The sequence below is a fragment of the Pyrgilauda ruficollis genome, unplaced genomic scaffold (genome assembly GCF_017590135.1).
Source record: "Pyrgilauda ruficollis isolate IOZ18807 unplaced genomic scaffold, ASM1759013v1 scaffold23, whole genome shotgun sequence".
In the NCBI taxonomy this organism is placed as follows: Eukaryota; Metazoa; Chordata; class Aves; order Passeriformes; family Passeridae; genus Pyrgilauda; species Pyrgilauda ruficollis.
In genome coordinates this window covers 1,774,224-1,917,828 of record NW_024522539.1, presented here as the reverse complement: position 1 = coordinate 1,917,828, position 143,605 = coordinate 1,774,224, and the positions used below count along the sequence as shown (strand labels likewise).

The 143,605-nt window shown below is 47.2% G+C and overlaps 3 protein-coding genes across 3 annotated transcripts in view; 1 reads left to right on the top strand and 2 right to left on the bottom strand.

The window, feature by feature from the left end:
• The window catches only part of LOC121354520 (gonadotropin-releasing hormone II receptor-like), a 3,068-nt gene extending 816 nt beyond the window's left edge, over positions 1-2,252 (top strand). Inside the window, exons 3-5 of the mRNA XM_041469210.1 lie at positions 571-1,083; positions 1,349-1,550; positions 1,846-2,252. Of these exons, the coding sequence (XP_041325144.1) occupies positions 577-1,083; positions 1,349-1,550; positions 1,846-2,252 (1,116 nt within the window). The 5' untranslated portion in view covers positions 571-576. The remainder of the gene's footprint in view (positions 1-570; positions 1,084-1,348; positions 1,551-1,845) is intronic.
• Positions 2,253-7,616: 5,364 nt separating this feature from the next.
• On the bottom strand, positions 7,617-13,362 carry PARP16 (poly(ADP-ribose) polymerase family member 16). Its single transcript, XM_041469304.1, has 6 exons — positions 13,142-13,362; positions 12,111-12,248; positions 10,678-10,884; positions 9,436-9,607; positions 8,948-9,089; positions 7,617-8,322 (listed from the first exon to the last, which is right to left on the bottom strand). The coding sequence occupies exons 1-6, from the start codon at positions 13,331-13,333 to the stop codon at positions 8,178-8,180; spliced, it is 996 nt and encodes a 331-aa protein (XP_041325238.1). The 5' UTR covers positions 13,334-13,362; the 3' UTR covers positions 7,617-8,177.
• Positions 13,363-43,057: 29,695 nt separating this feature from the next.
• On the bottom strand, positions 43,058-138,842 carry IGDCC3 (immunoglobulin superfamily DCC subclass member 3). Its single transcript, XM_041469093.1, has 14 exons — positions 138,713-138,842; positions 128,549-128,854; positions 81,667-81,811; positions 78,849-78,979; positions 74,243-74,380; positions 67,351-67,509; positions 59,882-60,047; positions 50,818-51,065; positions 50,104-50,268; positions 45,201-45,389; positions 44,841-44,945; positions 43,686-43,824; positions 43,309-43,516; positions 43,058-43,222 (listed from the first exon to the last, which is right to left on the bottom strand). The coding sequence occupies exons 1-14, from the start codon at positions 138,777-138,779 to the stop codon at positions 43,058-43,060; spliced, it is 2,331 nt and encodes a 776-aa protein (XP_041325027.1). The 5' UTR covers positions 138,780-138,842.
• Positions 138,843-143,605: the final 4,763 nt, after the last annotated feature.

Here is a 143,605-nt window from a genome sequence, read left to right as displayed (position 1 = left end):
CCCTTCGCCTGACTGGTCACCCCAGCTGCTCCTGCCCATGACCCCAGATCTGGCACTCGAAATGGAGGTGGATCATTAAGGTTTAACACACTAATGGGAAGGGCTGTGGGGTTTCTAAAAAACTGAGCCCTACTTACAAACCCCCTTTGGAAGGACGAGTCCTTGAACCGAGCTGCCCCAGCACAGGCTCAGACAGCTCTGGTATGACCCATTCCCAGCAGGATGCTGGCAGACAGTGACTGCTTCCATGGTTCTGGCCACCACTCCTGCTTTCCCAGCTGCTCAGAGCTTGGAAAGAGCTAAAAATATATGTCTGTGTGAGCAGTCCCTGTAGCTACAGCAGGGGTGAGCCAGAGAGAGTGGCCAGGCTGGGTCACCATGGTGTGGGGACACGGTGACTGCAAAGTGGGCAACACAGAGGGGACAGGCAGGGACAGGATGGGTCAAGACAGAATGGGACAGTCTGCTGCTGGTACCTCCAGTGCAGATCCCACCATCTCCCCACTTTTGTCGAAGCTGCAGCATTACACAGCCCCTATGCTGGGGTTCACTTTGCTGCTTGTGTTTCAGCAGGGGATGAGTGAGGAACAGCTCCCTGCATCTCCCCACTGCCCCACCAGGCGGGAGGACACCAATGTCTCAGCCTCTGCATACCCCCAGTACTGGGTGGAGCCCCGGTTCACTCAAGCAGCGAAGGTCCGTGTGATCATCACAGCCATCTTCTTCCTGCTGGCAGCGGGCAGCAATGCAGCCGTGCTGGGCAGCCTGCTGAGGAAGAGGAGGAAATCCCACGTGCAGCCGCTGATCCTCAGCCTGGCGCTGGCCGACCTGCTGGTGACAGTGATGGTGATGCCCCTGGATGCGGCGTGGAACGTGACAGTGCAGTGGTACGGAGGGGACATCTCCTGCAAGATCCTCAACTTCCTCAAGCTCTTTGCTATGTACGCAGCTGCCCTGGTACTGGTGGTCATCAGCCTGGACCGGCACGCAGCCATCCTCCATCCCTTCTCCCGTGCTCACCGCCGCAATGGGATGCTGCTCCGTGCTGCCTGGGCTGGCAGCGTGCTCCTGGCTTTGCCCCAGGTAAAGTTCAGTATCCTCCCCATGGAGTTTGCCTAGGCTGGGGTGGTTTTGGAAAAGGGCTTCTCCATCCCAACATCCCCAACCAGTCCATCCCAATCCATGGACTCCACGAGCACCAGAATAAGGCATGAGTTAGGTGCCCAGAGCCTGTCTCCCAGTCTGAGACCAGCAGGGAAGTGCTCTCCAGCCACAGCCAGCAGCATCTCCAGGAGGTGGTGCTCTATTCCAAATCCTCTCCGAGTTATTATTTGGTTCTCCATTTCAGCTTTTCCTCTTCCACCTGAACACAATCCCAGGAAGGAATTTCACCCAGTGTGTCACTCATGGGAGCTTCCGAGCACACTGGGAGGAAACTGTCTACAACATGTTCACCTTCACCACCCTCTACATCACCCCCCTGAGTGTCATGATCATCTGCTACATCCGCATCCTTTGGGAGATCAGTAAGCAGCTAAAGGTCAATAAAGGTAAGTAGATCCCAGCCCTTTAATGTCCTCCATGACTGAACTTCTCCATCCTGAAATTGTTGTTGGGTGTGTCACAGCATCCTTTGAAAGCTAAGAAGTTTTGCACAAACCAACTAAGAGGTTTTGCACAAACTTATTGACCCCAGTCCTTGCTGTCTTCTGCTTCCTGTGGGAAATGGACCAGCTTATGAGATGGTCTTCCTTCTCTGGCAGAAGCAGAGTCATGGATGGTTATGTTGTCTTGGTTTCCCCCTATCTTCTTGGTTTTCACTATCTTTTTGACTCTCCTTGGCAGGTTTGACAAGAAATCAAAATGACCACATCTCCAAGGCACGCATGAAGACTCTCAAGATGACCATAGTGATTGTTGCCACCTTCATCATCTGCTGGACCCCTTACTATCTCCTGGGCTTGTGGTACTGGTTCCAGCCGGCCATGATCCAGAAGATGCCAGAGTATGTCAACCACAGCTTCTTCCTCTTTGGCCTGCTGCACACCTGCACTGACCCTATAATTTATGGACTGTACACCCCTTCCTTTCGGGAGGATGTGCAGTTGTGTCTCAGGGGCATTGAAACAGCCATCACCAGGCAAAAGAGACACAAACCCATCTCAGCCTCAGAGAAGAACACCAAGGATGGTGCTACAAATGGTGGGGTGGCATCAGGGGGCTCCAATGGGACAACTGTCAGCACGGTCTGATGAAGAGATGTACCCATGAGGGGATGTCAGGCACAGCTTTGGAACTGTTTTGTCCTATAGGACCATTTTGGAGACTGTCATGATGAGGTTCCCTACTCAGCTTTGGTGGGTGAGGGCTTCTGGCCAGAAATTGAGAATCTGTCTTGGGGGTATTTCTGGTCATTCTTCTGTATTCTGGCAGTGCCATGACAAGTAGAAAAACATCCTTTTTGTACCTGACACATGCTCCAGCCCTAATTCTGGCATTAAGATTCTCCACTCTTCCAGCGTCAACCTCTGGGAGGAAATTTATCATCTCCTCTGTGGTCCAGGGTCATGTCTCTGGAGTGGCTGGTCTTCAAGTGCCCTTTGCACCTACACCCAGCTGTAGAGCTGCATGGATGGTGTCACCCTGAGCCTGCAAAGGTGTGATCACAGGCTTTTACTCCATTTTCTCTACCTATTGTAGGAAAAGCTCTCTGGAAATTTCAGATCTCCTGACTCAGAACTTGTCTGGTTCTCCCATGGCTGTGTGACAAGCCCTGGGAAAGATCTAAATATCTGGAGGTTGACTAATGCAGGAGCATTCATGCCCCAGGCATGGTAGGTAGGGAGGGAGTGCTGTGGGGATGGAGGGACTCAGGCAAGAGTGGTACAAAGAACCACAGTGGGGTGGGGTGAGGTTTCTTCTCTCTTTTGAAGAGAGACAGAAGGGAAAACAGTCCCTGCTACTGTTTTCTGGTGTGAAGGGGATGGTACAGACACACACATCATACAGAGCAGCTCTGTGGGACACAGGGCAAACCAGGAGGGAGAGTATTTGTGATAATGAGAACCAGACCCGACACTGCCCAGGCCCCCTAGACCTTTCTGTCCCCATGTCCCAGAGCACAAGCTGGCAGGTTGCAGGCCACATGCTGGACACATTTTCTTTGCCCTAAGCAACACCAACCCCTCGTCTCTACCCCAGCAGAGCAGGTGCAGCCACCCCACAGGTGTTGTTTGGGGTGTCCCAATGATGGAAGTGATGGGATGCAGCTGGCAGGGGTCCATCAGCACCTTTAGTGCCAGATGGACGTAAACGAGGGCAAAGAGGACTTCTGGAGAGATCAGCTGAGCTGTGGTGAGTAATATAGGCTGTTTGCTTTCTATCATCATGCCAAAAGTTGCTTGTGAAGGCAGAAGTCTCTTCTCTGGGTGTGGGTTGAAGAGATGCCTTTATTCAACTGTGTTGTCCTTTCCAGGTAATTAGAAATAGTGGATTACTTATTTTTTTCATTCTCTGGTGATTGTTATTAAGTGTGGAGTTTGCTTTTGAAGAGAAATTCCATTTTAAGCCAGGTGGGTTGTTGTTTTCTTAGTTTAGTTAAACCTTTGGACAGCTCAGGAGCTCTGGACTTGGCAGGAGGTGGTTTCTTGGCTATTTTTGTGGCCACTGCAGCTTTGAATGAGCATCTGGACTTTATCAGGATGAAAGAGCTTTGTTTTAAAAACAACCCTTGTCTTACTGTGGTTGCATGTGTAGGGAGCTGGGAGATGTCTTCCCCTCTAGAAAACAAATCTTCTTTGGGCACTGAGGGGGCTTTTTCCTCAACCCTGTTTCCAAGAGGTGTTGGCTCCCTATCAGCCAGAAAGGATCTGCATTGATCTCCCAGTTCACCAGCTAACAAATTATTGAAATTAGAGGGGTGGCAAGCAGTCCTTGCAGGCTGGCTGAGGCTGGGCAATGAGGACATGGGAAGCCGCAGTGCTCAGAGTGATGCTGAGCTGCACAAGGGTATCCAGCCCTTGCCCTTCTGGTACTAATTATTATTTATGCTAAACATGTAGCCCAAGGAGAAAAAAAAAATCAATTAGAACTGCAGGAGCCCAGACCAACTGGTGGGGACTAGCGTGAGCCATTTAGGAAGCATCCAAACTCCAATGAGATGCGTAATCGCAGTTTGGCTTTCCTGGGCTCGTTCTGCTCAAAGTTAATTACCCAATGCTAACAGAGCAGGGGGTGCCTGATGCCAGATTGGCAAAAAAAGGGCTTCTTGTAAGGTGATGGGAATGGCTTGCAGTAGGGGAAGCTAATTTATTCATCAGACACTCCTTTGGTCTCTTTGTTTGTACTGCTGATGGGAGGCAGACCTTGAAGGTGCGTTGGTTTTCTGGCAAGCCTTGAATAAGTAGGAAAGCGGCTTTAATCTACTGAAAATTGTCTTCATCCACTTTTTGCTGAGTGGGAGAGAACAGATACAACATTGCTCATACACGTCTCCTCTTGCCCAGCAACAGGAGAGCTCAGAGGTCTTCTCTGAGGAGCAAGAAATACTTTTTTTCCTTGTGGGAAGGATTTTACACCCCATGGGTACAGTGAAAAGGCAGAAGTGGGTTTGGCTTTAGGGGGACTTGGTGATCTTACAATAATTTAGGTTGGAAAAGGTCTCTATGAGTACTCTAAGAGTAGGAAAATGGGAATTATTGCAAGCATTTGTACTTTAGTCCTTAGGGGAAGCATGGCAAGTTCCTTGGGATTCTTGCAGGCACTCCAGTGCTGCTCCTTTTGCCCATCTCTTTCATACCTTCCCTCCTCTTGCTGATGTTCAAAGTGACATCTTGTGGAGTCTGGAGTGTGGGCAAGGTGCCCAAAGTGACAGCTTTTATGAGAGAAGGAAAATGTCACTGGAAACGTGTGCTGCTAAGCCATGTGACCACTGCATGCAGGAACGGGGAGCAAGCAGGTGGGCAGCACCTCCCTGGGGAAGCTGGGATCACTCTGGGTCCTGCCAGAGGTGGACCAAAGCCCAGGCCTGGTTTGGATATTCCTGCATTTCTGATTCTGCTTTTCTTGTATTTGCTCACACTTTAGAAAGCACAAGATTTTTGCATCCCTTATTAGGAGCATGAATCCCCAAGTCTCACTTCCCCCCCAACCCAGGAGCGGTCCTGCTTTCTGTGGTGCTTCCTTCTCTCTCCCCCCATTGCCTCAAACCTTTTGTCTCCAGCAGCACCTGCCCTTCTCCTCAGCTGGCTCCTGAGATCTCTGTATATAAATATATATAAAATAGAGAGCGAAAAAAATTACTTTTTATATTTATTATCTATTTATGCTTGTTGGAGGAAAATTCTCCCGCTTCCTCAAAACCTGCTCATTCCCACCAAGGAAACACCAGTTACCACACTTCTTGCAGTCCCAGCCAGGATCAGATTTGTCTGATTCAGTAACAATTCCTTAATATTCACCACAGTAATGTAATGAACATATTAATAAGAGCAGGTAGCTCTGTATTTTACAACTCCTCGACCTCACCCTGGGCCGCCTGCTTCAAACACAGCGGCCCTTTGTTCAGGAGAAAATTCTGATTCATTCCCTGTTAGTGTTTTTACAGCACTGTGCATGTTCAAAGAGCCACGCAAGTGGCTTAAGAGGCTAACACAAACCTTGGGTTAATTCATAATACTGTTAGTTACTCAGCACAATACCCACATTAATCCAGCTGACTGCCCCTTGCCACGTTGGGAAACACATGCTGAAATCAGCAGGGAGCTCCGAAAACAAGCGTGGGAGTAGGATATTAAGTATTTTGCCAGGCTGCTAGGTAGGATCTGAGCACCTTAAATGTATTTAAAATATTTTCCCATTGCTGTTGCCTCGCTCCACAGCTGTGGAGCTGAAGCAATGAGGAGGCTGTGCCCAGAATCCCTGCAGGCCTGAGCATGAGGGATGGGGCTACAAGCTCTTCAAGGGATACTCCAGACACATCCATCAGAACTCAGCCCCCACCTGAAACCACCTCCTTTTTTGGGGGGTTTATTCAAACTGATCAAAGCAGAAAAAGCTGGTTTTTTTTTTTTCCTTTGATACCTGCTGATTTCATTGCAGAGCTGGACTGTGCGTGTCTGCCATGAGCCTCTACAATGCTTTCTCTCTGGGGACATAGCCTGGAACTATTATTACTTCTGCTTACTCTCAGAAACTTTCCTATGCAAAGAAACCCTAAGAAAAGAGCTTTAAATCCCTGCTGCGTCCTTTTCATCTGGTTCAGGAGCTCCCAGGTTTGTGCCTTTCCCTGCAGTGCAGCAGACAGCCATCCCACAACTGCTCAACCTCCTCCTTTTCCAAAGGGCCCCAAACAGCCCATTTGTTCCAAAAGAAGGGGTTTTTTTTCCAAACAAACCAGGCTTTTACAAACCAGTACCCTTTAGACAACATCAAATCCCTCCAGGTTTTCTGGCTGGCACATTATCTCCCCTAAACTTGTATATTTACATGGCACAACATTTAATATAACTTGCTGAGGAAGACAAAAATAGGCAAAAATTCCCATGACCCCTGTGCACATCCCAAACCCCAAGTTTCTGCACTGAAATATCAAGGAGTAAACTATAAAGTAGTCTAAACTGTTGCACAATAAATTATTTGTTTATGTATATTTTAATTACAAGTCTCTGCTATAATTAGCACGGACACTTCTTGGGCTGAGGCGCTGCAGTGTCCTTTGACAGTGAGCATTATTAACGGGCTGTAAAAGGCAATGGGGAATTGGATTATAATGTTCTTGTTTTGCAAGCTGTATGGTGAATAAATAAATTTGTTCTGGCAGCAAAATGAACTGGGATAAATGTGTCTAGCTCCAGTCACTAAGAAAAGGGGTTGCTGCAAATGAACTTGTTCTCAGCCTTGAATTAAAAAATCTGATTACCAGGACATTATTTCTGGCAATTAGGTACCAGAACAACATCAGAAAAATAAGAGATTTTCTTTGAAATATTTAATGAGTAAGCTAGTAATCACAGACTCATTTGCTGGAAATATGTGATGAGTTGGGGTTTTTTTGTGGTTAGGGTTCACTGTGCAATGAAAATCTGCATTTATCCAATCTACTAAAGGCTGGACTGAGAGACAAGTGTGGCACCTATCTGGCTTTTCTTCACCTATTTTCCCTGGGTCTTCATGGGGTTCCTCCATGCCCAGTCACTAATCAGAGGACAGTGCTTTGTTCCTTTTTCTGTTTCAGGCAGTTGCAGGTTGCTTTGCAAACACAACAAACAGCAAACACAAATGACTTGACAGGAGGGAGAGAGGAGAGAGCATTGCCCTGTGTATGTTGCATTGCTGGACATGGTGTATTCTCTAACAAATCCCCAGTTTGGTAAGAACAATCCTTACTCAGTATTGATGTTGAAAACCCTGAATTTGTCTAATCTGCAAGTAAGCTAGGATAAGATAGATCAAAGCTAAGACCACAAGCCTTGTAGTTGTTTGTGCTGGTTTTGTCCAGGATACAATGAATTTTCCTCATAGTGCAGTAACTATGTTTTGGATTTGCACTTAGCTGCCAGCTGGGATTAAAACACAACAATGTTCTACAGAGGGGAAAAAAAACATACTAGAAACCGTTTAAGTTCTTCCATTTGGCGGTTGTTTTATTTCTTGTTGGTTTTTTTCCTTACAATCATTATGCTGAAATATAAAAATTCCTGGCCAAAGTTAGTTTTAAAAGTTTAAAAGTAATTCCATCTGCATTGATACATGCCAAACATCACCAGATTCAGTTTCTGAAAACATACTGATAAGACTCCCAACAGGTTGCTTTGCCTGATATCCAGAAAAATCCTCCAACTTGTGCAAACGTACTTCAGCTTGACAGAAAATAAGTTACACCTGAGTGTTTCCATGCTTAGTTTTCATGAATCTTAAATAACCTTTTTTCCATGGACCCTTAACGATTGGCTCATGCTAAGCTGCACCACTGTGATCCTTTTCAGCTGCACTAGGCATCCTCATGAATCCCAGGAACACAGAAATAAGAATAAATGCAGAGATGCCATGAGGATTAATATACTGGTGACAGAACTGGGCACCTTTATTTCCAGAGCTCTGGAATAGATGCAGTGCACTGCAGATCAGCTATTGTTAAGGCACGTGGTGAAATTGACAGTTTATCATCTCGGGTTGGTTCATCTCTCTGAGTCAAACATTCTGTGCCAGTAGTAGATGAAGGTTGGTGAATTGCTGGCCCCTATCACTATCAGCAACAGCAGGTACAGCATCATCATAACAGCAAAACGGTGGGTGTAGAACCAGGAAGATTCATGAGAAGGCCTGAAAAGGGAAAAAGGCATGAATTTTATCAGAGATGCACAAATACCTTGGCAAAAAGTATCTCAGGCTTCATTATTTTAAGGAAATCCACTAAAACCAGAAAGTTGTTCCACAACTAAACTAGTTCTTGTAACTAAAGAAGCCTGATTTTTACCACATCTCTTTTCCTTAACTCTCCATGCACAATCCTGTCTTTTCTCCCCATGTTCACACCTTTCCTTGTGGTCTGGAGCTGTAGCTGCCTGGCCTGTAGACATGTGTTGAGTAGCTGAGTGAACACTATCACTTAAGACAGATAAGGGCAGAGTTAAAACTGAGGCACTTGTAAGTGATGCACTCACCAGACAGCCACTCTTGGTTTCCTGCCACAAATACTCTAAGTGCTTACAGGTCTGGTAAAAAAGCAAATTTAGCTGAGCCTGGGAATGTCAAAGAGCAAGACAGAGGCAGCACGATGACTTATTTCCATAGGAATAAGTAGGACTTATTTCCATAGGAAACAGGCTACAAACATTCTGGCAGTGCAGTATATCTTTCTTGGTTGTTTTCTGTTGTTTTTCAACAGTGATTATGTGTTTATCTGGCTGTTGTAGCAGCTCATCCCTCTAGACAGCTGAACTCTTACCTCCTATGCTGCTTCTGTGAATACACTAGCAAGTATTTAACTCGTAAAAGCTGGTTGTTTGTGACAACAAAGTATTTCTGTGGTACATCTCCCCCTTCGCTGTTTTTCACTCTTGCTCTTTTTCTGTCTATTTCTTCTGAATCTGAATTGGGAAACGAAAAAAAAAAAGCAGAACTTCAAGTAACTGTAAAAAAAGTAAACAACCAACACCCCCATACACACCCCCCAGAAGAATGGGAATGAGATAACCAAAAATCTAGTCTTGGTATTCCCCTGAATCCCTCAGCATCCAAGAATAGAGTGAGAAGTTTGCTTGAGGCTATACCACTCCTAGTCATCCTTGGTATGGATGACATTATGGCCCAGACCAGGATGACAAGGAGGTAAGTCTCCCATCCAGTGCTCAAGGAGCCACTGATATTAACAGGGAAAGAAAAACATGAAGGACAGATGTAACTACTACACAGTTATTACTGTGCTAGACTCACTTTTCTTTTTCACCTGACACTTCACATCTGGGTGGTCAATGATCTCACAAACAGCCACATAGCTGAGGATAGGGCCCAGTGCGCTTCTCTGCCAGCCAAGACCGTGAGGGCTGTACAGCAGAGCCAGGCTCAGGTCACTGGTCAGATACGTGCCTTCACCAAACAGGGATGTCTGAAACAGAGCAGAAATCTACCCTAAAATAATGTGCTGCAAACCTCAAACAACATACAAGTGCTCTTTCCTTTCAGACTGGCAGTTCTGCTCCTGAAGGTAAATTACGAAAGGCCTTTCTGACCCATGCTGGGTCTGGTCCATGCACTGTTTTTGTCCTGGCACAACTTCCTTGGGGTGGGGCTGCTGCCCTCTCCCATCCCTCAAATTAGCTGCTTGGCAGAGCACTTGGTGTGGACAGATTCATGCTTTCCCGGATTTGGAGTTAGTTTGCCAGCAAAAGTATTTTACATCAACATGACTGCATTGCTGTTAAAAGGCATTTCATCGATTGAGACTGTCATCATTCAAGTAATCCAAACTCCCCAAACAGGGCAAGGCTTGACTTCATTTAAATCCATGCTTTACTAGAAAAGAGGAAAGAACTTTTTGATTTGCCACACTGGCTAAAATTATTACTCCAGTAAGTCCATTGTACTCAGTAAACCATTACTCATTGAGAATGTGGGGAAAAAACATAGTCCAGGTTGACTGGAATGTCAAGCAGGTGTTGTGTCAAAGCTGCTTCACAGCTGACACAAAAAGCCAGGAGTCTCAACTTCCCTTCCACTGAAATCAGAAAAGGTGCAAATCCTGTGGGATGTCTCCCTAAACCAGACCATTTTAAGAAGGCTCCACTGACAAGTAGCACCTGAAACTTTGCTGGTCTAAACACAAGCCCAGGCAGAAAATCTCCACTATCCTCTGTCTCTGTAGATGGGCACTTCCCAGCTGCAGGCTGTCAGGCAGGCCAGGATTTTCAGAGGAATTACCCTTCCTTATAAAGAAGCAAAGGACAGTCATAATTTGTCACACTGGTGAAAAGGGTTTCATGCCACTTCCAGTCTTTACCCTCAGGCTGCACTAGAAAATCCAACACAGCCATCCACAAAGGCCTACACTGAAATGAACACAGCAGTACAAGAGCATCAGCACATTGCACACCCTGAAAGGAATCTGGGCCTATTTTTAAAATGTGTCCCCAGCTGTCAGTGAGCAAGGGAAGACGGTGTCAATGGCAGGAGCCTCACCCTGTTCAAGTGGCAGTGCAGGCCGTGGTGCAGGATGGAATGGAAGTTCTCCAGGCGGCTCCCGTGGAAGGCGTAGATAAGGTCCCGCTCTCCCCTGGTCTCAGCAAACTTGGTGTTCATTTGATCACAGTACACGATCTCAAAGAGGTAGTCTGGAGCAGGAACCACAGCCCCAGACATCCCTGTGAGTTCCTGGATCTTCTCGTACTTAAAAACAGGAAGGAATATAAATGTTGGTTTATGTGGTTAGATTACTCACTGGAAATTCTGCTTCCCGTCCCTTCATACTGTTTAATGCATTCTGATTATGCTTTTCTGAGTTAGAATTCAACACTGTCACAATTCAGAAGGAGTAAGTGCACAGTAAAAATACTGCCAGCTTCTTGCTACTGAAGTTAAATCCTTAATCTTCTCTCCAGAAAAAAACCCCAAACCTGTATTGTTATTATGAATTAATTTATGATGCAAGGAGGATATCCCAATTCTACTTTGGCTACTAAGCCAATATATTCATCAGCTGATCTTGCAAGAGAAAAAAACCCCACGAAAACAGAAGTTGTTTTCAGCTTCCTGCTAATCTCTACAACTATTTTGATCCCTGTTACAGAAGTGCCTCAGTGGCTCTGAACCTTTCACTTTTTGGGGCAGAAGACAAGAGTTGTGTTTCTCAGTGACAAGCAGGACCCAGCTCCATGACACCCACTTGGACTCTCTCAGACTAAACCATGCATGCACATGTTATATTAACTGCAGTACCCAACTGCAATCACTGCCCATTATCAACTACTGACACTGGTAACTATTTCAGGAACCAGTGTTCCTGAAAATTTACCTAAAAACACCCCCCTCTATATACAGAGAAAAATGGATTTATGTTCAACTGTCAAGCTCTCACAATAACCAACTTAATTCTGGCAGGAGGAAATATTCTCTGAAGTGCAAGTTTGCCTCAAAACTCAAATTCTAATTAATATTTTTCAGTCAAAACTTACCTCCTTTTTCTTAGTACTTTGTATCATGAAGACTTTAGATGATAGAATCCAACTAAACAGCTCCCAGGTCCTTTTATCTGTATTTGGAACAGACTCCAGAATCTCTTTCAGGCTTGGTAGAGCCTTGGTGTCTGCAAGCTAACAACAGAGCTATTTAGCACAAGCTCCTTAGTGCCACCGCGATTAAACAGGGACCTCTAGTGAAAACAAAACAATATTTCACCCCAACAAACTGAAAAACATGTTCTGTTCTGAGATATAAACACTTGTTTCCAGTTTGTGGGGAAGTTTGTCAATTGCAGTAAATAGCAAGCAAGTTGTATGTTCAACTGTCAAGCTCTCACAATAACCAACTTAATTCTGGCAGGAGGAAATATTCTCTGAAGTGCAAGTTTGCCTCAAAACTCAAATTCTAATTAATATTTTTCAGTCAAAACTTACCTCCTTTTTCTTAGTACTTTGTATCATGAAGACTTTAGATGATAGAATCCAACTAAACAGCTCCCAGGTCCTTTTATCTGTATTTGGAACAGACTCCAGAATCTCTTTCAGGCTTGGTAGAGCCTTGGTGTCTGCAAGCTAACAACAGAGCTATTTAGCACAAGCTCCTTAGTGCCACCGCGATTAAACAGGGACCTCTAGTGAAAACAAAACAATATTTCACCCCAACAAACTGAAAAACATGTTCTGTTCTGAGATATAAACACTTGTTTCCAGTTTGTGGGGAAGTTTGTCAATTGCTTTGAACGTAAATAGCAAGCAAGTTACAAACAGTGATATTTACCAACGCTATCTGTAGGTTTTTTTACAGGAACAATCAGACACACCCCTGAGAGAAAACAAGCTGTCACAGGGCAGTATGTGCAGTGGACCCGACATGGGGGTGTTCAGGCCATCTAACATGCAAATCCTTCAATATTAATTTGAATTTCACGTTGGCAAGCTCTCTATATTCACAGAATATTAGAAACATTAAGGCTGGAAACCACGTCTGAGGTTATTGAGTCCAACCCTCAGCCTAACTTTGCCAAGCCCACCACTAAACCATGACCCCAAGTGCCACATCTCCGTGTTTTCTGAACACCTCCAGCGATGGTGATTCCATCGCTTCCCTGGGCAGCCTGTGCTAATGCCTAACCACCCTTTCAGGGCAGAAATGTTCCAGGACAGTCAATCTTGAGCAGATTGAGGTCGCTTCCTCTCGTCCTGTCTGCTCGCTACCTGTTACCTATCGCTTGTTACTTCACGTGCTGTCCACACCGGATCTGGGCGTTTTCCAGTGCGGGTTTATCGGTCAGAATCCCAAATACTCTTTTAAACCTGGATTTCTTGACTGGATAAACCCTTCATCCTGCTTTATCCGTGACCCTGCGGCGCCGCTGCCCTCACCTCTGCGGGCGGCCCGTGCTCCCCATCGAGGGAGGTGCCCTGGCGCCGCGGGCAGCTGCCCGGGGCCGGCCCCCGGCACTCACCAGCCCCTCGAAGTCCTTGGTGTCGCCGCTGGCGTAGCGGCCCGGGAAGGGCCTCAGCGCCGAGTCGCGCTTGTAGCTCTGCAGCGCGGCGGCGAACAGGCTGCACCGCAGGTCGGCGGCCAGCGGGTCCCGCCGCGCCGCCTCCCTGGCGCCCGGGGCCGCCTCGCCGGGGCCGGGGCCCGGCGTTGACATGCCCGGCGGGGGCTGCCGAGCGCCGGCCGCTGTCCCCTCAGGTATTGGCCAAGGGATGGGGAGAGCGGGCCTTGGCACCTTCCCCTCAGGGGGTGACCTGGAGAGGGGCGTAGACAAGAATGGCGCCTTGCCCTCAGGTAGAGATTGAGAAGAGGGGTACAGGCGAAAATGGCATCACCCTCACAGGTAAAAACTGGTAGAGGGGTATGGGAGAATGGTGCTTTCTCTTCAGGTGGAAACTGTGAGAGGCCTACAGGGTGCAACAGCATCTTGTCAGATAGTGACCTGGAGGGGTAAAGGGAGCAATTGCATCTTCCTCTCAGAGACTGGAAGGGGTTGTGGGATGGGGAGGAAATGTCACCTTTACCTCAGGTACAGAGCAAGTCAGGTCCGTGGTCCACAGGGAAGGAAGGATATGGAGGGGGACTCCATCTTGGGAGTTTGCATCCATGTGAAACAGATGATTAACCAGAAGGGTCAACCAAGGAGACTGCTTTTTGTGTCAAATTTGGTTTTATGTAGCTCTAATTTTAACAAACTTAAGTAAAAAATGTTTAGATGTCATTACTCCTCAACAATTCCCTTTATCATCCAAATTTGTAGTCTCAAGGAAGAATCTGGGTTTGTTTGAGTTATCTCTGCAGGCTGGCATTGCAGGATTAACAGAGAGGAATTCACTTTTTAATTGAATCTCTTAATCAGGTTGCATTCCCTGTGTTGCTTGAAACTGAGGCTCAGTGTTCCTCCCTGGAATGCTGGTGTGGTGTTAGTGCTGTGAAGCCTCTTTCCAGTCCTAAAGTGTCTTAGAAATCCCCATCAACAGGATGGAAGACTCCTCAGCCCAAATGCTGTTGGTGTCCTGAGTAAAATTTTGGAAATGTATAGCAGTATAACATTTTGCTAACACCTTTCTTGGTTTCTTCATTCAGGAGGGATATTGCACATATCCACGATGTAACTGATAAAGGCATGCACAGATGCTCAGAAAAATGCTAAGGTCAGTTGTGAATACCTGTTACTGGGCTCTCATCTTGTAGCTGCATCTCCAGAGATAGCTGGAGCTGCAGTTTGCAGCCTTCTTGAACAGGCACAGCACCTGTGTTATATCCTGTTTAAGGTGAAACTGGTCAAAAGCAAAAAAAAAAAAGGAAAAAGGGAACTTTATTCCCAAGTGCAAAATTCCTATTCTTAATCATCCACTTGAATGACTTGGAATTTCTAATAATTCTGAATACATTTAATAATGATGAGATTTCAAAATTTTGGATAGAACCACATAGATCATAGCCTGCATGCAGTTGCATTAAATTGTAAGATATTTCACAATAATATATATGATTGAATTGAGTTGTAGCTTTGTTTACTTGTTTTTACTAGTTTATCCAGAAAAGCACCTTTCCATAACAGCTGCATCAAAAAATCTGTAATTGGAAGCCGTAATTTCTAGCAGAGCACAAATACTTACTGTGCCAGACATATTTAATGGCAGCATGTAGACAAAATTATTTCAAAGGTGCCTTTAGTTTACATTACTCAATTTAATAGATACCTGTACATGTTTTTATCTTTAAAACATTGTCCAGTCTGTGAGGTCTGTGCTATTTTTCAACTTGCTTGCTCCAGAGGGTCTCCCGCATGCCAGCAGCGTGGATGGGTGCCCTAAGAAGAGAGCTAGCCCACACAAAGCCTTTTCTCACGAGTTATGGAAATTACCCAGACTTGAAATGCAGCTGGAGTGATTCCTTTCCTATTTCTATATCCTTGAGAGGATGTATTTTACTTTATCTGATGTGGTGCCTTATTCTGCTGTAAATATCTGATATCTCTGACAGGCTGTTAGCAACATCATTCAGTGATCCAGCTCAGGACATGTTTATTATCTCCCATGATATTAAATTGTTCTGTGTGATCCTTTTGAAAAATCAGTCCTTGGCTGTCTAATTGGCTAATTTCATTCACTAATAAATCATTAGATGTAATATTTTTTGGTGCCTGTTGAAGAAGTTTGGGTGGAATTTTTACATTGTTATTTTGAGCTTTTGAATTGATACCATTCCAGTGCCCTCATTTAAGATACCAGTTATTATGTTAGAAGAAAGAGGGGGATATTGCTTTTGATATCTGTGGGACAGGTAAAGACATTCCATGTAGCAAAAGGTGTGTCTCTGGTTTGGGAATTTCTGCATGCTTTATCTTTTACCTCACAGCATGCCCAGGGCTGTGGTTCTGGGACAGAGCCTGGGGTCAAGAGCAGGACATGCAGGACACTGCCAGCTGGGGCCCTGCTGTTGGAAGTGGGGCGTCCTGGCATGTGATTAAGGAGTGGGAATAGGCAATAGTCCCTGAGGAGAAGCTGGAAGAGAAAGACAGTGTGGTGAAATGGGAATGGAGAGCTGGAGGGAAAAGGTTTTCCTTGGAACCACATCAGTTCTGGGGATGCTGGGCTTCCCGTGCCGCCACTTTTTATATTATTCTAAGAGAGTTAAAATGCAGTGAAAGACCTTCTGTGGCCTTGTTGTGGTTTAAAGAAATGAACCCAAAAGAGATCTAAAACATCACTGGCACTCTAGTAGTTAATGGAGATTCTGAGATCATTGATCCAAAACTGATGCCTACCTTTGGGATTCCAAATGGATGGTGCTCCCATTACGGCAAGCTCAGCTGCGTGCGTTCGGCAATGACAGATACTGATGAGATAACAAGTTTGCTGTATCGATGCTGCCTGAGAGTGCTGCCTGCTCAAACTCATTTAACACTGGGCTAAACACTGGTTTACAGAGCTGTTCCTAAGCCAGAGGTGAAGTGCTGAAAGGTTTTGGGGTTCTTTTAGGGGACATGCCCCTTGGTGTGTTGGTGATCCTGAACATCAGCTGCTGTAAACTCAGGCCTGCAAAATGTGGGAGGATAAGCTTGGATAACATCATCTTTCCTTTGGAGGGGAAGCACAATTCCCCTCAGGCTTAGCTACAGCAGATAAGGTTTTCCAGCCTGTGTCTTGCAGAAACCCCGAACCCAAACAAAGGTTTCATCCCTCTCCCAACAGCTCCAAGAAGCACATGTTGGCAAGGTTCTGGAGTCAGGAGAAATGTGGAACAGCTGCTGGTTTAGCTTTGGTGTTGCTGCTTTTTAATTAACTGCTGTGAATGTGTGCCATGGGCTGGAGACTGAAATTGAAAAGCATCTTTCCAGTTGTCTGAAAAACAGCACGATGAACAGTTCTTAAGCAGTGTGTTGTGTACCTCAGCATTTCTTAGTGACTGCATCCCACATTCCAAGCTTTTTCCCACACCTTTGCACCCCTGCTTCAATACCTACAGGCAGGCAAGACTGGCTGGGGCACTGGCAAGGAGCTCTCCTATGGTTTTTTTGAGAAGGGCCCTTCAAATGTGTTTCTCTTTTCTCACTTTATTTTCTTAGATAGAAAAGCTATCCTTGGTGATTTGCTGTGATTCAGTGCAGAAATGGTTTTGTAAAAGATACTGAAAGGGTCGTTGCCAGTGCAGGACTTTGAATAACATAGCTGTGTGGCTTCTTATGAAATTGAAGATCTGATTATTAAACATAGACTGTAATAAAAATAGTTTCTGGTGTTGGCGGATGCATTTCAGCGAAGAAATGTGGCTTAAATGTCTTCATTTAATTCCAGTGTGTTTAAAATTGATCTCATGGACCGGAAAAGAGGGGTTTTTTTCCCCCTTAACTAGGGTCTGTGAAGGAAATTAATACAGGGAAGGGAAAATAGAAATACAATACCACACTCAGTGAAACAAATGCTTATGACTGAGGGCCTCGTTCCTTTCTAGCACCACTGGAACAGCCAGCTGTATAAGGTATGTTTTATTATGGAATTAACCTTGACCTAAGGTTCAAAGAGAAAGGTTAGTTTGAAATAAATCAGTAGTATGGTCAGGTCACTTCAAAGAGTCTAAAGCTGAGCTTGAAGATTGCATGCTGTTTATGTGTATCCAGTTGGAATAGAACATATGGTAAAGATAATAGGAGTAAACTATTTATCTCTTCCACCCGCCCCCACTTTGGATTTAACGCCTTTTTGTCCTTTGCATAGATCTGCTGCAGGGGATGTTTTTATCCTGGGATGTTTATTGAAAACAGAAATGTGGAATGAAACAACCTTTTTAAGTCAGCTGGGTAAAGCAGTTTTGCCTTTAACGTTTTTCCAATTGCTCAGATTAAAGTAAACCATTTTGGAAGTAGTCATGAATATGGTGAATCATATTTCTCTGTCACTTGTCTCAGTGAATTCAGACAGTCTTAGGAAAATCAAAACAAAATGTGCTCAGTTCTGAATTATTATTGTTCTGGTCTAAAAGCAGGATCACATTTCATTGTTACATGTGAGTTACATGGATTTAAGAGCATCCCAAATACCACATAATTCATGAGACATCCCAGTAAACTGGGCATGAGTATCCCAGTTAGCACAGGGAATGGGAACTGAGGGTGGTTAAGCAATTTATCCAAAGCCACTTGTAAACTGTAGCAAACCTCAGATTTGTCCTCATGGCTGCTTTATATTCTAACCCTTTTTGATGGAGAGGGCCAGAATGCCACCTGGGAATTCCTGAATGACAGTCTGCTGCTTTATCCAGAAGACCAGCCTGTATCTTTTGGTCCATGTGCCCTTTTTCTTTTGCTCTCTGTGCCATAAGAGAGGTACCAGGACTTGTAAGGCAGTCTGTCCACCAGCCACTTGAGTCCAGGTTCAGCTTTGTGTAGGTCACTGTATAGGGGAAGTAAAAGAACTTTTCACTTCTTCCAAACACATTGGAACCTGGTCTATTGGAAGGTGTTCCTGTCCATGGCAGTGGGGTGGAACAGAATGGTATTTAAGGTCCCTTCCAACCCAAACCATTTTTGATGGATGAAAGACAAGGCGGATGCAGTGAGGGGCTGGTAGTTGTCTTAGATGCAGAAGTTCTCCTTGTTGATTGCAGCACTGAATTGCTGCAGTGTGAGGCCAGCACTGTAGTTTTGCAGTGCTTACAGGGAATCAGTGAGAAGAGCAGTGCTGCTGTATGCTGGGAAGCAGAGGGGATCCTCTGCTGAAATTAAAACCAGCTGCTGTGCCAAGACATGGTCACTTGGTAATAGCTTTCCTCCACAGATTGGTTTTTCCATAATGTGTTGCATGCAGTTTGCATATAGTAGCATGTTTTAAGATTTATGACTGCCTGGCTTTTCCCATTAATAGGGAAATCTGATAATTGTCCATTTTAAAGTGATTGCTGAACAATAGGAAGGAGTATGCTTGTTGAAAGTGAACATAAAAGCGAGCTGGATCTATGTGAGGGTGCTGAGCCTTTGATAGATTTTCTTCTTACAGCAGTCTTTGATCTGCCACACCAGAAAATAAACTCAGTGGGAGACTGGATATGGGATATAGAGCAGTTCACCTCTAGGTCATGGACTCCAATCCAAGCCAGGTCAGGAGTGAGGCTCTGGGTCAGTTCTGGCAGGAGCTGGGGGTGGCAGCACCCCCGACGTCTGTGCTGCACCTGTGTCATGGCACAGGGTGTGTGGGGGTCTGCAGGGACACCCCTGCAGCAAAGGGGGGACCTGTTGCCTCTTCTCCACATCCCAAATGAGAGCTTTGCAGCTTTGCTAAAGAGATAAATGATATGGGGATACTCAGGGCAGTGCAAGGGCTCCATCAGGATTTGGCTCTCAGGAACATTCTTGCTGGAGAAAGCTGAGTGCTCTGGCATGGGTTGTGTGCAGGTTGTGCCCAGTCTTCAACACCAGTCTCTGTGTTCTCTATCTCCTAAAAACAAAACAAAACGAAACAAAAAAAACCCCAACAGCTGTGCCTGGTAATTGTCAGGTAATCTAAACAAAAGGGAAGTCTGCAAAGTGGTCATTTCAGCCTTGTAGTAAGAGACCTGTCCATATGCGGCAGTTGTCCTGGAGGCAGCAACATCTCCTTGCAAATAAAGGGCTGTTTCCTGAGAAATATTTGAGCCCTATATCTCCCCACCTTTGGAGGGCTGATTTCAAAGGAAGAGTTGTGCAGCTTTGTTTTGGAAGTAACAGGATGCAAGTTACTCCATGTAGGAAGCACAGCATTTGTAATAGGCCATAAATAAACTGATAAAGTGGACTAGTGTAAGGTTTTGTGGCTATGGAATGTGAATTTCTGGCTATGAACCTTGATCTAAGCTGAGAAGGAACATGGGCAAGTTTAAAGATCAAAACTGAAATACCAGGATTTCTCACTGTCGAGGAAGTCACTTGAATTTCTTTCTGATGGTTCCAAAAAGAGCAGAAACAGGGATTTTATTGCACTTCAGCTGTGTCAGATGTGGGGAGCTGGTTCTGTTTTATCTCGTGTGAGAGACAGCTGCCAAGATTTATCTTTACTGGAAGGGAAGCAAAAGTGAGAAAGGTCTGGAATCTCGTGTAGCTCTGGCCAGAATCATGTTATCTGAAATAACTGGTTATTTGAAGTTTGGGCAAACCTCACTGTGCTCAAGAGTCTCAACATGAGACTAGAGCTGTAGGGATAAATAGCAAGACCCAGGCTGTCTGCAGGGGGACTGGACCCTGAAGCTCTGGTCCAAATTCTCTGTGTGAACAGTACATAAGGAGCTGCCAGAGTGATCTGACTTCTGCTGAGTTCCAAAATATCCAGCCTGGGGCACAGTGATGCTTGTTCTTAAGCTTCTGTGACTCTCACCTCCATGGCGTTGGAGAGGATAAAGCAGCATTTAAAGGCAAATTTTGCCTGGAGAGGTCCAGCTTTCCCCTTTGTCTGAGCATCCATCTGCTGCATTGCTCTTTTTTGAGCGCAAGGATGCCTCTTCTCAGTGAAAACAGCCAAGGAGGGGCTTGGTGTAAGAGGTGTGTGTTGTGTCTGCTTTAGCTCCTGTCCCAGGGAGAGGCCCTGTGCTGGATTCCTGTTGCCGGCTGATGGCAGCAGCGGATCTGCACAGAGCAGCTCTGCCTCCTCACCTGCCTCTGCCCTGCACTGCTCTGACCGCATTTCCCCAAACACTGCAATTTTGGGTTATTCCCGCTGCCCTGCTGCAAACCAGCCATTGCTTCTGATCAAGCATGTCATACACAGGAGAGTGGCGTGGAAATAATTCTGCTGCTTGGAAGGGGAAAAAGTGTCAGAAACTTTCTTTGTCTGCACACCCACCTGCTGATGTGTCCCTTCATGCACAGAACTAGTGAATCATCTCCAAAAATATATGTCCAGGAATGCGTTGTTCCTTTTCTAAAGACAGAACTGATAATTCAGAGCTAGGAGACAACGGGACAGTTCCCTCTCCCTTGGAGGGACTGTGGGGTTTGCCTCACAGCTACCCTGCTTTTTCCTGGGATGTATCAATGCATGGCATTACACTGAAAGGGAAACATTCCCTGCTTGCCTTCTTAAACACAAACAATGATTTTAGGGGAAGAAAGGGGACAATACGCTATTGTTACGTGTTCCCTACCTCAGCCTCACACTGAAATATTTAAGGTCCCCCATGAATAATGCAGCCTCAGCCCCAAGCCTGTTTTGCACTTCACACTAAGCGGGCCCATAAAACACCGGGATTGCTCCCGGCATACATTATGCTGTATAGAACATCTCCTACTGAGCAAAGCTTTGTCTTCACTGCCACAAAGGCTGTTGGGATTTTTTCCCCTGTCTCCAAGAGAGATAACGAGCACAAGAGTTCTTGTTTTAAAATGTAAGTGGGAACAAGTCACCTGTGGTGTTTTACCTGCTGCTAACTAGCTGTGGTCCACACTGCATCTCCTGCTTATGCTGATTCCATGTCATTCCCTTTTAGTCCAGTGGCTTATAGCAGGACAGCTATACAACACTTAATCTGTGGAAAAATATATCATATTTAGTTTTATATTTAGGCAGGAGACAAAATGATACACACTTAATCTGTGGAAAAATATATCATATTTAGTTGTCAGGCAGGAGACAAAATGATACATTGGGTGTTAGGATTGCTCCATAACCCAAACGAGAAATTCTTTCATTCTTGACTGGGATACCTAAAATTCAACAAGGAGCAGGAGCAGCATGTTGTAATGGCTTGAGGTTCATAACACACTCTGTCACATCCAGCATGTCCCTTCCCAGGCCCTTGTAAAGTTCAAGAGAGGTTTTTATAGTGTTTTAATGGTGCTGTTATTGAGAACAGGATGCTTTTGGTGTCTGGTTGAGTCACTTCCAGCCACGCTGTGCGAAGGAAGACTGAGACAAGAGGAAAAAAAATGTGTGGCCCCAACCTCTTCCAATGAAGATACCTTTGCACTCACCCTAAACTACAAAGGTGAGGCTCTTGATGAATTTTAGATTAAAAGAAGTATTATGTCTCCCTGGACATCTGGTTTGTCATCAATAATGACATTAGGATCTGTCACATAGGAATTGCCATCTGTGATCTGGTCAGAGGCCTTTCAAAGGGAAGGAAATGGGAGGATGGAAATCAAGGAATGCTTTGGTGCAGGGAAGAGTCACTTAGAAGACCCAGAGGTGACCATGCCCTTCCTTCAGCTCAGCAAATCATACCATTCCTCCATCAGCTCTAGGGCAAAGGTATAAAAATCTTGGGGTTTTAGAAAAATCTTGGGAAGTGTTTGCTGAAGGGACGAGATGAAGCAGGAAAAGGTGGGATTATATACAAGGTGGTTTTAAGAAAAAAGGACCATAGAATCATAGAATGGTTTGGGCTGGAAGGGACCTCAATGATCACCTAATTCCAGCTCCCCTGCCGTGGGCAGGGACACTTTTCTCTAGAACAGATTGCTCAGAGCTCCCTCCAGCTTGCCTTAAACACTTCCAGGAAGCTGTGTTCCATTCACAACTTCCCTGGGCAGTCTATGCTGGTGCCTTCCCACCCTCACAGGGTAAAATTTCTTTCTCATATCTAATCTAAGCCAACTCTTACCGAGTGCAAAGGTTCATCCAGAGGTTTTCCAGATGCTTTCTTGCATTGTGTGGGTTACGCCGTCTTCTAACTTGCTCCCAAACCAGTGCTGTTTGGAAAGCTGAACATCTCTGGAAACCCACCTATTGCCAGCAATAATATTAAACCTCCCCAGGGAGGTGATGCTGTTTTTCACATATTTTGTTTATCTCTTTATTAGCCAGGTATGAACTTTCCCCATTGATACCTACGATTAATAGATAATCAGCCTATCAGCTGTTTATATAGAGGTAAATCCTTATCCTGTATTTTGGTCATCAATCCCCATTAGTTTCTCTGTATGGGTGATTGACTAGTCCATTGCCTGTACTAATAAGCACCCATTACTTGTCCCACAGAGATTTAGCTTTATTAGGAACAATTCGTGTCAGTCTAGGCCAGAAGAAAGGCTTTTATCTGGATTGTTTTGATTGCATTACTTAAAAGGTGGCTTTTGAGTACCTGGAAGGTTAGAGGGGTGCTGCATCCAACAGGGATGCTTTTGTTGGAGAAATACAGATGATACAGCTGTGAGCAAGATGAGGATTTGCTGCAGGGGCACACAAAATGCATTTAAATCTGCAGAAATAACTCTTTGGTTTGCCCTGTTTGGGTCAGTCTAAAAAGAGTCTCCAAGATCTCAAAGTAAATGTTTCCAACACCTGTCTGGCTTAGGGCTTTGGAATGCCAGTTCATCTCAGGACCTGCCATTGGTGTTTCTCTTCCTTTTTCATTCTCCCTCTTCATTCCTCATGCCAGCAGCCCAGAAATTTTCCTTTTTGCAGCATTTCAGGCTGCAGTAAGCTGGTTACAAGCAATTTGGCTTGGTGCTCTGAAGAAAAAAAAGCGTGGAAGGCAGGAGGAATTGCTGCAAATCGCTATTCAGCTGCTCTTCATCACACTGGCTCTGGCTTCCATCTACCCGACAGCCCTGCTAAAAGGATAATAATGCTTTAAAAATTAGAGTCAGCCGAGCAACTACTTCATAAATTCATGGCCTTGCCCTGATCCTTTCCAGAAGTTTTTCTTTCAGATTGAGTCCATGTCAGACCTTGGATTTCTTCCCTTTGGAAATGCTGCTGCTTTTCTACTTTGGGAGTGCTCTCTGGGTCACCCAGCTATGCAAAGGGGGTTACTAATTATCTCTCATTACCTCAACAGAAACAAGCCTTATTTCAGGATAATCTTGTGCTCTCTCCTTCAGAGAATACAGGATAATCTCTCAGTGATGTTGTCTCATTGTGGGATTTTGTTCTTGATAGATAAACCGGTCCTGAAATCCTATTAAGAGATATTTTGCCTCCCCTTAAAACAGACAAACTCTCAGATGAGACAAACTTCTGTGGAATGTGGAAGAGACCTTTGGCTTTGCCTACCTGATGGGAAACAGCTCTGGTTTGCAGCAGCTGTTCCCATCTGTACTGCTTCTGAAAGCAGGTCGAAAACAGCCCTGGCTTTTATGTGGGACTGATGGCTCTTCTCAGCTGCTCAAATCCACCTCACACTACCAGCAGAAAACCACAGCAAATGGGCTGGGGGCTGGCTCGAGATGTGGTGGGAAGGGAGCACTGCTTGAATGGGTGGTACTGCATCTTTTCAGTCCACATCATGTCCTACCAGGTGGCAAAGGATGAACTGTCCCGTTGGCTCTTCCACCTACTCCAAAGGTATGGAGTGCTAGAGAATGTGGATAGGAGAGGTCCCACCATTGCCAGATGGAGGCGAGACTCAGCGTTATTGTTCTGCTTCATAATTTGAAACTCAGCAGGAAGAGTGCCTGACTGGCAGCTTCCAGGGGTTCAGCCTGGTCCCCTAAGGAAGGCAACCTCTTTGTGTGTTCTCCCAAATTAACTCTGACCTCAGTCTCTCACTTTACCTGCTTGAAGACAGGGATGAGATTGCCAATCATGAAGATATTAAAAGGCTCTGCAAACATTGAATCCCTTCAAATTTAGGGTCTTTATGTCATAAAGGAAGTTTGGACAATAAAAGAAAACCATATCCATCAGTTGTGAGGGAAGTTTGTAATTGTCTTTTGAAAGGAAATTTTATTTCATTAAAAAATTGAGTGAGGTGTAAAAATGAAATCTCTTATTTTACAAATCTGACAACTCCAGCAAAGTCAAGTTGCTTCTCAAGGGATGCTGATGGGAAGGGAGAACCTACCCAAGTCTTGGCTATATAAAAATGGAAAGAATACAGCTGATGTTGTGTTAGATTTGTTTGATTTTCTTTAATTTGTTCACAGCTGTTCAGCTGTGGAGGACTCAAGTCCTACTCTATGTCTATAGGTTTTGTTGTGCATAGGATCAGTGTCTCCCTGTAGCTGTCTTTGTGAGTGAAAGTAATGATAGTGATCTGTTCTCTTGGGTTCTTCTTAGCATTTTGCTTTTGGTCTTCTCTGAGCTTTGAGAGTCAGGGAGCTGCTTCACCTGTGAGCCAGGAAGCACACTCCTCCTTTTGGGATGTACAAGAGGGGATCACCACACTTCTCCATTTCTGGGGGGAAATGCATGAATGGGGTTATGGCTTTTTTTTTTGAAAACATGAATATATGAGATATATGAATATATCTCATGTGATAAGAACCATTCCCTTTCAGTGGTGTGTTTCCATGTTCCCCCAGTTCTACACTGCCCAACCCTTTCTAATGCTCTTTCTCTTGTTCCCTTTCTCTTGGTGCAAACAATAAATTTAATCGTGGAGATAATTCTGATGGAGCTGCAGCAGGGTCTAGGTCTGGCACATCTCCACATAAAGAGAGGCTCTCTCCTCCTCCCTGCAGAAGCTTCTGGGGCTGTAATCTGTCTCCTGTGCCGCATCCTCGCCCGAGGACTGGCAAGCCTGAGCCCAATCTTCAAAAATAAATCCATCACAGCAGCAGGGAGCGGATGAAGCCTCTGCAGATATAAAGGTCAAACGATAAAGGCCATGTTAAAATATGCTCATAGGAAATGGCAGCTTATAAGTACTCTGTGATCTAATTACTTATGTCAGGCAGATAAGCCTGGACAGCAATTATTTTTAACCTAAATCACGCAAACAACTACTGTAGGAGCTTTGCCAGTTCTCAGCATTTCTTTCAATTATTTTTGGGGCAAAACATGAAACTCTGCAGGACAAACAGCTGTCTTAAAGGATTGTTTTTCAGTTCTGTGAAGGAGAAGCTGCTTTAGTTATCTATGGTTATCTTTCTTTTCCTCTTCTGAGAAAAATAAACCCTACATGTTGTATGTAGTTCATGGGCAGCCCTGGTTTGCAGTGTGGAGTGGGACTGGGGTTTATTTTCCTGCTGGCATGGCTGGATATGGGCAGAGAGGAAAGCTGTAGCTGAAGACAGTTCTTCACACAGGAGGATGTCAGCTCCTGGGATCTGCTGGGTTAGTGAGATGAACAGTGATTTGGAGAAGGAGGGAGTTGCTCCTTACACTGGCACAGGTAATGGCCTTAGGGATTGAGCAAAGGACTGCACCCGAGAAAGGAGCCACACAGGAGTACATCAACTCTTGGTCTCTGTGAAGAATGGAGGTCCCAGCTTGTGACTCCATCTTAGTTCTACACAGAGGTGCTGTGAATTGGCCCTAAGCCCAGAGCAAGAGCACAGGATGGGAACCACGTTGCCCTTTTGCAGGCAGCTTCTGCTCAAGCCTGGCACACAAAATCCAGGTCTGCTTGGTCCAGCATCATCTTTCAGCATCTGCATGACTTAAAATTTTCCTTCATGGTTCTGGAGAAGCTTTTTAGCCTAAAACATTTCTCTGTGCCTTACAGGGAGATTTGGGGACCATGTGTCATCTTACATGATGCTTGAGTCTTGGCTCTTTGACCTGTGCCTGAGGGAGCTGCCCCTGTTCTCTCAAGGTCATTTGAATATCAGCAGAGACGTTCATCATCCTGGGGCCTCAAGGAAGGTATTGATCACCTATGATGAATTGGCACATGTGCTGTGCAGGAGGAATGATTAGTTAATGGATGAAAGATGTGAGAGCTCATGCTTTCATCCAAGTCACTGCTTCTTTCTCCTTCTTTACACGAGGGTCCTCCTGCCCCAGTGTGGGAGATTCAGAGGGGAGAGACACAGAGAGCCAGTGGATGTTGGTGGCACCTTCTCCTGGGACCACAGTCTGGTTGTTCCTACCTACTTTTACTTTCCAACTTGACCTGACTGACCATCCCTGTGCAGTGGGTTTGCAGCAATGCTCCAGCCGTAAATGGTCCATGGGGAACCCAAGAGACATGGGTGAGTGCCTGAGGCACCAGTGCATAGTGGGACCATTTTGGAGTTTTGTAGCTTTGGAGTGAGGAAGAGGAGATGCCGTGTGCCTCTCAGTCATGCTGCTCTCCCAGCCTGCAGGAATTACTGCAAATGGTGATTTATTAAATCTTTGTAAACCAGCACGATATTGCATGTCCCCACTGAGAACTCTTCTGCACAAGGTATTATTACAAAAGGCTGTTTCTGATTGATTTTTTTCACCCCTGATTTTTTTCCTATATGAATGTTTTGGAAGAAAAGCATATTATTCCAAACGTGATTAAGTCATTTGGAAGAGGATTATGGTGTTTTGGAATAACACCCTCTTATTCCAGAATGAGATCAGTCACACGGGGAGTTAATCGGAAACAGCTATTTTGCTCCTCTAGGGAGCCTCCACCAGCATGACAAACAGTCATAGCTGCTCCTACCCCTGCTGCTCCTACCCCTGCTGCCCACTGGTGCCTTGGTCCAGGTGGGTCTAAGGCCAGATGGTGCATTACGGCTCAATAATTTAGAGATATAATTTAATTGCTTCTAGCCTTGACTCTGAGATTTCTGTAGTAGTGAAAACTCAGAGTCCTCCACAGAAGTTACAGCAAATTTAAGCATTTTGTGACTGAAAATCAAGATGATGCGTAAAGGAGGTGTCATCTTCAGGAGACGTTTGCTTCCCCAAGAGCCTCTGCATTTATTTCAGTAAGTGCTTGACTGAGCTGCACCAGAGGCAGCTGCATTCACCCCTCTGCATCGCTCTTCTGTCAGCTGTGGTGAGCATCCCTTGGCCATTGTCATGAAGACAGTGGTGTGACCCATGGTCTAGAGCAGCCCAGTCTAGTGGGAGATGTTCCTGCCCATGGCAGGTGATTGGAACCAGCTCATCTTTAGGTCCCTCCCAACCCAAACCATTCTAGGATTCTACGATGCTGTGATCACGCTGCATGCACACATGGCTCTGCTGTTGCACTTCATGATGCAACAACCCAGAAACTTGTGGCTTCCATATGCCACAAATTATATTTTTTTCATCCTCTGATATGTATTTATTATTGAAATTAAAGGGTTTCCTAAATTTTTATTTCTGAGCTTGGCCAAACACAGCTTAGGCAGTAAGCAATGCATATTTATTTCCAGCTTATGAAGGAAAAATATAACATCTTTCCTTGTGTTTCTATAATTTCTTTTCTGTGCATATGCAAATTGCTGGTTTATTTGTGCAAGATTTATGCAACTAAATGATAGGGAATTATAGAGGCAATTCAGTGCTTAGAAGAAGAGACACAATTGCTGCAATTTGCTTGTGCCATGCGCTAATTCCTTCGGAAAATGCTTTTGCTCATTTATTTGCACCAAGCACTGATTTCTGCACCCCTAAGCAAGCTTGGGAAATGTTCTCTGGGCTCAATAGACTGCAAATGGTTTATATTTCTTTCTGCCTGTGCCATCGCCTCCCCATAATACTTTATAGCAATTAGTAACAATAATGAAATATAGCTGTGATTTCTCAGCACTGGAGAAACGGAGCCAGCGCTTGTGAATCAAGCACATTTTCTGGTCAAATTGGCCATTTAAACATGCTGCTCAGGAAGCTTTAAATCCACCTCGATGGATCACTCTGAGCTAAGCTCCATGGGGGGCAAAAACACTGCTGGAAACAGATTTTTCTCCTTTCCAAAGCTGAACCTGCACTGTGAAGTGATGCTCACAGGTTTGGGAGAACCTCTCACCCTGGCACAAACCGATGCGTTGTGCTTGCTGACAAGCAGCATCCTCACTGCTGCAGGGAGACCTTTACTCACAAAGAGAGTGGCAGCAGGAGTTGAGGCAGCTCCCAGGTTTTTCTTCATAAGCCTCTTTGGTGTGGTGAAATGGGAAAGTCCTATGAAGCTGGGATCATATCATGCATATAATGGAATCAGTTAGGTAGGAAAAGATCATTAAGATCATTGAGGCCAATTGATCCTTCTTTTCTCCAGACTGAGCCCCCTCAGCTCCCTCAGCCACTCCCGGTGCTCCAGGCCCTTTCCCAGCTCTGTTCCCTTCTCTGGAGATGCTCCTCACTGTCTGTCTTGGAGTGAGGGGCCCAAAACTGACCCCAGGATTGGAGCTGCCTCAGCAGTGCCCAGTACTGGGAGACAGTCACTGCCCTGGTCTTGCTGGCCACTTTATTGCTGATATGGGCCAGGTGCCATTGGCTTTCTTGCCCACTGGACACACTCTGGCTCGTTTGCTGTCAGCCAGCACCCCAGGTCCTTTCCCACCAGGCTGCATTTCAGCCGTTCTTCCCAAGCTGTCGTGTCACATGGGGTCGTTGTAACCCAAGTGCAGGACCCAGCACTTCACCTAATGCCTTATTTCCGATGCCCGGATGCAGGATGGAGACAGGAGACAGGACACAGGAACGGAGGTCCAGGGCCCCAGGAACTAACCTGGAGGTCCTGCAAAAGGACTTGTTGTAGTTAAATGTCACAAGACAGCTGGTGCCCAGCACTTAGGAGAAAGGGAAGTGATTTAGTTTTGGTCATTATCAGAAAAACATGTGTGGAGGATGGGCAATGAGAAGAGCAGCCGTTTTCTATTAGGATAAGAGTAGGTCAGGTGTAGTTAAAACTGGGTAAATGGAGCAGGAAATGTGGCTGTATATTACTCACCCAAGATATATTGCACACATTAGCCTTGTTTGATCGGGTTATTCGGAGATTCGGTGCTCTGAGTGGTGTTTTAGGGTGGCCAAATCCAGGCTTTGTACTCTATTAAAATAAATATATTGCTCGTGTTTAATAAAGTCTCTGAGTTTCCATGTAACTGAAAGTCTGCAAGTGGTCTTTGCTAGAGTCTTAATGAGTCCCTGCCTCCAATAGGCTTTTGAAAGTGGAAGGTGTGATATTAATATTGTTTATGTAGCAAAATAATTTATGAATATTCATTTAATGATGTTTGGGCTTCCAATGTGTATCTGCTCTTGGGAGCTCTAATGGGTTTTTTCTGCTGGCAGAGAGCTGCCTCATGGAAGTGCCAGAGGCTTTGCTGTGAGGGCTCAGTGGGCTGCCCTGTGCTGTAAAAATGCATCAGACTGGTGTAGCAAGGATAGTCAAAGAACTGCAAGGCTGCTCTGAAATTTGGCTGTGAAAACTACCCTAGTTTTGCAGACGAATTAGAAAACATTGCTTTTCTCTATTAAAAAGCCCCATGCAATGCAGAAGGCTTTATTAGTACTGGACAAGACAAAATTTATTGGTTTGGGGTTTTTTTTAATGTGTCTGAAGATTTTGAGTCTTAATGAAGTGTGTCCTCTCAAAAGAAGTTGAGAGGGAGGTGCTAAGATGGACAGTTATTATATGCTTAATTTAACTTTATTACATGATATTCTAAGAAATAATACGTTTATCTCAACTGTATCCTTTGCAGCATCTTTGTCTCCATTTAGCTTTGGTGCTCTTTGACCACCTTTTGGTGCATGGACAGGCTCTGTCATGTCCCTTTAGCTCCTTCCTAAGCTCTTGGATAAATATGATGGATGAATGCATGCTTCTGGCATGGCAGCATCCTGCTTTCCTTTCAGGGGTGGAGGACCTCAGTCCTCCATCCAGGTCTCCTCAGTCCGTGTCTCTCTGAGATGCCTTAGTCCACATGGGCAGGCTCTTCCCATGGCAGGGTGATATAAAAGGCAGAACAAACCTCCCTGGGGGCAAACCCTGCTCTGCAGCTGAGATCAGCTCTCCAAACTCTGGAGCTAGACATCCCAGCAGGAGGGGGAATGAGTCCAAGCAGGGAACCTCAGCCAAGCACTGGACCCACCTGAGACTTCCCAAATCCTGATCTCCAGAGAGCAGCCTTTGCTGCAGCTAAAGATGATGCTGCACATAGCAGAAACCAAACCAAGTGTGGGGGCACTTTCCCAGCTCTCTTTGCCCTGGCTGCCCCGGGGCGATGCTCGGTGCATCATCCACAACCACCATCCCATCTGTGGGCAGTAAATCCTGCGGCAGCAGTCGGGGCTGACTGCGGCTTCGTTCCCCCTTTGCCTCTGACAAAGCTGTATTGTTTTGGCGTGACCTGCTTTTAGGAGCCCCCTGAGGTCCAGCCGTATATCTGTCCTTGCCAGATCCTGGAGGGTGGCTGGGACCCCGGCGGGGTCAGCGAAAGGGTACGTCACGGCTGGACAGCAATTATCCTCTGGGCTGGGAAAAGCCAGGGCCGAGGCTGTGCTGTGACCTGGGGTCTCTTAAAAAACCTTTGAAAGGTTCCAGGCTAGTAAAGGTTGGGTTGCAATGCCTCAGTGCATCCTCCATATGCTCCCCCAGGCATCCTCTGCTAAAAAATTTCACTTGTTCTGCTCAACAGTTACTTTATTTGGACATCATGTAGCAAATACATCCCGCTTTGCCCTGCACTAGCACCCCTGGGCTGGAGGGAATGTCCTTTGACCCTTTCTTATGACATCCTGCAGGACTGAAGTGCCCTGCTTCAAATCATTAGTTCCTTAGTTTCCCATTCTCAGCTCTGGGCACCATCTGCCTGACAGAGCCACTAAATGGGGTTAAACCCAAAAGAAATGGTAAACTGTGTGTAAACTGCTCAGCTTGTGTTAAACAGTAGACAGAAGCAAAGTCTGGATGGAAATAGGCAAACTAAAACCAGAAGATTGGTATCCAGAACAGCTCAGAAGGGGACAGCTGGGGAGGTGTCAATGTCCCCCTGCAATGGGCTGGAGGCGAGGCAGCCATTCTGGAGGGAAGCTCCATGTGCCACCTCCCGGTGCTTGGCATCACTTTATTTCTTTCATTTCCCTCAAGCAAAAGCAGCCCAAGTCCCTCTCTAAGCAAGCTCTGTGAGTCAGTAGCAGAGCTGGCCAGCCCCTTCCCATAGCTCCATCAGTCCATCAATCCACTAAAAAAAAATATGGGCAGAAGGTGTTAGTTTTGGGGGAAGGATACTGTCGCCCCGGGGAGATGCCAGTGTGTCCTGTATGCATTAATGAAACACTTTCTTTCTGGTTAGGACTTGAAGGATGCTCATTGAAAATCAGGCTGCCATGGAAACCAAAGGTGTTTAGTCTTTTGGGAATGCTGTTGGACAGAGGCAGGGAGAGGTGTGGGAGGCGGGAGAACAGTCTCTGAAGAAGAGGCATTTTAGCAAAACCCTTGATTCACCATCAGTCCGTGCCTGTCTGTTGCTTGTGGCTGCTGATTGTGGGAGGGAAGGGTTTGTCCTTGTGCTGGATGCTCTTCATGGCTCCAGGGGCCTCCTTGCTCTCAGGGTGTCCCTGGATGGATGGGGCATGTGGACCCTCCCGACTACAGGGACAGGGATTTGCTGTGGCAGCAGTGCAGGGTGAGGAGGGAATCGGCAGCCGTGAGCCGTGAGCAGCCTTGCTGCTGTCAGCACCAGGTCCCTGACAGCAGGCAGCAGGTCAGGGACCTTCAGCTGCTCAGGGATCCCGCTCCTGGCACCCTGCCCCCTGCTCCCCCTGCCCTGCTCCTCGAGGGTGAAACACAGGAAGGTGCAAGCGTGGAGAAATAATGGAATTATTGCTCTGTCATGTACCATTCATTTTAATTAATGCAGCACGTCGGCGCTGTGACAGCAGTATTAACGAAGGTTGGGAGATTACTGCAAAACAACGTCGTCTTCCTACACCTTGTCACTTCCCAGCACTGTCCCCTGACCAAACCTTCTCTCCTTCCCCTGTTCATTCCACTTTCCATCCTCTGGCACTTGCTGGGAGCCCGTGTCCACAGGCAGGAGCTGGGGGCTGAGCCCACTCCCCCTCGGCCCCACACAACCCCTCACCATCAGAAGTACCTACTAACGGATGTTTTAATTAGAATAATCAATAAGTTGCATTAGGAAAAGGATGGGAGTGGGTCCCTGTTGCACGCACAGAGCAGCTCTTCGTTGTGGCTCACGCAACACCCTGCACGAATGCTGCTGGAGGTTGTCATTAAGGCTAATTAATTGCAAAGAAACCCACTGCTTTCTGTTGGGCACCTTTGGATTAGGGGCTGCTCAGTGCAGCGGGGGCAAACCCATAGTGGCTCACCCTGGGCTTGAAGGCAAAATGCAAAGAAATAGATTAAAAAGCTAACAGCCACCCTTCTTCCCATCAAATATTCCTGAAATCAGCACGTTCCTGCAGAAAACCTCAGCACATTGGAAAACCCTCAGCGCTGAGGGCCGGGGCTGTCAGTGCTGGCTGCCTGAAGATCGATTCACCCGTGATTTGGATTTTTCCCTTCGCAGCAGTTAATGCTCTGCCCGTGTTTTGCCACCATATCCCGCTCCGTAATTACAGTGACTGCACGGATCAATTAGCACCGCTTAAAGCCATTAGCAGCCCAGCCCCTTAGCCCGCAGCTCATGGCCAGCAGCCCTGTGTGTGGGGAAGCCGTGGAGGAACCCATTCACACAGCACCTGCAGTGGGCAAGCCCTCACTTCTTTTAAATTCAGTTTTATTTTGGTTTTCCGTGTTGTAACAATCTAATGATGGCCTCAACAGTGACACTGGGACACACTTTGTCTGTCATCTCGCTGGGATTTCCATGTTGCCTCTTGGGGTTGCCCGAAAGGTGACAATTCTGTTTTGTGATGTGGTTTGTTACCAGAAATTTGTCTTTGTTCAGTGCCAAATCCAAAGCCTCTGAAGGTTTGGGACTGTCTTGAAGCATCCGTTTGCAAGGGAATAGCAAAAACCTTTCCCAGTGTCTCATCCAGGGGAATGAGTGAAGTGGGGTGAGAAGCAGAGGAAGAATGAGAGCAAACACATTTTCATTTCTAAAGGGGAAGACAAATATTCTCTCTGTGCCTCAGTTTCTCTGTTAGAAATGCAGACTCTGCCTCTACTGCCCACATCACTTGCAGAGCTCCCTGGTCTTAGTTAAATGATTTATCAACTGCAGGAAAACCAGGAGCCAGCCAGCTCCAGTGGGGTAGCTCAGTTAAAGGATGGAGATGAAGATCCAGGCTCTCCACAAATTCATCCCAGTTTATTAGTGAGCATAAACACCTGAAACACCAGGTTTCCATCACTAATACAACTATTGCCATTTATTTTTTGTCTTATACTAAAATATTCCCAAATGAAGGCTTTTCTCCCAAGATCTCCCCCAAAAACACAGGTTAAAAAAGTCCTAGCAGAAGCCATGGCTATTAACCAAATCTTGTAGCATTAATATTTCCCTTGCAGGGACTTTTTCTCTCTTTTCCTTCCTTTGATGAAAGGCTTTACTGGATTTAATGCTGACATGTCCCAACCTGTGTGGCCTGGCTGTCCCTGGGCAGAGCTGGTGTCCTCAGCAGGGAGGATTCCTCTGTATTTAAAAAACATAAATAGCTTCAAGGTGCTTTCCATTTTTCCCCTATTTCTTACAATTTTATCATATAAAAAAAATTAAGCTGCTGTAAACCCATATTTTCAACAGGACTGAGGGACTCCATGTTCTGGAGATCCCACAGGGGATATGTTGGTCCCTGAGGCAACTTGGTTGTCCCTGGGAGAAGCTTGGGGGGGGGCTGATTTCCCAGGCCCAAATCATAAATCATGCATATAAAAAGTCACTCAGGGCACTCTAGCCCAGCATGGGGCAACTGTAAATATTTTTGATGTAAGGGATTATTTTCTCTTTGGGCAGTGTCTCACTCTGTGTGTGACATCTCATTCCTAGATCGATGTTTTATAGGCATGTGGGCCCTTGTATCTGCTCATGGTTAGTCGATAATGCCAAAACATATGGGCTGTCGTGTACTTTTCCATGTATTCCTGTTATATAGGCTCCGAAAATAACTTGAGGGTTAAAAAATAAATAAATCTCAAGGATGGTATTGTTTGTGCTAGATAAAATCCTGTGAACAAAGCAATTGGCATCATTTCACTTGCAAATTGAGCAGTGAAGCAAAATACCATTTATGAAACTGTAATTTATTCTGGAAAATCAAGCACTTACAATGTCGGCTTGTCTCAGGTTAAGTTACAGAAAAGGGAAAAAATAGATTAATGATGAACGTGACAACATTTCAGGGGAAATCATCACAGCTAAAGCTTTTGAAAGCCTGTTTGCTCCCTGCACAAATGGGATTTTTATTTTTTTCTCCCAAGAATATTAAACCTGGGATTGCTTTGGGTCTCAGTGGTGCTGGGAGCAGCTGAGCAGGCAGTGGCAAGGTCTGAGGAGGTTCTTGTACCCCCTTTACCCCCATCCTGCTGCATCCTGTGCTGGGGAACCCTCACTGCTTTCAGAAACCAAAAAGCAAAGTCTGGCTCATTATTTTTTCCCTGCCTGCAAATAGTCTATCCCTTAAACATTCTCTTTCTTGCAGATGTCCTTATTTTCACAGAATCACAGACTAGTTTGGGTTGGAAGAGACCTTAAAGACCATCCAGTTCCAACCCCCTGCCAGGGGGGCAGGGACATCTTCCACTAGACCAGGCTGCTCCAAGCTGGCCTTGAACACTTCCAGGGTTGGAATATTCTTATGTTTTGGTTCTGTACAACTAACACCAGGCAAACTGAACAAGCAGCTCTCCAGTGGGGACATCACCAGTGCCACCAGTGGGCCATCAAACCCCATCATCGGTTCCTCCATATGATCCACAGATGTTCCTTAACAAAGGTCTCCCAAGGTCTCTCCTTTGCCCTGGCTTTTATTCCTTATCCCTCTTAGCCCTTTTTCTTGTGGCCAGGAGACCACTCTCCACTGAGAGACACCCCTTGAGAGCTGGCAGACACCACGGAGTTGTTGCAATGGGGATGGGAAGAGAATGAATATAATTTGCACAAGAAGAGGACAGAGCTCATCAAAGTCCATAGGTGATGAGGAGGCATAGCCTTGTCTCCTGGCATGTGGGAGTTTATGGACCAGTTGGAGCCACAAATCCCAGTCTGGAGCTGCACTTTGGGTGGGGATCTTATATCTTTATTTAGGGAAATATCAGCAAATAGTCCCCCATGATTTCTGCGCCAGCATCTCTAAGGTCTCACTGTTAAGTCACAATCACTGCAATGTCAAGGTGTTTGGGGCAGGAATGGGTATTTCCATGATTCCGGCCGAGGCATCGCTCGTCCCCCGCGGCGCTCGCTGAAGGTGACGGTAAAACGGAGTTCACAACCCGAGGAGCGATTGCCGGCTGTAATAGTGTGTCACGTATTAAGGGAGCATGTTTGAAACCACGTTATATTATTAAAATTCATGGGAGTGATTTATAGGGGGTTTTTAAAACAGCAGCTTGCCAATATAAATTGGCTTAGGAAAGTCAACTGTAATCCACCCAGGTCCAAATAATGACATTTCCTCCAATACATCCAAAAAGCTGAAAAGCAGAAAATAATATCCAGGCTCCAGAGATAAGGTGAGCACCCAAGGGAAAAAGGACTCTGAAATATTCATGCAGCCGTAGATTGGATGGTGGAAATGGCCATTCCCAACGGCTGCGTTCAGGGACTGATGAATTTAGTTACTGTACCTTTATATTTATCGCTCAATAAACAAGACAAGCTCCTTTACGAGGCCGAGCAAGACTAATTTAGCTATTTTAGCGTTAAGGAAATGGCTTTCTGGGCAAGGCGAGGGGTTGGTAATTTTGCATGAAATTAGAAGACTTGATTTAGCCAAGGCAGTGAGCACTGGTAGGGTCTGAAGGTGCTGGGAATAACAGGGCTGGAGATAAGATCTGAGGATTGAATCCCTCCTGGAGCAGTGGGGTTGGCATGCTTACCCTGGATTTTGGGGGACCCCACACTGAGAGAGAGCAGAGCCTTTTCCAAGCCACCTGCACCTGCTGATGAAGATGTTCCAGCTCTTGATTTTTAAGATGATATTTAGAGGCCTAGGCCATTGCTGTAAAGGTTTTACAGCAGCCGTGCTGGAATCAAGCGTGGCTCTGTAAAAGTGTCAGCAAATGAAGCAGTGATGCCCGAGTGGTATTAATGCCAAAATGACCTTTCCGATAGTTAGGGCTTTATGGGATATTATAAATTCTCCCTGTGTTGGCAGGGTTATAACTAGGACATTAACAGTAACATCTCCAGTGAAATCTGAGGCAGGAACGCAGTGTTTGGAGCTGAAAACACCCAACTTCATTTTTTTTAGTGTTTCTGTAGCTAAAGAGTTGATTTGAGATGTTTCCAGCAGAAATTTGAATGCACATGGTCAAAAGGAGATTGCTTCTATTAAAGACAAGTTTTGAGCACTCAAATAGGGTTTTTTTGAGGGTTCTTAATATTTCCAACAGCCCAAAATCAAAGTGATTTAAACGTATTGCTTGGGGTTTTTTATTTCCTTAGTTTCTAAGACTTCAGATTAATATTGTCAAACCTTTTTTTTATTGCCATGAAGGCAGGGAAAGTCCTTTTTAATGAAAGCCACAAGCTTTATACAATACCTTGACTCTGCAGCTGCTATCTGCAGTACCAGATTTCACTGGTTACATGAAAATCCCCTGAGTGAGCCCACTCTGATCTTTTTTTCACCTCCTGCGTTGCCACTGGGAAATAAAATCAGTTTTTATGCTGGTATTTATTATGAAGTATATATTTAGACAGTCCATGCTGCAATTTAGCAGTTCTGAGAGCTTCGGGGAGTTGTTTGAAGCAACTTTTCACTCAGCTGCTTATTGAAACCCCTTTAGAAAGTGCTGCTGGGCTCACTCCTGCTCCTTTATTCCCCACAGCCTCTACTTTGCCTGTCCTTTGGCATCGAGGGCAGCAGCAGCACACAGCTCAGTGGCAGGAGGGTGGCTCATGGTTCACAGCCCATTTTGGGGCAAGGATGCATCTTAGAATCCCAGAATGATTTGGATTGGAAGGGGCCTTAATAATAATTCTGTTCCCACCTCCTGCCATGGGCAGGGACACCTTCTCTATCCCAGGGTGCTCCAAGCCCCATCCAACCTGACCCTGGATACTTCAGGGATGGGGCAGCCACAGCTTCTCTGGACAACTGTGCCAGGGCCTCCCCCACCTCACAGGAGCTTCCCTGCTAGGGCTGCAGGCAGTGGGAAAAGCAGCTGCAGCAATAGCTGAGCAAGAGCCAAGATTAATTGGAAATTGATTTGCACTTCTAAGCACAGGTGTCACACTGTGACCCTGGAGGTCTCATCTCACCCAGCATCCAGAGCCCCCATGCTTTGGCAGGACTCTGCTGATGGCTCGGCTGGAGTTTATGAGCAAAGCATCAAAATAAAAACCCCTCAGCTCTTAAATGCTGAATTTTGGAAGCTGCTTTTTTGAGAGCAGCCAGATTCATCACCACTGAAGTGGTGATGCCCCAAGTTGCCCTGAACAATCCCCACACCACAGCCCTGCATATGAAAAGAAAAGCTCCACACAGGCTCATTTATTCTAGTTTTATTTTTCTTGTACAAGTAGCCACAGGCTAAAATCTAAACAGAGAAAACTACAAAAAACCTGGGTTTTATTATTATTTTTTTAATACAGAGCTAACAATCGTGGGATCAGTGGGATTTCAATATCACGACAGTTCAAAGTAAGAAAGGTAGAAAATAAACAGTAGAAAAGTGCTTTGCAATTTGGGTTTTTAGTATTACTGCTAACAGTTGATTCCCAAAAAGGACTGGGACAAAGGTTTAGCATTGGTTTTATTATGACTTTTTAACAAACGTAAAGATATTGCAAGTTTAAATGATGGAAATAGGATCAAAGTACAAATCCCTCTCTGCTTTTTAAGTCAGACCCTGATCCAAAGCCCCGTGAAATCAGGCTTGTCCCCGACTCGCTGGGCTTCGCACCGGCCCCGTCCCTTCTTCCCACACGATGAGGAAGCCCAGGCTCTGCCCTTGGAATAAGCCTGGAGCCATTTCCCTGATTCCCAGTGTTCCAGGGGTTTCAGTGCCATGGCCCTGTGCCGGCAGCGCTTTCGCCTGGGGGTGCTGGTGCTTCACTCATGCCCATCTCCTTGCCCGCTGCTCCAGCCCAGGCACCTTCCTTTTCCTTTCCCTTTTTTTCATTTGGCGGGTGAGGGAAATAAATGAGCTGGCATCAAGTTGCTCGATGGGATCTGTAACCTGCCTGCTCCAGCGCACGGGGACGGATACATTTCCACACACTGTTTGCACAGATGAAGTGAGGAGCTCCTCCCCTTTGTTTTCATAAGCTTTTAATTTCCTTTTTTTAAACCAATTTTCCCAGACTTAAGTGCTGTCAGAAAGGGCTCAGACACCGCACTGATCCCCCCTGAAATGCCGTGGGATGGTTATCCCAGAGGAATACCCCCACAGGCAGCAAAACTCTTCCCTTCACTATCCAGAGGCAACAACACTTCATAGCTTCTCTCCTCTTATTGCCAGCTTAAAACCTACAGTCCCTTGGTATAACTTTGGGTGGAAGCTTTAAAATTCCCAAACTGGTCCAGCACTTAAATATATCAGCCCCTTTACAAAACGAAGAAGAAAAAAGAAAATGGTAGACAAATAAATACCTGAATCCAACAGTGTGAAAATACCCTGTCACAGCATAAAACTATTCCCTGTTCAACTAAAGACAATGTGGATACTATCCCTGAGGAAGCAGCCATCTCTGGTTAACTTGAGATCTCCAAGAATAGGTTGTGCCCATTATGGGTTACCAAAAATAATAAAAAAAAAAAAATCAGCTTTTGGATATTTATTCCTTCCTATAATTTCATCTCACCACAGCCAGAAAATAAGAGGGTTTCTGGGATCAGCTGAGAAAAGGCAACAGGTTGAATTAGTGTAATTATTCGAAAAATACTAGAGGATCAGATTCCTACCCCAAACACAGGCAGTTTCCAGCAGTTTGCACTGGATCCAACACCTGCCTGCCATCCAGTGGTTGTATCTCTGGGTAGAACTGATTCCTCCCATCAGGAAAAGTAGGGGGAACAAAAAGGAATAAGAAACCTGGCAAGCTGTTCCTTAAATGTTGTGGTGTGTAAAGGAGTGTGAAGGGAGTGCTGGGTGCTGATGGTGAAAGGCCCTGGGAACCACCCTGGGACTGTCTGGCTGCCTCTGCCTCCGGTCTGGGGACATCAAATGATGCCTCGACCCCTTTCCCGTGGCACAGCCCATCTGCATCACAAGGGGATCTGCTGTCCCATGTCCACCCAAATACAATGTGTCTACCCGAGTACAACTTGTCTACTTGAGTACAACTGTGCCCCAGAGAAGAATAAACAGAATAAAATTCCATCAGTTTCCTTCAAAACCATGGTAGCAGTTTGGATGAACAAAGGACAGACTGTCGCCCATGCTGAAACCAAACACAAACTCTTTTTAAAATTCTTTCTTCTTTCTCATATGACATATGCTAGGTGATGTTTTTCCAAGTTTTGGATTGGGACAGTTTTGCCTCCAGCCCTGTTCAAGCACTGCAGTGCAGCGAGTGGGGCTGTTACATGTTGCTTTTCCAGCTTAGTGGCAGCCAGAGGCACAAAGCCAATATGTAATTTTGAGAGGGTTTTTTTGCCCAGATTGGTGGACTTAGATAATTTAGGGAAGACCATGGATCCTCATGGATCACCAGACTTCAGCTTCATCCCTTCAGGGACTGAGCTGCCACAACTGTCTGTGTTTGGTCCCAACGCTACAAATTGATAAGAGCAGAAAAGAAACCCCAAAAAAGAGAAAAAGCTAAACATCTAAAAAATAGTCTTTAAAGATTTACATCCATCTTCAATCATCTCAAACCAACACAGAATCTGCATTGGTTTAAGCCACCATGTTTCTGCATTATTAAAAAACAATAAAAGAAAAAACTCTATTCTTGACATACTATTGTATTCCAACTAGTCAAATGGCACAGAATTTCCCTTTAATAAAAGGAAGTAGTGACAAATACTTGTTACTATTACAATATCACAATAATATGATATTAAATTAATAGCATGTTCACAGCTCCAGGAAGTCTGAGCTGAACACTACTCTAGGTTCTGTGTTCACTTTGGCAACGGTACTTATTCAATGTGAACGGCGGCGTTACACACACGAAAAAAACAATAAAAAGAAAAACTGGGCTGGAGTGGGAGTGGGGTGGCAGGAGAGGATCAGGTTGTCTTTGATATGAGGTTATAACTTGAGCTGTTTGGTGTCTTCTCCTCCATCCTGCCCTGCCGTAACCCCAGCATCCTCTGGCTCCTGCGATGGGCTGGGCTGAGCTCTTGTTCTTACACAGAGCTGTCCCCTCACAGTCTCTCCCCAGGCTGTCTCCAGGTCCAGCCTCACAGGTGTGAGCAGGGTTTGTCTGACAGCCCATTTAGCCTCTTTGGTGGGGTGGGGAAAGGCTGTTTGGGGGTGTTAATGCCAAAATTTAACGCTTTGCATCTTTTTTGTTCTGCATGATGTCTACAGGAGGACGAATTTTAATGGAAGAGGGCTAGGAACACCAAGCCTGAACAGCTCCTTGCTCTTGAGGTTGGTGCCATTACATCTTCTTGGGCCAAGCTGGATGAGGACAGAGTCCTGCTCCCAGGTAACCCTGCCCAGCACCAGGACTCAGCTCAGGGAAGAGGCATTTGCTCAGCCTCCTGTATATTGTACTATTTACACAGCCATTGGTTGCATCCCATTGCCAGGTGGGCAGGTGATGGGGGTGTTTTTGACACAGGGGACTCTCCCACTGGTACCATTTAAAAAAATACAATTCATACTTTTTTAAAACTTAAACTAGTTTCCTTTCCTGATTCCATTCACTGTCCTTGCGAATACAGCAACATTTGATTTACCACCACCTACACAAAGAGATCAAACCTTCACATTTGCCTGGATTTAACCACCTCACACAGCAGGGAAAGGGCTGCCCTCCGGGACCAGCTGGCACCTGATGTCCCTGTCCCCCGTGTGTGTCCCCATCTCACCCATGGATGATGCTGGTCACACACTGACTCACAAGGCTGCACCACGCCAGGACAACCCAACCTCCACAGTGTCAGGTTGGTGGTTGATCTCCGGAGGGGACAAACCCTCTCTTTGGTGTCAGGAGCTCCTCTGCCCACCATAGGCATGGGGAAGGGGCAGCTCTGGCAGCCCCCAGCATCCTCCTAGCCTTGTCCCTCCCAAGGAATCAAGCCCTTTTTGGCTCCACTCATCCTTTGGATGTTCTGTGGCTGGAATGGTGCTGGAGCAGCTGGAGGCAGCTCAGTAGCGACTCAAGTGCTCTATTGGGGTTTCCCCACAGCTGCTCCTGATAGCAGGGTGGGCTTTGGGACAAGACAGTGATGTCCAGGTTTCCACCTCCCAAGGGTGTGTTGTGCTGCTTGTGCCAGCACACGCCATAGATCATCCTGCTGGGAATCAGCCTTGGGGAGCAGCACACTGATGGGGCAGAGGGGGGCCTCTAGCCCCAGCACTGGAATGTGAATACCCCATCCCTTCAAACCCAGGATGGACCAGTGCCCAAATCAGCCCTGGAAAGGCAGCGGTGCCAGGGAGCCACAGGGCATCATGCTGCTTATCTGTGACAGCCCCAACAATCTTTAAAGTAAAAAACCACAACACAAATCTCCGCCACACAAAATCACACTGGAGCCCCCAAAAGTAAAGCTCATAACACCAGTGAAGCATCGTGCTTCATGTGGGGCTGGGTGGGAGAGGCAGGAATGGAGGAAGAGGGGAGGATACACACACACACACACACACACACACACACACACACACGAGTTTCTCTCACACTTGAGGTAGAACATTGCTTTCAAAGGTTTGGAAGTGCTTTACATGGGAACGACAACAAGGAAGCCACCAAGGTGGCGGGTACAGAGCGTGACTGCTGAGGTAGGACCATGCTTGTACTGACCAAGTGCTACACTAGTTGTTTGTTTGAACACGAAGGAAGACGCAGGTATTTCTGCTTCCCAGAAGACATTCATTCCGGTTGAGGTAGGTTCTGAGTTCACTCGGGTTGTCTGTCCAAGTCTTTCAGTAGCCCTCAGGCATCCTTTGACACACACACACTTTTTTTTTTTTTTCCTTTTTTTTTCATATTATTTAGAGTCAATCAGCAAAAAAAGTATCCTGAGAAATAGCAAAAGTGTACAAAGTCATCAAATCCACGGAGAGACAGCCTTCCTAGGCCTAAATTTTTGGAGTCAAGTTAGAAGGATTTTTCCAAATCCTGTCTTCTGGAAATAAAAAATAGATCCAAAAAGTAGTCCTAAAGCTGCTGATCAGGAAAAAGTCTGAGATACCAAGAGATGGGGGCTCCACTGTATCCCCAGTCTGTCAGAGACTGGAGAGTCTGCCAAACTCTGCCAAGGAGTCTGTTACGTAGCAGCTATGGGGAAAATCCATCGTGACCAGTCTCCAGACAGCCATCATCGGAAGAAACACATTGAGAGGCTCAAGAGAGGTCAGAAAGATAAACTTCACAGAGTTTCCAAAAGGTTGTATACATATATATATATATATATATATTTATATATATATATAAAAATAAAGCAAAACAAAAAAATAACAATCAGACCGTAGAAATCTTCAATTGACCTGAGATTGACAACTCGTAAAGACATCACCAGCCGTGGGTTTGGTTTCTGGTAACTCCTACAAGAGGCTTCGAGTCTTGGCAGTTTCATCCTTCATTGGCAGGACCGTGGTTGGGAGCCGGAGCAGCAGGACTGCTGCCATGGGGGTTTTTTGGGAGGGGGTCTGGCTGCTCCTCAATGATGCTGAACTCATCCAGAGGGAGTGTGGAGATCTGGGTTTCGTCATGGGGGGCTGGCAGGCTGTGAGCCGACTGGGGAGAGAGAGAAGGGGACAATGCAGTGACAGTGACAGCTCTCTGATGTGCAGCCAGGTGTGCTCCCATGCTGCTGGACTTACCGTTATTCCCTTCTCCTGCTGCTCCTGGGACGGGGATGCTGGGAATAACCTCTCCAGCTCGTTCATATCCAGCTGCTTTCCATTCAAGTCCCGGTCGTCCCTGTCTCTACGAGTGGCCCCGTTCAGGACAAGGCCCGTGGCACTGCGCTGGCTCCGGGGGATCTGAGGGGTTGACAGCTGCTCCTGCACATTTTTGCACATCAGCAGCCTGAAAAATAAAGAGATGGAGCCTGAGAGTGAGAGAGGTGGCTCATCCTTCCATCCTTCCATCCATCCTATGAAGTCCAACATTGCACTGGGGATGTGAGACTCAGGTGGGCACACCCACAGTACTAGGGACCACCACCCCTTGTGAGCAGTGGCATGAGCATCCCTACCTTCCTCGGTACCCAAACATAAGGAAGAGGATGCAGAATATGATGCACGTGACACCGATGTGGATCCCGATGATGATGCCAGTCGTGGAGGTTTTGTTGTTCTGCTCGTCCTTCATGCAGTCACAGGGAGGATTCAGCACTGCCAAAAAAAGGTGGATAGGTCAGTGGTGCTACTCTTCTATTGCTCCTCTGGCTTTTGGGGAGCCCAGAGCCAAAGTCAGAGCCTGTGGGCTCTGCCAAGGGCAGTGCTGGGAGCTGTGTATGGGAAGAGGAGAGCCCCATGGGAAGCAGGGGTTCACTGCCTGCCTGTGCACCTCCCTTGCTGCCAGGACCCCAGGAAGGGAGACACAGCAAGCACAGGACTGGAATACCTGTAGTGAGCCAGCCCCATTACCTGGCTATTGTAATTAGACACAATTAATGAAAAAAACCCACTCTGATGTTAATTTTTGCAATACCCCATGCTAAAGTGGGAGGTAAGAGGCAGCCACCACACCAGGACAGGCTGAAACCTGATGGAGTAGATGGATGCCAATGGGATTAGTATTTACTCCAGCACAGACAGAAGAGTAATAACTATCTCTTGAAGATATTCCCAATGGAGGCTTAAAAGGCTTCCAAGAGCAGCAGGATGTTTTTTACACATAGATGAATATGAAAGGTGTGATCAGTTAAGGGATTCCCTCTAGAGGTTTCTCCTTTGCTGCCACATAATACAGAGCTCACACTCTGCAGCCATTTCCCTTTCCAAAGCCACGTGTCCTCCCTTTTGACCAGTGAAGGCCAAAATATCCAGGAGAGCTCCAGGAGAGCAGAGATGCTCAGTGCACCATATCTCACCTGAGGATGGCAGCTGGTACCTTGTGCATGGGGGTTTGTTCATGTTCATAGCCTCACCTCTGTCTCAAGCTTAGGGGACAAACCTGGCATGTGCAAAACATTTGGTTTGTCTTCTCCCCATTGGTAAAAAAGCCATCCAGGTGCTCTTAGCCCTGCTGAGTTTTGCCTCATCATTATTTGTGATGCTGAAAATAAATGAGTGGCTGAAGGTGAGATGAGGGTAATGCCACAGGGGGCACGCAGAATGTGTTTGGCCTCACCACCTTCCTGCAGAGTGCTTCCCAAACCAGCACTGAGACCCAGGTCCCATCTCACCTGTCCTCTCCACAGTTTCCCTCAGGGACACAAAGCGGACAGTGGAGTTTCCGTCCCCGTGCTGGTTGTAGGCGAGGAGCTTGACTTCGTACACCACCGACGCATCTGCCCAGGGGGACACAAGACAGTTCAGGTGTAACCATGAGCCTTTTCCCCCCAGTGATGTTTATTTGGGAAAAGAACATCTTACCAAATACACACAAGATGCTGCAAACAAGTACCTGTAGCTGGGAATGCACCCACAAAACCTGGGGGACAGCTGCAGCATTTGGGGATTGGGCTACACATTTGTAGGAGCTCTCTCCTGCAAATCACAACAGGGTGGGGAGGGGACATGGATCAAGGGGTCACCATACTCACCCAGGTGGGTAATGTTGTAGGCTGTGATGTTGCTGGCCAGGAGCACTGGACCTGTGTACTGGGAGAGGTGGACTTTGCGGTAATACAGCTTGAAGCCTTCGTGCTGGCCCAGTTTGATGGAGGGCTCCCACGTTGCCTGCACGGTGGTGCTGTTAATGACTTTAATAAAGAGGGATGGCATGGCTGGGACTGAAACAGAGAGAGAAAGACAGTGGGTTGCATGTGTGTTTTCAGTCTGCGTGATGAGAAATTCCCCAGCAGCCTTTCCCTGCAGTCACTGCACCAAAGAATGTGCCAGCTGAGACTGAGAAAAATCTGAGCAGACCAGAATCTGGTTTAAAGCTTTGAACTTCTTCAGGAAGCTGCAGGAGTTTGCAAGAGCTCCCTCTGCTCAGATCAGCAAGCAGTAACTACTTTTACACTTTGGTTGCAATATGATGCTCAGTCTGGCCGGGTCAGGGCAGGAATGCAGTGACTTTGGCAATATGTTCTCAAATTCAAATTTTTTGCCCTCACCCGGAGGCACAGACCTTTCAGAGTGATTAATGCCCCTGGCAGGAAGGAACCAGAAGGGATGGAGTTGGAGACATCCGTCTTAAAAGTGTGCTATGTACCTGCACTGGCTTGCAGGGGGCTTGCTCTTCCCACCAGCTTTAGGAGGGAGACTTGTGACCGTGCTGGGGACTCAGGAGAGAACCAGAGCATCTTCATCAACAGCCCCAAACAGCTGAGCAGCCTGAGTTCCCTGCACATCTGAGGCTGGCTTCTTTTGGGAGGCAGGCACTTACCTGGCCTGAGGGGCACACAGGGGGTTAGCTGGGAAGATGTCCCTGCTGCTGATTCAAAGTCCACCAGGAACATGCTCCAGTCAATGCCCCAAAACCCTGCCCTTATTCTCAGGGTGTGCTGCAGAGTGGGTCAGACCATTCCCTCTCCAGATCCCCAAAAAGCTGCCTGGCCCCATCCAGCCCCATCAGTCTTGCTTGAGAGGCAAAGATCTGCAAATTAAAGCCAATTTTCTTGTGATACCTGGGTTTTCCAAAGCTGGCTCTGCCCCAAGCCCAGCCTTGTGCCCTGGGCAGCACTGGGGCACACAGTCCATGTTTCCCTCTCCCTCCCTTTCTCTACACTGATCACACCAATACCAGATGTGTCTCAGCAGGACATTTCACTGATTATTTTTTTCTCATTTCCACAAAACACCCCCAGGCTAAACTCTCCCATCAGTTCCCCAACCTTTGGCATCATCCAGAAGGTGCAAAGCATGAGGTGCTGCAGGCTCTGCCCTGCCCAGGGCTCTGCTCCAGCACCGGCACCAGGAGGGAGAAAAGTTTTTGGGCACCAAGCTCAGCTCACCCCACAGCAAAATCATCCAGCAGAACAGCTCTACTTCTCCAGCAGCCTCCAAGCTTTGAGGTAGAGCTATTTTTTCAATCCCACACGATTACAAGCTCAGCAGTTCCCACATACAAGGTTTGCTGGGCTTGCACTGGACCAAAGCTCTTTCTGGCTTGTTTGTCCCCAAAGGGTCTCTAAGGATGAGCTGTGCAAACCTGGCCTTTGGCACAGAGTTCAGCACAACCATTAGTGAGCGATGGGGAAAAGCAGATGAGATGTGGCCATGTCAGTCTAAGACTGATGAGAGCTAAAAAGGGCATTTCCTCAATTTAACAGTAAAACTGCACAGCACAGGCTTTTGCCTTTTCCCGGTTACTGAGAGCTCAAGCTTTCCCATGAGGAGATTTAGAGGAAGGATGGATGCCTCTCCAGCTGAGCAGGAGGGTCTGGGCAATCCTGTCTCTTCCCAAAGTGATGTCCTCCTTCAGGCTGCAGGGGCTTTGCTTGATGCCCTCTGAATAAGCCCATGGAGATGAACAAGTCCCTGCTGACTGCCACACATCTCCAAGTGGATTCAGGAGGAAAGACCCAGTGTTCTGGGCCACATAAATGAGATCTCATCCTGCTTGCATGCTGCCAATGTGAAAAAAAATGGGCTGAAGTATTCTTTCTTGATAGGATTTATTCTGATCTGCATTTCATTGCTGGGAAGGCTGAATTTAACAATTCCTGGGTGCAAAACACAGAGTAAATTCTATTTATATCAGAATAAATGTGCCATTCCTCCCAAGGCTGTGTATTTTTGCAATCCAATTAAATATTCCTTTTTTCTTATTCTCCCAATTCCCTCCAGGGCAAAAATCCCCGCTCTGAGAAGTTGGACCCTTGCTTAAAGCATCACTTTTCCAGCCACGGGTGAAAACACCACAGAGAGGGAAATTATCACATTATCCCATGGACAAAGAAACACTGATGTGGGCCATCCTGATTTGTGAAGAGTTGGCTTTATTTTATGGTTGCAGAGCCTTACATTTAATAAAAACCACAAGAGTATCTCTCCTTCAAAATATGGAATATAATGTATTTATTCAAACTTTGAGTATATATATAATACTGATTATAGGTATATGCACTCGCAGAATGCACGTGCTGTTTATACTGTGATTACACAAATAAGTGTATACAATGGAATATATCTGTCTGTGTGTAAATATACATACACACACCAGCAGATAGGTGCTTCACAGAAGTATATATTAGACATAATATGGAGCTAATATAAGTGATGCATCTCCCTCATGCTAAGGGCTGGGATACTTGTTTTCCTCTTCCGTGCTGTTTGGAATTTTCCCCAGGTCATTTCAACTTTCTTCTTGAAGGCGTCTTTAGCCGAAGATGACTAAAGGAACAGTCTTCATCCTAGAGAAATGTCAAAAAGTCCTGGAGAAAACCCTAAAAAGCATTAAAAGACAAGAACAAGGAGTGTGTGCTGCTTAATGAAGCAGAGAGCGTTTGAGATTTGAAATACCATGGCATTTGTGAAACGGCATAAAGGAGAACGACAGGGAGGAGGCAGAAGGGCCTTCCCAGAGAGAGAGGTTTATGGAGGAGGACAAAGTTCACTTGAGTCCCTTCTCTACAGCATCTTCCCTTCTACTTTCCATCCAAAATCAGCACTGGCACAAAGGAAGGGGCACCATGTCCCTAGAAAGCATCAGAGGCTTCAGCCAAGCGCCCTCTCAGCATATTGCCAGCCCTGAGAAGCTGATGGCCCCAAGCCAAAAGTAACCCTGTTCCTCTGTTTTCTGTAGAGTGTTTCATATTGCTCCAAACAATACCAGCACAACATGGTCACCCAGACCAGTCTCCAGCTGGCAGCATCTCTGCTGCCATGGCTCCACTGAGCTGTCCCTGGCTGCTGGATATGGCATCTTGGAAAATCCATCCTTTTCTGAAGCTGTTAGCACAGATCCAGGGGCTCCCCGAGCTCAGGGGGGACTCAGCTCCCTTTGCATGTTGGGAGGGCACAGGGTGAAACGGCTTGGCCATGAGAAGAGACAAATCTGCAGTGAAACCTGAATTTGCTGACAAAAGCCACTGGGCCCTGGCTCTCTGAGCTGCTCTCTCTTCTGTGAGCAGAAGGCAACAGGCACCCGAGTGAAGAAAACTGAACAAATGAAGCCAGAACTGGGGCTTTTAAATATCTTTTTACCTTCCTACAAGGTAAACACAGGCTGGGGTTGAGTGATCTCAACCAAGCCAGCTTGTCCATCCAGGACAGGGAGCTAATTCCTGAAGCTTGGTTACACAGGACAAGCCTTTTTAAAAGGATAGGAGGACAGAGATACCTTAAAACTTCAGAGAACCAGGAAATTTATGATCCCATTACCAGAGACCTAACTATTCCTGTCATGATTGAAGGCAATAATGACAAAAAGTCCTCTCTCACTTGACCTGGACTTGTGCAGAGTCACCAAGCTCTGTAGAGCATGGCTGGCTTGTAGCTCCTGGGGCTGAACTTTGAGCATCGGGTCAAGGAGTTTCAAGCTTTGTCTCAGCCCATCCATCTGCCTCTAAATTGTGAGGAAAAACAAACTCCAAGGGTGATTGATTCTCTGCAGAGTACCCAGGAAAATAAACTTGCAGAGCAACAACCCAGCAGGCGAGGATTTACTGGTGTTTTTGCTTAAATTCTGTAATAAATATCTGCAAGGGCTGAGAACAGAATGAGAACTGGATCCCCCACCTGGAAGTCAACACACTTCCATTTGATCCTAAATAACATCCTCACACCAAGGCCCTCTCTGCTGGAAATTCATAATTACTGAATGTTCATAAGAATGATTCCTAGGAAATTAGTCTCCATATCTGAGACAAGCCAAGACTCAGAAATAGATGAGTCTCTAGGAAAATATTCTTCCTGTTCTGACTGACATATCACACTGGGGCTGTGGTCTCTACCTGGTACCTGTGTGCAAGGGTGCTATATTAAAACACCCACTGTCTTACTGGGGAAGCTAACTGGTGGCCAACTCAGGGGGAAAAAAAAGGCCTTAGAGATCACCCTAACTTCCCACTGAAACAGAAAGCTGCTCCAGGGCATGGATTTGTAGGCCAGGATAGATCAGCTCTAGTGTGGTTTGCCCTGGATAGAGCAGAAATAACAAAATCTTTGAAAGTGTGGCACTTATCAAGTAAGAGCTGTGAGTACCAGAGCTGCTGGAAGATGATGAGATGCTGCTTGAGCAGGAAGTCTGCATTCAGCAAGGAGTTTAGGAACAGCCCAGAGCAGCTGCAATGCAGGAGGCCAGGCAGGTTTGCACTCACCCCCTGCTACAACATCAGCTGGGAGAGGCGATGCTGTGTTTAATCAGTCAACCCCCCTGCAAGGATACAAGTGACTTTTACACAATATCCCAGAGTAGGAGGAGCAGCAGGAACAAGGAGCAGCAGCACCACAGGCTACAGTGCCACAGCGCTGCGGGGCGGTGTCGGGGTGAGCGGCGCTGCTGCTACGCACAGCGGGCGTCGGCATCTGAGGGTCCCTGCGCAAAGCGCTCCTTACCTTCCCCCAGCGTGCTCACCACCGTGACTTCTGAGGCTTTGCTGGCACCCCGGGAGGTGTAAGCCTTTATATAAAAGCTGTAGCTGGTCGAGGGCTCCAGATCAGTCACTAGCTGCTGGAAGGTGCTCTTGCTAACAGCCTCCTGGTACTCCATCTCTACGGGATCTGAAATGCAAAGGGAGAGAGAACTGAGCGGTGTTAGGCTTTGCAAGAGGTAAAGAGAATAAACAGATGTTGCAAGCAGTAATTTTGGTCCGTGGGGTGGATATGTACCTGCTCACACACGTTTCTGCTTACATTTCAAGGCCATTGAAATTAGTAAGGTTGGGGCACGGCTTTGAGCAACCTGGTCTAGTGGAAGATGTTCCTGCCTGTGGCAGGGGTCGGAACTGGATGATCCTAACACCCCTTCCAACCCAAACCATTCTGTGATTTTCTGATTCTGTGATCTCTGCATGCTTTGCCAGAGAGCTACACGGGCAACAAGATTTGACTATGCAGCTTCATCCTCCCCACCCTTTTGATAACTACAATGGTATATTTAGTATTTGCAGGTATTTACAGCCTCATCTCTACCTTCAGAAACTGGGAGGTGAGGGAAAACACTGATGGCAGCATGGATCACTGCAGTGCAGACTGGTTTTCCCTAGTGGGCCGTGTTGCTGAATTACAGGAAGGCTGAGGGTGCTCTGGGCAGCGGGTGTAGCACCGTACCTGCAGCTTTCCGGATGTGCAGCACGTAGCCAATGATCTCCTTGGTGTTCTGCAGGGGCTTTTCCCAGGACACCTGGATGGTGGTTGCAGAGACAGTCTCTGCCCTCACGCTCTGAGGAGGGCTGGGCAGCCCATCAGCCCACAGCACGGTGAGGCGGGCGCTGGCCTGCGTGGAGCCCGCGCTGTTCTCGGCCAGGCACTGGTAGATGGCTTCATCCGCCTGGTTGATCCCATAGATGGAGAGAGTGCTGTGTGGGGACATGAGAGGGACAAGCATCACACTGACTGCCATGGTCCCCATGCTGGCTCCCATGGCAGGGCATCCCATGGTCTCTGTTTCCACAGAAAGCTTTCAGGAAGCTATGGGCTGGAGCTTTTGGGGAAGGGGAAGTCCAGGAAATGGATGTGTCATTCCCTGTGACTGGGCAGTTCATCTGTCTCGACCTGCAGATACTGTGGTTCAAGTATAGCCAGATGTAAACACAGAGTGGGACAGGGAGCAGCAGGATCTAAAGGTGTGGGTTCAGGAAGATCCCAGCCACACCACAGAGCCAGCTCTGTGGCAAGTGCATCCACACAGCCAAAACAGCTTTAACTGGCTTATCTCCAGTACACACCAGTGAGACCCATCCAGGCACCGCGCATGGTTGCTAAGCCAAGTCCAATCAAACACAGCCAGAAAGCCCTCTGGTGATGCTCTAATTGCATTATAGCACATTAGAGCTGTCTAAGGGTAACACTGGGATTAGCTGGTTTCTCCAGCAGGGTTATAGCCTCAGCTCCCACTTCTGCACTTCCAGAAACACCATCACCATGAGCCAAAAGCCAAAGCTTATGAGCAAGTCACAGCTTTTATCTGCAGAACCTCTGAGTGTATTTTTGATGCTTGTGCATCAAAGCTTGCTGCCTTCCAGGGAAACAACCAGGACAGTTCTTCCAGCCTGCTCTTGGGGGCTTCCACATGAGGTTTAGATGCTGTTTTCACCATCCAAGAAAGGGCAGGCACTGACTACCCTGGAAAACAAACCTAAAGCAGGGGGAAATGCCAGGCATGTACCAGCCTCCCAAATGAGCATATTCCTGAGCATGGTGCCCATCTCTGCACAGGGACAGCCAGAGTCTTTGTACATGTGGCCACATGATCTGGAGGCCCTTTCTGCACTGCAGGAGCCTCCAGCAATGGCTGTGGACAACTGGAGCAAGTTCAGGGCCAACTCAAAAGTTGCACCACGCAATATCTTTAAAACAACACCAGTGAATACTGACTCAGAAATAATTGTGTGCCACAGGAACTCTGTTTTGCCATTTGAATGTGCAAAGCAGCTATTCTTAGTAACATCTGCTCACAAACAGGGACCCATCAATGAAAGCTCCACTCCAAGCCAAGCCAGGAACAACATGATTCAGTATGTGAATCCATCACACACAAGGCCTCCTAAATAAATAAATAAATACCAAGTGTATCTCCCTTCTAAGGCATGGCATGGTCACTGTCACCACTGGGTACAGCTCTGAGCTGGAAAGGAAGATTTGACACTGGAGATGTTTTTTTTTACTCAGCTCTGAGGCAGCAGCTCAGGTTATGGTAAAATCTGCCTATAGTGCCTTTGGTCCTGGGAGGGTGTTCTCACACACAGGACATCCTTGGGAAAACTTCAGAAGCTCACATGAGCTTTTTCTTTCTTTTCTATAAGAAATGACCTAAACCTAATGAAATCCACACCCACTACTTGCTTCTAAGGAGAAACAAATTACTTTCTTCTCCTGCAGAAAATTCTAGGTGGACCTGGAACTTGAGTAAATCCCAAGCATCCCTGCTGATGCAGGGGGCACTTGAAGGCTTTTTGGGAATCATAATCAAAGCTGCCTTTTATGTAAATGAAAAACTGAACATTGGAAGTGGAAATGATAAATAACCTGCCACGGCCTGCCTGTATGTCAGAACAAATGCTTCTTCTAATTGCAGCAAAATATTGGTCTTCATATATTAAAATTTATTATTGCTGTTGATTTAACATTCCTATTTCTGCCTTGCAAATTATCGGGGGCCATGGTGAGTGAGCAAATGTTTAACAGTCATCTATTTATGTCCTGTGCCTTTGTTTCCTTGGAAACATTGTAAATGGAATATCAAATGTGATGGTTTCAGCTGATATGGTGATTTTCGAGAATCAGCCCTAAGCTCCTCTCATAGCCATGGGCTCAACGTATCTGATTAAATGGAAGGAGAAAGGCAGAGCTGGGAGAGGGCTCGGGGAGGAAGGACCCGATGTGTGGCTCAGCTGTGTCAACAAGGGCTGACTCCTGTGAGGACAGATGGCAGAAGGCAGAATTACACCATCCCAGAGCTGCACTCCCAGCCCTGCACAAAGCAGATGTGTGGAAGGAGCAGCAGCAATTCCTTCTGCCCTGTCAGTGCAGGGATTATTTCCATGTGGCTGCTGTGCATCTGGGCACCCAGAGCAGCCAGGCTGGGCTGCCACATGGGCAAAGAGCAGCCTTAAGCTTCCCAAGCACAAAGCAGATCTGGACCAAGGAGTATTTAGGCTCTGCCGCCTCCAGGTGCATTTACTTTCTCTGCCTAGAGATGTGGAGGGAGGAAGGAAGGAAGGGGGAAGGAAGGAAAGAAGGAAGAGGGGAGCTAGGCTGAAAAGCAGTGCAAGGAGCCTGATGGCAGTGCTGTGATTCTGGGGCCAAAGGCTTCTCTCTCCTGGGAGGATTTGGGGGTGAGCAAAGCTCCTCATGTAGGACACAGATGATGTGAAGGATGCCAGTGCTCCTGGAAGGATGGCACGAGGCCACTGGGACCTGGAGCTGTCTGTCATGCAGTCAAGTCAAAAGAAATAAATACAGCATTTTCTGGGAAGTTGGCATGGCACGTAGCTGGAAATTTGCTTCAGGCTTCAAAAGGTTCATTTTCATTGAAATTTCCTTGGCTGTGTTTGGATGTGCTGTGCAGTGAGAGCCTTGGCCATCCGTTACCTGGAGCCCACTCACCTAGAATGATATGCAGGTAACGGGACACTAAAACAGCTGGATTTTTGGCTAAAGAGAGCATGGAGAAGCTGGTGAACAGAATGCCCAGCATCTAAACAGCAGCTCCATGAGAATCACCTCCCAGCACGTGGAGGATGCAGTGCAGCAGGGCCAATGTTCAGTCCCAGGTTTTTCTGCTTTTTGTCTTTTTTTTTTTAAGAAAGCTCAAACAAAAGGAAGATCTGTAGTTGCCGTGTGAGAAGGCGCAGAGCGTCTCTATGCGTCAACCATCTGAAATATGCAGTGTCCTTTTATTTCTTCCCGTCAACACGAAAAAAATCTGTCACTTTGGGACATCTGCTGCTGGAAAACTTTCCCGTGAGTGCCAGACTGGCAGCGCCGCGAGCACGTCAGACGAGGCGAGATGCCAGAAGGCTTTCTGCTGGTCACCAGAGCCGCTCGGCGAGCCGAGGGCTCCGTCACATCCCTGCACAATGCCCTGACAGGCATTGATGGCAGTGGGGAGAGGAGCTGCTGCAGATTCACACCCGGCTGAGCTGAAACGAGAGGCCTCCGCTGCTCGAAAGCCGCAGTATTCCCAAGCTGTCTTTCCAGCTCATGGGCAATCAGGATGACTGATCTGGCTCGGGTCAGGGGTCCAGGCCGGTGACCGGAGATCGGCTTTCCAAAGGCTCCTCTGAAAAAGTCTGCGAACTGAAGGAAGCCTCTTCATCGATTCAGGAGCACAAAGAAGAGGGGCCCATCTGGGAGGGCATCAGCCTGTGCACGCACAGGCGCACAAAGGAGGGAGTGTGATGAAATTAATGCAGAGAGCAGGCTGTGGCTAGCAGGGACAGCATTCTGAGTGCCAGCAGATACAGAAAGCCACTAGTGCCACATTCAGATCCCCATCCGTGCTCTGGCTCTGTTTGTCATGGCCTGTGTTGTGCTGCACTGCACTGAATGATCTGTTCCTGGGCTGCTGGCCCGTGTCATGCTGGGAAGAAACCTTTGCCCCCCAGCTTTGCAGAAATGCCCTGTATTCTGAAGGTTACCTCATACAGGCTGAAATTAAGGTGCAAAGCTTGAAAAGTGACACTCAGCAACCCAAAGGGACACTGTATATCATTCCCAGCCCTCTATATGCATATTCTTACACATCCAGAAATTAAATATCATACAGAAGGTCCTAGGTGAAATTGGGTTGGTTGTGCTGAAAGACTAATTTCTGTTTTGCAGGTACTGCAGCTCACTTGCCAGAATCCCAGCCCAATCTTGTGATTTCAGACTGATCCAAGAGCAGCTTCTGGAAGCTTCTTGCTCGTCCCACTCAGTCTGCTTTTATGAGCCACAGAGTACAATCACAGACTTAACTGAATCCTGCCCCAGGAAGCAGAGAAGTCTTTACATTTTCAGGACCATGAGGGAGCAAAAAACATCTCAGGAAAAGCTACTGGAAGGGAGAGCAGAGCCTAGATTGGTAGGACTGCAAATGCAGATACCTGGGAGAGCTCTCTGCTGCTAAATGGAAAAGTCCCCCAAACTTTTCCCAAGCAAGCAGCACAGATACTGAAGAAGGAAAAGACCCAGCCTAATTTTGGGGAGACTAATTTTATGCTGCACCACTATGGGCTCAGTTCTGCCTCAAAGCCTCCTGTGTAAGGACCATTCTCAGCTGATGGATTTTTCTGTGTGCAACAGTTGGAACAAACACTTAAACTCCTGACTTGATGCACTTCAAGAGCAGCTCAGTGGAGCAGCACACAGAGAAATTACACAGGCAACTTGGTAGCAAAATAATCGCAGCCACATGAGAAGGAGAGACTGATGCCTGTTGCCATTGGCTGATCCAGGGCTGCTGCAGGTCCTTTTTGTGGGATATGGCTGTGTGATCCCAGCACAGGATCCCTGCTTGGTGCAGGGACCACGCTGATTCCCCACTGCTTAGAGGGCTTTGTGTGCTCGTGCAGCCATCCTCCTTGCAAGGGCCATTTCCATGTGTCTTCCAAAGTCAAACCCATAAATTATGCTTAAATCAGGAGCAGCGGGTTCACATCCCCATCTTCCACATACTTATTTGTCATGCTTCTGGGAACTGAAATATGATTTGCTACAGAGCACTCTTCCCTCAATCACACCATCTTCAAACTCACGGCATAAGGAACTGCAGACTTCACTGTCCTCCCTTATATGGTCCAAAACCGTACAAACTGAAGTGTTTGTAGGGAGTGTGCACCATGAAGGGATGTACAAACCCATCTGCACCTTTCCACACCCAGCCAATGTAGGGTTTACAGAAAAAAAAGTCACCTTTTGGATGACAGGCTCTGGTTTCCCTGGGTTTGGTACCAGAAGGGCTGTCAGGTCCCAGGTGCTGGGATGTTTGTGCTCGAAGGCCCCTCTCTGTTTCTGCACTGGGATTTAACGGCATGAGAAGTGCAAGAAGAGCAAAGTTGTCCTAATGTTTATTTATGAAGGAGTATTTCCCTTGATGAGCCTTGAACATTCATGGTCCTGGTAGTGAGACATTTCCAGAGCACTAAACCAAGTGCAAACCAGTGAGGAAGAATTTACAAAGGTCACCAAGCAGAGCGAATGCCACCTGAGCCCAAATTCTAACAAAGCCTTTTTCCGGTGGAACAAATTAAGTCCCTTAATTACAATTTGTAAATATAATCTTCTTGGAAAATCAATATTTAGAGAGCCTGCCTTCTCTGAAGATGTTGGCCTTTGTTCCTTGCTATTATGGCAATATAAACCCCATAGTAAGATACACTTCCAGGCTGAAAATTACCCCCCTGAATCCAATTGGGTCAAAGGAAGAAAAGCAATAAACCTTTTACAGTGGTAATTTGGGGGCTATTTCATGCTTCCTTGTAAATTTTGAAGTAATAACCTAGAAACATAATTTTACACAAGCCCATGTGTAAATGAATTTTACACAACCCCAAGTTGGCCAGTAACCACACCTTCCTTCTGCAGCAGTACTCCACTTCTGGGATGGGCTGGTGATGCTGGGTAGGAATTTTGCTAGAAATTTGCTTCATACCTCTCAGGCATTTGGATCATGATCTATCAGAATCACTCCAGGAGCAACATGGGCATCTCTGATCAGCACAGAGGGACAGACTCTGCCATTGCTAGACACAGGGATGGCTCCACCAAAGGCCAAAAGGCTCCATCAGCTTCTCCCTCTGGAATGGCTCAGCACAGCATCACCCTGACAGCAGCCGGCTGCATCCCCAGCCCAGGGGCTGCATGGCAAGGCAGCCCCATCGTCAGCTCCTTCAGTCATTTTTATTCACAGCTTTTAATGGAAAAGCCCACAATTCCCTATGCCTGAGCCTTCATGCATTTTTCATTAACAATTATCCGCTATCCCAGAACTGCTTTTGATTTTTTGCTAATCATCGATTGGCTATTTTGTTCCCACACAGCTGGCATTTTCAAAACATAACAACCACCTCTGGAGAGGGCACAGCAGAAGGCTGATCTTTAATGCTAATGTGCCCAGAAACCGTCAACACATCAGGTGATGGGAATTCACATCTGAGGGACCACAAGGGATGAGGTATTTATTGGATACAGCCCGTGAGGCTGATGTTACTGTGCTGAAAGCCAGGAAGTTGCTTAGCAGTGAATATCTGATGTTGTACCAGCAGTCACATCCAATCTCCAGTGAATCCAGTCCTGAAGCTGCATCCCAGCAATGAAGGGTTTTGGAGTTCCCTCACCTTGTAGGATATGCTCTCCTTGGATTTGCAGTTACTGCATATGAGTGACTGTGGGGTGAGGCAGATGCAAAAGAGCCCTTCACAACTTTGGGAAGAAACAGATCCATTGGCTGTGGGTTTGTGCTGCTGCCCACAGGGCCTCAAGCTTGCAGGAGTAGAGTAGTATCTCAAACACACTATCTTCTGCAGGTCTGAACCTTGCTTTTGCCTGTGTTAATTTACAAAAATGAAGTTGCTCCCAATGACACATTTTGCAATCAATTAGCACATGATATGGTTTGGGATGATTTACTGGGGTTTTTTTCCCAAAAATCCCTTAGGGGGCATTCAGACCTCTATGACAATATTAAGCAGAGTTTTAATCCAAATGAATTTTCTAGGAAACCATGTAATCTAATTAAAGAGCTCATACTGTAGTTTAGTAGCTTCATTGCTAGTATATTTGAGATCCATCTTTACACCGACAAATATTTTCCAAGCGCAACAGACTGATAAATCCAAGACATAACCCAAACTGATTCTGCCTGGAACTAAGCAGGTTACAGCACTCAGTCATGCCCATGAGAGTAAAACAAAGGGCAAACTTGAAAAAGCTCAGGTAAAAAAATCATCCATTGTTGTGTCTCCTCCATGTCTTGGAGCTCCCAGCCCTGCTGCACCAGTGAGGGCATTTTCCAGACCGAAAGCTTTGGAAACCACCAGGCATGGCCACTTGCCTGGAGCTGGAGGTTGGAGTCGACCAAGACTAGTGTGAAACGACCAAAGTTCAACACTGTTGAGTATGATGGCCTGAGGGCTCAGCTTTACAATCACATTACTGTAGCTTGAGAAGATGCCACGTGTCAGCTGAGCCCCAGGAATGGGCTGAGCTCCCTCAGCCTGTGCCAGATGCTGAAATCTGATCATTTAGCTTGCTGTGGAAAAGACTGATGCTGAATTGCATTAAATGATTCCCATAAGAAAATTATTACAGAGATGTTCACCAAGATGCAGTTCATGGGCATGGGTAGCACAGCTCCAGGCACAGGGACCTGGCCAGGAGACGTGACCATGACCAAAGACCTGACTCCTCAAGTGAAGAGGAATCATTTCACAGGGAAAACATCTGGGAGAGACACAGACCTGGATTCAGTGTCAGTTTTGCCATGGATTTAATGAGACTTGAGACTTGACCACTTTTGACTTCACTTCCTCATCACCAAAAAGGGATGCACTAAGTTCCCTCCTACCCTTTCTGCTCTGCTCATACCATAAAGAGCAGACATGCCTCAGAAAGCCACACCATGAACTAGAAGACTACACACCTGAACTGAGTGTCATCTGTGTGTGCACATACAAAGTTTTCTGAAGCTCTAAAAACTTCCAGTTTGGAGAAAACCTCTACTGATTGAGATGATTTTACTACCACTCACACCTGATCCTTCTTGTATCACACCTTATCCTTCCATCCCTCATATAACAAAGCTTTAAAACCCTTCAAATGAGAAAACAAAAAAACCACATTATATAGGCACTCAGAAAAATAAACACACTCTTGTCCCCTGAGGAACAAGCTATGGTGCCTGCACAGCAATTCCCAACTGTCTAAACTGAAGGTCCAGACCCTCCAGCAAGGCTGGGTAGTTGCTTTCCTGAGACACATTTGTTAATAGAGAGAGCAGCTCTATGACACCAGAGAGTACAAACCTCTACCAATACATCAGGTTTACAACACAGATGCTATTATTTTGTAGTATATTTTTTCATGCTATTACCATAGAAACTACATTGTTGACTGGTAATTTTCACACTAAATGCATCATTTCCTCAGTACAAACATCCTCATCCCCTCCCAGGAAAATGCAGTTATTTAGTACTCAGAGAACACACTCTTCCCTGGTGCGATAAAAGGCTAAAGTTTAGTGAAAGTCAGGCTCCAAACAAACATTATTTCTAATGTATTTGCATTTTCACACCCAGGCAAGTCAATGTTCAGGTGTTAAAGCACAGTTCCTCCACTGAGGACTCTATGTGGTCCCTGCCAGCTCCAGGTACAACATTTAGCCCTTCCAGAAATACCCAGATGATGATCAGGAAAAAAAGAGAAACTTTTCCTGGGTTCCTGCATCAACAGTCAAAGTCTAATGCTGATGTCCTGGCACAAAAAATCATGGAGCACCAAACTGTAAGACTATAAGGTGCAGCCAGCAGGACTGGAGCAGTGTTTTAGTTTACCAAAGCCCAAGCTGGATCCCCAGATCTGCTTCAGAACACTGCCACCTTCCCATCAGCTCTTTGCTATGCAGAAAGCAATCCAGCATCTCTCCCACTCCCACTTCCACAGCAGTGCCAGAGCCCAGTGCAGCAGGACCTACCTGTTGTTATTCTTCAGCTTGATGTGGTCGCTGGTCTCCAGGATCTGCCCGTTCCTCAGCCATGTGATCTGGGGAGGGGGCTCCCCTTGGGCCACGCATGTGAAGATTGCAGTAGTCCCCACGGGTCTGGAAATGGACTGGGGATGCTGGACAAACTCTGCTGGGGCTGAGAGGAGGAAGGAGAAAGAGGGTGAGAAAAGTCCTGACGATCCCACTTTATCCTGGTACAAAAAACCATCTTGTCAATAAACGCTGTCTGCCCGGGAATATGGAATACTTGTTCAACCCACAGCACAGGCAGCAGGTCACTCTGGTTTGGGTGGTGTGTCTGTAAACAATGCAAAGCTGCCTTTTGGTTGCCCACCCTGGCAGTCATGGCTTCACAGGAGCTGCCCGAAGGCCAGATCAGAAGTGATGAAAGCTGAGATGAGCCCTGCAGGGTTCAGGCAAACAGGACCAAGGTTTAAGCTCCTTCTCCTCTCCCTGGTCTCCCATGGAAAGCAACCCCAGTGCTGCAGCTGGGCAGATGTGCTGCTTCCTCAACAGCAGAGCTCGACCAACACCCTGGCTGTGTCCAAAGGACCTGAATGGCATTAGCAAACTGCTGAAATGGAAAGAAATGTATGGATATCATACAGCAATCTGGCAGGGTGTTCTCTCCACAGTAAATATCAGGTTTACTGCCAATTTTTCCTGTCAGCAGAAGATTAGGGAACCTTTTTTACTCCAGATCTTCAGCTTGGGACTTCTGGGGTCCTGCCAAGCCTTGCAGAAGACTACACCATGCCTGCAACTGCTGATCACCTTGTCACCAAATGTTTTCACCTTTGGCAGTAACATTTTTAAACAGAAAGTGATCTCTTCCTTCCAGCAGCTCAAATTAGATTTAAAATAATTTATCAGAATAAACCAGCGTTTCAGCCTACAGAAAGCAGGGCCTGACAGACACTGCCAAATAGGTGAGATTATTCAAGCAGTTCTGCTTCAAAGGGCAAAGTGATAAATATACTGCATGTTGCTACTGAAACCTAAAATCAGGTGGAACGGGCAGCAGGCACAATGAAGACAAACAGATAAGAGGCACAGCCCCATAATAAATTTACTGACTAACATCACGTAACGGATGGCTGACATTAAATTTTTTTGACAAAAGAAAGATTATCGAGGGAGACACGTTCAGAGCCACTCACTGGCATTTTCTAAGGGTTGGTGGCTGTGCCACAAGCAGAGATGTAGGGATTGGAGAAGGGAGCAAACTCGTCTAGCAAAATATACTGAGGAGTGGCCAGGCTGCAGGTGGGAATGCAAGAATTGAGCATGGCCAAAACATCCCTTGGGATTTCCTGCAGCATTTTGAGGGGGATAAAGGTCTTTCTCAGCTGTGTGCCAGTAAGGGGAGAGCATGGCTACAGCTGTAACACGGCCAAACTGCAGGGACAGGTGCTTGTGTGAGGGTAAAAGTCCAGTTGTGCAGATTCCTCCAAGCAGGAAGACAGAGGAATTCATCACATAGCCTCTCTCCCCTTGAAGGAGCCTCCTCCTTCATTTTTAATAATCAGAGGGAAGTGGAGCATGGCAGGTCTGACTTAGGTTACTGGTACAGCCAGCAGAGTTTATTGTCAGGCCACTGCTGTCAGCGCTCGGCTCCACTGATGAACCTGATCCCAGCAACCCAATGGACACGTACCTCCAGAACCTCCTGCTAAACTTCCCCATGTGCCAATCAATCTCTTGCCCTTTTGCTTCCCTTCTGTGTTTTTGCTCCACTTAAAGATTAAAACAAAACTCAGGATGGGTTCAATAAAAGTTGGAAGCAAAGATAAACAGGGGGAAAACCCCTCATCCCTGCCATGAATGGCCCCTTTGTGGTGTACAGTGAGAGCATTAGAGACTTGATTTTCCTCAGCCTCCCGCCCCCCGCTTTGTGCTGGCGCAGTTTTGCAGGAGCAATTATTTTGCAAGTGGCTGTGCACCTCCCTGCTTTCATCTGGGCTCCCGAGCTGCACCCGCAGCACTCGCAGGTGCAAACCCACGATGCCAAGGAAGGGCACAGCCACCTTCCAGCTCCTCACTGCAGCTTCATTAAAGATCCTCTTGGCTCTTTGCCTCTGCCTCCCCCTCGCTTCATCAAGTCTCAAACCCACCGTTTGTTCAGCAGAAACAAAGTTGAAATATGGAAAGAAGCATCCGGCATAGCCCTTCTGGAACCGCCGGCTCTCCTTATCCTCCCTTATTAGCCCGTGTCAAGAGGCGGTAATTGGAGCGGGGTCGCGTGTGACTCGGGGTAACGAACGTGCAGCTGCGGCCGCTGGCTCGGCGCCAGTCACACTGCTCGGTGCCACGGCCCGCGGGTTCCTCGGGTCCCTGCTCCCCTCTGCCATCCCTCCTCTTTGCAGCCTTGCTAAACACAACCCCAGCCCCTGCTTAACTTGTTTAAACTCTCAGGGGAGCAGGATCCCACCTCTGCTGTGCCGAGCTGTTCCCTGTTCCATGACATCCCTCACTGCAAGACACAGATTGCCCTTCCACTGTTCCTGCTCTTCCTGGCTTTCCCCAGACATTGCTCTGTCCTGTTGAGGTTTCAACAGTGTGAAGTTGTAGTACCAAAACGGCCCAGGTCAAAACAGAAACCCATGGAGTCAGAGGACATGGTCTGGGAACAGATGGAGTTTAAAGGACATGGATTGAGTGGGTGGCCCTCTGCTACCTGGACCAGGATGCACCCAACCTGTGTTCATAGCCAGTGCCCTGAGGAAGGTGCCCTCAGGCAACTGCTGGTGTGTGGTATCAGGGGAAATGGCTCCTTTCCTGGGCAGAAAATAATCTCCTCTCCTCTCCCAGGTCCTCCCCCTGCCCTTCCAAATGATTTTGACAGGATCCAGGAGTTTGCGTGGGTTAGTGGGGAAGGAGCAGAAGCCAACCCTGCTGGCTGCCAGCCTTGTCTTCAGCCAAGCCCTGCCCACTGCCAGCCCTTCACCCTCCTCATCACTCATAATTAGCAGAGCATCTTGTCAGGGCCCATCCCAGGGCCCATCCCACCCTGCATGGAGGCGCATGGCCTGAACACCTCTGCCCCTTCCACACTACGTGCCAAAAGCCATCGCAGGCAGCCGGAGCAAGTGCTTCTCAGTCCTCCATTAAGATTTAATAAAGATACTAATAGAGACCACTGTTAAGAGCAGAGGATTCAAACATGGCAAGGAGTGGGCAGGATCCAGCCCTGGCTTGTGAAGTATGAAGAAACCAGAGCGTTGGTTATTCAGAACTTAATGGGAGGGAGGGGATCATGCAGTTTTAATGAATATTTAAAGGCATGACATTGGTATCAAAAAGCAATAACACTTAATATCCCCCCAGAATCGTTAACAAAGTAATTCAATGGCTTTTACTGTGCTCAGCAAACTGTGATAGCATGGAGATGCACTGCAACAGCAGCTTCTAACAGGAGACCCCAGTGGGCTCCATCTCTTTCGGGACATGTCAGCAGGGACCAGCAACCAGTGTCAGGGAGCTTTGCTGTCCTTGCTGTGAGGTTGGGGTGTGATGCTTATGGCAGCACCTGATGGCTCACAGAAGGTCCCAAGGATCACTGAGAAGATCCTAAGGTTAAGGGAGCACTGACAGCCAATGCTCTGGTGCCAGACCAATCCATGCCTCTTGCATCTCAGTATGAAGTGTCGTTAATTTTCAAGTGGATAGAGTGGCAGGGTTGGAGAGGGGAGGCTGGGGTGAAGAGAAGGAGGAATAACATGGAAACAACAAAACCTCATAAATTAGGCTACTGGCACCCACAATAAGGATATAAAGGAGAAGTCAGGTCAATGAGGAAGTCACTCAAGCACAGCAAATGGTGACAGGAGATTTAAGACAACTGCTGCTCACTCGGCTTCTCTCTCTTCACTATAGAGGATACTCAGATGTTTACTTGAGCAACTTACAGTAGCAGTGATGGGACTGGAAGGGCCAAAGATGGAAACTGTGCCCATGTCCCCTGGAAAACAGGCAGAGAACACTCAAGGGGACTGTCATGGAGCCTGCCTTTCAGCCCTCATGAGATTTTTGTCCCAGCAAGGTGCAGGCTGGAGCTCCACAGCAGCAGGGTATGTTCCCATGGCACCCACAAGTGTGGTCCTGGAAGAATGGTCCTCAGGGATCAGACACCCCAGCTCACTCCAGCATCCTGACAGACAAGATTTGAGTGCCCATCTGTCCCTGCATGGTGGCTTTTCTTGAGAAGGAAAATGTGGACAAGAAGGGGACACTGACTCACACAGCATATATTGAAGCTGATTTGCAGAATGAATTCAGGGCTAAACTCAAGGACAAATCAAGTACCACAGAGCCAAGCCTAAACCACAGCAACTGCAATACATCTGCTTCTGAATTCCAGCCCCGGCCAAGGCTTGTGATGCCAGCGAGCAAGAACGATGGAAGAAACATCAGGAAGCGCAGCGGTGGCCGGATCTGCTGGACCAAGGAGTGCTGCCCAGTCCTGCCAACAGCAAGCAAGGCAAACAAGGCAGGCATTGTCAGCAGAGCCTTCAAACCCATGTCCTTAAGATGGGCCCTCATTTATGAGATGGGATCTCATTTTTCTGCATAGCTTTCAGGAGGAAATGAAGCGTGGAGTGGAGAACACTGGTGACCATCTGGCCATTCACAGCCCATCAGTTTGTTATGACACCAAACACATAATAAAGCACAAAAGATTGCACAGGAGGCAGAGGGAAAGTGCTTTGATATATTTTTTCCCTTGCCACTGAAGCCTGCTCTTCCCTCGCCTCACACACACGCACACCCTCGGTTTCAGTCGGCGCCGCATTCGGCCCTTCGACAACTCCCCCCGTGAGACTTTCATTCGAAGCTCAGCACAAAGCAATATTCAAATGGCTGCGCTGGGATCTGAAGGGAAAATGGAAACTTTCTTGTGTGAGAACCTTACAAAAGAGATCAAAGGAGCCTAAATGGCCAAGGGAGGGCAGGGAGGGAAGGAGTGGGGGATTGACGCCTTCTCCTCTGGAGGGAGGAGGAATTCCCAGGAAGATAATAAGATGGTGTTAGATTATCTGAAGGAAAACCTGCAATGGAAAGGACATTACTGCTGGAGGAAGAGCAGAGCCCTGTGTTGGGACACCTCTGCCCACGCAGCTGCTGGATGGGACAAGGACCACTGCTGGCAGCAGGAGAGAGGACGTGGTCTCAGTTCCAGCCTCCCGCTAACTCCTTGCCTTACAACAGGAAACATCGCCCTTTCTCCTCCAGTTTCCCACCTATAAAACGTCCTGCCTTCAAAAGACTGGGGCAAGTTAATTTGTGCCTCCCGGCACTTCAAGGGCCCCTGCATAAAGGCAGCAAGTACCTGGCCTGGTGTGCTTTGAGGATGCCGTATTGTCCTAGCCCTGTGCTAACTTCCTCTCCAACCAGGCTTTTGATAGCCAGCTCTTTGCTTTTCTTCTCTTTACGGATGTAATTTGCATCGCTGACATCTTGACAAAGATAAAACCCACAGCCTCCCATGTCAGTCATTATCACTGTTTTCTTTCCAGATGAACCTGAACAGCAATCATTTGTACCTCTCAGCTGGAAAATTCAGGCAAAATGAGATGCAGAGGCAGGAAAAACTGCTTCCAGAGGGAGTGTGAGCAAACCTGGGATGAGCTCAGCTGCCTGGCCAGGGTCTGCCCCTACTCTGCTTGGGGAACATTCCCCTAAAAAACATGAAGCATTTTAAGGATGGGCAAAACAGGTTGGGGTCCTGGACACTGCAGGTCCTGTCTAAGGGTTACTCCAAGGACACACTGGCCACACTTTTCCACACTGCCAGCTTCTCTGCTGATGCTGAATGCAGGGGCATCCTGCTTCCACAGAAAGATGGCTCCAATGGCCCTGTGAGTGACATTTTAGGGACAAATGCTCATCTTGGCTTGCCAGGAGAAAATTCACAGTAACTGTACATCAGCTGAACTTCAGCACTAGACCAGTTGTTCAAGAGCTGATGTTCAAATCTCCAAAAAGACTAAAAACTGCTAGCTGTAGCAATGAGAAGTTCTGCTACCTTTCACCCTCTCATTCAGTTGCTAACAGGACAAATTAACCATATTCAATAGCTGAATTTTTAAAACTTCATGGATTTTCCAAGTAATTTGTTTTGGGTCTGCCTCCCTGCCTTCTGGACATCAGCTTGGCATGTGGGCTTATGAGACCTCTCCTACATGCAGAGCTGTCCTGCAGCAGCTCTAAAGAGTTTGTATCAGTACAGAGAGGTTGCTCTTAATGCTGGGGTTGATGTTTCTTAATAAGGGGATTCACAGCTGTGCCAGCTGGGAGGTCCTCTTATTGCACTGCTCACCCAGAAATCCAAGAGCAATAGAAACAGAGAGTTTTCACCTTGTCTCCTTGTCTGATCAGCACCTGGGGCTCAGGAGGCACGGGCAGCCCTTTCTACACCCTTCCTACCTTGCTCCTCCACGGCCGGCAGGATCACCGCCTGCGACTCCTGCGATCTGTCGGGTGACATCAGGGCTGGAGCAGGGTGAGTGTCGGGGCTGGAGCAGGGCACTTTCCCCATCAGCAGCAGAAAGGTTCAATTAGCAGCTCCGGCAGGAGGTGTGTAATTTTAGATTCAGGATATCATCAGTCAATAGTTAATGAGTGAACTGATGAGAGCGTGAGATGCTTTAAGTGGACTAGCTTGAAGAGGAGGTGAGTGCCTGTAATCAGGGGTGGATTGCTGCCATTCAGAGCACGCTGCCAGCTGGGTTTGCCTTCTCAAATGCTTGCCTGGCTCCCCTCACCATGGAGACTGGTTGCAGGAGCATGTGGAAGGGATTTGTGTGCTTTCCCTAGTATTGATCTCTGCTTTGGGCTGAACTGCCCTTTACAAGTAGCATTTCAGGACAGTTGCTGCAGGAAGAGGAGCAACCTGTATCCCATGGGCACAGCCCCCAAAGGGTGCTTCACTAGGTCCTGGCAACTGGCTCAGACATAGTGTCAACTGCTACATGAAACAGGATCACAGACTTTTTGGAAATGGTTTTAGACTTACTGGTGCCATTTCAGTTGGAAAGCAATACTCTGTGAGTGGTATCCACTGCTGCATATCACTGCAGGAGTCATATCTATCATTCAGAGGTGTCCAGTATGAGAACAGTGACCATGTCCTTCTATCACTAAGGTCCATGAGACAAATTTGATTATTTCAGGCTTTCTGCTGAGATACACAAGTATGGTAACAAGTAACAGCCAGAGTCTGCTAAGACAAATGCCTGTGATGGGGTGAGAAATCACTGTAGCCCATACAGCTGATGCCTCAGCTGAACCACACCTGGTTGCGACTCACCTGCGTGGGACACAGACACACCCCCACTTGGGAAACCACATGTCTAGAAAAGAAGTGCTTTGCCTGGTACCACCAGAGAAGTGAAGTCAGCACCTGTCCAACCCAAGCCCTCGGGGTGCCAGGGGCTCACCTTGCACGACGAGGCTGCCCTGCGCGGTGCGGCGCACCCGCGTGCCGGGTTTGTTGGCGGCGCACACGTAGATGCCGGAGTGCTGCACTGTGAGGTCCGAGATCATGAGGTTTCCTGTGCCCAGCACCTGGATCCCCTCCACGCCAATCGGGCGGCCGTCTGAAAGAAGGGAAGAAGGACAAGAGTCACATGCTGGACCTGAGGGCAAGGTTCTCCAAGGCACAGCCCTCAGTGAGATCCAATCTAAGTACTTATGGAGTGGTGCCATGTTCTGCTACTGCCATCTGCCAAGTAAAGTCAAGGGGATTTAGCTGATGCTCTTATTAGAACTGCCTTCCGCAGAAACCAGATCCTTATTTACATGTTTGCCCAAAATCACTCTTTGTTGCTGCTTAAAAACCCAAAGTACCACCACAGGAAAAGTGAAAGCTTTCAACCGTGTGTTCAGATTAAGATGAAGCACCCAGAACACAGTTCAATAGAGTGCTTAAACCAAGCTAAATCATCTCAGCTTCTCTGAGCCATTGCCTGGCTTCTTGCATTACAATGAGCAGGGATCCACTCAGCTCAATAGCCTATTTCCAACAGAGAGACTTCAGGAAGAAGTCCAGCTAGCCTACTCCAGTGCTTCCCTCATGCACTTTCCCAGCCACCAGCAATTTATGACCTGTAGATTACCTCACCCAGAAGTTACACCACTTTACCTGATAACCTTTGATGGATTTTTGTGGCTTCTGAAAATAAGAAAACCCTGGATTTTTGATTCCTTAGCCCTTGAACACACACTAGCTCAGGGCTGAGGAGCTGGTCTCTCAGCTGGTGGTTAGATTTCATTCACTCTGGCTTGGAAGGGCAACTGAAAAGGGCTGCCCCCACCCCAAGTGCTGGATATGAGGCATGTGAAATAGTTCAGTATCAGGGAATTCACTTTTATCCTGTTTTCTCTGGAAAATTCCCAGTCAGCTCTAATTACAATGTGTTTCATTAGTATCAGGCTATTGCTTTCTATTGTTTCATTGATTTGTGTTTTAAGACACTGTCTGACAAAGGCAGCTCTAAATCAGGCCTAGCACATGTCAGGGTGTCTGAGCAGAGGGGAAAGGCAGGGGAGTTTTACTGGAGGAGCAGTTAAAGGGAGCACCCTTTCATCAGACAGGAATCAGGAATTCAGTTATCCCAGGTTTGCTCATGGAAGAGTTTAAAGAACCTACAGAAATCAGAGAAGCAAGAACCAGTCCTGGTGATGTCCCCACCTGACCTCCCCATGAGATTTCCATACTCATGTGCTCCACTACAATGGAAGAGTCTGGTCTTGTGCTCCAAAGTGTGCCACAATCTTGCCATGAGCTTCAACTCCAACACAGACAGCATGCAGGGCTAGGTAAAAGTCACCCTGCAATCACATGCTTTAGATTTAATATCATGCTTTGCATAATAAAAAATATTAGAGAATTTGGGTCATTCATAACCAAGAGGTTCTGGAACAGATTGGGAAAACTCCATGGACTGCAGATGGAACTCTGCTTACCTGTGGAGCTCCATGGGCTGCAGAGGCACAGCTGCCCCACCACGGGCTGCACTCCAGCCTGCAGGGGAATCTCTGCTTTGGTGCTGGGAGCAGCTCCTGGCCCTCCTTCTGCACTGACCTTGGGGTCTGCAGAGCTGTTCCTCTCACGTTCTCACTCCTTTCTCCAGCTGCAATTTGCTCTTGTGCAATAACTTTTTTCCCTTCTTAAATTTGTTATCTCAGAGGTGCTATCACCACTGCTGATGGGCTTGGCCATGGGCAGTGGTGAGCCCATCTTGAAGCTGGCTGGAATTGGCTCCATTGGATATGAGGAAGCTCCCAGCAACTCCTCACTAAATCCATCCCTATAGCTCCCATACAATCAAAACCTTGTCATGCAAACCCAATACAACCACAGGAGTGAGATATCCCATTTCAGATTCCAGGCAGGATCCTGCTAGGAAACATGGGCTGAGAGCTACAAAGGCACTTTCCAAACCCATCTCCTGCCATGCTCTGCATATTATTGTTTTTCAGGAAATTTTGAAGCTTAAAGGTATCATTGCTTCATTAGACAGGAAATGCCAGACTTCTTAATTATTTGCATTGCAAAGAAAAATGCTTGGATCTTTTAGAGAGAGAAAAACAATGTCATTAAAGGAACACACTGGTGGCCAAGCCACTGCTGCAGTAAATGGCTCAGTCATAAAAAGGACAGTAAAACATGACCTGTCCTACATTTAATGAGCAATAACAAAGAACCATTCCTTCCAAACAGCATTTGAACTGAAGTGTAAAGAGGTCTGAATTAAATCCAAATTGAACTTGATTTCATCTTTTAAATTAGACCTTTTGGAAGTCTGTATTTACAATAGGTGTAAAAATCAAATCTCTCTCTTGGGGGAGGGTTGGGACCCGTGAAAGATGCAAAGTGGTCATACCTGGATCCTTCATCACATCACTGCCTTGAGAAATACCACGGAAATGTGACTTGAATGTCAGCAGTTTTACTGTATTATTTATAATGTGCTCCATCATTTTAGTATGCAAAGACTCAGCCTGCAGCAGGTGCTCCCCCCTAGTCCAAATATCAGTATCAATATGCCCTCAGTTTTCTCTCCAACTCCAGCTATTAGAAGTCTGGTGGTTTGAGGAAACATCTCCTGTCCACACATCTTTCATTTCCCTGGAGAACAAAGAAGCTTTGGTGGATCTGCCATTTGGGTCAGTGTGGCCACCTCTAACAGCCACCAAAGATCACTCTGCCTCATCATCTCAGACACCTCTCACTCAACTCCTCCCTTTCCAAAAGCACGGAAAAGCAGTCAGCTAGAAGGTCTTCAGCTAATATCTAGTCCAACTTAGCAACACTGACAACACATATAAATAATACAGTGTTTACACAAGAAATTCCTTGCATTCTGAAAGCTCAGCACTTTGCAGAACTGCTGTGCTGAGGGACTCACACCTGCTTTGCAAAGGTTGCTATTTATTTTAACCCTGTTTTCTTTACAGGGAGACCTGAAGAATGGTTTGCATCAGGCAATCCAAGCCCTTCAAATTCACCTTCCTGGCATCACCTGCCACCACAAAGTCATCTCTTCATGGAGGAGACTGCAAAAGCCAACACTTGCTCAGTTCCCAAAGCTGTCAGGACCCAGGCAGGCTTGAAACCACTGCTCATTTAACATGGCCTTCTACTTTTAAAGAAGTCAAAAGCAGAAAATTTGAGGGCTGAAAAAGAGCCAGTCTGGAGGGAAATGCCTGACAGATTTTCTTTTTCGATCCCTCAGTTGATGAGGACAAAAGGGGGAGGTTCAGCTCTTGTGAAGAGCAGAGTGACCTCTAATTAATAAGGGAAACCATTATCCCAATGGGAGAAGCTCCCAAAAGATGCTCTGGCTATAGACAAGTAGAGACTTCACTGCATCATAGGATGCATTGGAAGGGACCATAAAGATCATCTCATTCCAATCCCCCATCCATGGACAGAGACAATTTCCACTGTCCCAGGTTGCTACAAGCCCCAGCCAACCTGGCCTTGGACACTTCCAGAGATGGGGCAGTCACAGCTTCTCTGGGGAACCTGCACCTGGGCATCCCCACCCTCACAGGGAAGAATTTCTTCCTAACACCCAACCTAAATCTACCCTCTTTCAGCTTAAAGCCATTCCCACCTTGTCCTATCACTGCACACCCTTGCAGAAAGTCCCCCTCCAGCCTTCCTTAGGCCCCTTTAGGTACTTCCAGATTCTCCATGGGGGTGAAGTCTGGATGAAGGATGCCTGTAGTTTGGGAGCCACATGATTTATTTTTCCAAGGTGTATCTGATGCTTTCTGGAGCCCATTCTCCGCCTGCTAACCGAGTGATTGGCACACCAGCACCAATTACAGAGCCCCTTAAAACGTGCCAGGCAATATGAATATGCAACAACACGAACGCCTTTCTTTTGTAAGTAGCAAGTAGAAAGAAAGTAACAACTTTCTAATGTTGATCATTTAGGTCTTTTGTGAATTCTTTGTATTGTGTCATAGTAGCCTTCCACTTTTTAGACACATGGGTCTCCTGCTCCTGAGGACACTGGGCACTGTGGATTAGCATATTTAGAGTACATTGCAACAGTTGACTATTCAGTATGTGAAGTGGTGAAATTTACTCTATTATTTCTAAACACTTACAGGAACGGTGCTCCTGTCAACCAGTCAGCCGTCTATTGCAAGCTTCTGTGTCCAATAAGTTACCAATTAATTGGCTCCTACAATTGTTGTATAGTTTACTTCTTGAATGGCTCCCTCTTTAGTAATTTCCTTCCCATTGTGCGGCCCTTTCTGACAACTTCTGTATAACGCTATCAGATAATCACTGTCCTTTCTTTCTCGCCTCACTTTTCTGTATCTCTCTAAATAGTTTATTATTCTGCTTTGGTACCTTTTATGGAGGCCAGCTCAGTGGCCTGTCAGTTAAAGGGTAAGGATACATTAAAATCGTCGTTCATTCAAAAGGCTTTGCAGTGAGTGCCCAGGATATTCATTTGTGCACACATACAGGTCCAAGCCTGAAGTGCGTGGCTCTGAAAGGAACAGCCCTATCTTCCCTGAACAAACCCTTAATGATTTTACATCTCTCTCAGAGCCTGCTCTCTAATGAATGTTGACATTTCATGCACAGCGAGACACAGGAATTCTGTTTGTGGTCAGGGGCTACAACATATTCCCAAAGAAATTAAATTCAAAATTGATTGTGTGACACTCAAAAACTGGCCCAGAATTTGAATGATTTCTTTCAAGCAAAATATAGCTAGTTGCTTTTCCCACTGAAAACCAGCCAGGTTTTAGCAAAGCCAAAGCAAGAAGTGCAAATGGTGTTTATGGCTTGCTTTCCCCTGTACTAGAAAGCTGTGAAAGCAAAATTGTTCTTTTGCTCCTTTTTGACAGAAGAAATGCCACAATGTCAAAACTGTGAGCAAAGGGGCTCAGAGTTTCCAAAAAGGCAATGTGCCCTGTGCAAAGTCCCAGCACAACAGCAATCCCACAGCTCTTCCTTACTTCTAGAAGGCAAGAAAGAGGCTCACACAGAATTGACTTTTTTGCTTAAATTAAGCCAATCCTATTGCTAAATCAGCTGTATCTCTCTAAGACTTTGTGGTTGTGGATTTTTTTATTTCTGCAAATGGATTAAAGAGATTTTTTTCCTAAGCTGAGTGAGTTATCTGTAGGAGGAAGTTTAGGAAGAAGACCTTCACATGGAGGAAGCCAGAGATGACAGACAGTCTGAGGACCTCCCTGTCCAGCACAAACCCCTCTCCTTCCCCGTGATCACACAGACAAGGAAACATGAAAGTGCTTCCGAAATGGCTACAAAGAGATGACAAACCCTCCAAGTCATCAGAGAGCGCGTGCACCACGTCGCTGTCAGGATCACTGTCATCTTAAACGAGACCTTGTGATGCTTTGGACAGGAAACATTCCTGCTGAAGGGAAGGGAAAATAACAAGATCTGTTTCCCATTCAGTAGCTCTGATTCTGCCACTGTGCTGTGAAATAGTGTGGGGAGGGTATTTATTTTTGGTGGAAGGCAATGCTGAGCTCAGACCATCCAGACAAACACTGTACAGTGCTATTACATCTTCATTATTGCACTGCTCTATAGAGACAAGTGTTTTGAAGAAGGTAATAAGCACTTATAATTAAGGCAATTATAAAGTAGTTTATTATAGTTGAGCACTAACATAGAGCTGTCTTGTGTCCAAGAGAACCAAACCAGTGATACAGAGTATCTGGGGAATTTTTAAAACAGCATCAATCTGATGGTTATGGCTCTGGAGGCGAAAATACCAGTTAGTGGCATACAAAGGCTTATTTTACAAGCCACTAGAGGATGCAAGGAGGGAAAACATGCAAAAAGTGTGCAACTGATATTGGATGAAAGTCCTTACTCCCTGGCAGGCAGCTCTGGAGTGGGAAGTCACCCTGCCCATGAGCTGACCCTGACCCTTGCAGAGCCATGGGGTGGAGTCCCACATCCAGCACAGCAGCATGACACAGAATTATCCCTGTTTGTGCTTCATAGCCACCCTGGGAGACACCAGGAGATGTGCATCCCAAAACTGATGTGACCTCGAGGACCACAAGATCTCCGGAAATCCCAGCTGAACCCAACCCCACTGTGCACACAGGCAGAGTTACAAGCTCTGGGAGATAAAACAAAATTCATCAGCTCTTCACTCAGCACAGGTTTCTGTAGGGCAATGGAAGTGTTGCTCTGAGCAAAACAGTTTGTAAGCTATCATCACAAAGTTAGAACCTAAAATAAACCTTAAAGAAACACAGCCCTTTGCTTCTCCTTGCTTGCATGATGCCATCAGACACTGTCTCTGGTTTCCATGCTGATTTAAAAACGTATCACGGACCCCAGCAGCAAGCATTTGTTTTTTCAGGGCTTCAGACACATTTTAAACACTCTCTCCCCCTTAAAATAGTTTTAAAACTCCCTGAACAGACAGCAAATTTCTTTCAAGTCTGTTTTTATGTGAAAGATGTGTTTGTGTATGATTTTGCTTCTCTAGGCCAACAGTGGTGATGTTTTTGATGCAGCAGCAGAAGATGCTGTCACTTGAGAAAAGATAAAATTATCACCTTTCATGAAACATCTACAGGTTTAACCAACCCACTTCTCTAACAGCTGAAAACAGAATCTTGGCAGAGAGAAAAAACAAAGTGTAGACATGAGGATAAAAAGCACTTCAAGCTTACAATTACCTTCTGTGGGAAGGGAGAGGGTGAATCAGTTGTTGTATAAAACAGTCAGTGGCACCTACCTATTTCCTACATGATGACTATGGAGAGGAGGAGGAGGAGGAAGTCCCAGTGACCCCCAGGGCTTACCGAGGCGGCTCCAGGAGACGATGGGCCGGGGGTTGCCGGTGGCGATGCACTCCAGCACTGCTGTCTGGTGCACGGTCAGCGTCAGGTTCTCCGGGCCCACAAGAATCATGGGGTCCTTGTACACGGTGGAGTGGGAGCCTGCAACGACATCGTCAGAATGCTTCTGGTTCTCTCTTGTTTAAAGGGAACATCGAGGACTTTGGGTATCCTCTAAGTACATCTCTTCTAAGTACATATCCTCTTTCACTGGGAGCTGTAGTCCACATGAGAAGGAGTAATGAGTTCAAACTGGAAGAGAGGAAATTTTGGAAGAGATTCTTCCCTGTTAGGATGGTGAGGCCCTGGCACAGGCTGCCCAGAGAAGTTGTGGATTCCATCCCTGGAAGTGTTCAAGGCCAGGCTGGGCAGGACTCAGAGCAACCTGGGATAGTGGAAGTTGTCCCTGTCCATGGCAGGGGCTGGAATGAGATGACCTTTAAGGGTCCTTCCGACCCAAACCATTCCAGGATTCTAAATTATGTGTCTGGTGTAACCCTCAATAAATCTGAGATGTACATGAAACAAAAGGAGCACAGTGTTTGTGTGACAGTCACACTGAACATGTTTAAAGTGTGCATTGATTATTCCTGGGGAAAACCACTGAAGAAATGATCCAGCCACAAACAGCCCTGTTAACACCTGGATATCAGCAGCATAAAGAAGGAGCTGCACCGTGAACTGCAAAGAGAAGATGTGCATGGTATATAAGGAAAACACAACATGAAAGACAGCAGGAATGCAAATAAATGAGGGAGTCGCTTTATCTTTCAGCATTTCAAGCCACAAAGTAATCCATACAGACCACAATGCCTAACTGTCTCTGTGAGCATCCTCTCTTGCTGCTGGTGTCACTTGCTCCAAAAGACCTGTCCTGGGACAAGGAGTGACAGAGGTAGCAGTCCCTGACTCCTGCTGAGGAGCTTTCTGAGAGGAAACTCCTCTGACTACTGCACCCCACTTTTTCCTACCATTTTCCTGCAGGGAGAGGATGCATCCCATTGCACTGATACAACTGTGATGTATTTGCTGCTCATGATACAATCACTAATCCTTTATTTGCACTGTAGTAGCACCAAGTGGCAGCACCCAAGAATAAAACCCATCATGCAAGATGGATGTACAGACCCATAATAGAACAAAATCCTGGTGCAAGGACCCTGGACACCACACAGGCACAAGAAAGGCAAAAGAAAACACATTTCACTAGACAGAATGACAGCATGGGACAAAAGCATCATCCTGTGTTATGTACACCACAGCTAAACCCACATCTCCTGAGTCCCTAAAAAGTGCCTTATCCCTGAGCCAAATGTCCCAGCAGCCTTTAGTCCCATTTGTTGGAAGCAGGAGAGGAGGAAACCCAAGAGATATTCTCAGTTCTCCATCAGTAAACAGGAACACTGAAAATCTCTGCATTAGTCTTCCTCCCTGTCTCTGATGAGACCTCGGATATACGCCAGAAATGCTGAGGTCAAAGCAGTGCTTAAGGAATTCCATCAATCTTACAGCTGCTGGCAAAAAAAAACTCTGTACACCTGCAAAGAGAAATACCTGGGCTGGTCATCTGCCCCCGAGCAGGAGTGGGGCACGGGAGGGCTGGGGAGCACAGCCCTGGCTGGGCTTTGCCATAGGGATCAACCCACACTGACTCACAACATGGACTTCCCAATGTTCAAAAGGCTCGTTACAGGGAAGTGATCCACCAAAACCTATCTACAGGGGCTTCTCTCCAAGAAAAACAATTTCTTCCTGCACTTTTGAGTGTTATCCTTTCACAGCAGCTCAGGGGCTGGAATCAGGGCATAGCAGGGGGATTCCACAGTGGTCCAAGGGCAAGCACAGATCAGAGCTGCTCGTTTGTTAATTGTTCCTACGGGGGCTAAGCAGGGAGCGATAAAGCGATTCCAAGCTTGTGTGTAAATGGGCAAAATCCAAGAAAAATCACCGTGTCAGTGTGACTTAAGAGCTGACTTTCTCACTAAATGCATTTCACTGCAAGCCATAAAATGCAGATTTTTTTGATGAGAACCAGAATGCACAATAAATTCATATGACCGGCTGGTTAACCCCAAGAGATCTGAAAAACAATACCTTCCCCTCAGTACCTCGGAGTGCCTTTAAAACCCATGTAGATTTATTGTTCTGAATCACAATACTAAATGTTCACGCTTAGAATAATACGGTATTATCAGCGTATTATATAGCGATTCCAATATTTCAAAACATGGAGAAATGAAATGAATTGTCCAAGGTCACCCAAGAATATCAGGAAACAGGAGCCAAACTCAAAGCAGAATTTATGAAACACACTACTTTGACAATAAAATATTTAAATATCATGTTCTTTGATTTCTACTCTGAGTCTTAAATAGATATTCAGGTTTTAAAGTGTGGATTCAGCTCCCTGAGTTTGGGAAAATGCTGTCCAACTCTGGAAGTGGCATTTCCACCACTGCTCACCTTCTCCTGCAAAGGCCATGCAGTGTCCCATAGCTTTGCTGCTGAGCCCACCACCCACAGCAGTGACAGCTCCAGGACCAGCAGGGACTGGGACACAGCAGCCAGATGCCAGCACCGCACAAAGGGACCAACCATGTCCCAACATCAAGGAGGAGGTTTGCTTCTTCAATCAGACCAGCTCTTTGATGCAGGGTCAGGAAGGAAGGAGTGATAAAATGAGGGACTTGTGGCAGGTGAGTGCTGCTGGAGCTCAGCAGGGTTCAGGGCAGCGCAGGGATTTATTCTGAAAGGGGAAAAGGCTCTACTGATGCCCATGGTCCCCCAGGACTCTGCCAGCAGCAGTCACAGTGGGGATGGGGAGGTCCCCAGCACTGCCAGCAGTGACAGGCACTCCAGCAGGGACAGGAGCATCGCCTGCCAGATCTTGATCAAAAGGACAGCAGCAGAGAGAGCCGCAGCTCACACTGGAAAGGTGTCAGTGCAGAGAGGCAGGCAGCCCCCTCAGGAGCAGCTCCACTGAGCAGGCACTTGAAAATAATCAATCAGCAGGACTGGAAGACATCTCTGTGCTGCTCACTGCCGGCAGCCCCGCCATCACTGCCAGGAAGAGGAGGGAGAGGGCTGCAAGCAGGCTCCTTCATCCCCCACGGGCAGCCACCTTCCTCCTCCTCTCCTGCCGGGCTGTGGCAGTGCCCTGCAGGGCACAGGCTTCCAGAGACCATTCTCACCCTCTCCCTCCTCCCTCCCAAGCCAGGGCCTGGATTGGAAACCTCAGGGAGGCAGACCTGTGCTTCTCTGCTGGTGAAGCAATGGCTGAAGCTGCTGCCCAGCAGGGCAAAGTGGGAGCCCTCCTGCCATCATGAAGAGCGGAGAGACCATTCCCTTCACCGTGACACAAGAGGGAGGTGATACAAAAAATTTGCAAGAATTCTGCTTATCCCATCATGGCTAATGCCATGTGCACAGCAGCACTCATGTTAGCTCAGTATTTACTGACACAACACCCACACCAGCAGAGCAATGGCCCATGCACCTCTGTGGCTCACCACAGCCTCTGCTGCCATGCCAAAGCCCAGGGTTCACATGCTAACACATACCTGCTGTCCTGATCTAAGAGATATTTGTGTGTTCTTAGCAAACACCACAGAGCATAAACCTTTTCCATGGAGGTTTAACCCAGTGCAATGAGTTTTCCATGCAAATGTCCAGTTACAGCAGTGCAGGCACTGAAGCATGGTCCAAACCCTTCAACAAACACTTACACAAGGTGCCCATATTCATCATCCGACTGCTTTAAGGAGGAGAAAAAGCCACGAATGTTTCATGGACAGGAAACCTGGAAAATATCCATCTGCAATGAGGGATGGTCAGATGAGAACAACTAAAGCTTTCTGCCCTGCGAGAAATAATAACTCAGGCCAGAAAACTGACATAAAGAACTTCACCACATTGATAATTTACTGCTCTTTATTCCCTCTATGTGGCTACTGTTTGCATAGATCAAGCAAACAGATAAGTAACAGGCACCCAAAGCTCCCAGGTCTTTCAGAACCAGTTAACCTGCTTTCTTTCCCATCAGAGTTGACATACACAGCATCACTCTTCCCTCGGCTTCACCCCATTTCACACGTGCTGCTTTTTTACAGTCAGCAGAGGCTAATATGACACTTGGTACAGGTGTTAAGTCTCTGCTCCAGAACCACTGGCCAGGCAGTGTTTTGGAGGGTGATGGGAAGCTGTGAGATGTGTGCTGGAAAGCCTCCAGCTCCTGGGTACCACCAATTATGTGTATATGATGGACAAGAGCATCACAGCTCAGGGGAAAGACCTTTGGCTGCATGTAAGAAAGAACTCAGAAACACCCACTCAACCATCCCTGGGGAGATTTCCCTTGCCTGCTATCTCCAAAGATGCAATCTCCATTCCCACAGGGAATCTGGGATGTTCCACACCAGAGGGGATCTTAACAACTAACAATCCAGAACAAGGAAAGTGTTATGGCTGGACAGAGGAATGTCTCTCTTGAACTTCAGGCTAAACTTCCTGGTCCAGAGCAGCAGTGGGAAGAAGACAGGAAGGCAGCCAGGACAGCATAGCTGGCACTAACCTGACACGGTGAGCCGTGCCTCCCGGCTGAACTTCACGTTAGCAATATTGGTGGCAACGCAGTGAAATATCCCACTGTCTTCTGCCCTTAGCCCCGTTATCTGGAGAACCCCCTTGGGAAGCAGCGTGTACCTGTGGAAGAGAAAACAGAATCAAAAGCTTGCAAAGCAGGACACGATGTGACAGCAGGCTGCACACCCATCCAGATGAGGCAGGCTGGCTCCCTGCATCCTAGTGCAGAGGTGTCAATACCACCAGGATGTCAACACCCCTTTAGGCTGGGCCACACCTGCTTCTGCATCAGTTCTTACTTTTTTTGGATACTTGAACCTCTGGTCTTCTTCTACAGGGACATAAAAGAAAATAATTTATCTCCTGATGCAATGAGAAGTGGTGATTTTTGTTGGAAGGCTACAAAATAGATGCTTCCTATTTAACCTATGGAAAAGCTCTGGCAGTGCATTTGCATGTGAAGAGAGCTGACATTAGAGTTATCATGACATGGGAATTATCACTCATCAGCTGAAGCACAGTGACCAAGGACAGGCATCAGAAACCTGTGCTCCACCTCCCCACTCCAGGTCCAGGACTCAAATCCCTATGACCTTAAAACTTCACATGCATGAAAAGGAATGTTTAAAATAAATACTGAGCGGGCAAATGTAAACATCAATAAATATTTTATATCTTTAAAACACAGGCACATTTAAATCATGCGTGCATACACACATATATGTACACATACATTACAGGTTGCTTGGCAACCACTTGTTTAAATTGGCTGGTAGTAAGTCATTACACTGTGATGAGTTAATAATCCATTTCCGTCCGGAAGATGAAGAATATCCTTCTCCATATCAGCATATGGTTAAGTGCCTATAACCTGCTCCCTGCGCCGGGTTCCAAACGTGCGGCTCCGTGTCGGTGGCAGCATGACAGCAATCAGCTCTACACGGCCCCAAGTTGATTGCAATCTCTCTGGGACTTTAAAATGCCCATTGTTTTGGATGAATTATACTACAAGAAGCCTTCATTTTTGTTAACAATCTGCCCACAGCATTAGAAGATTCAATTCCAAAGCTATTATTCTGCCTTCAAAGCCTCCAAGTGCAAGACTCGGCATACAAATTTATATACACTTTACACGCAGAAATGCACCAAGCGTGATTAATGCAGAAATCCAATTCAGTTAGAGAAGCAACTCTCATCACCCAGGCTCTGGTGTCAGAGATTAATCTACTGAGCTGACAATAAAAAACTTCCCCAATAACTTTACTCCTACAAAAAGCCAAATCTCTTCAAAAATCAGAACACGAATGTAAGGAAACTGTTCCTAGGCTACATCCTCCAGGGCCTGGGCAAACTCCCTTCCCCAGAGGAGAAGCAGCAGGAACGAGCACAGCTTGGACCTTTCCGGGTTGGAGAAAAGTCTTGGCTTCTCAGCCTTGGGGTTCCCCAGCCCTGGAGAAACGAAGTCCTGGTCACAATTAAATCCCTGCCACATTTCTGACCAGCTCCACAACTGTGTCCCTGGGCTCAAATGCAAAGGATCAATGATGCATGAAGGACTTTAGGGAAACTTCACCTGTCCTGCAACATCCCACTGGGATGCCACAAGGCATCCGGCACAGTTCTCCACCCCTTTCTTCTGCTGGTGGATCAGTGGCTCTGCTCTACCACATCCCCAGTTCAGCACCTGTATGAGTAAGAAGCCTTCAGACGAGATCAAGTTCAACAAATCAACCCTGCACTGGGCTAAAAAAAGCTTAGCTGAAAAATGCAAGGAAAAACAAAACCTGTCAGTTGCAGTTTTCCACAGCAGATTTGGGCCTCTTGGGTCCTTCTACTGTAAGTTCACTGCCACTCTGAGAAGGTCAGGCATTGTTCCAGCCCTCGTGTTTTCTCCTGCCTCCAAAGAACCCAACCACATTCTGCTGCAGAACTGACATTTTTAAGAATAGGGGCTTTCAGGAAAATATTTACAGCTTCCTGGTTTCGCCTATTCCCAAGGCAGGGATGTCAATCCGTGCTGGAGGTGTGCTGTGAGCGATTGTCTCGCGCCGCTGGTTGTGCGGCTCCCGAGCTGCAGCCGGGGCAGCCGGCAGCGGGCACGCGTTTCCTGCCAGCTGTGCCGCGATCAAACCCTGATGAGGGACGTTTCCGACACGAAGGGAGAGGCCTGTCAAACACAGGAAGTGGCGACGTGCCGCTCCAGGTCTAGGCTGGGAAGGGAGGCAGCTGGAGTTTCTCTTTAGGAGACTGTTTGGGAAATGGCAGCTCAGGGTGCTGTGGGAAGTGCTCTGCAGAGCTCCCCGGTTGCCACACATGAGGGAGTCCACCTGGCAATAGCAGCCACAGTGAAATTCAGCACTTGCAAGAGTCCAGGACCCATATGCAAGATCCTAAGTCATGAATCTGCCTCAGAAAGAGTTACACAAAATGGAGCCATGGAGGATGAAGGATGCCAAAGCTACCCAGCTCTTTGAGGATTGCTGGGCAGGTCTCAATACTCAATATTGGAAAATAAACCTGGAGCAGGGTTGATCAAAGACAGTCAGTGCAAGCCCTTAAAAATCAACTAATAGCTTTATCTACCTCTCCTGAGAAATGCCAGTACTCCTACAAGGTGTTTGGCCAAAAGGAGAACCAAACCAGAAAAGCCACAACACACTAAACAAGAGTCTTCCATGGTGGAAACATTGGCCAAGACCCTTAGCCCAGGTTAGCTGTGTCCAAGTACAACTGTGGAAGCAATAGAAAGTCTGGTCATCTTTTCCCAGCTGGACAAAGGCCAGCAGCACATAGCTTAGACATGTTACCTTTCGTTGTCTGTGTTGACTGGCATGCTGTTCTTATGCCATAGGATGACTGGCTCAGGCAAGCCGTGGATCTGGCACTGGAATCTTGCTACACCACCTTCCTCCACCACTGCATTCTGAGGGTGGATGTGGAAGTCAGACATTGCTGGAAGACAAAACGAGAGACAAAATTATTCACATGTGAAGAAAGATCCAACAACTGGAAGATGTCAACAACTTCGTGACCTAGAAACACTTTTATTTCCCACAGAATGCAAATGGGACTGTAATGCAATGTAAGAGCAGAAGGCCAGCTTGCAGCTTAACCTTCTGCATGGAAAAACAAGACTAGTGGGAAGTTCTTGGTATCCCACCTGCCTCTGCACGTTGAACTGATTGGCTCAACCAGAACAGCAGACTTTGCTCCAAGACCCTCATGGTCCCAGCAAGGTCTGCTGGGGCAGCAAGAAGCACAGACACTGCACTGGCACTTATCAGAGGCCATTCCCGATAGCTTGAGCAGTCTTTGCATCCTAGACCACATCAAAAGAGAGATGGATTCTTTCTGTTGCCATCAGTGTTTTATCTGTTGTAAATATCCTTCTGATATATACAGCTTGACTCCTAAACTCATGTTATTTAAATACCTCGAGCAGAAGAATGCCAAAATACCCTAGTGAAACATACAGCCCTCGGTTTCCACCTGTTTGCAGGTGCTCCAACTCATTGCATACTCTGCCTTCCAGCACCACAGCAGGAACAGCCACATCCCCGGGTTGGGGAGCAAAAAGATTCAGCCAAAAAAATAGAACAGCTGCCAAGAGCTCAGCAAAATGAGGCTTTTGGGGCTGGGACTACCCGACAGTAAATGATGAGCCCCGGCATGCCCACAGAGGGTGAACACGAGCCAGCCTGTTCCAGCAAGCCACAGCTGTAACCACCGTGTGGAAACACTCTGGCACGCTGTTAGAGCTACATAAATAATACCATAATCATTACTATTAATTAATTGGAAGGTGCTGCCTGTTGACTCCGCAATAAACATATTCAAAGCTAATAAACATCCCAGTGGTTATTGAGCTCGTGATTCATTTAAAGTGCTGCATCCACAGGAAGGTCTCTCGCATTACCATACAAAACAAACTCCAGGAGAACCCCCTGCTCTGCTGCCCCAGTCTGGCGACACCCCTCTCTCCAGCAAGAAAACCTCGTCCCCTTTTACATGCATCAAGTGCAATGACTGTGGGTCTGCCAAGGAACAAGCTGCCTATGTGTCAGGGCAGCTTAATCATTCATCTGCAAACTGCAGTTGGGCTCAGGCAGATGGGAGATGGCCATTAGCAATCATACATTAAATATGTGTTGCATTAACCTGCGCTGCTCCCGCAACCACCGCTCTCAACCCGCTGATGGCAGATTTGTTAAGCTGATGGAGTAACACGGAGCAAAGCCCCAGCCCTGCACAGTTGCAGGGTTGGGAAGGTTTTGCAGGTATGAGGCTGGGATGGGCAGTCAGGAGCCAGACTGGGGAGTGGCTGCGCAATGTTCCAGCCAGATGGCGACACACCAGCACAAGGTGAAAGATCACGGAAAATTGTATTTCTCTTTCCCAAGATAAAAGCCAATTCAATTATCCTCTCTGGTATAGGATTATAGGATGGAGCCCAATGGTGCAATGGCAATTTACCCAATTCATATAGATTTAGCCTTGAAATGAGACTGATCATGGCCCAGAGCATTCAGACATGGAAAGGAGCCCAAAGGCTGCTAGGAGGTCTCTCATCACCAGGTGATGCCGCTTCCAAGGTGGCAAGGGATGCTTCAAAAGATGGGGGATCCATGGGTGCCTGCAGCAGGGGAGCTCAAGGGAGCCTGCAGAACATTTCAAGGCTGAAGACCCAGACCAGGATGAGCACTTTTGCAAAGTCAAAGCTTATGGACCCTCACCAAGGAACGAATCCAGGTATTACTGAGAATGACACAAAGCTAAGAAAATTTTTTAAAAAACAGGGATTCAGATGCCTGCAAGAAAATTCCTTTCAACTGTACAGATGCTCAGCACTGAGGTTTTCTAGTGGTTGACAGGGTTGATAAAAGAGGGAGGTGTGAATGAGAACAGCCCAGCACAGACTTCGCTCTGCTGGCTATGGAATTCATTGCCATTCCTTTATTTCAATAATATCACCTCTTATAGGTAAAACTGCAGCAATAACCTCTACTCTTAAAGACACCAGTATTAATATTTATCATGAATAAAACATGGCAAGTTATAAATAATTCAGTTATGAGGATGTTAAGTAAAATATTACTCTTCAACGACACTATAATGTGGCTTTGAAGCACAGTTTTATGTTAAATGCCTAGGAAACACTGTGACCCTTGCCAAGACCAGCTGGTTTGCAGAAGATGCATTAAAAATTCATGCACTGAGCTACAAAATGCTATTTTTAAAATAGGTTTACGAGTTTATTTACAGTTGCAGAGACAAAAGACTTTTGGAGCATCTCCTGTAAAACAGCAACAAAACTTCAATGTGAGTGATTACTGGCTTTTCAGCCTGGGAATAAATCACCGGGGAGAAGGAGAGGAGAGGGATAGGAGCTCAACTGCTTCACACGGCATTGCCTCAGGAGCTAAATCTCTGCTGACCTATGTGAGGTTTTTATATATGTCCCAACTGACTGTAACAAACTCAAGCAGCAGAGTGCCTGCTCCTGTTTGTCACTTGTCTTCCCGTGGCAAGCAGCAGGCCCCCGTTACCAGCCGGGCGCTTTTGTTCCAGACGCCAAGGAGAAGAGCTGCACGTCAGCCCGGGTGGGGTTGGCCAGCAGCCAGGGAGCTGCAGCTCATTTCTATGCTAATGGCTATAATAATTTTTAAAATAAATACATGCAATCACAATATTCACCCGCGAGCTCCTAAGAGGGGAGGCACTCACTAATCCATCTGCCAGCGGTCTCTGCCATCCAGCAATGCAGCAGCATCCATGTGCCAGCAAAGGGACTGGTGCTGCCCCAGGCCTTTTTTATCATCATCAGAGGGGTGAGTGCCATCCTGTTTCCATTAAACTTCCCTCTGCCATCTCCTTGTGTCATCAAGCCATAAAAATAACATAAATCACATGCACACTCATTGCTCCACGTTAATGCTCCAAACTGTGATGTCTCAGTGCTTCTGCTATCATCCCACTCTGGATTTTGGCTATGGGACACAGCAACTGCCACAGGGCACAGAAAGACAAAATTAGGGCTTACAGCAGACAGGGAATGGTCCTGGCAGCCCTCTGACACATGGAGGAGCCTCCTCCAAAAGATGCTGTCCAGGGCTAGATTCAGATTGAATGTTGCCTGTCTACAGGCACACAGACACATGAAGCAGAAGAGTTACTCTTCTCCTCTCCTTCCCCTGTGTTATATAATTAAGGACATCAACGAGGATGATGCTGGATCACAGGCAAGGCTCTTCCATAAAGAAACCCCCATGCTTGGGATTGCCCACCACTTAACCCCCACTGGGATGCAGTCCCTGAAGGCATGTCCTACGGACACAGGTGAGCAGCAACTCTCATCCTCATCCATATTCATGGAGGATTCATTCTGGGGTCTCCTCTAATCAAATCACAAGCACTTTCTCCATCCCAACAGGCCTGGTGGAAAGGCCAATGGAATAAAAATGAAAATAGCTATCGAGTGAAATTTTCTCTACTCCATAAAAAACTAAATTGAAACCATTAATGGCCAATCCTTTTTTGCTCAGTGCAGCATTAGTGCTAAGCCAGAGATTGACCTAGATTTGATATAGAAAAATAAAACATTAACTTGGTATGTCAAAGCAAATCCCAGGCCTTTAGAGTCATTAAAACACAAACATTGTGCAGGCACAAGGAGAGGAGGAAGACTTGAAAGGTTCTGTGCCAAACATGGTGTTAGGAGAGCATTTGGAAAGGCCAGCTAGTTCTGCAATCAAATTGCCTCTTGATTTTAAATTACTTATGGGGAAACAGAGACCCAGGCTGGCTCTGACACAAGATGATGCTGGGGAGGAGTGAGCACCCACACCACCACAGATGCCACACAGTCCACAAATAGCAGCACACAAGTGAAGATCTTTTCTTCACATTTCTGCCACCAACCTGTTAAATTCAGACCTTTTCCAATGGAGGATTGTGGTTAAAATGTCTCTCAGTTAACACAGTATAAGGAACAAGAGTTTTATGGGGATGTGCCTCCAGTACCTGGGCTTCCAGATGCTCCTACCAAGGAGAGCGGGCTTCATTATCTCCGTTACAACTGAGGAAGGTGAAATCTGGGAGGCAAATTATTTTCCCAGAGCAAAGAACAAGCCATAGGCAAGCTGACTCTTTCCAAGATTGGCTCCATTCCAATGACAGTGAGCTGCTGATTTTTATACTGAATTTCTCTACGTACTAATAAAATTGAATTCCTCCTCAGGTCAGGAGAAGCCAGGGTTGTTTTTTAAAACACAATGAACACCATGCCAATTAATGCCAAACCTGAACCACTCTCAAATCAGGCTGAGAGCTCTGGCAGAACCAACCTTCAGTATCTGTGAGACTCACGGAGCACCCAACACCTTTTCCTGAAAGCCACCGAGGCAAGAAGAGAGATTAAATTTGCAATTTCCTCTTGGCTTAAGAGACCTTCACCACTAAATCAGCAACCTGCCAGGGAACACTCTCAAAGAAGTCAGCAGGTGAAGGCTCTGCAGACTCAGGTCTTATTTGTCCCCTCCTCACTCTGGAAATGGAAGATTTGCCAATGAGAAGGAGCCGGCACAAGAGACGGGTGGCGTGTGGACACCACAAATCCCATCCTCTCCTCTCTTCCCCCTGCCTTCAAACAGCAACGCCTGCCCAAGCCTTTAAGAAAAAGACACTGAATCTTCTTTCTATACATTTTTTTTTAAAGATGCATTTTTATAAAGCTAAAAACAAGCCCACGGCAGGCCAGCCCGGTGGCTGCTCCAGCTGCAGAGCAGGCTCTGCGCCTGCGAGCCGGCCCTGCGTGTCTAATGACGCTATTGTGCGAGGTTGTTGCTGAACTGCCATGAGCCCAATTTTGAATGCAAGTTGCTTTGTGCATAGTGAAGCGTGAACAACAGCGCCGCCCATTTATCTATTTAATTCTCCAGGAGTAGCAGGAGCGGGGCCCTTCGCTCACATCTAAAGGGAAGAAAAATCGCCTTTCTCTCAGCTTTGGAAAGGGAGGGAAATATTAAAGAGCAGCCGTGCCTCTCCCAGCACAGAGGAAAATCCTCTCTGCCCCTGTCCACTAATCATAGTGGGGAAAATCCCAAATCTCCATTGTCCATGCTGAGCCTCAGATCTCAAAAGAATATGGGCTGCAAGACTCAGGAGAGTTTGAAGCAAGGAAGACATTTTAGAGGAATGTAGTTCATTTAAGAGGAACCAAAATACCTGGTGAGATAAAAGAGGGAGGATGACCCACCTCGGTCTGTGCAGAGGTAGAGGGAAATGGTCACTCCTGAACACTTTGTATTTGGAATATTTGTAAACAAGTCCTTATTCCTCTTTTGCTTTGGCCGTTGTTTTCTCCCCCTGGAGCTAACAGGATGGCTCAGAGCATGGAGGATGGTGCAGGATCTGCTCTCTCTGCATTTTGCATCCTCATGTCTCTTGTTTTCACCCACAACCAAAGCTGACTGGAAGAATTTAAAATAGGCTGAGAAGACAGCACATGATACAGACCTCCCTAGCTGAGGAACAAAGTCTCCACCTGGCCTGTTTTCTTCTCCTGTCCCAAGCTCCTGGGACAGGGATGAAAGGGAGACAACAGAGATAATGCCTCACAGTGGGACACAGCAGCTGCCCACGGGAGGGAACATGCAACAGATATTTTACAAGAGGAGTAGGGGGGAAAATCTACTACCTCATGACCCAAGTCAACCAGGAGGCAAATTTTTGTCTAGTCTGGGACTGTGGCTTCTCAACTTTCTGCATAACAGATTAAATGACTGTGAGCCAAATCCAGCTCAGGTCACCTCCCCGCTGCATCGCAATGAACAGCTCTGATGGACGCTACTGACCCATGACTTATTGTTGGGTTTGCTGCTTTCAGAAGCAGAAAAAAGCACAGAGCCCTGTAGGGGCTGCTTCCGCTTAGGGATGATAAATATCCTGTGAAAGTAATGAACACATCTTCACTGCATGCAGAGCAGGGGTCAGAGGGAACATCCTCAGGAGCCCCTGGTTGCTCTACCCACCCTGCACGAGCGAAGGAACCAAGCTGTGAGGAGGATGATGGGCTCTTCCTGAAAAGGTCCCTGTAGGGTGGCACCTGGAAACCCTTTGAATGCCTGCACTTCAGCTCCACTCCTCTTCCTGCTTGACTGAATGTGCTGCTCATTGCCAGCACAGCCAGCCTGTCCTGCACAATCACAGGTGTTTCCAAACCCATATTCTAGTCCTAGAGAACTTAGTATATTCATGGTATTTATTATAGTTCACTTATTGGAAAATTAACCATACCACCATCAGTTGTTGTTGCAGGGGTACTCTCCTGTGAGCAAGAAAGATTTTTGACTGGATAAATGCAGCCTCTGCATGGAAACCACACATGGAAATGAACAGGGACCTATGACCCAAGGACTGTTCTATACTGCAGTATCTCACCATTTCTATAAAACTCACAAAATGCTGCACCTCTAGAGAGAGAGACTGTTCCCACAGTGTTCCAGCACAGCACACGACGGAGCGTCCCCAACATTCAACAGCCCACCACCCTGGTTTGTCTTACCTTAGGGGAGCAGAGAGCACCAGGGAGCTGCCAATGCCAGAGGAAACCCTTGAGAGCATCTGGCATTTGCTACTCTCTCCCTTGTGCAGCAGCACTGCCCAAATGCTGCCTCCTGAGACCCAAGACCTACTATAATGTGGCTGCAGCCAGAAATCATCCCATCCTGGAAGCAAGAGCAGGGAGTCCCTGTATATCAGCACAAACACCCTCTCTGAGGTGCAGCGAGAAACCAGGGCTGTCTGAGCACCCTTACACCTTTCCTATAAAGTCACTGGTTATTACAGGACAGGCACTAAGTGCCACTCATGGTCATAACCAAAATCCAACATCATCCCTCCCTTGAGTACCAATAGCACACTCTACCCGGAGGCAATGCTGCTCCTTATAAACCACTTTGAAAGATGCATCTTGGCAATCCCATGGATCAAATCTCTCACTTCCCTCCATGCTCAGAGCACATGGCAGCATCCCATCATGTTACCTGCTATGCCAAGCAGCACAACAGACAGCCCAGGGTGGTTATCCATCTTCCAGCACCCTCTTGTTTTGCAGGGGGATCACTAATAAACAGCCCCTTTAGCGCTCTCAAATTGGTTTCAGGGAGAGCAGAAGTTGCTGGCAAAGAGGGAGGCATTGCTGGGAGAGACCTTTATCAGGGAGCTCTATCGCAGTAATTTTTCAAGATGAAATTGCTCTCCGGCTCATGACAGCATTTAGTGTATCCTGAGGCGACCATTTGTGAAGCCAAACCTGTGGTCTTGCTTCCCTGCTGCTGAAGGGAAGGGGGAGTATTAAATGTCATAAACAACTCTTAATTTGCCTGGGTGGACTGCACATGGGGCTGGTGATCCTGCAGGGCAGGAAGGGGTTATCTGTCAACTGCACAGGGCTCCAGCACCAAGGGTGATGTTGGCCAGGCAACACTGGCTACTGTGACACCTGCCCAGAGGTACAACACACCACAAAGGGCTCCTGTGCTTTTGTGGGGTGACTTCTTAAGAAACCCCAGCAGCACATGAGGCTCCTCCATCCCAAATCAGGGCTCCCTCCAGCATCACAGAAGATGTCCCCTCCTGTTGCATTCACAGCAATGGCTTCTTCAGGACTTTCCTCTGAAGCACGCATTCACTCTTTGCAAAACAGCAATGATTTATCCCACTCAAGTGCCCCTGCAGACCCCTGAAGTAATGAGAAAATGAAAGGCAAGCTGTCCACAAGCCTCTGGGAAAGGTTGGCTCGACAAGGGCAGAGCAAAGCGTGCAGTATATGCTGCCAGCAGGCAGGTCTCATGCCAGATTCCCATCCAGAGCTCCTCGTGTTTTTCCTACTCTGACACACACAATTAAGACAAATTACATAGTTACCATTTTGATTTGTTGCACAATACTGATGTTTTCCATCCCTCTCCCAAATATTGATGGAGACAGTAAAAGAGGAAGCTCCCACACAGCTGGTTTTGGCCCTGGACCACTTTATTTGCAGCCAACTCCTTCCAATATCGAGCGCGGATGGACGAGCAATCCTGCCTTTCATCAGCTCGGAGAGGCAGCGAGCCAAGCAAGCACGAGGTGTTATCCTCAGCAGCCCTCACAACACCTCTGAGTAGAAACATCCCTGCTCAGACCTCCCTGAGCAAAGCCAGCAGCTTCCCTGCTTTTTTGTGCTCACAGACGAGCGCACACTTTGTTTTGGCATCTCCGGAGGCACTGGTGGAATCCGTAAAGGTGAAGGCAAGGAAGCTTTTCATCACGACTGCCCACGGAAATGCCATCAGCCCCGCTTTCAGACAGGGAGCTGTCCTGATTTACAGGCTAATGAATTTTAAATGAGATGCATTTTTTAATTTTTTGTTGTCAGCCCCCATTTTTCTGCCAGCAATCATTCCAGTAATAGCTTTAAATTTTCAGCATCTGTTTTTACCAGCTCTCTTGTAATTAGTTTACTAATGTATTTCACTGCGCCTTTGTTATTTTCAGAGAATTACTTCATTCCCAGCTATCAGAGATAGTGCACTTCAGTCTATAAGGAGTTTGGCCTTTGTTCCCCCGTGGTTATTCACATGGGGGAAGATGGCTCAGTGAATGACAAGCCTTTCTATCACTACACATTCTCCATTTAATGTCTTTATACTGGCTCATTAATTACCACAGAAATCTCCTTTCCAAATGGAACCTGTGATTTATAGAAGACTTGGGCAAGGTGCCATTTTTATAGGGCCGGCAGCAAACAGCACCAGTGCTGGCAATTCACCCTTCATTTTCCCTCCGGCTGCAGCAGGGTCAGCCCTGCTGAGGTGGGAGCTTTGCCTGGGCAAGGGAGCTCAGAGAGTGCTCAGTACTGCTGAGCCACGGGCATCGCTGCTCTGGCTCGGCTGGGATGGCCAAGCCCATGGCAAATTGAGACACAGCCCGTTCTGCCTGCTGCACAGATTGAGATATTCCCTTGGGCAGCAGCTGAGGAGTGCCTGGAAGAGGTGAAACTGCCTCTGAAATGATCTCTTTCCTGAATCTGATGGTCCAAGGGGTGGCAATGCATACAGCAAAGTATCTCATAGGTCTTGGCAAAAACCCAAGCACAAGACTCTGGCTTTCATGATGGAGTGGGCAGTCAGAGGTGATGGGCTCTGTGGCACCCAAAGGCATGTCTCTGCTGTGTCCCACCACACAGCAGGCCTGAGTGCAAGCTGTATCCCTCAGACTCCACAGCATTACAGACTTGCAAACCTCCCAGCACATGGGGTCCAGGCAGGGGGAAGAGCTTCCCAAAGACATAAGGCAAAGGCTCCCTGTGGACCCAAGGCAGCCGGAGAAGGGGGGAAAGGCGGCTGTGGAAGTACCCCAAACAACGGTCTCTCTGTCCGACGGAAATTAACTTTAAATCCTTCAGAACAGTATGTCTTTCACCACGTCCATACTCTGCCGAGCATGATAAACTACTCCCCTTCTTTATTAAGGAATGAAACAGAAGTGGAAATGGTGCACACGATAACTAAATAAGTTATTTAAATAGAAAAATAATCACAAAAGGCTGGATTCCCACAGAGGAGCTGCCTTACATCACAGCAAGGGAAATACTCAGCATCCCCTGTGCACAGGGAGAGGAGAGACCACAGGATCACAGCACTGAGCCAGAGCAAGCGGGGCACAGGGCTAACGTTGCGAAGAACTGCTCTAAAGCTCCTTTCTGTTCATTTTGACTCTGAATTTCATTCCAACACAGGTGATTTTTCTAAATGCTGAAAGCTGCTCTGCTCCCATGCCTTGGTGTTGAGCACAGATATTGTGCTTCGATGTTGCCCAGTCCAGACTGAAGGGGATAATGTCAAAGCTGTAGAAAGGACTGAACTGTTGTGATCCTGAGAAAATCCAGGTTCCTCCCAGGTCTGCTTTTCCTCCTAGCAGCAGCTAAGCCGTTAGCTGTCATCTCATCCCTGTGGCTGAGTTACTATATAAATTCCTGTTCGCTCCTTGGCAATAGCAACAGCTTCCTATTTTGCTGGCAGCAATCCAGGGGAAATTCAAGCTGAATTACAGCCATTCTTCAGAAAATAGGCCAAATCCACGAAAGCAGGACACATGACCGCAGACGTAGAGCTCGTCCTTTTTTCTATTTATTTCACGGCGAGAAGCCCCGTTGGCTGAAAATAGCTTATCTCTGGAAGTCCCCCTTTCCGTTCACGGCTGCCGCTCCTGGCTGCCAGCCAAACCATTACCACCTCAAAGAGAAAGTTCATAGCTCCGGCGTATCGGCCCCACGGTACAGGACGTGCGGTTTGATGTTTTCACTGATTTCTCTCTGGGAGCTCCGAGGAGATGGGGATTGTATTTCTGTGCACGAGCCAGAGTGTTAACTCCTTTCCTGCGCCTCTGCTGCACCCCAGCATTGCTTGTCAGAGTAGGCACAGTAGTGTGTAAACATGTGCATGTATGTGGACATATGACAGGAATAACTTGTTCCCTTTGAGGGTGGGGAGGCCCTGGCACAGGCTGCCCAGAGAAGCTGTGGATGCCCTATCCCTGGAAGTGTTCAAGGCCAACTTGGACAGGGCTTGAAGCAATCTGTTCTGGTGGAAGGTGTTCCTGACCATGGCAGGAGGTTGGAAGTACATGCTCTTTAAGTTCCCCTCCAATGCAACCCAGTCTAGGGTTCAATGATTTTATGATACAGTATGGGGGTGGCAACACAGGTCAGACTCTGTGAGCCAGGGTCACTCCAGACACCCACTCCCATGACAAGGTGGCAGCTTCCATTTCATGCCAGGTCAATGTGAAGAAGCCACTCTATCTCAAAGCACCTCTGCCCCCACAGTGAACCTTTTCTCCTCCCTGTGCACCCCACAGCATCCTAAATATGAACATCACCATCCTGGTAGACAAACACAAGGTGAACCTTTTCTCCTCCCTGTGCACCCCACAGCATCCTAAATATGACCGGAAGACACATCACCATCCTGGTAGATAAACACAAATAAGGATACAAGAGAATGGTTAAAGATAAGGATGTGGAAGATGGTGACACAGAGGAAGGAAGTGATAGCAGAGTTACAAACCAGCAATCTCACCATCTTTATCTTCCTCGCTATCATCAGACCATCACTGAACCCAAGGAGCAGTGATGCATTCCAGAAAACACAGTTCTCCAGGGAAGACTGGCTTCTTGTTGATAAGAAGCAGGGAGGCTTATCTCCTAAACCCACTGTGACACCTCACCCTGGGCCCAGTTTATCAAATTAAACTCATTACCTTTGAGGACTCATTGAAAAGAGGTGGCAGGAGAAAAGTCATGGGTCAAGGAGGCAACGCCGCCACCACCCTGCGGTGCCGCTCCTGGATGAGCGCGTCCTTTCCGGCACGTGCCGAGCAGCCGTGGGACAACACTGCCTGGGAAAGCAGCACCAGCACGAAACCATCCCAGAGCATCACGTCAAGGAAGCAAAGTGACAGAAAAAGGGGATGCCCTGATTTCCTGCCAGGCCATCACAGGGCTCTCTGATTCATGGCACCTACAGCCACACCACGCAGGGCTTTGCTCGCTGGGCGAGATTCCTGATTAAAGATGGTTTACAGGAGCAGGTTTCAATACGGTAGAAAAACAATCTGACTGTGTCCATGGGAGAGCCACGATTGTGATCTGCCATCACCCAGCCTCTGGACTGTGTCACAACCACACACAGAACTTTGCATACGCATCTCTTACTGCCACAGAGAAATAACCAAGTCCTTTCTTTGAGGAATTTTTAAAACGAGCAGTCAAGCGAAACTAAATTTCAGCTTTGAGCACTTTGCTAAGGCATTCAGATATACACTTCAGATGCTTCTAATTTTTTTTGCTTTTTTATCCTTGATTAAACAAAGGTCACCCCAGGCGGTGCCTCTCCTCTTTTTGCAAGGACCTTTGGTACTGTTTATGGGCACAGGATACAACAAGAAGCCCTGGGTAACAGGAGGAGAGGGGAGTGAGGCTCAGGAAGCCTTTGAAGAGCATTCCTGTGGGATGCTCCCGGATGGGATAACCATCAGCTCGAAGGGCTACAAGGAGGGGTTTTACCAATTTGTTGGGAGGAGAAGAGGTTGGAAGAGCCTGTGTTATTTCCTACTGTAAATTTGCAAATATTTTACTCAAATTTTTCTGCTTTTTCCTGTGCTTGTGCACCCTGAAACTCACTTGGGCAGGCTGGGGAGAGAAGGCAGCCAGGCTCCCTGAGCAGTGGTTCCCTGACTAGGAGTCACAGATTCTCCTGTGACTACCAGCACCTAAGCCAGCACCTAAGCCTTCTGCAAGCACTCCAAGTCCCTACACCCTCCATTGATCTCCACCCACCCTACCAAACAATCCCTGGCAATCAAATGCAGCGTCATGGACAAAAGACAAGAGGAGGTGCTGAAAAAGAAACCCAGCACACAGTGCCAAGCCTGGAGAAGAGGTCAACATTGACATTGCAGCTCCTGTCAAAGGAGGAAGAGGTAGAAGACATGATGGATACTCAGGCAGCCACACAATTCAAATTTAAATACCAGCATTTGCTTTCAAAGACTGTCAGTGATGGGACAGCCAGACAGACCTGCAACTGCCTGGGACTCCTCTGTCCCCATCCCTGCTCACGCACTTGCTGTTCTCATTTGCTTCCCAGACTCATTCCCCATCCAGGTGCCAAGGTTATCATCATTTAGCCACCTAAGTTCTCCGTCAGCATGAAATTTCATTTTAATTAAAGCTTAAGTTTGGGATGCCCACATGAGTGTGGAAAGCTGCGTGGGCTGGAGTGATGATAAATGCCAAGGAGCGGCAGCACTGCAGAAGTGATGTGGGTTTTAGGGAGCAGGCAGAGGTCAAACACTGCACCTGAAAGCAGGGATTGCAGAGAGGCATTTTTAGTGACTTTGAGCTCTGAACTTGAGCTTTGCCCCTGTGTTTGCAGCACACTGGGGAAATGAGAGGCAAAGCCCTGTAAGCTTGATCTTCACAGGGCCTTTGCAGGGATGCTCAGTGTGCCCTGTACCAAACCTAAGGCATCAGTCCTCTCCCTCCTGAAATGTGCATCTTCGTCAGAAAAAAACACTTGCAGCCCAAAACAGATGCCTCTTCAGTATTAACAAAAGAGATGAAAACTCTGTAACAAACAGGTGATTGTAGCACAGACTGTTAAGAGACCTTAAAAACTGCTGGAACACCTGAAATATTCAGGAAGGCAATTAAATCTATTTTAACAAAACCTCATGGCATATAATGGCCCCCCAGGAGACCCACTGTAATATCCTAATAACTTGTTTATGTGACCCAAATGTCCAAGAGGACGTTCCATGAGGGTGTGCATGCACATGGGACTGTGCACCCCACATGCATATTCAGGCAGAGAATAAAAGACAGGAGAAGCAAAGTCCTTAAGATACTTGCGTGGTGCAAGGCAGGAGCATCCGCATGGAAAACACTGTCAGCAACTTCACAGCCCTCGCCACCACGAAGCAAATAAATAAATAAAGAGAGCTGCAGGAATTAGCTGTGAGGGTGACAGCACTGAAGGAAAATGAAAGCAGAAAGGGGGGTAAGAAAAAAACATCCAGCCCGGCTCGCTTTTGTGTTCTCGCACAATGGGGCACGTCAGCTCCAGAGCCTCCGCAAGCCATCACCCGCCATCTGGCAGCGGGCTGGGCCGCTAATGGGAGGCCCCGGAGCCCCAGCTGACTCCCAGAGCCACAGGGGAAATCAAGCTGATGATCTCCCCACATTAAGCCATCTAAATTAATGCAGATGCGCGGCCCGATCGCGAGAAATTCGGCTGGTGAGCGAGCGGTGCGAGGCAGCTGCAGTGCCACGAAGCCGGGAGCCACAGCCCAGCGCTGAGCTCAGCAGAGAGGGTGAGAGCCACCCCTGCTCTTCTGCAAGAAAAATTATTGGTGAGGGTTTCTGGAAGCGCTGCCCTTTTCATGCAGTGCTGGCAGCTCGGCTGCGAGAAGCACAACCCCGGCCAGATGCAAATTCTGCAGCAGCGGGGACAGCCCAGATTAAGTCAGACCATGCTCTCATTAACTAATGTCCCTGTAATGCCCTAACGGAGCAGAGTGGCTGGGAAATTACTGTGCATGGGGTCCAGGCAAAGCAGGGGATGGAGGTGTCGATGTGAGCGCTCTGGGCCAGGTTCAGCAGCAGTGCTTCTCCCTAGGAGCAACCCCCATGGTTTTGGCAGGGTGGACCCCAGAGGACTCAGGTGCCAAAGGAACATTTGCAGCCATGAATGTCTGAATTCCCTAAGCACTATGGTACTGGACAAGGGCGCAGAGCCCGGCAATGAATCACAAGGGAAAAGTCAGCGCTGGTGCAGCAGAGGGCTGGCTGAGCACCTTGCCAAGGATGTGAGTTCAGCTCCAGCCTCTTCCCTTGCCAGCTGTTGCATGAGGATCAAGAGAACAAACCACCAGGGGTTAAAGATGCACAGCGCTCTCAAGGCATGGAAATGTGTGCTGGAGAGGGCATCTTCAACCCAGGGGGACACACAACCCCTCCTTTTCCCCTGCATCTAACACAACCGTGCCTCCCAAAGCTCCCAGGTGCCACCCTGGGGAAGTCTGGATGCTGATCCATATCTGATGCAGGTCAGAGCTCTCTGAAGGGACTCAGCTCTGGCTGAAGCAATGCACTAAGATCTGCCCCTTCCATCTGGGTGCAAACAGAAAAGCCAACCTTCAGGAAGGAGTTTTGTTTCTGCCCTCCATCACTGGCTTCATGGAACTGATGGGAACCCAGTTCCTGTAAGCAGCAGTGGCACTTATCATCCGTGCCAAAAAAACCCCACATACCTCCCCAGAGCGAGCTCAACCAGCAGGGACATCCTGGGAATTGCTGCAACAAACCTCAGACCAAGCAAAACCCAAACCTTTTAACAACTGAGGCACATTTCAGTCTCCCCAGGTCCAGCTGCTGTTGCACAGCCCAGGAAACCTCTGGGGGTGGCAGCGATGCCTTGCAACAAGCAGGTATTTGGGGATCCATCACTGTCACTGACAGCTGAGATCCTGCTTACAGCACCAAGGGTAAACCCAGACCCTTTCTAATGACTTTGGATTCATAACCTATTCCCCACAGACGGAAAATTTTATTCCCAAATGCACTGAGACCCACATGGTAGCAGCTTGAGTGATTACAGTCTCTGCTATCATTTGCAGGGAGGCAGAAAAACCCCCCATTTTACCTAAAGGGGAGGGTGGTAGCATATGGTAAGCGTAGGTTACACTCAGCCCCAGGAGCAAAGCTGCAGCCCTTGCACAGCTCACACTGCTTCTGAAGCATGTTCCAGGTCAGTAATATCCCACCAGAAGAGAGGTAGAATTTTTCCTGGGGTAGGAATAGGGGAGAAAACCTCCCCATGCAAAATTTGCTTCCAAATTCAAGCTAGTTGAAATAATCTGTTGGTAAACACAAAGCACCATTGGGGTAACAGCTGAGTGGAGGCCTATATTAAGCAAGCATCTTCAGATGAAAATATCACTCATCTAAAAGGCATCACTATTCATTCATGCTCAATAAAACACAAAATGGTTACAGATAGAGCTGATGGAAAATGAGAGAGAGAAATGGAAGTAAAGGTAATGCTGCCAGGCAGGAAACAGCACAAAAAGGAAAAAAAAAAAAAAGGAAATATCACTGTGAAGAGGTTGATTTAGCATTCTGCTCTAGGAGAAATTTCAAAAGCAGGTTTTAATATCTGATAAAACTTCACTGCTGGTTGCCATGCTGCCTGACAGAAGCACAGAAGGGGACTAATAGCCCTGGCATGCAACATGATAAAACATTTTAACCACATAGCTTCACTTGGACTTGCCACTTTTAAGGCCGTTTTACGGTTCACTGCTATCCCTCAGTGTCCTACCAACACCCCCTGAGCATGCACAAGCTCTCCTCTACCCACCAGGCAGTTATCTTCCCCCAAGGATGATTTCTTCCAGCCTGCAGATTTTCACAGGTGAATATTACCATTTGGCAGCATTGCTGCAAGGAACTGCAAGGGCTGAGTGCAGGGCACCCAGGCTGGTGGCTCTGGTCTTCTCACCAGATATCTGGCTCCTCTGGGGCTCTTATCCCACTAAAACAGGATCCCTTCAAAGTCCTACATCATCCAAACCCTTCATCTGCCCAGCTGGATGCTACTGAGTTGGCATTAACAAGAGACGTGGGGGGCTTGGTTTGAAATACACCTCTGCTTTATAGATGATTTCCCAATCTAATAAAGAGACAAAACATTATCTGTCTTTCCTTCTCTTATTTCCCAAGGAACATCAAGAGTGGAAACATCTTTCTGCCTCACCAATAAAACTTTTATAACCCACTTCCCTGGTGGTTTCTAAGCAAAGGCCCTTTTCCCAATGAGAAGCCTGGGAAAAATAGAGAAAGGAGAGGTGTGATCTGTATTCACAGCCCATCCCAGCTCAGGTGGTGGCATGAAACACTGGAGTCATGCCTGGATGCAGGCAGTAAAAATACTCCTTTTCCCTGGCTGCCCAGGGATTGTTCTTGCCAGGTAATCCATGCAGAGGTTTATTGGATACAGCACAGGAAAACTACCATTACCAACACTTAAAAGCTACCTGGTCATTTGAGGAAAAAAAAAACATAAACCAATAGCAGGCAACTGAAAAATAAGGCAACTAAAAAAACAAAGGCAACCAAGATGGGGTGTGTTACTTAGGTTATTTTTTTGCAGTGAGCTGGTACCAGCTTTATCTACTGGCATCTATCCTGCCTTTTTCAGTTTAATTTTACAGTAGGAGAGGAGTGGAAAACGGGATGAATTTGGGCACAGACTGGGTATGTTTACCTGCACATCTCTCTGGACACAGACCTCTCACTTGTAACTCTGCATTTCCAGGACTGCCAAACTGCTACAAGTGTATGGCCAAAACAGATGAGACTGCAGAGCAGGCTGGAGATACTTTAAGTTAATTTTTTTAAAAAGCACAGGATTATTAGCACACAAAATACATCAACAGGCAGCAGTATTTCCACACTGTACTTCCAGCTGGAAGGAGGAAGAGCCAGCAGAAAACAGGCTGGCTGGCTGCAAGATGTAGTATTTCTCATGGTCTTCCCTGTGATGCTGCCAACACAGAATAATACTTTATCAACAACCACAAAATCACAGAATGGTTTGGGTTGGAAGGGACCTTAAAGCCCAACTCATTCCACGCCCTGCTATGGGCAGGGACACCGTCCACTAGCCCAGGCTCCAAGCCCTGTCCAAGTCAGCCCTGGAGACTTCCAGGGATGGGGCAGCCACAGCTTCTCAGGGCAGCCTCTGCCAGGGCCTCACAGGGAAGCATTTAATCTCAAAATCTAATCTAACTCTGAGCTCTTTCATTTTAAAATCCCTCCCTATGTGGGAGACAAGCTCATGAGAATGTGTGAGAAGGGGCACAAACCCACAGACTCACATCACAGCTCCAGGACTGCTCCAGCTGAGAAAGTACAGGATTGGCCAAGGCAGGTGATTGTAACAAAGCCCTAATTAGAAGGAGGGACAGGAAGGACATGGAAGGAGAAAAAATATCCAAAGCAATATGCTTAACTATCCTGGAGGAGCCTATCCCCAGTGATCTGCTACTGCCTCCATCCACATATAAGTTACCTTTTAAAATTATTTCTAAATCCAGGAAGCTTTTCCTGGCCACGAGCACAGGGTCAGGAGGGGGAAGAAAGGAGAAAGCAAATTATTAAGGAAGAGAACAGGAAACTTTTTTTTTTTTTAATTACATAAATCAAGCCAGGGAAAGACTTCATGCCCCAGAAACCCAAGGCCAGGTTACTCATACATTCAGTCATAAACTCCAGGAAGGAGAGGTCATTCCTTTCCTTTTGTAAAATGCTTTTTTTTTGTTTTTTTTTTTTTTTTTTGGTCAGGAATGGTTTTAATTAGTGTGCCCAAAGCTTGTGAGCAGCTCTGGGAGCTGAGAAGCCTGCTCTGCTCATGGTCTCAGAGAAAGCCAAGGACACCAGCAGGATTTGTCCCAGCTCCCAAATCTCATCCCTTTGGAGACACCGTTACCACTTCCCTACACTTCTTTACCCACTCTTTAGTAACTGCTCATTAAAGCAGCATCTTGCTTAGAAGAGCCCACACCTCCTCCCTCTACATTAAAACAGCAACCTGACCTCAATAAAATATAAAACAATTAACTTACTAATTAGTCAACAAATAACTGTTTCACCCAAGTAGATACCAAGTTGTTAGGAAATCTATTAGCATTTCCACTGTAATTTCATGCTTTGCTGATGATGAATAAAACAAGGTTGAAAGGGACCTATTCATGTCCAGAGCACAATGCCCAGTGGCTGTAAGATAGTTAGTGGAAAACTTCCTCAGAAGGGCCAAATACCAGGACCAGAACCAGTATCTAACAATGTCACCAACACCACAGCAGCACCAAAACCTGGCAGGGACAGTGTGAAGGGCTAAAAGGAAGAGCAGAGGCTGAGAACTTCTGCCTGCACTTCCCAATCAAAGTGTAGGACAAGTTCATGTGTTCAAGTGCATTGGGCCAAAAAACCCCCATGTTTTGCTTAAAATGATTTCTTTAAATTCCCCCAGACAGCTCCACCACTGACAACATAAATCCTACTAAAAACCCCTAGTTTTTAGACACATCTCCATGTTTCTTTGTGCTGTGGTCAATAAGCAAGGCCATCAAAGTCTGCCCTCCTCCAGCAAATGTGGGCAAATGTTAATGTGTCTGTTCTGGTTCCAAGGATAAAAATTTGGGTCTCCCAGATGACATTAATTTCCCTCTTTCCATGCCATCCTATTCCCATGTCAGTACATGCTCCTTGGTTGCATTCTAAGAAAGTAAGAGGGGAGATCTGAGTGTTGTCTAGTCCTGACTGGCTTCATGCCTGCCCTGGGTGTGCAGGCTGGATGGGACCCCATCATGGGAAGGGACAAGGACACAGCCACCTCTGAAGTTAAGTCTACACAGTCTTGGATGAGCACACATGTGTCCAAGGATGTTCAGACAGTGATAATAACACCTAAGGAGCAAAGCACACAAGCTGCTGTTTAACAAGATGTACCAGAACTGTGGTCTCTTTCCTACTGTGGATGTAAACCACCTCAAAAATGGGTGTGAAATTTGGATCTCGTATAGTGAATCACCACATGCCCTGGACTGTCAGCAGGCACAGTCTGTCTGCCAGGGGTACATCCAGCCCACATCCTGACTTCACAGCTGCTCCCTGGGGAGGGCAAGGAGGCTGTAGACAAACTGTTCTGTTCATACTGAAGCACAGGGATAATCAAACTCCATGGCACGAGTCTTAGGTAGGGGAAAAAATGAGTCACAATGCTTGGATCAGTGAAATATTCTGCAGCCATACACAGTTCTCCCCATTCAGGCAAGGGGCTGCTCTTTGGTTGCATTTAACCAACACTTTATTCACCCAAAAGACAACACACTTGTGGTTCCCAGAGAGCTTCTCAGAGACCTTGCACAAAACACATCCAGGTCAACAAATCCAACTGCCTGCAGAGAGCCCCATTCCACCCACACAACCTACACCCATGAAACACAGCCCTTGCTTTCCTCTTAATCCAATATACAGCAGCGTTGGAAAAAATTTGCATGTTAGAACAATTAGATGTGAAACATTACACGCCTTATCTCAGTGATATTACATAATTGGATTTGTGGCATACACAGATAAGGAAGCCAGAGCTTCCAGCAGTCAGAAATATAAATCATACGATGGATTTTCTGCAGTTAAAGTTAGGAATATTTTAAGAGGTCACAGCAAATACATTGTTTAGACTAAGAAATTGAATCATGTTATTAGGCTCTCTGTTCATCTAGTAAAATCTTTAAAAAGCTCATAAACTCTTTACTTTATTAGTTCAGACTTATTATATGTATTTGAAGCAATACTCAGAGGTATTGTTAAGCTACTGCAGGCAAGGGTTACAGGTCTTATGTATTTTCCTTTTGGTAGTACCAGATGTGTTAGAGGCAGCGGCTGTGCCGAGGCTTTTCTGGGAATCTCAAAGCTCAGAGCAAGCCCAAGCCAACTTTCCTGTGTGCGTTCCTGTTCACTGGAGACCACCAGCACATTTAGTGCACAGGCAGCTTTGCTTTTTCCAGGGATAAATTTTCACCTGCCTGCCTGCCCACCTCTCCAACCCATCCTCGCTCAGGAGGAGAGGCCACCTGAGGGCTGCCAGTGTAAATGCAGCTGTAATCCTGCTCCAGAGGTAAGGATGCCTGGACTTCTTGCACTAATTAACCCAAACGAGTTCCTGCTCTGCATCACCCATGGAGAGTGTGCAGGACCCTGCTCTGCATCACCAAAGCACCCACAGAGAGCGTGCAGAACTCCAGTGTGACATGTGTATCAGGGAATCATTTACAGAGCTGCTCTCACAGCAATTCATTTCCACCATCCTGTTGGATCCAGATTTATGCAAATAGCTTAATGTGTTAATTTACATATTTGATGAATATGCATTGTCGCACCCATAGAAATGACAGCAAACATCCTAATTACCAGCACACAAGCCTGATCAGGCGCAGGATGGAAGGAGCTTGAGAGCTGTGCCACGTTTCTGCTGGCTCTGGCTGCTCCATGCTCTGCCCAGCTGCTCCTGAAGCTGCTGCCCCTCATCCCATCAGCTCCTGATGTGCCCTCTGCATCAGGGTCCTCAGATTTTGGAGGGGCAGGTCAGAGACCATCTGATCCCAGAAGCCTCCCAGTATTGCCAACACATGTGCTTTGATCTCCTTCCTTGCAGTGGCCACAATTCCTCCCCAGCCACATTTCTGGTGACCGGCAGGAGGATCTTGGCTTATTGGAATAAACAAACCCATCCCTGGTGGCTGCAGAGGAAAGCCTTGAGAGGGGACCCCAAAGTATCCTCCAAACATCCATAGCACAAATTCACAGAACAACAAAATGAGGGTAATTTTCTTATCCTTTGGCAATCTTGTAATTTTTAAGCCACTCTGCTGATGTTTTGGGGTTGGATCTGACTCAGGAAAGCTGAAGTGTATCCAAAGCAGGATGCACAAACACAAGGACATGGAGCCTTATGACCAGTCTCCAACATGAGCACCCCCAGCAAGCCTAAATCACGTTCCAGAGTCTCCAAGATACCTTCAGGACCCCACTAAATCACTCTAGGCAGCAGTGCTCCAAGGGGGCTTTGAACAGCCACTCACACAGGCAGGGCTTCATACCATCATCCCAGCACCATGAAAGATCTGCCCAGCCTGAAACCTGCACACCGAATTTGGCAGGCTATGGGGTAAAAGGCTCTCCCCACGCTGCCTCCTCCATCCCTCTGCTTTCCCTGGGCTCCCTCCTCCCAGAGCAGCTGTGCACCAGGTGAGCTGGCTGGCAGGAAGACTGGGCAAGGGGCCGGCAGGGAGGCTGGGCAAGGGGCTCGCAGCCCCCCTGACCCCGCAGCTCCTCTCCCCCCTCCTCAGTGCCTGCCTGCCTTTGAAGCCTGGCTAATGACAAAATGACATCCTGCTCCCTCCACCTCCCCCTACCCACTGACGGGGCCCCCTCGCCTGACCTTAAGGTGTGACGGCTCCTGAGGTTCAAAGCAAGGAGAGGATGCTCAGAGCTGAGCCTCAGGGGAGGTTGAGGGGGGATGAAGGGGTTGTGGTGAGGAGCCCCACATCAGCCCACACTTCAGCTCTCCCCTCCGACCTCTCCTCGCTGCTGGCTGAGAGGAACACGGCCATTTTGCAGCCCCAGAGGTGACAGATCTAATGGACATGTCAAACCACCACATTTCTCCTTCCACTGCAGCCCTGAAAGGCTCCAGAGATGGTTGATTTTCTCCGGCTCCTTTTGGTCAGCTGAAACCTCAGCAGATTCAATCACTACACTGAGAGATTTTACCTGGAAATCAAGTCCTTTCCAGGTGATCAGCTACCATAGCTCCCTGTGTCACCAGAGCCTAAATTCTTTATAAGGTCTAATTATTGATGCAGACAGGCACTGATCACTCCTCAGCAGCATTTCAAAGAGGGATCAGATGAGCAGCTCTCTATTTGATATGTCATTAAATCAGGTTTCCCTTACTCGCTGCACAGCTCAAACACTGGCAAAGACAGACAAGACTATTCCTCACAGTGTTTTCTATCTTCTCTTTAAAAAACCCACAACAAACCACTAAACTTGAAAAAAGCCCTCCAAAGCTTTCCAAGCAGACAGGGAAAATATTTTTTATCTCTCCCTCTGCAGTTTAATATCAGCAATCAGTTACCACTGGCTCAGATTTATTTAACAGGATGTACAGCATGAACAAGCAACTCTCTACTATTAGAAGCTGGGGATGCAAAAACTCCATCACTGGCGGCTGCAGCCATCGTAAAGGCCATTAAGGGAGCTACTCTGCCTAAATGCACATAATCAGCAAATTTATGGCCTGTTTCTTCTGCTCAGAGAGGAATTGGTAGAGGCTACAAAGATGTGTGATGCTGACAGCTTACAGGCAGGGCTGGTGTGCTAGCTCAGAAACACTCTCTGCCCCAAACGTGCAACAGTTTGGTGAACAAATGTGCCCCACGCATCTCACGGCAGCTCCATCACATATGTGCACAAAGCTGCCCCCTCCACTTTAATTGATTCCCCAAGGGCTTCAGGATGGGTTTTATAGTGCATAACTAATACTGATAAGCAGGCGTGATAAGGTAGTGTTATTACCCAACTAATGGGTCACTTCATCCACAAATACTTTCTAATTTAATTGAAAACAGGAACATGAGCTGCGAGCAGTCAAACCTCGGGTATCATCCGCACCAGAATTCCTGGAAAATTTTTTGCTCTCCCCTTCCCACCTTCAGTAGCTGATGAACCACAGCAGATGTCACAAAACCATGTTTTGTGGCTACAGATTCAGTTGAAGATCTCTGGATTCAATTCAGCCACGCAGCAAGGAAGTGCAGCTCCCAGGAACTTCAAAGAGAATTGCATCCATCACTTTCAGCAGGGCTGAACTGGCCTTTGCTTATACCTACCTCCCTAGGTCTGCCCTGGAAAGGAAATTCCTGGAATAACTTTCATGTGCTTAACCCTTAGGAAATGGTAGGCATTAATAAAACCCCTCCTCGGCATCCGCTTGCCTGGCAGAGGTTGGAGGCCATCCACGCCTGATCAGCAGCAATGTTTGCAGGTCATTAGCAAAAAAACATAACTCTGAATTTCCATTGTCCTGGACAAGAGTGTATTTCCAGTCTCTCCCGAGGACATTCCCAAAGAGCACAGCTACCATTATGCAAATTGCTTTAACGAGAGCCTGGCCTCCTCTAATAATACCTACGGGACCAGACAGAAATATCAGATGAACTTCTCAGTTGCTGGGATACTGAGGAAAAACACAAAGATTTCAAATTCAGAGAATAAAGTCTTTTCTCCATTTTCAGTTGGTCCAGTACAACATCTCCTCCTCAGGGTATTCTTCCCTATTCTCACCAATCCTGTGCTCAGTACCATGGGATGTTACCACACTGCAATGCTCTAGCTTGGCTCACATTGGAATCAGACCAATGTGTAAGGCTGGAACTGAGAATTATTAAGTATTAGTGATTACATCTCCCCCTTGTGCCTGCAAATGCTGCAAGAGGCTACAAACCCATGTTCTGCCACTGTTTAACATCAGAAGTCTTCTTTAAGTGGGAGAGACAGACAGAGCAAAACTGAACCCAGTCCAGCAGCAGAGGGCAAGGGCTTGACATGGTCAGGGGACCAGAGCATTGCTTGTGCCGTGGGTGGGCACACAAGTGAGCTCACACCATGAGTGCACACCTCATTTGTCAGAAAACACTGGGTTTTCTTAAACTTTGCAAATCAAATGCTTCCCAGACTGTCTGTAAGTGCATTTCCCTTCATTAGCACTAAGATCAACAATTTAGCAGGAGGCAGCTAGGGGATAGCAAGACCAATCCAAACAGTTTTACTTAAATTCCATCTAAATGAACCTAGTTTTCTGGGCTTTTAGCAATAGAGGGATAATGTATGCCTATTAAAGAGCATGTCAAAGCCCCAGTCACAGAGTCTGGGCATTCAGTTAAAGCGAAGGTCACAGATCTGTGCCCTGGGGCCAGGGGAGAAAGGCTCAGAGGAAGAGGAGTGGCCATCTGGTCCCTCGCTTATGCAGAGGTCACTGCTTTCTGTCACCCCCCCTGTGGCCTCTGACTTCTAGGACTCAAAGAGAAGGAAAAAAAAAAAAAAAAGCCAGGCATGATGAAAGTGGGGCCCTGATGTGCTGAGACAACTCGCTAAAAGAGCTCTAACTAAAAACAGCCACATGCTCTGCGTGGTTAAAGGGACAGCTCTCCCCTTCCCAGCACACGCTGCAATGCCAAGACCTGCACGGGTGCATTTTTCCACACGTGGAAAATAGCTGGGATAAAATGCTGAGCACGGTAAAAGCCTACCAAGCCTCCAGCAGCCCTAATGGGGAAGCCATGAGCCTTTTGTAATACACAAATACAGCAGCAGCATGACTAGGAAGGAAAGAGAGGGGAAAACCAGAAGTACAGCCTGTTTGCAAAGCTCTCTGAAGTGCCAGATACTTGCACATGCCTGAAAATCAGATTGATGCTATTCATGCCTGGCCTGCTCGTTTCCTGCTTGGCAATGGCATGTGCACTGAATCGAATCCACTAATTGTTCGTCTGCACCACGATTTGCAAACGAGATCGCTTAGGAGCCAAAAGAAAATAAATGAGGTGTTTATTAGAAGGAAGGCTGATTTCATATTCTTCATAAAAGCAAAACAGTTCAGATGCTCAGTGCCATCTCCAACCTGCCTTTCTGGTTGAGATGTGACTTTGAGCTGCTAAAGCTTTTATTCCTCTGGAGATACTTGTTCAGCATTCAAAGCAGAAAGGCATTATAGCAACTCTGCCATCTATTTTCAGAGTAAACAGGTTTCTTATTCATTAATTACATGGGTCTGCAGATAACACACCGAATTTCCCATTACCTGGACTCTGTGCAGTTTGTTCCCTGCATGCCAGCACACTGCAGACTTTTTATCAAGCAATTCTGCTTCATTTTAATCTGTGATTTATCTGAGGGTCCAGCATCGTTGCCTGAAGGGTATTGTTTAAGTAACAATACTGATGTACACATTCCCACATCAAATGTCAAGGGAGAAGAGGGCTGCTCCAGAGGATGCATGGGCTCAAAGGAAATCATTAAAAGCCACTGGCCTGCAGAAACTAAATTGTATTTGAAAAGAAAAACTAACAACAGACAGGAAGCTACTGGCAACCAGGCATTGCTTAGGAAAGTGGCTCTGAGGGGGAATAGCTCAGTTTCCCCTTACAAACTCTCATCACGGCCCAGATTTCTTTCTTAGGCAGTGACAGACACAAATTTAAATTCCAGTTCATACACACAGCCGCGGTGCATGGATCTGTGTCGTTTGGATTTAATTCTTGTTTTTCCCCAAAGTGCAGCGGCGTCCCACCACGTCCCTTTGAGGCAACAGCAAACCTGCCACTGCCTGTGGATGGAGCTGGGATTTCACTAGCCTTCCTCACTCCCTGCCAGCTTTGAAGCCACTGGAAATTAGTGCAGCCCCATCAAAAGCAACAACTCCAATTAAAAGCTGTTGAGAGCCTTCCCCACTTTATATCCCAAATGTGCTCCTGTTAAAGCACACCCTCGAGCAAGCACAGATCAGTCTCGGGAACGCCACAGTTTTGTGACAACAGGAAAAAGAGATGCTTCATATTTGCTGACTCTGTCTATATTTGTTCAGGAAAAAAGAAATATTTATTTCTAGGATGTGATCTACACTGCGATGCACTTAGAAGCTACTTTTAAATTAAGGGAAGGGCTCAGTGCTATTTAGAAGTGAATGAGTGCAATGCAGGAAGAAAGCAAACCATTAGTTTGAATAATTTTAAAAAGAGTTAATAAAGCAAGACTTCATTATCTCATTCCAGCTGCTCAAAAAACATCAACAGATGCTACTAACACACCAAGGATGGAGGCAGCTTCCAAAGGTGTTGTGCAAAGAGCCCTCAATCCAGCGGAGCAGCAAAGCACCTACACAATTTACAGCTGAGAGTAATGCCACCAAGTGTTGACTTTGTGGCTCTGATCCCAGAAAAGTTAACACTTCTGGAGACTCCAAGGAGATGGGTACTACAGCCGCTGAAAAGCCCCAGGGTGCTGGCAGGAGCCCACACAGATGCCACTCTCCACAAACACTCATCTCCAAGAGTTTCCAGTGCTGCATGTACCTGTTCCTTGAGGGAACCATACATTTTAGGGAAGAATTTGTGGCGGGTCTTTGAGCTCTAAAACATCTCTTTTCCTCCAAGAAGCCCAACACTTAAGCAGATCTTCAGAAGCACATGGCAAAAAGCTGTTAGCACCAAGCTCTGCAGCACTTCCCAAGATAAAGGAGCTGCATAGGTGCTATTTCTTTAGGAAACCAATACAGAGCAGAGGGAGAAAGGGAGAATACCCTCCTTATTTGGCACCACCACACTTCACTAGCAGGCAAAACCACAGCTACTTTAAATGCATTGTTTTGCTCAAAAATCAGACTGTTTTACTTTGCAGCTCCAGAAGTCCACATTCCTGGCTCACCAATATGATGGCACCTCCAGCAATCAGGAGCTCACTCACAACTGACACACATCAGCACGGCTGACATTGCCTGATCCAGGCCCAGTTCAGGAAACATCCCACCTAGGAACAGCCAACTAACAGGCTCAGCCTGGATTTACAGGTTCTTCAGCCCACAACGCCGTGTTGTCCAAGACAAGCTGCAAGTCCAGCAGATCTCACAGATCCTCTCTCAGAACAATACCAAATACTCTCATCTTCCATTTCCAGTGTACTTCACACTAAGGAAGGGACAGAGGAATTAGATGCTAATTCATCTGCAAATATAATTAAACTCTGCAACACTAAGACTTCACTGTTAATTTAGTTGCAGGTCCATGTCATATGTGCAACAAATCATAAACAGGCCTATTAATTTACAACTTTACATATAATATATTCAGAACATAGCATAAAATAGCAGGAATATAGGCAGTTCCATCTAAAACTCTGCAGTTGGTAAATTAAATCTGTTTGCAGCAAAGTAAATTGAAAAACATACCGAACTTATTACTGTGTCTGGTTTAATATCACAAATGGGTTGGATTTCTCCAGGTGAATATTAGCCATATGCACTGAAAGAAATTTGGCTGTCTCCATTTCTCTGCTCACAATATTGCTCTCATCCTGGAGGGGCTAATCAACCCTGACTGGCACTGGAGCTTGGGGTGAATGATGGGGCACATAAAAGTTTCAAAATTTGATTGTCCTCCAAACATTCATAGGAATAAATATTGTGTTTTCTAAACACATCAGTGCCTTGTAGTGACCCTGCAAGATGTCAGAGGCACTGGAAAAACCAAGGTGTTTGGTCCCTCACAGAAGCATTTAGATGTTTTCATACCCTGGGGACCATCAGACACGCACTCAGGAAGGTCAGGGATGTCCCACAGGCTATTACAGCTGAGGCCTTCGGACACAATGGGGCTTGAGCAAAAATTTGAGGAGGAAGAAAATACTAATGCAACATCTTTTTTTCTACCCAAGACAGTCTCTAGTGGTAGGATCCTTTCACTCCCAACCCAGCAAACCCAAAGACAGTTGGAACAAATGTCTAACCAAGACACCCAGCCTAAGCTGCACAAGGATTTCCTAACTTTAGAAAGAAAATCCAGACCAGTACGTGAGACTGTGCATGAATTTAATTTTCAGAAGAAAAACATCCCCTTTCTCCACCCCCACCACACTGCCCCTGCCTAATGGGCTTTATTTAAACTGGACTCACCAACAGCTCTGCCCCCATCCCCCTTAATACTTTCAATCCATAATGCCTGAAAGGCTCTTTCCCTGGACCTTGCACGGTTTATAGGGTTAATTGAATGCACACTGATCTCCTAAGTGTCCATAAGAAGAAGCACCATTCTTTAAGATGTCATTTCTCCCCCCGGCCCCCTCCCCGGCCCCCCGGACAATGCTGCGGGGCTGTGCCCGGCCAGGCTTGGTCCCAGTGAGGTATTGTTCCCCTGCCGGGGGGGCCTTTGGAAAACAAAGCAAAACAAAAGAATCCCTCACATGCCTAAAAAAGGAGACTTCATGCCAGAGCTAACCTTTGAAGATTTATTCCCCACTGCCCTTGTGACCCAATTCAACCTCCATTACTCAGGAATTCCCCAGACGAGCCCCGAAAGGCAGGGATGGAATTTCGGACTTTCTAACTCATTTGTTTGTGCAGGACAGGGTGGTCTGGCAACCCCGGCCAGACAGGGAACTCGTGTGCTGGGAGAGGCTTTATATAAATATACATCTGTATTTATAGGTACTTTAGGTATTATATGTCATTATCATGACGATTGCCTCTCCCTCTGCTTAAAATTGCAAATCCTCACCTTGCACAATGTGCCTGGATTGTAATAAGCTTTTGTGTGGTTGCTTCCCTCAAGCCTTAGAATTCACCGCCTACTTTTGGGGCTGGAAACTGGAGGGGAAAAAAATAAAAAGAAAGAAAAAAGAGAGGCTCATCTACATTATAAAACTGAAGCATGTTTCTCTTGAGAATATCTCTAGTGGGGTGAGAACTTGGGAAATGCTCTTTTGGGACATCTGCTCCAAAACACCTCTAGCAACAAAAGCCTTGGGAGGGCTGTGGGGTGAGTGTGATCCATGATGTGCTGGGCTGGGCAGATCTTAATGCAGGGCCAAGGGAAATGCCCACAGAGATGTCTGTGTGTCTGGCAAAAAGTCAGAGAAACCCTAAAGGAAAGATATAAGAGCTATAAAGTCAAGACAGACCCACCCCAGGAGCATTATCTCTGCATCACTCTTCTGTCTGCAGATGGCTTTCCCAACAGCACCGGGGGGTTGGAGGAAGCAATCCAATTTAACACTAAAAACTTGGAGGAAATAGCTTGGGAAGGAGTCATAAAAATGTCACATATGCCTAGTCTCATTAGTCCAGCAAGGGATGTGTCCCCCCCCCGGCGTGCCGAACAGAAACCCAGATGCAGAGTGTGATTATCCCAGGTCCAATTTGAGCCTCCCAGTTCAAGCCCTGCTCTGCTGGGTGGTCACAGTCCATGGAAGCAAGGCTGTCATAGCCACTGATGTCTGGGGCAGGAGCTGCACCCCCTTTTCAGAGTCCACTTTCTCTCCCTGCACAGTAACATGTGAGAGTTTTTTGGCCTGTATTTTGCTCAGGGCTCACTAATCAGCCATGGTTACCCTTGGACCCTTCCTCCAGGATGGCAAGGGGGATTTTGCATGCCTCAGGTGCTGGGAACAATGAGATCTTGCACTTTGGAGGAGGGGAAAAATTCTCTCCTCATGGGCAGTGGTAGGTGACAAAACCTGGCTGGATGGAAAATAACTGCCTGGCTCTCCTGCTGCCCACCAGGCATGTTCTGCAAGAACAGCTGCAAGCTGCCTGCAGAATTCCTCAGCTTCGAAAGAGCTCAAGCCAAGGCACCTCTGCCTCAAGCCAACATCTCCCAAGGTGGAGGGGGACCTTGCCTAGGAATGTTCCCTACTCCAGTCCCACTGCGTTGTGCTTGGTTGAGGAAAAATAGCTCTTTTAGAGCTGCTGAACACCTCACAAACTGAGAATCCAACAGAGGTTTATCTACAGGAGACCTCAGAGACATTTGTCTTGATGAGACAAGGTGCTCCACACTCCCACAGCACAAAATACTGTTCCAAAAGACACGATCCTGCCTACCTGGGCAGCAAGGCAGGAGCAGAGAGCTCTCACAGGCCATCAAGCCATGGCATGAAAATATTCTGGGCCAAATGGAGTGTAATACCCCAGCACACATGTAGCTCTTTGGAGAGCAGGGAGTTTTTCTCTGCTTCCAGCACCATCCAACCTCAACAGCTGGCAACACCCTGCTCTTCACTTACAGCACCAGAAAAATTTCACTCGCTCGTGTGACACTCACAAAGTGTTAAATCACTGACGCTGCTTAAGTGCAATAATTAATGATCTTACTGCCATTTGTGTGTTAAAAAGCATCGAATTAAAATGGGACCTTTTGATGTTGGCTTTGAATGAGCAGGAATGACTCCAGCAGAGCAGGTTTGAATTCCTCCCCAGGCAGGGCACACAGTCCCATCAAGAGACTGCAGGCTTTCACACTCCACATCAGCTCTGCAGCACAGCTCTGGACTGTCTCAGCAGCATCCCACCCCTCCTAGTCCTTCCTGTCCCCTCTGAAAAATGACAGTGATACCGTTCACCTGCTCTGCTGGCCCTGCATGAATTCCCTCACTAATCTTGGTGTTGTCCCTTATAGATGGAGGGCTGTTCTTGGCTGGAGCTGTGCTGATATAGGCCAGCTGGAGCTCTGCTCCATTAAGGGGTAGGTGTTGCTGGGATCTATGCTCAATACCTAGGAAACAGGCTTGAGAAATGAGGTTATGCACACAGCGTGGTGCTGCACGTGAACTAGTAAAAAGAGCTTTACTTCTGCCTAGTTGCTGCAGCCCTGAGTGACTGCCTGATTACTCCATCTATATACAGTAAGGCTACACTGTAAATATGTCAGCGTGGTGTCAAACAGACCTCAGAAGTGGTAAGTACAAGGTGAGACTCTGGAATGTAAAAACAATCCCCCTTTTTTGCTGGTGTCTGCTAAGTACATTGGCTAAATGTCTAAACTGTTATAGGCAAGAGCTTCAAAGTGACTGTCGCTCAGCATGGCACAGCTCAGGTGGATGCAACACAGCCCCACACTGGCCAGGGAAAAGTCATCTGCAAAATCCACTATACCATTATCCCAATCACTTAAAAAATCACAGCAGACACAAAAAGCCTCCTGGATTTATTCTAAAACCTCTCTCCCTATGAAAGACTGCAGAGGCCCTTGAATCCCATGCAGCCAAACCATCCAAGCCAAGCTAAAAAGCCCTGTAGACCTAAAATGCAGAGACATCTCCCAAACAAACACAAAGTAGGCTGAAACACCCTCACTAGGCAAAACTCCATTAAACTCCTGACCCTCCTCATTAAGATAAATGAGGTCTGACTGTCACTTTAACTTGCCACCCTTTCACTTAAAGCTGAGAAGGAAGCAGATGCTTAATTAGCATCCCTCATGGGTGTTCACAGGTCTCAGTGTAAGGAGGAAGCAATCTGCTACTTCTTCAAAATCCTGGGTGACATTCTCCATGCACCGACAGCAATGCACGCTGCTGAAGTCCCTGGAGAAACAAAAACTCCAGGTGTGAAACTTGGGCTTTGCTAGGAGCCCATCTCTCACCTCCCTGTCCCAAGGCAGCCCAAGTCAAACACCTACCGCTACAAGGTCCGTGTGGTCTCTGTAGCTGTGGGTAAAAGTAAAGATTTGCTGGTTCTTAGCCAAAATAACTCATCCACACCAGTTACAGACCCAGGAATGGAGTATTGTACAGACAAAATCCCCATACACTAACAGATGTGCAGTAAAAATAACCCAAACAAACAAACAAATAAATAAATAAGCCCCCCCAAAATCTGTTTTCAAAACTTTTTAAATACCAAGGGTTTAAACCACTCATTTGAAGATCAGCAGTTACAAGGTGACTCTGACACAAACCACAGAACCCAAACAACAAATGATGTGTGTAAGAGTGGAAAGCTTCAGTCTCTTTTCAATCCTGCAAAGATAACTTGCATTTAACACACTCAGGAGTTTCCCTGGGAACTTGCATCTTCCAGTACTACTCACCCAAATCTCAGGAAGGAATTACTACAAGAAGCACTAAGAAGGAATTAGAAATCCCCAAGGTACCAAGACTGTCTAAACAAATCACCCTTTGAAAGAGCAATTCAGCCATTCTTGTTCCCACCTGACAAGACACTCAGTGACTTTCTCCAGTGAAAACACAGCAAGTCTCCAAGTCAGAAAGAGCAACAGATTAGACCCCTTAGGAAAAAGATAAAATGGACTATTGGCTGTTAAAGAGTCCTTGATTTGAGGATGGGATTGCAGTTCAATTTTATCAGCTGTTCAATAGGCACATTTAGTGAACCACATATCTCAACTGGAAGAAAACAAAGCAATTTGATAGAAAAACACATGACTGGAGCAAAGTAGGATGGAGACACTTTAACCTCCACCACACCATGGAAATTTGCAGGTGAACCCATTAAGAAGACCACAAATACCCTGGATTAAAATCCCAAAAAGTCACCTTTAAGCACCCCCCCTCCTTTATTTTCCATTAAAAACTCCTGGTTGTGTAAATTGGATTCAAATGAACGTATTTACATTTGCAGTAGGAACCTGAAGTCGGGCTGTCAAAATGTCACTCTGTCACTCATGTTTTCATCACACCCCGTCACAACACCGAGATGTTTCGCTCACCGCCTCGACAGCCTCCTTGGACACCAGGGAATGAGTGGCAGGAAGGAAGGACGGCTGCTGGGAGGGTGTCTCGTAAGGATGCTCTAGTGGAAAAGTGTTATTTGCCTGTGAATTCTGGCACGCTGGGCTCTTATTGCTGCTGGCTTTCAGCCAAGCACTGCCAGGACACAAAAAGTCAATTTATGTCGGGATTTTCATTGACTCACTCCCGCTCGTTCCTCATGTTTTTGGGGTAACTTATTATGAAAGCTGGCTCTGGCTAAAAGAATACTTACTTTTCACATAACTATTCATCCTAATTAACAGCATGCCAGGATGGAGAGTAAATTACAGCAGGACAGGATCATCTTCACTGTGAAAAATAGTGTGTTATTAATCTGGGACAATCTATTGTACGTCAAGGATTACATGATTCCTCTCATCTTCATTAAAAAAAAAAAAAGCCCCTGGGGAAAAAACCAATTCTCTAAAATCAAACAGTTTAGAGCCATAAAATCCCACTCTTCTACATGAAGTTTCTGAAGGCAGTAGAAATCTCCAGAATGAAAATAAATCCCAAGTAGGACCAAGATTTACAACTTGAGGCTCAGCATTCAAGGGAAAGCATCACTAAATTATTACTTTCTGTTCTGTAACAGGATGCTCATGGTACACTGGACGTGAAGATATTTGCGTCAGTCCCTACACAAGGACAGGGCAATGATGAAGAACCTAGCCCCATTTCTTCTAGTTTATGTTCCCAGAAGAGTTATTTCCAGACTCTCTCTCCAGATCTTTTGGGTAGCAGCTCCCAAACATTTTGGAACCAACTTCAGAAAGCAAGTCAGAGTTGCACATGGGATGGTATGAGACCAGCATTGTAGAGAAGACACTCACACAACCCAAGGGCAGAAATTCACCTCTTTTTTGGCTGCTACCTGACAGAAAGAAACATCCTGCTGCCTCTCAGGACCCTGGTTTCACTTGTCTTCAGGAAAAATACCACCAATGCCAGAATTGCTGCCATAGGGTAAAGTTTTTCAGCTCCTGCCTAGTTGCTTACCATGCCAGAGCAGTCTGCTAGCCTTGCTGGGCCCTATGCAGGTAAGAAAAGCTGGAAAACAGGATGTCTACAGTCTCCAAAAGCAGGACACAACCCAAATTGTCTCTTAGGAATCACTTCCTAAGCCAAGGTTCTGATTTTTTAAACATAGCTGCTCCCAGTCCAGAGATGAAAGTACAACCTATGTACCAGAATGTCCCATGTTTAACTAACCATTTTTAAAAAATAAAAAATACTTATTCTCAATACTCCTATCTTGCTCTTTTTTTTCTGAACCAGCTGTTTTGGACCCTGTCAGAATCGGGAGCTTGCATTAACCAGAGCTGATATACTAACCCATCAATTCTGCACTCCTCTGAGATGTTGCCTTCAAGCTCATTATCCAAAGTCTAAATTGCCAGGAATTAGATACCTTCACTCTGCACATCAGCAGGAAAAGGGGCAAGAAAAAAAAAAATCAAATACAATTTACAAGCCCACAATCTAATTAGGAGAAAAACTTCCAGTCCTGAAGCATTTGTCAGTTTTTCATCCTGCAAAATGCATACTAATCCCCTCTCCCTGCCTGGGATTGCCATTACTCCGCTTCCACAACATGCCAGGAGTGATCAGCATTAGGCCTTCCTAATGTGTCTCCGAAACAATAGCAATTACAGAGTCGTCCATTCATATCTAAAGGCTTACAGACTACAGCTTCCCTCAGGAGGCTAAAGACATTTCATCGAAGCAATTATATTTATGTAGCATTAAAGTACTTTCTTTAAAGCCACGGCAGTCACCTTTCTGCATTCAAAGCAGAGCAGTAACGAGGAGCCCTCTCACCCCCTCCAAACTCCTCCAAGCATATTTTTTGCCTGTTTAAAGATTGCTAACACACACACACACACACACCTTGGGGGTTTTGCTGCCTTATTTTTAATGTTATTACACTCCTTTCCCCAAGGGATCTGACATGCAGATTGGAGCCTATTTACATGACAAGGGACCAGAATGGAAGAAGCTCATCAGTTTATTCAGCTTTCCCAGCTCTCATCATGTCATCAAGGACCTTCTGATGTCTGGCAATGCCGTGAAGCCCCAACTTCCAGGATTTCACAGTTCTGTCAACCTTAGCTCTCGTTATGTTAAAAGCAAAATGTTTTCAAGCTTCTTTTTTTCTCACGAATCACAAAATGCTGGGAACATTTTTTAAGTGCATCAGCTAAAAGTCAATAGGCGAGCTAAAGGAAATAATAATTTCTTATTTTTTAATATCAAGAACCCAGAGCAAGTGCTACGATTTTGGGAGCGAAGAGACAGCTCAGACCAGATTTTTAACGCTGGAAGCTGTCAATACAGAACATCATTTATTTTCCACTCTTCCACCTCACTTCTCCTACAGGAAGCAAAGCAGCTCCCTAGAAATATTCCACCTATGAATTTCACACTATGCCTCGCAAAATCAAAACGCGAAGCCTTGGCGTGACGTCTCAAATCTCTGCCATTCAACAGCTGATCATATTTTCCCTTTGAGCCGCACCAGCTGCACTCCACCGGCACGCCTGGCTCGCGCGGGGCTGCCCGCGGCAAGTTTGGCATCCCGGCTTGAAAAGACATCTCCTTCCAAGCAAAGGCTGTGCCTAGCTCTGGTACACAGTGGGGATTTTTTTAGTGCTTGAAACACTAATAAGAGGAAGGGATTCCTCGTGTTTGGCCAACATTTCCTTAGATCTGGGCTCTCCATCTTCCTTCCTGAGCTCTTTGTGTTGGCGGGCAAGAGCCATCATGACTCCACACATGGGTGCTGTCCAGCTTGTGACCTCAGAAGGCTCTCGCTGCAGCTCTCCTGTGCTTTTGGGGTAGGGAAACCACCAGCTTTGAATTTTGAAACTGGCAAAGCACCTTGCAGGCATGAAACCTTACCCCATCCCTCCTGTCTCCCTGAGTTCTGCTGCGGATGCCGCAGGCTGGACCAGCTCCTGGCCGCTTTGCCACGCTGCAGCCAAGCGTTGTCCTGGCCTAAGGATGAACTTGTTGCCATGGCAGGAGTCGAGGCATGCGTTGCGCTGCCGGCATGGCGGCGAGCGGCAGCTCGGAGCGCCGGCTGCTCCGCCACAACGGCTTTTTGTTGTTCCTTTCTCACAGCGCGCCCGTCCTCTGTCCGTGCTGGAGCAGCCTGGCAAAACCCAGCTGACCGTAAAGCACAGCAGCACCGTGGCTGAGGGCCCAACACTGTTTTTCTCTGCTGCAAACTCTGCCTCTTCCCTGCCTGCTGCAGGGCACAGCATGGGAAAGCCAATCCCATGGCACAGGTGAGTGTCCCACTGCAAAGACAGGACATAAAAGGAAGCCGAAGTTTTGAGGCAGGAGCTCTGGCAGACACAGATTTTAAGAGAGGGGAGATAGCATCACTCCAGAAGGAGGTTGTCCCCAGCTAATGCATTTCCTCACTGCTGCTGGAATGTTTGCACAGGACAGGCTTAGCTTGGCTGCCTTTTAAAACTCCCTTACAGCTTTGATTAGCCTTGCTAAAACTAAGGGCATCTCTCTTTCACACACTAATTAAGGACAGGCTCACAAGAGGCCGGTATCCCTCATTGCTGCAGATTTTAACAAGAAGAAATACAAAGGTAGACTTAAAATTAAAAGCAATGCTCCTTCCTGAGCAGTGGTTTCAGTGCCTCAGAGATTACAAGCCAGCCCCGCTCTGCGTGTCAGCAAGCCTTTCCAAAATAATGAGCTTGCTTCCGTCCCAAGCAGCTCCTGTTGCACTGGAGAAATGAGCAGAAAGGTATTATGGGCTCACACTCACCAGATGGATGTCCTGCTTTGTTCTCCGCTTACTGAAAACCCTACACATACAGTTTGGATTATCTTCATTGTAATTCTAATCACCACCTCTCTGTTAGGGAAGGAGGGAGAAAGGGAGGGATCCTTGCCTCTATCAGGAGAGCTAATTAAAAGTTGTGAGTCATCCAGACTTCTCCACACATTGGAAATGCTTTTGGAAGTTCAGGTAATCTCTCATTCTTGGGAGAACCTAGTTAGTAAAAGAAAAATTAAGCAGGCTCCCCTTGGGCAGGGAGCTGTAGGAGAACAAATCCATTTTCCCCATGGGATGCAGCAGTGTGAATCATCGAGGTGCTTCAAACACATGCAAACCACTGTCAAAAGCAGAAAGGTTCATACATGTTCCCCAGCACAGAAACACAAACACTTCCTGTGCACCTACACCATGCCAGCTTTTAAAACTCCTTCTCCAAGAGGCTTTTACATATGAATATATATGGTGCAGGGACTTCTGTTTTCCCATGAAAGAACTTCTTACCCCTCTGGCTGGTTAGGCACAAGCTCAAAGGTCTCAGAAAAGTCAGAGCCAGGAGGTTCATGAAAATCGACAGCTGGCAGCAGCGTGAGGTGCACGCAGTGCCCCAACTCCTCAGCCCCGATTAGGCACAGAGCGATCAGCACCGAGCAGCCGCCCGGAGGCACCCGGCCTCCCCGGCCCCACCGGGGGAAGGAGCTGCCTGTGCTGGTAACGAGCTCTGACAGCTTCATGTGGGGTGAGGGTCCCCCACACCAGCTGGGCAAGGACAGCGTGCAGGCAATGGGCCCCCAAACCCAATGGGGATGGGGAGATCTGGGGAGGACCAACGCCACAATCCCTAATTCCTAGAGAAACACAGCTGTCTGAGATCAGTAGCAACAGCCAGGCTTCTCAAGGCCTCAGCCAGCACACTGCTTTGGCAAAACAGTCAAGTCTGGCTCCTTTAAGTGTAGCACCCAGACTCTGTATTTAGGATTTTGACCAGCCCCTGTCATTTAGAGGTGGTGGGTGCCTGCAGAGCTTGAGCCCTTGTGAAGGACAGCACCCATGGATGTCCCAAGGGACAAGAAAGCTGTTTTCTCTTTGGTCATGCAAAAAAGCTTTAAAAAAGGATTAATTCTGCTGTCATCTTTCCAATGGCCAGTCCAGCATGTGAAGACTTTTTCTTCTCTTTCCCCTCCCTATTTTTTTGAGAGACAGTTCAAGCTGACCCCCTTGGGGCCCTGTCTCCTCTCCTGAGCATTAGGATCACTAATGAAAGATGCAGTCAGGACTTTCCCTCCCGCCCCTTTACACGTTGCCGTGGGAAACCATGGTGAGCTGGACAGGGATGCTGCTCTGAGGAAATAAATGCCTTGGCAAGCGCCCTCACCTCAGACAGAGCTGCCATGCTGGGGCCCAAAGGGATGTGACTGCACTGCTTGGCCATTCAGGCAATGTCACCACAAGAGCCCAGGACAAGAGCAAGCCTCTGGACTGAGGCTGAATGTCCCACTGCCCTCTGGGGAAGACGCAGAGCTGCAGGGAAAAATATGTTTGTGGGCAAACACCACCAAATAACAAGGGAAAATGAGATGGACTGCTGTTTCTTTCCACCTGATCATTTTGGAGATTTGCTTGGTTCATAAATCTGTTTGGATTCAAATTCATTTAGGCTTTCCTTCATGGGAACCCCGAAGGCCCTGAAGAACTTCTTGGCAAAAGAATGCTCCAGCTGATGTTCCTACCTTTCTACCCAAGGCACATCCAAACAAAAATAGACACAATTTTACCAAAGCCATCTGCAAACTAATTTTAACTGGCACAGCCTGGGCACCTGGACATTTGCAACCAGCCCATCCCAAATATACATTAGCCCTGACTTTCTGTTGTATGTGAAGGCTTAGAAAAACTGGAATAACACTTCTGCAATGCTTAGTGAAGCCATGAATCCAGCTTGTGCAGTCTTGGTTTTCCTTCTCCTCCTTTTTGAATCCATGACATTCTCCTTGATGAAAGTTCACTGTTTCCCTTCCCTTTCAGACACCTCCAAATCAGCGTTCCTCTGAGTGTCAGCAAACAGTGCAATCCTTGGTAGGGTGAGTTATGGCTTGGGATGAAAATGGGCATCATCCTGCCCACAGAGCTGGGCAGGGAATGCCATGCACTGCACTCAAAAGCCACCAGGCAACCTGCAGTGCCATGCTCCAAGATGAGCTTGTGAAGAAACACAAGCTCCTGCTCCTGGTCAAAAACATCTCACAGGGATCAGTCATGACTTGATCTGGCAGGTTTGCTGTCCCTGCCCTTCCCAGGCACAGCAGGCAGAAAAACACTTGGTTTTTCCTTGATGAATAAGCACAGAAGAATCGATCAAATGCAGTGGAGTACAATGCTACAGCTGAAGTATGCATACACTGAACTTCTCTGCTATTGCAACACCGCCACTCATTTACACATCAGCATTCTAAAACTATCTCTTTTGTACACCCAAATTGATCCTCACTCTTAATTAGAGCTCTCAGTTGCAGTAAAATTTCATTTGTTTCTTCCAAATGTGGCCTGATCCATTGTCCCTCTCCCTTGACCTGTGAAAATTAGTCATTGAGCTCAGTGACAGTGGTAAGTGCAAAATGCAGCATCAAAGGGACATAATGGGGCCTCTTAGGACTGACAAAAAAACACCATTAATCAAGGCATGCTCAAGAGGTGCCAGCTTACTTAGGCATGTGAGTGCGGAGTGCGGGCCCTCCCTCGGAAGGCAGAATGCAAAGGGATGTGTGGGTGCAGGAGAACCCCCCCTGCCCCAAGAACTGCAGCCTGCCCCACACACCCAGGCACTGCTGCTTCATGGCAGATGGTCTCTGTTCTGTATGTCCCAGTCCCAGGCATTTGTACACCTGCTTTCCAATAAAGATTACAGAGATGCACTTTTCCAGGCTGCTCCTTAGCTTGGAGAGCAGGAATGGAGCTCATCTTTAAAATGCTCTTTAAAGCTCGGCTTTAAGCTCATCTGTGGCCTCTGTCAGGAGTGACGTACAGGACAGACACCAGATCAGGAGGGAGATGTCAGCATCTGCTTTTCCAGAGCTAACACAAGAGTCTGCAGATTCACAGAGGTAAACACATGACACTGTCCATCCAGCAGTACCTTGCACAGACTCCCTTCTGTGATCCCAGAACCAAGCTAAAGGGGAACACAAACTCCACCAACAGACCAGAGAGTTGTGGTGCTGGGGAATTACACCAGGGATCAGGACCCAAGGGACCTATGGAGAAACCTGCACAGGTACAAACATAGGCCAGCCCTGCAGTCAGTGAACCAGCAACAGGGCAGCTCAAAGGGTAAGGGACCAATTTTAGCTGGTCTGGCAGAGGGAGTTTTAACATCAGAAAACCAAAGCAAAGAGGTAAATCTCTTCAAAATTCCAACCTCAGTAGCAAACAGTGTGTTTAAAGCCTCTCCTGCAAATCCATGTCATTAAGCAGAATAACTTTGACTTAGCAAATCCAAATGACTCTCACTTTCAAGGTCCTGCATTCAGAAGCCCACAATGGAGAACAATGAGGTGGGGAAAAAGCTGAGGATCTTGACGCTGCATTCAGGAGCCATCTGGTCCGGCCAGCACAGCCAGCGCTGGGAACGGGCAGCGTCGTGGGCTGAGATTTAATCCGAGCCACTTATTGGGTGACCTCAGGCGAATCGTTTGACCTCCTTTTGCCTCAGTCAACCCAACTGTAAAATTGGGTTTAAAGCAAGAACCTCTCTGAAAACCATATGCTGTGCCTAGGAGGAGTGGGAGCAGACTCCCTTCCCAGCAACAGGGCTGCCATGGTGGGTAAAGCCAAACCAGAGCGGAAGAGGAGGTGCACAGTCAGATCCAGCATCCCTTGATGTCAGGAAGCTCTGGCTGATGTTCCTCCCAGGTCCCATCCTGCCAGCTCTGGGAATGCAGCTTTGGCACCTGTGCAGGGACTCACCCGTAAGAAGGGATTTGTGAGGTGTGACCTCACTCATATCACTACTGCACCCAAAAGCCCCAAACATCCAAAGCAAGGTCCTCAAAACCCACTCTCAATGGTTACTCACAAGATCAAGAGCAGGGATTGCTCTGGTGAAATGCCCCCCAAAACTGATTCCTACTCACAGTCTTGCCAATGAACGGTGGCAGAAAAGCAGCTCCTCTCTCACCTGGGCCCCAGCCTGGCCCCAGCACCCCTCAGAGAGAAGCAACAGTGCAGATGAAACACCATGGCCAGCTAACCTGGGTCCCTGATAAACACAAAACAAAAGTTTGGCCCCCCAGGTGTTCATAGGAGTGTGCAAATCATGGCACAGACTGTAAACACATCCTGGCTTCAGAGAAAGGAAACTGAGGCACAGCAGGTACATGGATGTCACTGGCCACACCATAGACACCTGGGACCCTTGTAGGGCAAAATGAGAGTGCAAGCCATATAAGCAGAGACCTGCCCTCCTGACCAAAATAATACAGGAGAGTGGCACAATACTTTGAGGAGAGGCTGGAGCAGAGCAGCAGGCAGAGGGATGGGCAGGGTACAAGCACGCAGGGCTGGGCACTGTGCTGTCCCCACAGGACTGCCCATGCAGGTATCACAGAGCTTCAACCCACCTTAAAAAAGAAGCAGAGAACTGCCTCATACTGCAGGTGCAGGCAGCAGAGATGTCAGAACTTCCTCAGCTGTGCTCCAAGAGTTAATTGAGACAAATAACTCAACAGTGCTGCCATTAATGAAATTCTTCTGATATATTTCCCCTGAGCTTTCTATAAATGACTAAGTGACATTACTGCCTGCAGTGCGAACCCCCTATATGAGAGATAACGCTGCCGGAGCTAAGGTTGGCGCATCTATGTTAGAAGCCTTGGAAAGAAGTGCAAGATGATATTTAAATAACTATCACACTGCTAAGAAATGAGCAGCCAAAAGAAATATGGTCTTATAATATGCTCAAGTCTCAGGATGAATCCTGGCTGTTGCATGCAGACGCTGAAATGCAGTGGGTGGTAATTGACAAACTCTTTTAATCCTGCAAATCTACTAAAATTCCCAGTCAAATCACCAATTTTCCCCTGGTGACTCCTATATTTGTACATTTGTTTTGCAGCACACACAGGGCCAACTGTACTGCAGCAGTACAGATGTGAGAGGCAGCATCACGTGAACCAGCATGTCCTAGGGGCAGCCAAAAGAGCTGATGGAGGGAAATAACCCACTCACCCATCATATCCATCTCCTGGAAACCTCTCACAGTGTTTCTGCTTTACTTAATTTCTTTTGCTTTCATTTTTTCCTTTAGTAATTCCTCATGGGTATTTTTCCCCTCTGAGACCCACTGCTGCAAGCCCAGAATTTGCTCAGGGCTTGCCATAAGCACTCAAAGCACAGACAATATAGAAACATCATTGGCATTAGGGCTGAGCCCTTCTGCTAAGCATTGGAGAAGAAAGGGCAATAAATATGAGCAGAGCCACAACAGGGGTGGAAAAAATCTAGTTTATGGATGGAGGAAACTTGGAATGTAACACCAAGAGTTAAACTGAATAAAATTCAAATGACCATTAGCAAAAAAGTTCCTGGGAGTAAAAGGAAGATGTCTCCAGAGCTGTAACTGACACCAGGGCAGACCTTTACCTCCAGCACATTTTGCACCAATAAAACAAGGAGTCACAAAAGCATTCCACCTCCAACTGCAAAAACAGGTTAACTTGTCCTAAGCACAAGCCATAGGTAGGGCTCTGCTGACAACACTGATACTGTACAGGCAACCAACAGCAAACCCACGTGTTTAAGGTCTGCCTTGATGTTTTGAGCTGAGACTCACAATCTGCATCCAAACAGTGGCATTGCCCAGGAAATACCTTGGTGACAACTTTGGTGCCACCTTATTTAAACCTTAATTTAAAATGCTAACTTCATAATGAGTGGAACAAAACTGTGTAAAAACATTTCCCACTCTAATCCTGGTTTGATCCCCCCCAGTATGGCCTTCTTTTGTAATTACATCCCTTTGTGATCTCACTCTAATGCCTTGTATTGTGACCCATAAAATAATCAGCCCCCTTTGTCTCTCCCTAATCCTTTTAGACTTCCTTCTTGTCTCTACACTCTTATAAATGCTGCCATTATTTGGGCTCAGCAGCTCTTCCCACCACCCCAGAGCCTGGAAAGGGGGCTGCAGGTTAAACCCTGAATATATTCTGTGCAGAGGAGCTGAAACGATGGGAAGATCTTTGCTGCTTTAAAATCCCTGTTGGATTCCCAGCCTCATCCCCTAGCCACACAGCTTGGCAGGGAAACAACCTGCAAGTTTGCATATGCACCAGCCCTCCCCACTTCTGTATCTTGCTGATGACCCAAAGACCTTTGGCCTCGAGGCCACAGTGGCCAGTGTGTTTGTGGGGACAGCATACTTGTCCCCAGGCTGGGCAAGGGGAGCTGCTGCTGCTGTCTGCAGGGATCAATGCAGAGAGGAGTCACAGCATCTGCCTTGCCCAAGCTATCAATCCTGCTCTCCTGCTGGCAGGGTAAGTGCCATGGACAGCCACACACAATGGGATGGAGGAGCAAAATTTGGGACAGGATGCAGAAGGAAAGAGGGTGAGGGAGAAGAGAAATGCACATGGATGTATGCTGCTATGCTTAACTGCAAACCAGTCACCCTGCAGCAAGACATAGTGAAGAAATGTCTTTACAAGCTCAGATTTGTCCAGAGTTATTATCAGGTCCTGCAGTACTTCAAATACTGGGCAGGTCCAATTCACCAAACTTCAGGAAATCTCTTCGGCTGTAAATTGCACCATTGACTTAATTCCCCTTATTCCTTTTTTTTTTTTTGGGGTGGGGTTTTAGGTTTTTTTTTGTTTGTTTGTTGTTTTGTTTTGTTCTTTGGGGTTTTTTAAAGCATCAGATCAAACAGGGAAAATTTCTACTCTCAGGCCGGATACGGGCAGAGCCTGATCCGATACCCAGTTTGATGGTGATTTCCAATTAGTGGTAACTGCTTGTTATTGAGTGATATAATCAATGGGTCTTACTCACTGGCTGGGCTGTGATTTATGATGATGTGGAGCCAGGTCCATCAAATTACAGCATTGGCAAAAAGAGCTGGAAATGCCATGAGATGACACGATCAGAGCAAGTGAGGCCAAGTTAAGCAAAGGGTGGTGATGAGAAGAAAGGTGGCTGTGTTCTGGGGAGCCCACCTTCCTGAGGAGTGGACTCTGGATGTTAAAATTGCTGAGAGGGTATCTTCATCCACAGACAGCCAAAGCATGTTCAGCTTCTGGCATGCATAGGGGAAATCCAGCTCCTCAGAGACCTGTGAAAACACTGCCAAGCGGCGCCTCCAGAGAACACTCTGACTATGAAACTGATTTTAATTAAGACAGCTCGGAGTCATGCGAAACTACGAAACTGTCATTGAGAGACAGAAAAGATCTGTATTCAATAACCTGATCAGATTATAAAAATATGTTGCATTCCACAACCTTTTAAACTAACACACCAGGGTTTGAACAGACACAGAAACAGCAACTGAAAGAATTCCAACCAGCGTGTTAGGCAGAGGGTAGAAATGCTGAGGGCCTCCCTGCTCAGCTCAGTCACACGTAGGCTTCTTGCACACTTGTGCTCGTTCAAAAAAAAAAAAGTTACACTACAAAAATATTATCAATGTTTTCAGCACCTGACCAGCCAGTCCACAAACCACCCAAGGTCCGCCTCCTTCCACTGAGTATCTTTGATTAATAATGGCAACATACAGAAATACCCTGGAATTTAATTAAATCAATTTAATGAGTTAATTTTTAGGAGGAAGGGTTTAAGATACACCCGCTTGGTGAGGAAACTGCCACCACCTTGAGCTCATCAGGGCTGCACGCGCAGTGGCTGAGAGCAGCATATTCTTCCAGTTAAATTTTACTCAATGCCAAGTGTTGAAGTAAATTTGAAACATAAAAATATGATATCCAGCCCACATTTCCTGAATGCAAATATGTACATTCCTCCAAGCCAAGAAGATTATATTCCAAGCAATAATACAAAGCCAGGGTCTGTAACGGTGATACGAGACTAACAGCCTGCCTTTGAAGACAGCGAAAAGTGCAACAGAGCTCTCGAGGGGCTCCGCTCTGTCAGATCTCTTTTATTCCTCTGTAGCATGGCCTTGATCAACTTTCAAGATTTTTGTTTGTGAAAGGTTTTTATTTCTCCTTTGCTTTTGTGTTCAGATGTCAGGCTCAGAGGGAAGAAGAGATCAGCACTGGGATGAGGTTTTACCCACCGGCAGTATTTACTCTGCTCTGCAAAGGTCTGCTTAGCACTTGGGTTTTTTTCCCTTCCAGGCAGCCAGCACCCATTCCTTCGATGCAAAGGTCCCTAAAATGGGGATGATTACCCTTCTCCTTTGACTTGCTGATTGGGACTTGGAGCAAAGAAAATCACTGTCTCTTGTGTGTAACCACCCGGAGACTTGGGGGCTCAGGGTACAACTGTGATTCATTCTCAGGAGATTTCATCTAAGATTAAGCAGAGTCCTAAGTGCAAGTGTGTGTTCCTGTGGCTCAGGCACAGCAGGGGAGCTTGCCCTAAGCAGCAGGTTACATTTGCCCACAACATCCTGTTTTAGTCCCATTATCTGCACGCACCTGTGGCATCAAGGCCCGGCAGGTGGGGTGGGGGGGGTGCAAGGGGGCCTGTTTGTGCTGGCTTCACCCAGACCTCTTCTCAGGGCTGGCAACAAACCAAGCCTGAAGCTAGAATAGAGTCCAGAGCATTTTCAACATGATCCCTTTTTCATTTTGATTCATGTGAAACTATGGCTACAAAAGGAAACACTATTCAGGGACACACAGCACATCACATACATATTGATGTGGGAGCCAAGATAACAGTGTTTATTGACAATCCACAATCTCAAAGGTAATTCCTCTGGCTCTCATGTCTCCAGTTTACAGGTCCAAGAAGTTTGGCATTGTGCTTGTGCATGAGTCGGCTTCCAGCTCATAAATGCCAGAGCTATTCACCAAAAGTGCTCCAAGGTTTAGCACCACAAGACTGACAAGTCTGAGATCCAGCTGCTAATCTGGCAAAGCCCCAAAGCCCTTGGCTCCTGGACAATGTCACTTCTTACACTCCTGAAAAGCTAGGTTTGCAGATGGCCACTTCATGTACTCAGAATTGTTATACACAAGGGCTGGAGTGTTCCCTTGGTGGGCTGCCAGCCGGCCCTGGCACTGCGGGGAGCGGGCAACAGCGTTCCAAAAGGCCCCCCAGTTTGGGAAATGCAGACAAGACCTCAGCCCCAGGCTTTGCCCTAAACTTTTCCTGCTTTGCACCAAAAAATCACGGTGATACTTGCAATTGCAACAGAAACATTAGTAAGTTGCTTGCACAGAAAGAAGAGCAGTAGCCAAACAAGCTGGAGAACCCTTCAGCAAAACTGAACAAACCAGTGTTCTGCCAGGTCTCGCGGTCGTACTGCACACCTATCCTCACACATAGAAATTACATCCAGCAGCAGCTTCTGGTTGAATGCAAAAAGGATCAGTGGTTGCACTCCCAGAGCCCCCAGACAGTCTGTGGGCAAAGAGAGCCACCAACACGGACAGAAACCACCATGAACCCCCCAGCTCTGCTGGGTGTCAGTCCTGGGACAAACACTAGCCAGCAACCAGAGCTGACAAGGGAGAACCAGGAGATTCAACAGGACCAACTGCTCTGGCCAGGGCAATGTCAGGTAGTGTGCAGAGCTGGAGTCACAGCCTGCCCTGGAATTCTTCCTCCCCCACCTTTAAATTTCATTCCCTCACTGGCATTTTCATCTCTCTCCTCCTCCAGGCTCCCCCATCAGACAATCTGTCTGGTGTTGTTAGCCTTGCCCCCAAAGGCACTGCCATGCCAGGTAGTAAATAAGACCTTGCTGCCTCTACACTGCCAGCATTAAATAACAACATGAAAGATACCACGACCTTCAGGAGGTCTTTCCCTATGGTTTGGGAAGTGCTGCCTGCCAAGCAGAGCCCAGCTGTGCTGCACAGCAAAGGAGCTTCCAAATTCACCGCAAGAGATACACAAACCACAGACCACTTCACCACATGATTTTAATGTAACTTACACCTCCAACACAGAGAATTTGCTGTTAGAAGGTGGTTTTTAGTTTTCTACCCAAGAAAGCTGATGAGCTCTTCTTTCACATTTGGACAGCTACACAGATTAGATGCCAGTCAGATTGTGACACCAGTTCCAGGGTTTTTCTTTCTTCCCTCTCTTTAATCCCCGCTCCACGAAAACCCAGCACCCACCATGCTGCCCTCCTGCTTCCCAGCAAAGCCAGTACCCCTTGTGGGATTGCCCTGTGAGGTGGGGGTGGGACAGTGTCCGTACTTACTTGCTGCCTGAATCTTTGCCTTCCGGCTCACCAGCAGCCCGTAGTGGTTCTGTGCCATGCAGTCGTACTCGCCTTCATCCGAGGACCCATCTCCCCGGACCCTCTGGAAGCGGGACACGTAGAGAGACCCGTTGGCCAGCATAAAAGCATTCTCACTGTCCACGATCATCACTCCATTCTTCCGCCACGTGATGGTGATGGGCTGGATGCCCTCCACCTGGCAGTAGAGGATCAAGGGTTGCTCCTGCACAGCTATGTCATCACTAGGCTCCACAACGAATGCCAGCTCAGAGGAACGGCCAAAATCTAGAATGAAGAGAGTAGGGCAGAGTCAGCAGCATGTCCAGGAACAGCAGCAAGAGTCAACTGCTAAGGCAGGAAAGGGGATGATGAAACGTTTTGAATGTGTTACAAAGTGCAAGTGTTTCCGAGAAACACAAAACCCACAGGAGGCAGGCTTTGCCTCCCAAGACTTTACTCTATGAACCTCAGGGTACAGTTTCTTAAAACACAACCACAGGCAAATCCTTCAAGGCTGCCTTTGGAGGCTCCAGTGAAGGGGACAGGCAGGCACACCCCTCCAGCAGCTTGCCAAACCCTAGCTGCACTCCATGCTCCCCTGAAGATTGCCTCTCCACGTCCCTTTGCAGGTGTGCAGCATTAGGCAATCAAAACTTGCACAAACACAGGGCACCATCCGTTCCCAGCCCAGGAGCAGAAGTGCACACCAGTGCTGGAAAGCCATTCCTCTCCCCACATAACCAGGCAGAGGGGCTGTGCCGTGCCCCAGACCCGTTTGCAGCACAGCCGGCGGGGGTGAAGGGGGGATCAGCAGCTCCCGATCCAGACCATATTGCCAGCGGCATCTTCCCGACACTTCTCCCGCTTGGCAGAGCAGGAGGCTGTTTGCCTCTCGCACGCAACACCGTGCCCTTCTGTCGCTTTGGTCTCTCTCATGCTGTAACAGGCAAAGCACGGTGCTATTCAGCCCTTAATGAAGAGCAAGTTAAGCACCAAAATACAAACGCACAATGTTCCGGCTCAGCCACACAAAAGGTTTCTTGCAAAGCAATTACGCTAAACGATGTCCATGAGAGATAAGTTATTGCAGAATTTGTACCAACAATAGGCAAACCCTCACTTCCCATGACACAGATACGTCCTAATTTACTTCTTTTGCCACAAGAATGTTTAAACGCTGTGTCTTTGGCACATTATGCTTCACTTGGTCACAGCACACCTTTTGAGGGTGTAATTTGCCCTACAGTCATGATCAGACACTACAGAAGATGACAGAAATAGAACTATTGCTTAAACATTGGCCAAAATATATGCAGACATATGAAAGACAAAAAGAGACCAAGAAATGGGAGTTATATAGATATTTGAAGGCTATAAATGCAGGGATGGAGGTGAAGTGGGTTTTTTTTAAAGAGGAGCAATGGTGAAGAAATTCCAGCAGCGTAAGAAAACTACAGTTTCATCCAAATATGGAGAGAGCCTTTCCAACAGTTCACTTCTGCATTGGCCCTTGAAGGTGGGGGTTTCCCAACCTGTGATACAGCTTCTTTCCTCTCTGACAGGCTCAGGGGAGCCAACTCCACAGATACTCACAGAACTGGGATGCACACAAGCAATATCTCTTGGCAAACACCAGCCACAGCACAGGCTTTGTAATACCTGTCCCTCATACAGATCCCACCAGGGACAGGATCCCCCCACATTAGGCTCAAAAGCAGGGTGGAGGGCAGACTGTTAATGCAGAGGAAGAATAACAGAGATGAGAAGAGGCAGTTACACTAAAGAAAGAGAAGGAAAAAAGTCTGTCTTTTCTGCTCTGCAAACCCAGTGAGATTTTTTCTTTCTTTCTTTCTTTCTGTAAATCCCCACTGCTTTCTACGGCAACTTAAATTGGATTATGGGGGATAAACATTGAGTGCAACCTGAGCCGAGGCAGATGGACGGAGCAGACAAAGACAGCAGTGGTACTGCAGGGCCAGGCCAAAGGTACTGCCAGAGAGGTATGAGTGTGTGCAAGGAATGGACAAACCCCACTTAGTGACAGGCACCTAAAACACACACTTTATTAACCCATTAAGTCTTAAAATGTCAGGCGAGCTCCAGCCATCTCGGTGATCTATCGCTCACTGTGACTCCTTTTTTATGAGATAGCCCTGGGGTCCTCTCAGCAAGTCAGACTGCAGCCAGCACAAACCCATCAATTACTTTTTTTTGGTGAAAATTAAGGAATTAGATGAATGCTCTGCATTTTTCTGCAAAGTGGCCAGAGTCTCAACACCATGCTGGGGCCCCATTCCCTGTGTGGGTGCTCTGGTGAGTTAGGTAGGATAAGGACCCTTGCATCCTCATACTGAGCCAAGAGGGACTTGTGACTCCAGAAAATTTAAGATTTCAGGATTTAGCCTAATGCGCAATCAGAAAAAAATCCATAATTAAATAAATGCCCCATCTTTCCCCAGCACCCCTGTACTCTTAGATAAAACAGCTTATTATTATATGTACAATAAAAGGAAGAATCAACATAATTACATGCCCTTCCCACAATTGCTGTCATTATAACAACCATCATTAAGGCCTGTGATTGGAGATAATCATGTTTGCCTCCATAAACATTCGGTCTGCATCCTCACTCCAGGCTGCTCGAACTGCAGGAGTGATGATGTTTGTAATTAGGACTGGGGTCCTCAGACACTTGCTGGAGTGGGGACAGACACTGGTCCTGGGGTCTCCTTGGGCTGCACTCAAGGGCAGGAATGTGCCTTGAGATGTGACACTGTGCAACTGGTTTGTTACCTGTAGACACCTTGCAGTGTCCAGAAGCACCCAAATTCCAACTCAACTCAGGTTTTTCTCAAGAGATGCTTATCAGACCTTGAAGAAATCTTGCTGCCTCCTTCCTGGAGTTTCAGGGCCAGGTGACCAACTAATCAGATGCATGGGGAAAAGCTCGTTCACCCCATGGGGGGTCTGGGAGAAGCCAAGCTCTGTCTTTCACCTGTCTCAAAGGCAGACTCTGAACACAGAGTCCTCTATTCCCAGGATGCTCAGGATGAGAGACAAAGGGACAGATGCTCCCAGAGGAATCTCCATGGTGGGACAAGAAGGTTCCTGGTGTTTGCTCTAGAGATCAGCTCAGAGGAGCCAGAGGGAGAGCACAGACAAGATAAGGAGGCAATGGTGGGAGAGAGGAAACCACTCAATTCCATCAGCATAAAGAACTGACTGCAGTTACCAGTGGGGCACAGAAATGACGCTGCAAAGTTGGAAGTAAACGACACTCCAAAGGCACATGGAAATAGTAAAAGTGCAATTAATTGAGAGATAGCAAGGAAATTGCTGAGGCTGTGCACATTCACTCAGGGAGTCTGAAAGTCCCATCCCTCTCCAACAGCTGGCTGTGTATCCAAACCTCTCTAATCCCACACAACATCCCAGGTCCCTCCCAAAACGGACGGCAAGGCAGCATGGCTCACAGCCACTCCCTGCTCGAGGCAGGAACTGTACAACTCTGCTCGTGGCAGCTCGAGTTTGCAGTTGGAGCCGGGTGTCAGGCAGGCAGCTGAACAGCCCGCTGACACCGGCAGCGCGTGAGGGAAAACTGCTTTGCTTTCTGCAAAGGGATGGAGGGAGGAAGCGTGATTAGCTCTGACATAAAGGCCACAAGAAAATTACTGGAATCCTCATTCTACAAGTCTCCTTTTGAGAAACATTTACCATCTCCCTGTGCAATATAATATGTGACTATATGTGCAAATATTTAACAAAAACTACTTCCCCTATTGATCAAGCAAGCCAGGCATACTCAGAGAAACCAATTAGCACTTGTGCTTTTGAACCAAGAGATTTATTTAGCGTTGAGAGAAAGAACTTCGAATTAATGGGAAGCTTAAAAGACACTTTGAAGTACATTTTAAAAAAAAATAAGTTTAATTATTTTTTACTTGACACTGTGATGCACATTCAGGGCTTCAAAAGAACTTGCTTGTACCCCTGTACTGTCCGTTTCCATTTGGGAAACATGATTTTGGCTTCCCCTCCTGTGCTTCAGTGACTAATGTCACCGCTCCAATTAGCGGTGACATCCATCGCCAAGGACCTCAGTCACATCCTGGCTCATCCTCCTGGAGCCCATCCAGACCCGCAGCCAACAGGGCCATCCCTGCCCTGGGAGCACGTGGTCCTGACAGATGAAGCCCGTATTATTACTCCTGTTCTAGACAGGGAACATTAATCACAGAGGGATGAAATAAGCTGCCAATGGCCCGCCCTGAGCTTGTGGCAAGGCGAGATATTGTGGGAGTAGTTGGGTCCCACTTTTCCTGGTGAAGCATCACTGGGAGCAGTGCTGGGGAGACCAAGGTAGCACCAGCTCCTTCCTCATCTCACCAACAGCATGACTTCCACCTGCAAATTGCATCACATCAGCACAAATTTGCCCCCTTCTGATTTATTGTGTTTATTCCCAGCATAACACAGCCTTAATCAGCAGCATAACCACCACCAAGGATAACCACTCCAGTCCTGCTCCAATAAAGCAAAAGAAGATGTGCAGGACCAGAGGATTTTAGTGGGATTTCATAGGTGAGTATCAAGACCAAAAACTTGGATGCAGGTTGGGCCATGAACATGAAAAATAGCTCCTGCTTTTCCAGTGGTAGGTTGTTTTTCATTCAAATCCTTCTGCAAATGGAAGGATATGGAAGGAAGAGATATATGGACCTGAAAGATGTTCTCCAACAGATTATAACAAGCTTCAGGCTGATGAAATTGGCAGCCTAAAAATCCAGCTGGTGCCCTCTTAAATCTCCTTGAGCCTGACCCAGACCCTAAGGAGAAAAGCACTGCACTGCAGTAAAGTGCAAATTGGCTCTTTAGGGCATCCAGAAAATTTACATTTAAAGAAGAGGAGAATAGGCTGTAACAGGCCCCACATCTTGCTGGCAGTAAAGTTTACTAGCTCAGAATTTTTTATTCCCTTTCCTTTTGGATGGAAGGTTATATAAAGCGATTTTTCCATCAGGGAGCATAAACCACATCCACTCATTAAACGATTGCAGGAGGTCTCTGACCTCCTAACAGAGAGGGATAACACAACCTCTCAGCCACCTGACGGAGAGCCCAAAAACACCCAGCATCACTGCCCTCACTGGGGACACTGATTTTAGCTGAGGAAGGCAAGGAGCATGAAGAGCCAAAGAAGTTGCCCCAAATAATTTTCAGATGTTTGAGACCAGACTGAGCAAATCCCAGGAGGTTGCTTGTTGAGCACTGTGGAAGCTGGAAGCATTCACAGCACAAAGAGCCTTTCTAGGACAAGCCCCAAGTCCTTGTGGGCTCCCCCATATCTAAAGAAGGCAGGATAAAACCTGTTGGTATAGCTGGAAAGGGCAAAGACCTTTCCTGAGCTAATTACCCACAGCAGTTCCATCCACAGCGAGGCATCCTGAGAGCACGGCAGCAAGCAGAGCCTAGGATGCACTGTTATTTGCATTCCCCATGTATTTCACAGCCCTGACTAGATCACAGCCTCATCACAGAGGGCATCAGCCACACAAGCACAGAGCAGGAAACAACCGTGCACAAATACAGAGCAAAGGCACAGCCAAGATGGGAAATGCTGTGCCAGAGCCAGGGTCCCCCAGGCTTCAGCTCCCAAGGCTGCTCTAACGCAGGACAGGGGAACAGCAGGTTCATTCCCTGACCCTGCAGGAAAGCATCAAAGAGGTGGCTGTCCCCACAGCCAGGCCCTTGCACAGAGCCAGCAGGAAATGGACTGGCCACTCAGTGAGTGATAGTGCCCGTGGATCAGAGATGGTGGCTGGCATGATGGCACAGTGCTGCCAGAAGAGCCACAGGCGCCTTGGCATCGCAGTGCCAAACCCCACCAGCCAACACAGCCCTGCCACCAAGCCCTTGAATTTCAGCTTGAGTTCTGGCAGGCAGGGATGGCGTGCAAGGAAAGGGAAGGAAAGGTCTTTCCGCAGGAAAGTTAGTGTGCACATGACACACTTTGAAACTCTTAATTGTATCCAGGGGATACAATTAATACCAATACAATTACAAAAAGCAAACTCAGCTCTCTCTCCTCCCTGCCATCCCCTCTGCCTTATCACCTCCCACCCTGAAATTCAGGATGGAGGAAAGCACAAGGAGCTGAGCACTGCATGGATCCCTGCTCGCTCCAAAACCAGCGCCTTGAAACACAAGCTCTTCTCTCTCTTTTCACGTACTCTCAGGTTTCAGCAGCAACGACCCTTCTGCAAAAGCATCTTCACAGCTCAGCAGAACCATTCAGCACGACCTACATCCCCTGACTTGCCATCAGCTTCATCAACACAATCTCATGTGCAAGAACAACAAAAAAACCAGGCAGCAAATCCTTGACTCCGCTCTGAAACTCTGGTTTTAAATTACCAACACGGAGCAGGTCTGGGTTGTTAAGTGACTGGGCTGCTCTCGAGTGGAGGGTGCGATACAACGGTGACATCTGATATAATGGCAAGGCCAGCTCAGTGTGCTCGGTGCTTTCCTCATGCACTCGCCTGTTTGCCTCTTTCTTCTCTTAAAGTGCAATTATTGACATGTTCGCCTTCTTAACCACCAATTTTATAAGCTTGCCAATGACTCCTGAACATGTGCAAACAATTATTTTTATTTTCTTGCAAAACCAAAATGTTGGATATTCTTTTGGATAAGCAGACTCGGGTAGATTTTCATGAGCCCTGCTACGTAATTTATTAGTTTCTAAACTCTGTAAAACTAAAAGCTCCACTAAAGTTCAAATAAGTTTGTGATTTCAAAATAATTTTGAATGGACTATTCCTGTTTCTGACTAATGTTACACAATTGATTTAAATGGGAATTCTTAATCTGCAGAGGTAGATTCTTGCATTGTTTTGTTAATTAAATAAAATGACAATATCATGGGCCAGAAGCCCAGGAGTGCAAAGCATGAAATATTGTGGGGAAAAGGGACCAAGAAAAAAGCATCTTCTGTCCCAGATCTGCTGCAGGCTGCAAAATTAAGTACACGATCTGCTCATCCCATGGCTTTGGAGCAGAGTCTAGGGGTCTGTGAAGCAAGAGCTGGCATTGCATGGGGTCACTGCTTGGCACTTCACACGCTGTGACACAGGACCCTTGAGAAATAAGGAAATCAGAAATAAAAAAGTTCAGGCAGACAGAAAGAGGGAGAGAGACTTTCTCGTTTGCACAAATAAAATGAGAGCAGTTTTGCAGCTCTCTGCCAGGCAGTGCTGCTGCTGAGCTTAACCATGCTGGCCTGTACCAGGCTCACAGCACAAGGGCCAAAACTGGGATTGAACACGATGGAAGGGAGTGGGGAGCCAAGCAGTAATCCTGGATCGGGGATTCTCTGCCCAGATCCTCTCCCCTGGAACCCTCTGCAAGCTCCTAAGTGAGCATGGAAACTTGTTCTGTGCCAGATCCAGAGCCTGACAGGTAACAAGAAGAAGCACAATTACACCAGCTTAATATTTCTAACAGCCTTGGCAGGCGGTGGTGGGGCAGATTAGAAGGAGAGCAACCTGTCCTGTTGCCCCCTCTCCCACCTTGCTTTATACACTTCCAAAGTTTACTTTTGGCATCATGATGGCCCCAGCAGGCACCTGAGTGCCATGAGCACGGGTGGCTGCACACTCACACCCCCGTGCCAGCTTTGCCCCGAGCACAGGTCCCAAAGGTGGTGCACGCTGATATGGCTGTGCAACGCCTGCCCCATTTCATGGGCTGCCTGCTGCCTCCACGCGGGAAAACCACGTCCTGAGATTCTCCTGTTGAACTCCCGAGAGAAACGAAGCCCAAACGTGGGCTTGAATTTCATACCGAGTCTCTGAGCGTTACTGGGGAAATGATACCTGATACTCTCTATGTATATTAAGGAAAAAGACAGGGTATTACACCAATTTAGTAGAAAGCAATCCGGTTTTTTTCATCTGAAAAAAGACAACAAAGCCATACAGAGTAGAAATTAGTGAAAGCTTATAGCTTCAATAATTTAGAAGTTAAGCCTACTTAAACATAAATGACGATGTTTAATTCCAAGGCTGTTACTGAGCAGAGCCGGGGAGCCTCTCGTATCCTATGCCTGCCTTTGAATGCCGGGCTCAGCAATAACAGACAAAAGCTGTCCACCACCCAGAACAAAGAGCTCCAGGAAATTAAAAAAAAAAAAAAGAAAGAAAATACTGTCTCGCTGCTGAGCCCACTCCCGCACGCTGACCAGCAGCTCCCAGTGCCTGGCTCACAGTCGCCAGACCAGCATTTTGGGGAGTTTGAAAACCGCAGGGCTGGGAGTGGAGCATCGTGTCCCGCACAGCGCGGCACTGCTCCGACACAGCATCCCCGGCGAGGCTGCTCCGGCAATGACTGACACTGACGCGGGAGGGTTTACTGAACTCAGCACAGCGCACAAACACGTTACCTCGCTGTTAACCACGTTGAGAGCACAGAAATCCAACGGGGGCGGGGGGGGGAAGTCAGAACCAAAAAACTTTGAAAGTGTAGCCAAACACTCCTCAGCAGGGCGAGCAAAACACACCCCGAAGTCAGGAGCCACTGACCCGCCAAGGCGCAGCATAAACAAACACGCGGGGCAATTTGGACAGCAGCAGGCGATAACCTAGACACAAATTTAAGCCGCTAAAGTTCTGCTTTCAAGTATTCACCTCTTTTCCTCTCCTCTGTTCAAAAAAGAAAAAAAAAAAAAAAACCCAAACTTTTTAAACCATCCTCATTGTACAGCTCAGGAATCTTGACATAATAACAAGACCTGCTTCATTACATCCACCTCACAGATCACTTCTATTTTCCGCGAGTTACACTGGCTTCTCCTCCTCGCGCAGTTGCTACGGACCACGTGGCGAGATTTATGATACGACTAACCCACAGCTTTGCTTTCTAAACACCCCAGCAGCTAATCTTTGATAAATCTAACACACACTTTTCTCCCTCTGAGCATGCTGGGTTGCTTACAGGGTTTCTAAAAAATAATTCACAGAATAGACACAGAATAATTTGGATTGCAAGAGACTTTTAGGACCATCTCGTTCCAACCCCCCGATATGGGCAGGGACACCTTAGACTAGCCCAGGTTGCTCAGTTCCTACTTTTCCTTCTCTAGAAGGATGTTAAAGAGAGACTAGAACAGGATGCACACGAGTATTTTGCTGCAGAACAGCATCTTTGTCAGATTAGACCCATGCATCACCAGTAGAAGAAAAACACTGCCATTTATCCGCTGGACATGTGCACAGTAAGTCCAGGGAAAGCTCTCTTTTGATGTTTTGTAGTCCGGCCAGGTGGACTGTGCTACCAATGCGAACAGAGCTGGCGTTACAGGAGAGCACAATATATTTGTAGGTCTGAAGTTGCTCGCCCTCATCCCTGCAACTTGTCTCCCAACATCTCTCCTCTCGCTCTCACAGCCTTTGCTGACGAACGCGACGCGTCCGTCGGGCGCTGCCTCCCGCTCGCACCGCGGTGACGATCCCGGCGGCTCTTACGATGCGGGCACGGGTGGATGGCCAGGCACGCCACTGCCCCGGCAGCCACCACACCCCTCCCCAGCGCCAGCAGTGGGGGCTCGGGCTCCACAAACACCACCGTCCCTCCCTAGAGACCCCCGCACAAGGGGTTTCCAACTGGAAGCACAGCTCCTGGGGAGCACTTCGGGATGGGCTGGGGATGAAGGCGCTGGATGGGCTGGTGCGGGACTCCGCAGCCCCAAGCCACGACCCCTGCTCGCCTTCCCGGAGGAACGCGCCCCGTTCCCGCGGAGGGATGCTGAGCCGCGGGGACCCTCACGCCGCACCGGCGGACACACGCGGAGCTGCTCGGCCCCGTCCAGCCCCCGTGGCGGCCCGGAGCCACAGGGAAGGGCAGAGAGCGGGGCTGCGAGTGACCGCGGACGAGCGAGGGGAAACGGGACCGGCGGCGGGATGGCGAGGGACAAGGGGATGAGCAATGCCCTGGCCGTCTCGGGGGTGATGAGGGGACGCAAAGTGCTGGAAGGACGGACGGACGGACGGAGCGGCCGCGGGGAGCGACGCCGGTGCCGGGCGCGGCGGCAGCAGGTCCATGTCCGCGCCCCCTCCCGCTCCCCCAGCCCAGCCCGGCTCTTACCTCCGCGGCAGACAAGCAGCAGCAGCCCCAGCAGGCAGGCGGGCAGCGCGGAGCCCGGCGGAGCCATGGCATCCCGGGCGGGCGGGCTCGCCTCCCTGCGCCCCACGGGGAGGGAGCAGCCCGCCGGCAGAGAGGGAGGGAGGGGAGGAGGGAGGGCGGCCAGGCGAGAACCACCCCCAGCTGTGGGGCGGGCGGGAGAGGGGCGGGGGGGAAAAAGGAAAGGGAAAAAAGGGGAAAAGCGGCTCTCAGCGGGCCCTTCTTGGGCGACACCTGGGAGGGAGCGGGGCCGCCGGCGGGCGGGGGGCGGGCGGGCAGCGCCTTGCGCCATCTTGCGCATTCGCCGGGGCGCCGGCAGCGCTGGCCGGGCTGAGAGGCGGGGGTGGCTCCGTGAGGGGCCACTCCGCGCCCGGGACCTGCACGGAGCCTCGTGGGTCTGCCTTTACCGGAGTCCCCTCACGGCACTCCTGTCACAGAGCTCCCGTCACAGAGCACGTCTCAAAACCCACTCACGGGTCGAGCCTCACGGATCTCCCCTCATGTGTCTCGCTCACCAGAGTCCCTTCGCGTTTCTGCCTTCACAGGAGCCCTCTCTTCAGAACCCACTCACGGGTCTCCCCTCACGGGTGCCACTTCTCGGGGCTCCCTTCACAGGGCTGCTCTCAGCGGTGTCCCTCACGGAGCTCCCTCACACCGCAGCCCCGTCACCGGTGCCCCCTCACGGGTCTCCCCTCACCAGAGCTGCTTCAGGAGTCTCCCCTCACCGGTCTCCCCTCGTGCGTCTCCCTCACCACAGACCCCTCAAGGGTCTCCCCTCCCTTCACCGGAGCCCCCTCACAGATCTCCCCTCGCCGCTTTCACTCGCCGGGGCTCCCTTCAGAGAGCTCCAGGGATTACAGGGATACATCAAGGGGCTTCTCCTCACCTGTCTCCCCTCACTGGGGCAACCTCGCAGGAACGCAGAAGAGCTTGGCTTGTCCCACTTCTGTGCTCCTGATTTTAATGCTATCCTAAGTGACTTACCCGAGTCAGTAATGCAGGTGTTGGACCAGCCTGCTCACCCTGGAAGACGCCCCAGTGAGGAAGGACCCAGTGAGGGATGAGTCTGCTCCTAAATCCTTCTACAGCAGGATAATTTGTTTGCCCTCCTGGCATGAAATAAGGATAATGTGTTCTTACAAGGCTCTCAGACCCTGTGCCCATGCAGTATTTTGTGCCTTCCAACTGATCCTACCCTGTCCCTTGGCCCATATTCTCCACAAACATAACTCATATCGTCACTTTTAGCAGCAAAAACCATCTCTGCAAAGACAGTTCAGTGGTGTTTGCTTGGCAAAAAGGAACTAAAATGAAATAAAAGTCATCCTAACTGATTTCTTTCTTCAGACTAAAACCAGATTTTGTGGACTGGGTTACTAAACCACTACTGGGTTACTGTAACCATTCCTAGAAATCTGGTGGAAAACCCTTTGTGAAGAGGAGCAATGTGAGGCTCCCCTGGATAGTGCACCCTGAGCGTGTCGGAGTCGGCTAACGAGGAAAGAAGACGTCATTACATCTGCTCCACATTAAAGCTTCCTTCGTTTAGAGGAGGATTGAGCTGTACGAGGCTCCTTTCAGCTGGGGAAGAATTTGCTCTGGCTCCGCCAGCCTCTCGGTAACATCTGAATTTCTGTGCTGTCCCTGACCTTTTGGCACCAGCCGTGCTCTTGCTCCGACTGCCTGGCTCCTGCCATGGGGCCCCATCAGCATTTATGTAACGCTTGAAGCCATCATGGACTTGTGGCTGCTGTTACTGAGGATGGTTTGTGGGAATTAATAATTCCAAGAGAAACTGAGCACGATGTGCTTTACAGGGCTGCTTTCCCTGTGAACCACAGATTTTGTGTGCTTTTGCTGCCAAGTGCCCTGGCAGGACCCAGGAGCTGGGGGAGGTAGGTACATGTTTAGGGTATCACCAACTTCACCCCCACATCTTGCAAATGACACTGGTGACAGCACTGGTAGCACATTCAGAAATCATCACTACTCCAAACAATAGGACTTCTATGAAAAACCATGAGGTCTTTTAGGGAATAGGCAGGTTTGGGGCTTTTGGAGCCACCTAAGAGCAGGAATTCAGAGCACTCATGTTTTTCTACGCTCTGTAAGCATGAGGGCTTAGAAAAGTTGCTTTGTACTGGAGGCAGGAATTTGCTTATCACACTGCGAGCAGAAATCGGAGCCTTTGGAAAAGCAGGAGGGTTGCAGGAGTGACGGTGTCAGCCAAAATTGAGGCTCGGAACCCTTTCCTGCAGAGCAGACAATGGGTCCATTCCTCTGTTCTCCCTGCTGCTGCGGGGCACAGGATCTGTCTGTCCATCTGCCCTCCCTCTCCACAATGCCCTCTGAGGGCATCACTCACTCCTCACTCCCTGCACAGCAAATTTCCATCAGCTCCAATCGTGCTCCTGATTTACACCAATTAACTGCAAACTGAGGTCCCCAAGACACCATTAGTAGTTTCAGTGGATGAAGTGGGAGATTAACTTGTCTGAATTCACTCCATTTATTATTCTACGTGTAATTGTGGTTACCCTGCCTGCTAACAGTCTGGGAGCTTTTCCCTTATGTAGGTACATGCAGGGTTTTAGCATCTGCTTCATGGTCAGTGAGCAACAGGGAGCAGGAGCCAAAATTGTGGCACCCATCTTGAGGCACTGAGCCCAGAGCCATGCCAGCAATGCTGGGACCATCCCGGGACCTGCTTCTGGAAGCAGCAAAAACTGTTTTCTCTGTGTTGAGAATCTGTGAAGCAATCCTGGCCACATCACTGCATCACACAGCCCATTGTCTCGTGCTGTGCCATGTTCCAGAGGGCTGAGCTGGGCCACACACTGCACAGGCAATTGTAACTCCTTGAATTACCTGAGACCACGAGAAACCCAAGCTCACTGTAGTGTATTTCCAGCTGCATCCTTACACAGTGTGTCAGAGTGACAAAGGCTGGAAAGAGAAAGAAACGCAACCTGACACTTTGCTCTTCACTTCTCTCCTGTAAGTGCCGCGTCCGTCCATCTCTGGCATCCATTCCATCCATTCCTCTCAGCAGCCTCCAATCAGCATCCCATGCTGCAAAGTGGGAGCTGGAAGAGTGATTTGCAGTCACCCATCACTCCCTCCAAGGTCCTTCCTTGCTCGTTTGTGGGGTTACCTATCATTAGGAGAAAGACTCATCAGAGTTACACAGTCTGACAGAGTTCCCTTTAACCAGTGTCAGAGAACACTGTGCTAAGTGCAGATTTATTACCTCTGTAATGCAGATAAAATGAGATTTTATGGCTCTGTAGTCGTGGAAGCATAAAGTAATAATGGAAACTATGTACTGAAGTAGGGAATGCGTCCCAGGAAGAAGGGAGATGCACGGGAGGTTAACAGTGTGTCCTTGGGCACTGGCAGGTATCCTCTCACCAATCCTGCCGGGCACAAGCCATCCAGTGCTCAGCCCAGTGTGCCATCCAAGAGAACTCTCACCACTCATTGCTAGATGCCTCTGCTTATTTTTACCATTAAAAAATTCCCAGCAAAATGAAGCATGAAACTGGACAAATATTTTTTCCTATAGGAATCAGTTCAAAACTGAGAAAGGAGCAAGCATCCAGAAATGCCTAATGAATCCAAACTCTGCTCATGTCTGAAATTCCAGAAGAATCCCTAAGGAACCAGGTACCCACTATCATCTCACAATGCCAACCTTCATGGTGATGAGCTCTGGTACTGAAGTGGTGTGAGCATGAATCCTGCATTCTGCTCCCACCACTGCTTCCTCAAACAGCTGGAACAGACTTAATTGTGAGAAAAATTCCACTGTTTTTAAAAAACATTTTATTAATAACCCATTAGTTAAGGAATATAAGGACAATGTCTTACACTTTAACACTAAAGAGTATTTGTGGAGTAAGAACAGTCTCTGAAGAAAGAAAGTTATAATAAAGTACAGTATGGAACCAAACACAGACACAACCTTCAAACAAGATCAAGTTCTGGTTACACATCTTTATGCACTGTGCAGAAAATGAAATTTAACTTGAAAATACAAGCAAGGGAATACAGTAACAGAAGTAGATGGTAGATTTCTGCTGGTTAAACGCTTCCTTTCTAACAAAAGTATTGATTAGAAAAGACACAATGATTCCTTTAAAACACCTATTACTAATGAGATCAAAACCATATACACTGTTCTAGTAAAATGGTTGTTTTCTTACACAGCAATATTTCATGGGCTGATTGTTAGCTAGTAATGTAAAAAAATTCTCAAACTCTAAATTAGAAGTTATCTCATTTGAACTATTTAAACCAGAACTTTGCTGCCTGTTAAGTAAGAAATCAAGTCAACAACAAGCTGATAGAGGTTTTTATCTGAGTTGCATGTTTCATGTAATAAGAAAAGAAATAAAAGGATGAGAATTGTGACTCTCACAGCAGCATGGGGAATATACAGTTGTGTAGCCAAACAGTAACATTAATACTAGAAAATTATGCCAGTGAGACAGACCTGACATTTTAACAATGTAAAACAATATACACCAGCAAAAAAGTTGAACAGCAATAATCTTTAGTGTTACTGAAAGGAAGAAAATGGAGAAAGGAGCCTGGTGTGCAGGAACAGATATTAAGCATAATGGGTAATTAAAGGTATCAACAGTTTGTGTGCCTGTGAGAAATCTGCAAGAAAGCTACTTATTTCATGATAAAAAAATATATGCACTGGTTGTTTCAGCTTTACACATCAAATGTGTATTACGTGTCTTCTTCGATTCACTTCCAGCTGAGACTGAAAGATCCCTGCATGTTCAGGGCAGGGGAACCTGGGGCACAGCTGAGTTGGACAAGGACACCCAACACTCTGTGTGGATG

Bases quoted from the DNA above. Each gene is read 5' to 3' on its own strand.
- PARP16 (XM_041469304.1), bottom strand. From the start codon at position 13,333: ATGTCAACGCCGGGCCCCGGCCCCGGCGAGGCGGCCCCGGGCGCCAGG. The intron at 12,249-13,141 runs GTGAGTGCCGGG...CTCTGTTGTTAG, and splicing joins CCAAGGACTTCGAGGGGCTG to CTTGCAGACACCAAGGCTCT. The intron at 9,608-10,677 runs GTGAGGCTCCTG...GCTCTGTTTCAG, and splicing joins TGCACTGCCACTTGAACAGG to ACATCCCTGTTTGGTGAAGG.
- IGDCC3 (XM_041469093.1), bottom strand. From the start codon at position 138,779: ATGGCTCCGCCGGGCTCCGCGCTGCCCGCCTGCCTGCTGGGGCTGCTG. The intron at 128,855-138,712 runs GTAAGAGCCGGG...TCTTCATTCTAG, and splicing joins GCTGCTTGTCTGCCGCGGAG to ATTTTGGCCGTTCCTCTGAG. The intron at 43,825-44,840 runs GTGAGATGGGAC...TTTTTTTGGCAG, and splicing joins GGAAACTGTGGAGAGGACAG to TGCTGAATCCTCCCTGTGAC.